General features: G+C 42.1%; 8 protein-coding genes and 1 long non-coding RNA gene across 11 annotated transcripts; 6 read left to right on the top strand and 3 right to left on the bottom strand.

Annotated features, from left to right (window-relative positions):
• Positions 1-7,400: 7,400 nt before the first annotated feature.
• Positions 7,401-29,280, top strand: nptx2a (neuronal pentraxin 2a). 2 transcript variants are annotated; one of them, XM_065964975.1, is made up of 5 exons: positions 7,401-8,520; positions 10,757-11,000; positions 14,997-15,241; positions 19,897-20,076; positions 23,068-29,280. In XM_065964975.1, exons 1-5 carry the CDS (start codon positions 8,071-8,073, stop codon positions 23,293-23,295), a joined length of 1,347 nt encoding a protein of 448 aa, XP_065821047.1. In that variant the 5' UTR covers positions 7,401-8,070; the 3' UTR covers positions 23,296-29,280. The 2 variants fall into 2 exon arrangements, with proteins under 2 accessions (XP_065821047.1, XP_020491969.1); XM_020636313.3 differs by having other exon boundaries at positions 7,412-8,520; positions 10,754-11,000.
• A 15,258-nt stretch (positions 29,281-44,538) lies between these two features.
• Positions 44,539-76,308, top strand: baiap2l1b (BAR/IMD domain containing adaptor protein 2 like 1b). Its single transcript, XM_020636246.3, has 14 exons — positions 44,539-44,927; positions 46,520-46,595; positions 47,407-47,493; positions 54,231-54,292; positions 57,072-57,143; positions 58,460-58,594; positions 64,211-64,363; positions 64,661-64,816; positions 65,711-65,825; positions 65,984-66,200; positions 68,537-68,599; positions 69,461-69,692; positions 75,176-75,222; positions 75,320-76,308. The coding sequence occupies exons 1-14, from the start codon at positions 44,877-44,879 to the stop codon at positions 75,390-75,392; spliced, it is 1,539 nt and encodes a 512-aa protein (XP_020491902.1). The 5' UTR covers positions 44,539-44,876; the 3' UTR covers positions 75,393-76,308.
• Positions 76,309-77,068: 760 nt separating this feature from the next.
• bri3 (brain protein I3) lies at positions 77,069-84,262 on the bottom strand. The gene is made up of 3 exons (XM_020636285.3): positions 83,712-84,262; positions 81,387-81,495; positions 77,069-78,518 (listed from the first exon to the last, which is right to left on the bottom strand). Exons 1-3 carry the CDS (start codon positions 83,857-83,859, stop codon positions 78,386-78,388), a joined length of 390 nt encoding a protein of 129 aa, XP_020491941.1. The 5' UTR covers positions 83,860-84,262; the 3' UTR covers positions 77,069-78,385.
• A 1,934-nt stretch (positions 84,263-86,196) lies between these two features.
• Positions 86,197-99,993, top strand: tecpr1b (tectonin beta-propeller repeat containing 1b). 2 transcript variants are annotated; one of them, XM_020636239.3, is made up of 26 exons: positions 86,197-86,350; positions 86,522-86,627; positions 87,455-87,690; positions 88,017-88,199; positions 88,313-88,435; positions 88,560-88,682; positions 89,276-89,450; positions 89,892-89,992; positions 90,098-90,199; positions 91,537-91,664; positions 92,796-93,409; positions 93,626-93,732; positions 94,400-94,555; positions 94,631-94,780; positions 94,899-95,056; positions 96,321-96,448; positions 96,808-96,901; positions 96,989-97,085; positions 97,181-97,260; positions 97,352-97,408; positions 97,522-97,696; positions 97,974-98,109; positions 98,223-98,315; positions 98,406-98,512; positions 98,627-98,746; positions 98,902-99,993. In XM_020636239.3, exons 3-26 carry the CDS (start codon positions 87,463-87,465, stop codon positions 99,043-99,045), a joined length of 3,579 nt encoding a protein of 1,192 aa, XP_020491895.3. In that variant the 5' UTR covers positions 86,197-86,350; positions 86,522-86,627; positions 87,455-87,462; the 3' UTR covers positions 99,046-99,993. The 2 variants fall into 2 exon arrangements, with proteins under 2 accessions (XP_020491895.3, XP_065820920.1); XM_065964848.1 differs by lacking the exon at positions 86,522-86,627 and having other exon boundaries at positions 86,214-86,350.
• LOC136183053 (uncharacterized) lies at positions 88,516-91,627 on the bottom strand. Its single transcript, XR_010668880.1, has 3 exons — positions 91,498-91,627; positions 89,269-89,477; positions 88,516-88,655 (listed from the first exon to the last, which is right to left on the bottom strand). It is a non-coding gene; the product is annotated as an uncharacterized lncRNA (long non-coding RNA).
• Positions 99,994-100,970: 977 nt separating the features above from the next.
• On the bottom strand, positions 100,971-128,167 carry lmtk2 (lemur tyrosine kinase 2). Its single transcript, XM_065964847.1, has 14 exons — positions 127,595-128,167; positions 120,791-120,924; positions 120,464-120,617; positions 120,014-120,090; positions 119,192-119,310; positions 118,758-118,845; positions 113,886-114,016; positions 111,444-111,528; positions 109,934-110,055; positions 109,071-109,220; positions 105,070-108,124; positions 104,288-104,420; positions 103,963-104,212; positions 100,971-103,586 (listed from the first exon to the last, which is right to left on the bottom strand). Exons 1-14 carry the CDS (start codon positions 127,695-127,697, stop codon positions 103,562-103,564), a joined length of 4,626 nt encoding a protein of 1,541 aa, XP_065820919.1. The 5' UTR covers positions 127,698-128,167; the 3' UTR covers positions 100,971-103,561.
• A 1,083-nt stretch (positions 128,168-129,250) lies between these two features.
• Positions 129,251-132,154, top strand: pvalb5 (parvalbumin 5). Its single transcript, XM_029277803.2, has 5 exons — positions 129,251-129,418; positions 129,969-130,045; positions 131,105-131,237; positions 131,552-131,661; positions 131,872-132,154. The coding sequence occupies exons 2-5, from the start codon at positions 129,985-129,987 to the stop codon at positions 131,892-131,894; spliced, it is 327 nt and encodes a 108-aa protein (XP_029133636.1). The 5' UTR covers positions 129,251-129,418; positions 129,969-129,984; the 3' UTR covers positions 131,895-132,154.
• Positions 132,155-134,176: 2,022 nt separating this feature from the next.
• On the top strand, positions 134,177-136,593 carry LOC109985823 (parvalbumin beta). Its single transcript, XM_065964849.1, has 5 exons — positions 134,177-134,265; positions 135,137-135,206; positions 135,489-135,621; positions 136,012-136,121; positions 136,298-136,593. The coding sequence occupies exons 2-5, from the start codon at positions 135,146-135,148 to the stop codon at positions 136,321-136,323; spliced, it is 330 nt and encodes a 109-aa protein (XP_065820921.1). The 5' UTR covers positions 134,177-134,265; positions 135,137-135,145; the 3' UTR covers positions 136,324-136,593.
• Positions 136,594-138,066: 1,473 nt separating this feature from the next.
• LOC109985812 (parvalbumin beta) lies at positions 138,067-140,060 on the top strand. Its single transcript, XM_020636225.3, has 5 exons — positions 138,067-138,160; positions 138,675-138,741; positions 138,842-138,974; positions 139,570-139,679; positions 139,767-140,060. The coding sequence occupies exons 2-5, from the start codon at positions 138,681-138,683 to the stop codon at positions 139,790-139,792; spliced, it is 330 nt and encodes a 109-aa protein (XP_020491881.1). The 5' UTR covers positions 138,067-138,160; positions 138,675-138,680; the 3' UTR covers positions 139,793-140,060.
• The last annotated feature ends 2,554 nt before the right edge of the window (positions 140,061-142,614 follow it).

Below are 142,614 nucleotides of genomic sequence, written 5' to 3'. Positions count from 1 at the left end.
TCACAAAGCTCGAGAGCAGCCGACACCTCTCCAGTAACCTTTTCCTCCCCCCCTTTCTTTCAAGGTGAGAGCTTGAAGCGGGCGCTAACATTCCCAGAGACAGGAGATTAAGTTCTTTTCAATTTGAACGGGATGATTTCCTCTGTTCAATGCCACTCTCCACATCAAAGGAGCTGGCAGGGTTTTCAACCAAGTCAATCAGGCCCTCTTTTATTTATTTTTTTATTTTTTTATTTTTTTTGTGAAGCCAGCTGTCCTACATTGAGCGTGAGAGCTGCATAAAAGGCTAATAATGATACCATGTGGAGAAATAATTGTCTAATTTCCCCTGGATGTGTCGTGCAGCACCGCGGGTTGGAGGGGGGGGGGGGGCAAGGATTTCTGTGTTTTTTTTGTTTTTTTTCTGGGCCGTATCCTCCTCCGCTGATTCATTTCAAAGGACTTATCATGAGTTGGATGGATGTCTGTGTTACAAAACCCTTTTTTAAATAGAGGCAAAAAACATCACACTTTTTGAGTCAAGCTCCGCTACACATTTGGGAGAGACAATTATCTCCCCCCCAAAACTGTGTTTATTTCAGTGAGTACGTGGTCTATAATGTGTCGGCTGTTGACACAAACCGCTATGCAGACATTCAATATGGATAAACTGAGACTATAAATGAAGCTTGGCTCCTAAATGCGAGCATCTCTCATTTCTGAAAATGCGCCAAAACCACCAAAAGCAGCATTGAAAACTTAGGTTCAGAGTAGGTTCAGATGGTTGGATGGGTTTATCTTATGTGGCGGCTGTGGCTCTGTTGGTAGAGTCGTCATCTCTCAACCGGAAGGTCGAGGGTCCCATGTGTCCTTGGGCAAGAGACTTAACCCCAAATAGCATCAGTTTTCAGATGTTTCAGTTGTTTTCAGACTTTCCAAACTGAAATAACGTAAAATCACTTAAGTCTGAAGAACGACTTCCCAAATGGGAAACTGGGACCCTCCGAGGAGCTCCTGAAGTCTCTATGTTTCTTCCCTTCTGTGTCAGTTCATCTGTCTAACTGCTGCGACGTCTTACCTCCCAGAGTTTTCCTTAACACGTGTCTTTTGATTTTTGGACTTTTGATGGACCTTATTTCTTGAAAACAGTAAGATCTTCTTTTGCCTTTTTGTTCATTAAAATGCATTTTATGCTCGTGGGTCCTTCTCTTTCTTCTTCTTGATCACTCTTAAACGTCTGTTCAAAGAAGCCAATATAGTCATTAGGTAGAAAAAAAAACAAGCTTTATGAGGAAAGCATCTCTGCCCAGTGAAAAACAAATAAGCATGAATATAAATAATTAACAGATTATAGATAATTCAGGCACTTAAGGAATGAATCAGTAAAAAATAAAAATAAACACAGATCAGCATTCAAGCAGAGATTAGCAGCAGGCAGACGCCAAGACGTCGCCCTCTAGCAAATCAGCAGCAGACCATTACAGCAGCCTGCAGCATGTTGCCAAACACGCAAACACCGACTGAACAAAAACCAAACATCAGCTCATCCCCGGGTTTAGAGGACGTAAGGAGGCCAGCAGCTAAAATATGAAAGAGAGTGCAAACTGGATTAATGCCATTGATGTTGGCAGGAGATGTTGATTTTTAAATAAAAAACGAGCAGGGATACAGAAGAGTCTGAATAAGAGCTTCACAGGTGATAAAAGAATAGACAGGTACAGGTTACATAAAGCGCTTTATTGCACTTCATGCATTCTGATTCATACAACAAGTGTAGTGTTTGATATGTGAATGCAGCTGCAACTCTCAGTGAGTTAATTAGTACTTTTTCCTCCTCATGATCTCATTTACATCATGCTTCATGTCCCTTCTTCATGCATGTATTCTGTGTTATCTTTACACATTATGTACACTATAACGCCCTTTGTGGTTTTTACCAATCCATGAGCTCTCCAGCTATTTGCATTACGTCTTTAAAGTACAACGGAAATATTAAATATTTAGATTTTAGATTCAGATTGTGATTAACTGAAGATGACCTCCACATTGTGAGAGATTTCAAAAGCTTTGATACGGGAACATGTCCTTCACTGCAACACAGACTCAAAACAAAAAGAGACACATTCTAAGTTATGTTTAAGATGGGGCTCATGGTTCAGTTTGGAGGACGTTAAACGACAGCATGTCTGACACTTTTTAAAATGTGTTTTGCTAGATGTGTCAGTGCGTCTGTGTTTAGGAGAGAAAGTGTGTGTGAAGTGTGTTCCATCAATTCAGTACATTTGAATGTGTATGTGTGCACATGCATGAAAACTCTCTTCCAGAAACGTGACTACATTGTGCGACAGCTTGCATTGAGACACCTGACTCACAGTTTTCATCTTTATTACACTTTATCACAGGGTGGAGAGGCTGAGGTGTCCATGTACACTCACATTTACAAATATGTAATTATGCTGACTTTAGTCAAAGTTCTGTTGCATGACTCAAAATGAATTACCTGAGAATAATCAAATTATTTGGGGGTAGTAGCTCAATGTGTAGGGAGTTGAGTTGGAACAAAGACGGTCGCCAATTCAAGTCCTGGTGCAGACCAAGTCTGGAAGTTGGTCTGGTAGCTGGCACCCAACCCCTAACAGCTCGGGCGCTCTCTCATGTGCATCCCTCACTCTGACATCTCTCCATTAGTCCATGTCTATAGGATCCTCTGCATGTGTGTATTTCAGTGTGTCTATGTGCATGACTCAACAACAGAGTGTAAAAGTATATAAGGATATATTTTAAAAAGTAATACTTCTTTGGGTGTAATGTAAGTAATGATTGCATCATGGGTGTGCCGCAGAGACATTTTACTACCTTAATAGCTATATTATAGTGAGTCATTGTCACGTCCAGGAACTGCTCATAAATCAGGATGCTTGGAAGAGCTTGTGACCTTAACGGGATAATGAGAACAACTTTTTTTCCCCTAGTCAGCTCTAAAAGCTGCTCGGAGCATGCAGAAAAGATGTACGACAGCCAGGAGGCAAATGTTACAGCGGTGACTGACTTGGAGGTAGCTAACACCATTGAGCGTGCTCTCACTATACCACATCGACCAGTGCTGTGGAGAGTATTGATTCAATATCCACATGCTGCTGGACTCAGGCATGAAATGGAGGCCACTCAGGAGAAACAAAAATGTTGACGTGCTGCCAGTGCAGATCTTTTCTACAGCACTGGAAGATGTTAGTTAGTGTGTGAGCATCAGCATATACAGTCCCATAGGTGTTATAAGTATGTTTGATGTAGGAGGGTGCATGTTTCATGTGCTTACATGGATAAAGTGGTATGGAGCAGCCAGTGTCAAGTGGTAACCGTGTAGGGATGAGGAGGAGAACAGAAGAAGAGCCGCTCAGCATTCAAGTCACTCTGACTACAGCTGAGTGATCATCAGTCAAAATGCCATGCCATGCAGGGTGAGTGTGGCACCGCCGGAGTGTCTGATTCTTACTGCATCTCACTCAACAGGTAGGACTCCACAGTAGTGAGTGAGTGAGAGCGTGTGTACAGCATGGATTAGTCACTGTCAGGAACAGCTGGTGAGGAGAGCCGCAAAGGCCAGGACAGTGTTGTTACATCACCAAGAACCTTAAAGTCCTTTGGGGACATCTTCAGGATACACAAAGGTGGAAGAGGAATAACTGTTCGGGTTTAGAATCTCCAAGACTCAATGGAGCATGCTTAAAAATATATATACTAAATTGTTGGTGACATTACCTGAGCAAGTTTTGGTTCAATCCGGTCATTTCTCAAAGTAAGGCACAGTTCAAACTCCTACCCTCCAAGCTCTGAACACCGAAATATTAAGGACAGGGAGATTAAAGGCTTTATATGCTATTTTTTCTATCCAGCAGTTGTCGCCCTTGAGCAGCAGCATGAAACCAAAACAACTTGCGCTGCATTGTTGTGTTAGCATGCTAATGCTAGCGATCTTTATTATGCTCGTATCTTCACACTGCATGCAAATTTACCTGAAATGAGCGTGATCTAGAAACACAGTTAAAGAGTGAGTACAGTATGTTATTCTTCTTTTCTCTAGTCCCTCAATTAAACAACTTTTCAGCCGTGGAGTAGGGGAGGAGTCAGCCGTCGTCCCGGCGATGTAAACAAAGTGAAGATAGGACTCAGAAAACTCTGAAAGCATCACAGACAGTGGGACTCGGGTGTTACACCCATTGTAGACAGTCATAACTCACAGAGTTATTTTCAGAGGATATACTTGATTTATATTATATTTAAGTGTGAAAAATCACATATAAAGCCTTTAACCGTGTTTTATGCACATTTCTATTCCTGTGTCTGTTCTGTGAGAGCATTGAAAACCGGAGTGAAATCACCACTAGGTTGTGGGTTCTGCTGTTTTTGACAGCATCATCCAAAGCTGTGAGGCAGCAGTTGCAGATAGTTTGAATTTGTCGTCTCTCTATCAGAAGGTTGATGGTTTTGTTTCCCAGCTCATTGCATAAGTGTGGCCCATTCACCATCTAATAACATGAGTGTTTAATAATGTACTCACAATGAAACGCAGACCACTAAAATAAACACCCCAAAGACACACCACAGGGCTTCATGAATAGCTTCACTTATGAAACAGGGTAAACAAACCCCACATTTGTATTGCATTGTGTTACAGCATCCCAGAGTCTGTTTTTTCCAGACATCAGTGTAAACTTGGTGTCTCTGTTTTTTATGGACCAAAAACACTGATTGACTCTTGTAAAGTTCAAAGACAGCAGAGCTCTTAAACGTTATCATTTAGATGGGAAACTGAGTTTTCAGATGAGGAATTCAATCCCTGCTGACTTCTTAACCCTCGCTGAAGGCGCTTAAAAAAAAGAAAAAGTTGCTTCACCCTGGCGTTCACATGTTGCAACATGAAAGGGAAAAAAACTTTATCCCCATCAACTTTGAAGTGGAAGTTGTCATCTCCGCTCAAGTCTTCAGTAGTCCCACTTCACCTCTACCAGCTCCTCACTCTTTGGGGGGGGGGGAGTTGCAGGGGATCAGATAAGGTAACCATGGTGATTGTCTGGCTCTTCACACCCTTGGGACCCATCATGTCAGAAAGTCGTCCTCCTTGGCGGTGACTTCAGCGGCCGTTTCCTGTCAGTGTGCCCATTGTACGCTGAGTGTGCATTAATGGCGGCTGACATTTCAGCTCTCAGGCCTGAGGACTGATAGGAGATGAAGGCTGTGACGGGCACCGGGGTAATCCTGCACACAGTCTTAGAGACAACATCCCGCATGAGCCATCAATGTCCCGCCGCGTCCGCCTTTAAGCAAGACATCCTGAGGAAATAAAGATTGATGAGGCCTTTTTGGAAAAGGATGTCACAGGGTTTGATAGCAGCCACACTGAGCTCGACGTCAGACTTTGAAGCTTTTCATATTCTTCAAATCTTAGCAGGTGCCTGACACACGCCAGCTCCCCTGTCTTAGTTTGAAAAACAAGAAGGGAGATCCAAACAAAAGCTGCTGTGATAATCTGCACTGTCTGTCACCGTGGAAGAGCTAACGGCTTCATCAGACTCCGACAAACGTTCGCCTGTAGACCTCTAAATATATAGGAAGAATAACATCAAATAATGAAGCACTATAGATTTTCTGTCAATGTGGCTACAGAAGGAAATCTCTGTTTTCCACCCAAGTATTTGGTTTTCTCTCTTTGCCTTATTTTGAAAGGAGATGGCTAAAAGAGTGTTTCCTTGGAAGTTTTGACATTTCCACATGAAATAGGATGTCTGTGTAAGATTTGTGACAGAGGAGCTGGATTTTAAATATGAGAAATATTTTGTCACATAGGGAAATGTTGCCTTATCGTGCCTCCAACTTTGGATGGATAGACTGCTTCCACTTTGACTGCAGCTGATACTTTGAGAAATTGGAATAGACTCACCCGTCTTTGGTGTATTAGCCTCTCACATTCACATTAAACTGTTTATATAATCTAATACTTACAGAAGAAGTCAAAAGCAGTCTAAAAAAAAATAAAACTAGACATTAAAAAGAAAGGATGAAAAATAATGGCTCTATGGCTATGTTGCAATAACCTGGGATAAAAAGGTCATGGTGACATTGGTGCCATTTAGTTCTCGCTTTTCTATTTTCAGCATCAAATGAAGGTTAAAGGTCCAATCTGTGAGATATCTACTGAGTGAAATGATGAAGTGCTGGCTTCTCTGACAACAATGCAGCAGCCAGTATGTCCTCCTTCTAAGTTTAGATTCCGGTCCTGAATGGTCTGGATTTGTTTTGACGGCCGTTTAGGACACCCCGACAATGTAGAAACATGGTAAAACTAGGAGGAAATATTGGAGATGCTTTTGAAAAATGGTGATAGGTTAATTGGTAGAAAGGTTTTAAGACCGATGCAGAGCTGGCTAAACACTGACGCTTCACTGTCCACAACATGGCAACCTGTGCGGTCTACAGAGGAGGGGACGGGAGGAGACAGTTCTCTTCAATATTTTGAATTTGGACTGCAGTACCTGTTTTAAACGCTAGGTGTCAGAGTAACATAATGCTCCTTTAAATATGTATTATCTGTGAATTATCTTTAACTTGAACAAATTAACGTCTTGGTAAACAGGCCCAAAGTCACAGACAATGAAAACATGAAATATATTCAGTTCAGCATTCAGGAGTAAAGCTTCCTCAAAAGAGCCCCCCCTGTGGGCCCCAATGGATAAAACTGAGAAAGGGTAATCCAGGGTGCTCTTAGAGTTGATAAGATGTGATAAAGTAACCCCTAGGTTGCAGAACATTATAAATAACATTTTTAGATCCACTTCAGGGGTACACTTTCTCCTGCTTTCCATAGGAGGAATTGTGATAAAGTTCCCTCTGAGAGACCCTATCAGTAAATAAAAATGTATCATAAAGTGCCTTTCCGGGTGCCCTTTTAGTGAAGAAAACACATGCAGGCTGCCTTACACACAAGAAAAGGTCTGTTTGCCAAAAAGTGTGCAATAGGTGCCCATTTACTTCCTTTTGCCCGGGCCCCTCAGATATCTTGTGTCTGCCTCTGCAAGGGGCAGTGTGTGTAAATAGGAGAAGACAAAGGGAAATTGTTTTTATTTCCTGTCACACTATCACACTTCTCATTTAGACTGTGGATGTCAGTTAGATTTACTTCATCTTAAATGTTGACTATAGAGCAGGTGAGCCCTTTGGGAGGACATACAAACAGTAAACCTAAATATATTCACACTTCATGTGGTAAAAAAAGTGAAACATCAAGCAAATGCATGTTCCTCAGAATAATGTTTATTTACGGGTGTATTGGTGCATTTGGGTCAGAGAGACAGTTTTCAAGAAGACACCAGGATATAAAAAGAGGCAACAATTGAAAACGCATTTGGAGTTCTAAGTTATTATGGGTCGTTCTTTAACCCATTTAAACGGGTCATAAAAAGTCAATGGGACGTACATAGCATAACTCTTGTCCGCTGGGAGTCCGTGATGACGTAGGCTGAAGCTGAATAACCGGAGCGCACGGATGATGAGTGGAAGCGCCAGTGCGCAACTTCCCATCATAATCTTTTGGAGCAGCATCGCTGTGTCTTTTCAGCTCCGCGCACTGACAATCCAACAAACCGAGACACAGGACGGGGGGAAACTGACGTCTCTGCAATCTTCTGAGGATTTTTAATCACAACATTTACAACTTTTTGTTTTTGTACCCAGTAAGAGGAGATAACAAATTCTGATTTCATTCGACCCAGTTTTCACCTGCTGCGTATATGGTTTAGATTGATTGGTGTATTTTACAAACTGGAGCGACCATGTGGTTAGTGGATGTGTGATTTGATGATTCTTCTTCTGCAGATTCTTTTCTTCTTTTGTTGAAGCACAGTCACGAGATAAACTTACTTTGTTTGGTCTTTTTATGACACGTTGGATGCTAAAGATGTCCACAGTCGCTGCAGTTTATGGGTTGTTTTCGAAATAAGTTTATCTTATTATTTTACAGGACACTTAACAGGTTCAGTCGGTAGTTTGGGAGCATTTATTTTCCTTTAAAACTTGGATTATTTGTAACCGGTCGGGATGCTGACTTTATTAGTCGGACTTTTGTATCTGGTCAGCGGACGCGCGGTGCGGAGCCAGGATGCTACAGGTAGCCGTTTCGTCTGTAACGCCATCCCTCCGGGCGCGGAGCCGGGCTGCGGATACAATCCTACCGGGAACCGCGTTCAGAGTAGCACCCCCGTCGAGGACGAGCTGCGGAACACGATCATCCAGCTCCGGGAGACCATCCTGCAGCAGAAGGAGACCATCGTGAGCCAGCAGGGGACCATCAAGGAGCTCAACTCCAAGCTGGCGCGCTGCGAGGCGGCGGCAGACGAGTCGACGCAGGGCAAGTCCCGGGGTCAGGGCTCTAGACGGAAGGAGCTCGGCAAGAACACCATGGGGGACCTGCCCCGGGACCCCGGCGAGACCATCGACCAGCTGGGCAAGACCATGCAGAGTCTGAAGGGTCGGCTGGAGAACTTGGAGGTAAGATGGCACAAATAAACCGCTTGTGCGTAAAATCCCCAATAAATCACTTTTTGTTCACTCCAACATTTTAAATCAGCAATAAATACCTCCACTAACACATCCTAATGCATAACATCTAAATAGCTTAACATGCTGATCATAGTCTTCTAGCGCTGCAGGAAACCTGTCAGAGGAATCGTGAGATCAAAGGGTCAATGCGCATGTCACATCAAATGGGATATTAACCATTGAATATGGGTGTAATGATGTAACCCTCCTAATAAGAATCATCATTACGATATGAGCAACAAAAACATGTCGAAGGTGTTATCATACATGTGGCTCGGGGATTTCAGATGCAACCTTGAATAATTTATGAGTACTGTGTGTTTCACATGTTGTTTTATTTGCAGTCAGGAGACTCATTATTCACAGCAGCTCAACTAATTCATACAGACTTCACCCTCATCAGAGAACTACAACCGTAAGACTGAATCAAATACTTCAGGGTGAAGTAGTTTGCTTATTTTTTCCTCTTGACCTGAGCTCTTTTGCATCTCAAACCAGCTCTTTGTTCACGCCCAGGAGACCTCACTTCTTCTTCTTCTGCTGTGTGCATTAATTGAAGCCGGCTTCAGAGATCCCAGCTGATATCGAGGTCACCCTATAATGAGATGCTTTACATGCTCTAAAAGGTGGATGTAAGCCACGGCTTTATCGGCTTGTGTTGTTATTTTCTCCCCTCCTGACAGCCCCTGACTCCATCACTAAGCACAATAATGTTTATTTAAATTCAAGGTTATTTCTGTGTACTGTATGCTGCATTGCTGATCCATCCATATCTCCCCTCCCTCTCCCCCCCATTCACCCTCTCCCTCTCTCCTTGATTGGACGCTTTAATACCCTGATCAAATCAGGATATGCTGCAGCTGCGAGCGTACATATTCTGTTGCATTTTAATCACACATCTATTGATCTGCATCTTCTTAACACAACGATTATTGCATGAATGGTGTTGCATATGGCTCCCGCTGGAGCAAGACCCTCTCTCACTAATCAAAGCCATCTGCACAACTCAACAATTACATTCAGGACCTTGCAGCTGCTTGCATCGTCGGCCTTCAGCACCATGACTACTAGAGAGTGTCTTTAAGTGAGCTTTTCAGACTTTTGTCAGAAAATATGAATTCAACTCTGTGAACGTGTCACAAAAAGTCAAAAACCCAAAGTGAGGTTGAAGGCTTCAGTAATGACCACGTTGAGGCAGTTTGCATCACAGTTAAAACTCCACCTAGGTACAGCTGGAGCCCGTTTTATAAATAGAACATCCTCAGTCATGCCTTCAATGAAACCCGAGGTGATGTCACAGGTGACGCCCCCCTAAAACATTCCGCCTAGTCATGGGTGCTTTGCAGGTCACCAATCAAAAATTGGCCCACAGGGTCACACGTTCTTCATTTTGATATTGTTGTATCAAAACCAAATCTGGGTCTTTATGGAGACTGAATGCCTGGTTGAGTGTACGGGATTAACAGGATTAAATGTCTCTATCTATCTAACTATCTATCTATCTATATATCTATCCATCCATCCATCCATCCTTCTATCTATCTATCTATCTATCCATCCATCCATCAATCCAACCATCTATCCGTCCATCCATCCATCCTTTTATCTATCTATCTATCTATCCATCCATCCATTTATCCATCTATCTATCTATCCATCCATCCTTCTATCTATCTATCCATCCATCCATCCATCCATCCTTCTATCTATCTATCTATCTATATCCATCCATCATACTTCTATCTATCCGTCCATCCATCCATCCTTCTATCTATCTATCTATCTATCCATCCATCCATTTATCCATCTATCTATCTATCCATCCATCCTTCTATCTATCTATCCATCCATCCATCCATCCATCCTTCTATCTATCTCTCCATCCATCCATCCATCAATCCAACCATCCATCCATCCTTCTATCTATCTATCTATCTATATCCATCCATCATACTTCTATCCATCCATCCATCCATCCATCCTTCTATCTATCTATCTATATATATCTATCCATCCATCCATACTTCTATCTATCCATCCATCCATCCTTCTATCTATCTCTCCATCCATCCATCCATCAATCCAACCATCCATCCATCCATCTATCTATCTATCCATCCATCCATCTATCTATCTTTCTATCTATCTCTATTCTATTTTCTGCTCTGTTCTCGCCTTCCAGCAGCAGAGTCTGCGTCTCCCCACCACCAATGTGTCAGCCGGGGGTGTCTCGGCCCTGGCCCCCCTGCCACCGGAGCTGAGGGATCTGCTGCGGCAGCGTCTGGGGGCGCTGGAGACGCAGCTCCTCCGGAAGGTGGCTGAGCTGGAGGAGGAGAAGAGCCAGCTCTACAACGAAACAGCGGCCCACCGCCAACGCACCGAGAACACTCTCAATTCCCTGCTGGAGAGGATCACCGAGCTGGAGAAAAGTAAGTGAGACAACGGGTGCTGGGAAATTGTTGGCCAGAAATAATCCAGGACTGTTTTTCTTTCTCTTTTTTTTGTCGTCTAGATTTAACACTAATTAGTCAATCCCTGTGAACATTTCTGATGATGCAAGTGGAAACCTCGCAGCAAAGTGTTTTCTTAAAGCCATTCTCGGAGCAGCTCCCTATTTTGGAGAAGAAAAAAAAACAGGGCTTGGAAAGCAACACTGAATTCTTAATGACTTTAATAAATATTAGAGAGATGTCCTCACTCCGGGGGTATCACTTTGAAGATGGACATCAAAATATTTCTGCCTTAAGGAAAATAATATTATCTCATCGCTCACTGGACATTTCCTGCAGACTCACGTCCCCGGAGCCTCAGTCGGCTGAGTCAGTGGCTGCTGGAGGTTTAACCAAAGTTAATTACTTCAAATTACAGAAGGTTAGCCAAACAGCACCCACATGTACGAAAAGATGAGTCAATGTAAGCCTCGACAATAAGTGCTACCTTTTTCAGCTTTATTAAGTTCGATTCACGTCACCACGGTGCCAGAAGGGTGATGATTCAAGTCTCCAGCAATGTCTAAGGCTGGAGTTTTTGCGGTGGAGTTTTGTCAGCATGAAATATGAGGCTTTTCTCTGCCAATGAAAGCAAAGCAATGACTTAATAACATGTTCTGGTTGTACTCCTGCTCGGGGCTTACAACAAAGAGTGCTGGGATAGAGTCCAGCACCCTCACAATCCTTAGAGGTTAGGAATTAAGCTTGTAGGAGAACAGCATGAATGAGGAGCTCAGAGTGTCTGTTGGAGAGGAATGTTCTTTATGAGAGACCCGTCATGGTCTTTCCTTTCTTTCCATGCTTCTACCTTAGCCCAGGTTGTAAACAATTTCCACCTTAAAAAAGCAGCTTCAATATCCATTTAATAGTACAATAAATTCAAACAGGGAGAATAGTGTCTCTCTCTCTCTCATGTCCACAGACCGCTCCTGTTAACTGCACTATGTAACTTCAGCATCAGGCCCCGGCCATCTGGCATTTATGGCACTATGTCACACTCATTACTTTCTATTATAGTTAATATAATATGACAAAGAGCAAGGTCTTATCTGCCTTTTGTAAAGTGTCTTGAGACAACATTTGTTATGAATTGGCGCTGTATAAGTAAAGATTGACTGATTGAATCCGAAGGCAGGGTGCTCGTCCTTACAGATGTTTTTTACAATAGTTTGCCATGTAACGTTTGGCTGTATCGTTATGGGTGTCAGTCACAAGTTTTCATACAAATAAATAAGTAAATCCATCTTTTGCCAAAATAGTTCTTTCTTGGGGCGCAGATGGCCTAGTGGTTAGGTCCTGCCCTATGTCCCTTAAGCGGTAGCCCGGGGTTCGAGTCCAACCTGTGGCTCCTTTAGGGCGTGTCATTCCTCGCTCTCTCCACTTCACCGTGAAATCAGGGATATTGTGGTTTTAACAGTAGGTAAGATTTAAATACTCTGCTCAACAGAGATACAACTGTGGTTCAATCCCATTAAAAATGTTTCTTTAGTCCCAACCCACTGCAAATGTGTGTGTGTGTGTGTGTGTGTAGCTCCTTTTCCTGTTTTATGATCTTTTTCTCTTTAAATTTTTCATTGAGCTATCCTCTCTCTGTCCGTCTGCCTTTTTTTTTTTTGATCATGCTTAATTTAGCGTCCATGTTTACGCTGTCTCTGTATTCAGTAGCTTTAAAATATGAAAACTCTTGTAAGCTTTCTTCCACTGACCCACAAGCTACAACAGTTACAAGATGGGGTGCATTTAGCCACAGCTGAACCGGTATGAAACTTAACGACATAAAGTATTTAAATAATAATCAAAAAGAGTGTTGTGCTTTTAGCGATGCCAGCAGCGTTGCTTCAGGGATCCCAAGTCGGTCACTCTGGTCCTGACTGAAATATAACCGGGTTACATTAGTTATCCTCCATCTCTTCATCCAACAAAATGAACAAGTATTCCTTTAAAAATCTTTTCAACTATTGGATGGATTGCATGCAAATTGCTCCAGGCATCCATGTTCCCCAGAGGAAGATCTGTCATATCCAATGACCTCTCATTAAGCACAATCACTTTGTTGTAATATGTCTTACAGTATAGGTTAAAATAGAAATACCTGCAAAACTACTGACATCGCCATCAGCCTGAGCTTATCGGTTTTTAAGTCCTTTGAGCAACTGTCAGCGTGCTATAGTCATGATTCATTGTGTTGTTTCAATAAAAGTCAAATCCTGTCCATTTTGAAGTTTGGCATTCAAAAAGCCTTATAGAAACGGCAGCATTCATTTAAGGGCCTGTGTCCATTAACAGCATTTTTTGCATCGCAGTGCCCACATCCTCAATAATCAGAACACTCCTTGTTGGTGATTTTAATGTTGCTGTCATGTAACTTCCACTTCCCTCGGTGTAATGTTGAGTCTGTATGCTTATTATTTGCTTTAATTTCAGGAAATATTATGAGGAGAATGGAGAGGTGTTGTATCCTGGCATTAGCCGCTGCTTCAGACCTGGAAATTGTTCCCTGTAAAAATCCCTGTCTGAGGTGAACTATGTAACGAAAAGGATTAGTTTCTCCTCTGCTATTATTGTTGACAAAAGGAAATGCAGCCCCTTTCTGCTATTGACACTGAGGATTTTGGGCTGTGAATAATAAAAAATGCTTTGACAGGACTCAGGCCCCTACTTTCTCAATTTTGCAAAAGATATTTTGCACTATGAGATGACTTTAGAAAAAGGAGCATTATGTAACTTTGACATGTAAGTGTTTAAAATGGGTTCTGCAGTCCAAATTCAAAACATTAGATAGAGCTGTCTCCCCTCGCCCCCTCCCTAGAGTCGACATGCATGCAGGTTGCCATTTTTCGGACAATGAAGCTTCAGTGTTTAGCCAGCTCTGCATCCGTCTTCAAACCTCTCTGATTTTTGCTGACTCTTTTTTAGGTCAGGTAGAAGTAATTATCTGAAACAGTTCTCTTGACCACTTCCATCGCTGCAACATCTGTTGGTTTGCTGTTTTCATGAGAAACCGAGGGGCGTCCACAGCAGCTGTGTGGGGGTGCCTTAAAACCGCCTACCAGCTCTGGTCCAAAAAAACCCCAAACCATTCAGGACCAGAATCTAAACTTAAAAGGGCGACATTTTAAAACATGCCTTGGTGCCGCAAAAACACCAAACCTGGACCATGTACCGCTTTATAATTACCGATCCATTTCAAAACTACCTTTCCTTTCCAAAATACCAGAAAAGGTTGTTCTGTACAAACGTTTGCCTTACCTTCATCAGAATAACATACTGGATACATTTCAGTCAGGTTTCAGGGTAGCTCTAATGAATCAGCCTCACTAAAAGTCCATAATGATCTCCTCCTCACAGTTAATTCAGGATACTGTGCTGTGCTGATTTCATTGGACTTGAGTGCCACATTGGATACTGTTGGTCATGCCATGCTAGTTGATCACCTCCAGCACGCGGTTGGTGTTGGAGGGGCCACCTTGAATTGGTTCCTCTCCTATTTAAAAGAACAGAACATTCTCAGTCATTTAAGAGACTTGCTTGTTCTCTTGGCAGCAGTTAAAGGAAACATGCCTGATTTGCAGTTCTTCTTCAGCACATTTAGAAAGTTTGCTTCATGTATTTATTTGACAGTTTACACAATAGGTGCATAAACATGTTTCGTGTTGTTATGTCTTTGGTCTTATCATGGCACCTTGGATGTTCCCTCTTGCAGAAGAATGACAGGATGACAGAGTGACTTCATATAAAAGCTCAAAGCTGAAAACAATTCAAATGTGATTTCAGAAGAACATTTTAACTTTGCTAGCAGCAATTTCTATCTTCCAAGATCTTTATTTTATTTCTGTTTTCATCTCCCTCAGGCACTTTGGGACACAGACTTTCTTGATTAGATCAAATCATAACTCAGTGAAGCTTTAACTTTATGTTCTCCTTATCTATCAACAGGTAACAGTGCCTTCAAGTCACCTGAGGACTTCAAGGTGTCCCTCCCTCTTCGTACAAACTACCTGTACGGACGCATCAAGAAGAGCCTCCCAGAAATGTACGCGTTCACCGTCTGCATGTGGCTCAAGTCCAGCGCCAGTCCGGGCATAGGAACTCCGTTCTCTTATGGCGTGCCAGGTCAGGCCAACGAGATAGTCCTCATCGAGTGGGGGAACAACCCCATCGAGCTACTCGTCAATGATAAGGTGGGTACATTATGAGAAACCTCTGCTTTGCTTAGACTGCTCTATAATGGGGGTCAGTAGGGCTTCTTCTTTCTTTACATTTTTCTTTCTTTGTCAAAATGTTTTGCATTTTAGGGGCTGAAGGTGCTTGGACTGTATCCAAACTTTGCACATAAATTAGAATAGTGAAAGGTAAATGATGTATTGGTTTGCATATGACTGTTGCAGGAAAAACAACATAGGATTCCCAGTAGTATGTTTAACATGCATGTATGAATGTTGGTGGTCATGTGTCTAATTTGAAAACCTACAAAAGTCATCTTGTAGCTCAAAAGCAGTTCAGCCATTTAAATGTACATGGGTCCAACTAGGACCAAAATATCCACCCAAACTTGGTCAGTGTATTGGAAAGACTTTGTTCATTAAATGGTTTTTCATATCTTGGCCTTGCTCTAAGGACTTGGCATACTCAGGGGCTGCCCTTAATATGAGTAAGGATGCATCCTTCTGCCTATGTAGACCGCTGCCGCCTTACCCTTGCATCATAAAGTGCTGCTGCCATCTAGCAACAGGTAGCTAGCTTGCTAACTAGCTAATATCACTAAACATCACTTAACTTTAACTTTAAAGAACATTTGAAGCTTCAAGCACCCTTTTCTTTCACCCTTTTAATTTTGTAACATCTGTATTGCCAGCTTTTTGATTGAGTTGAAACCACTTTCTGCCTCTTGAGAGTCTGTCATTGGTGCCCAATGAATCATGGGTTAGGTTTAGTCATGAAGAATGCACCCAATGGATCCTTCTTAGCCAAGGACAAAAAGCAGCATTTGAAGGAGCCTTGAAAATGAAAGAGCCTTGTTGACGAAATTGCTCTTGAAATATGCGCTTTAAAACAGTGAGTTCACAACTCGTCTAGCTTCGGGACCCACCACCAACTCGAGTCAGATTTATTTACTGAAACATTGTGCAGTTTGGACCTCAGTTGGTTCAAATCATGTGGCAGAAGCAAGAAACTGAAGAAAACAAACATGTTTAAAAAGCGCTTCATAGAAGTTTTATTCCAGGCTCACAGTTGCGACCCATTGAAAATGGCTCAGCGACCCACCTCCGGGTCCCGACTCACCAGTTGAGAACCACTGCTTTAAAGGATGCAGCCCCTGAGGTGAAAGTCCAGTCTGTCCAAAACGTTACATGTTTGATGAGCCTGAGTCATTACAACCGCCCCAAAGGTGCAAGAGGCCTGTTGAACGCCGTCATAATCTTTGATTATTCATTCTTTATTAATTGTCTGAATCGTGCTCTGGTTTTCTGAAGAGAGACAATGTTTCTGAGTCTGCAGCTCAGATTAATTTCTAAATGCCTGCATGGCCGCAGTGTGGGCTGGATTGTTGCATCGATCAGCTAATTAAAGCAAAGACGGCATATGTTGCTATCCTAATATGTTCACGTCGGTCTGCTCTGTGGTGTGAAATACTACATGAACATCTGAGCACAAGAATGAAACGACTGGGAGCAGATCAACTGACCATCAGCGCTGAATTTTTAATTTTGTACCTTATAAACATTTCATATCATTGACCCACATTCCGCACACACCCAAGAATAACAGTAATTCATGAGAGAACTTATGCTGCCATGTGTGCTCGTTTGAACGCCTCTTCTTCTTTGCTTTCTGCAGACACCATATTGCTTCACATCCACGCACATACTGCTCCACACAAACTGTGAGCTTTCAGTCAACTATCGGGGTTTTCAGTTAACACAACAGAAAGTCGTAGAAAACATACATGAATATTTTATGACATTTATCCTTAAAACGGAAGTGAATTGTTGTAATTGTTATGCTGATTTAGGCTGTAATACCAGATTTTCCCCGTTATCCCCCAGCGGCTCAGATGCTTCTGCAGCGGTGAAATGTTGGATTTGGGTGATTTTTTTCATAATGTGTTGCAGCGCTGGAAAGGATTCTTTTCCCCCTCACTGTCTTGTTTACACTGGCTCTTATTGGCACAGGCAGGTCTCCTCACAGCTTTCCCTTCACCATGCATTATACATGTGTTCAAGTCAGACAGATGAGAGAGAGATGGTAGGGGAAAGGGATGCGAGAACGAGAGGGAAAAAAAAAGAGGGGAAAGGGTTTGGAAATAGAAACCGCAGAGCTTTGGAGGTGATAGAGAGCTGAGGAGAAAGAAAGATCACAATGATCCCGGGGAAAAGGAAGTTATAATGTACAAGAGAAGGAGAAATGAAGTAGCAGAGCACAAGAGTGCGAGACAAGACTTGTTATTATTATTTCCACATGTGCAGCAGCACATCCATGTGTTGAACTCGCTCACAGTGATAACAGGGTCCACTGGGGCACATTGTTTATGCTGCTGATTTGGCTGCATAGTGAGCAGCAGGCTGAAAAGCTTTCTCTGCAGTATTTAAAAAGTGCAAGGTTATCTCCATTTCACATTTGTACCTGGATATAAAGAGCTAGAATTTCTATTGTCATGAAGTAAAATTATTCAGAAGGTCAGTCCTGTAGATGTGTCATGTGAATCCAAAAGTAAGAAAAAACATGTGTCTATGACATCTGCATTTCTTCAATCTAATTCGGCTGCCAGGAGTTTCATCTGCGATGGATTCAAAACCGTCTTGTACGGCATTAAAAATGACTTCTATTGGCAAGCGTGCTCATTTAGTCTGATGTGCATAAACAAGCGTAAACTGGACCACCATCCTCCAAATTTGAGAAGAATTCAAGGCAATTCTGTGCAGATTAATCGGGATTATTCCAGATTTAAACTAACACTACATTAGAGGACATGCATATGATCGATGTGTCTTTCTTTGACGACATGCATGTCGTCTCTCTTCACTGAAAGCAGATCATTTACAGACTCATCCCTTTATTTATGACCCTACCCTGAAATCATTTTACACCTCTCTGCAGAACCTTATCCACAGCCTATTGGAGCGGAAGAACAAAATGCCACATGAGATGACAGTACAGGCCTTTTTCACAGCAGACATTTGGACATTTCAGAGCAGGGGGAGACAAGTTATCTTCTGGTGAGACGAAGGGTGCTTGAGTGGTACATCTTGGCTCAGTGGAACACAAAATTCAGTCTACATTCACACTGCAAGCTTTTTGCTCATTTTTTTTTATTTGGCTGTTCACATTAGTTTTTAAATATGGCCTGTGTGAACTGATTGCATGTGCAAAAGAACAACAAAGACATCACATGCAGCACAATGTGAAGGGAGACTTTTCATGATAGGCCGAACTGATGATCTCAAACAGCCTGCAGAAGAACAAAGACCTCGATCCCTCCCATCCTGTTAGAGCAGAACTATGATCAGTGTCACTCAAAGTTTTATGCATTCCGACCTGGCTGTTGTAGACCAAATCTGACTTGGTAAAAAACAGATTGCATGTGACTTGTACTGTTTAAACTGTCATCAAAAGATCACATAAGTCACACACGAGCAAGAAAAATGGGATTTGGGTCATTTTTGCATGCAGTGGAAAACATTTTTTTACAAAGTAATAAGTGTAAATTTGCACCTTAAAGGCTTTAAGTATGTATCTTCACACTGCATGTAAATTTAAACAGTGAGTACAGTATGTTATTCTTCTTTTCTCTAGTCCCTCAATTAAACAACTTTTATACGTGAGGGGAGGAGTCGGCTGGCCGTCCGGGCGATGTAAACAAACTGAAGATAGGACTCTGAAAACTCTGAAAGCATCACAGACAGTGGGACTCGGGTGTTACACCCATTGTAGACAGTCAGAGGATATACTTGATTTCTACATTTAAGTGTGAAAAATCGCATGTAAAGCCTTTAATGTTTTAAGAACAAGATCATAGAGATTAAAAAGTAAAATGCTGTAGTATTTAAATAAAGGATGAGTAGTGTGTGCCTTGTGGATGTGGTGTTTTAAATATTAAGCTCTCTGTGTACAGAACCTCACCGCCGTCACATATATTAAGTGCTGCAGAATATTCGACTAGAATTGTTTCGTTTTAGGATCCTGAATGTTTAAACAGTCAGCGAGGGCGCAAACTCTGCCGCTCTGAGAGACTTGATAATCAGTGATCCCCGTCGTCCCGGTGGTTTAGATTACAATGCCACCTGGAATCCTTAACCAGGTCAACTGTGAGTGTAATTAAAAGAGATTTGCATTTTATTTTCAGTGGCTCTTACAATGTTTTTTAGGATTATAAAGATGCGTAACTGCAACAAGATATGAGTATGAACTACTGTAAATCTGTACGCTCGTACAGGAAAAGCTGAGGAAAAGGCTAATGAGTTACTCCACAATCTCGCGTGTCGCTCTGATCCTCAGAGGACTGTGATGTCACTGGTAAAGTAACCAGTTGTTTTTCTTTGATCCATGAACAAAGCAGGAAAGCATAAGAGGACACTGTTTTCGCTGTTAGCTACCCGTTTGCTTTGAAGGATTTTCTCTCCCTTGATGTCACCTGGGTAATCTACATTTTTATATGTTGTATCTGGAGAATTCTCTGCACAGGGCTGTCTCTTTGAAACCCCAACCCTTCTAATTGCTGTCCTTGTTTCTAACGTGTCGCAATTATTCTCAAACCCTTCCTCCCGTCTCCTCGCTCTTTGGCCTTCCTTACTGAACATGATGTCACTCACCCTTTGCTGGCAAACTTCTTCCCCAGGTGGCCCAGCTTCCTCTGTCAGTGAGCGACGGGCGCTGGCATCACATCTGCATCACCTGGACGACCAGAGACGGCTTCTGGGAGGCGTACCAGGACGGAGAGCGTCTAGGCACCGGGGACAACCTGGCCCCCTGGCACCCAATTAAACCTGGAGGGGTGATCATCCTGGGCCAGGAGCAGGTGAGAGCATGAAAAGAAGCATAGGTGGTGGAGTGTGTGTGTGTGTGTGTGTTTTTCTCCCTGTGTGTAGTCTTCCTTGAGCGCAGTGCCTGAGGCGCAGAGCAGGGGAGCAGGGGAGAGGAGCCACTGAGGCTCCTCTCACGCTATCTCGTCCCTTTCAATATTACCTCATTCATCTACCTCTTAACTGCACCTCTGAGCCTCGGCAGCCGTGTTAGCTAGTTATTCTAGCTGCTAGCTCCATGACAGCACATTGCATATTCGTCAGAAATGTACAGTGACAAATGATGAATCTCCACAGAGAGCCATTAACTAAAGGAGGAATGTGTTGCCGTTCAGTCAAGGTGAGATTGCAGCATGTTGCACAATATTAGAGATTGCACATCACTTCGATATCCTAAGGTGGCAGAATGCTTCAAAAATGTTTTTGCAGTTTGCTGGAAATCTAACAGAATTGCTTCATTTCAATGAAAGTATATTATAGGTTTCCTTTGCAAGTCGAAGGTTCAGTGAGGAACTGATATTTAGTGTTGATTTTGCTGCCCCTTGTGGACAAAGAATCCCTTTGCTGATCTTGTCCTGTACATGTGTCCCTAATATTTAACATCATCCTACTCTCATTAACAGTCAAACATATCACTCACTGTAAATCTTTTCAGTGGAAACATTTAACAAAGGCTGTTTGGTCTGACACCTTCCCACTGGAAGCAGTTACAGACATTCAGAATATTAAAATAGAACTTTTGCACAATTGTCTTAAAGGCTTTATATGCTTTCAGAGTTTTCAGAGTCCTATCTTCAGTTTGTTTACATCGCCGGCACGGCCGGCTGACGCCTCCCCTCATGTATAAAAGTTGTTTAATTGAGGGACTAGAGAAAAGAAGAATAACATACTGTACTCACTGTTTAACTGTGTTTCTAGATCACGCTCATTTCAGGTAAATTTTCATGCAGTGTGAAGATACGAGCATAATAAAGATCACTAGCATTAGCATGCTAACACAACAATGCAGCGCAAGTTGTTTTGGTTTCATGCTGGTGCTCAAGGGCGACATCTGCTGGATAGAAAAATCGCATATAAAGCCTTTAAACAGTTTTAGCACACGTTAAAATATATATTTTGCAACGTGGGTTACAAATTTGATTCTGATTTGTTAGTTACGCCATTTAAAGGTGTGATATTTTGCTAAAGCCCGACTGTTTCTTTGGATGCAGTGCTAATCTCAGACTCTGGAGGACTAATGTGGGGTACACAACACAATAATCATGGAGATTCTGGAATTAATTATACATATTATATTGTTAGATTTTCCTTTGGTGTGAGTTTAGAGTGATTTTACTTCCCTTTATCTGCTGGGAAGAACGTTGTGGTGCTATTGATTTCAAAAAGTGAATTTTAAACAAGATATCCTGTAGCATTTACAGTAATCTGGATTTTCAAAACGATAGCCAATTGGGAAGCGACCTGACTGAAGAAGGAAGCACAACAGCTGTAGCAAAATCACGTCTTACTCACCTCCTCACCACATGTGCACACTATCGCCATGACTTCATCATCATCATCATCGTCATTTTCTTTAAATTAGTCCAAAAGCTATTATCACCAAATTCACAAGGTTTGGTTACTTTAAAGTCCTGTTTGACTGCGTGAGATTATGTGAGATTTCCAGCTTTTATTCAGGACTCTGGTTGTTGGTGAGTGCATTCTGTTCAGAGTGTGTTGTGCTGTTTTGGTCGAATCATTGCTCTTCAAACGCTACTGGAACAAAACCCCCATATGTCTGTCTTTATGTGTCATCCTGTGTGGGGTCTCTCACTTTGTTTAGATCTGAAAGGAGTTCCTGTAATCATGTGACTCTGCAGAAAGAAATCCGGTAAATTAGATGTCTGTCTGTAGACTGTGAGGGAAGAAGAAAAGAAAAAAGTGAAGGAGAGATTTTAAGACTCAAAAAGTGTAGGCTAGGACAAAGAAATGTGAAATACTGAAGATGGCACATGAAGTAAACAGTAAACAGAACACAGTTTGGGAAACGGCAGTGTTGAAATGACTCCAACAGTGCGTGACAGAAAACTCAAACAGATTTGTGCATCCTCTTCATCTTGTCTCACTGAAATGTTCAGTGAAATAAAAGTAATAACAGCCAGGTTAGCTCATTTTAGGAAAAGTTACAGAGTTAAACTTTGCTCAGGAGGCTGCAGCTGAGAGTCCCTTTTTTATACACAAGAAATATTATTCATTTTAAATCAACAGAATCCAGATCCATATTTTGAGTTCAAGTCTTCAGTTTTTGGGTCCAGGGCAGTGGAGATGGGTCCTGCTCAACCGGAAACTGGCTCACTATTAGACCATGTTTGTGTTTGTACTGTACACTGTGATGACATGATGTTTGTGGGAGGAGCCAAACTGGTGGCAGAAAGTTAGCTTGCGGTAGCTTGTAGTTAATTCAGGTTTCCTGACCTGTACTCAGCGTCGGGTCAGTGGGTCAAAGATCCAACTAAATGGATTAAGTTACAGTGAGCAGCCATCTTTGTATGTCTTGTAGAGAAACCCAGCGTCTATACTTAAGCAAACCTCAAAGCATACAAATCTATTGCTATGTACAATTTTTCACTTTGCGGTCATCTCCAGGACATCAAATACCGAGATTTGTCAGATGTTTTTTGTGTTTTGAGGACGCAGCTATACAAGACGTGGGCTATCATAAATAAGTCAAACAAATACATATGGACAGCGAAACAGCACTTGTATTGCTGGGTGAATATTAACTCCTAACTTAATGTATGCAAGAACAATGTCAATCGCTGCTTCTCTTTGTTTCTCTCCTCTTGTTTGCACTGCTTTTCTACCACCACGATGCGCACGCTCAACTACTGCGACGTTTGCTTTTTGTACCTTATATCAAAGGTGTCAGTATTCATGTGTTTCAAAACCAGCTAAAATCTCACATGAGCTTAAATTTACAAACTGTCCTTTTCTGTCTCTCTCTGCAGGACATAGTCGGCGGTCGTTTTGATGCCACCCAGGCCTTCGTGGGCGAGCTGAGCCAGTTCAACATGTGGGACCGGGTGCTGCGGCCCGTGGACATCGTGGGTCTGGCCAACTGCTCCGCGTACATGCCGGGCAACGTGGTTCCCTGGATTGACGCTAATGTGGAAGTGTTCGGCGGTGCGAGTAAAGCTGCGCTGGAGATCTGTGAGGATCGTGCTTTTGACTCCTAAAGGATCTGATGTAAGAGATGTGTGTTTTCTGACTTTGTTGCTGCAGTGAAACCCCACAGGGAAGGGCATCAGTGCAACATTTCCACATACTAATGCTCTGACTGCATAGACTCGAAGACTCAATGTTTATTGGACTCATATGTTGATGTGTCAGTTTGAACCCCGAGGACGCTGCAGGAGACTTCAAATTAGTCCGCGCATCTGAAGAAGCTATGCTGTTGCATCAGTCAGCTGTGTTGATGTGACCTCCTGTCATTCTGTGTTATCTCGTCAGTAGATCAGCTTTCATTTGACACCTCTTTGAAAAAAAAAAAAAAAAAAGGAGAAGCTCTTTTTGGTTTGATATCTGCTACTGACAATGCTGCACTGTATCCGTGGTGAATGTGAGCTGGAGCAAGCTTTGATGTGCTGAGGAACACTCTCTCTGCGTAACACGGGAGAGTACTACACGCTGTGAGCTCGCTGATGTTTAAAGAGCAATGAGGCACCGACCAAATGAGGTGGATGCTCCAAAGGTTCAAAGTGGACGAGAGCAAACCCGTGTGGAGGGTTATTTTTGAGACGTCCCAACGCGTCAGAATGTCTAAATTACATGCATGAGCTCGGTCAGTGAGAGTGAAAGTCAGTTTGAGAGTGACGGTGCATGCTTTCTGTCACTACACAGGGTGCATGTGGAGCGTCCAAACAAGCCAATGCAGCACTCTGACATTACATAAGTGTGTGTGTGTGTGTGTGTGTGTGTGTGTGTGTGTGTGTGTGTGTGTGTGTGTGTGTGTGTGCTCATGTGCGTATGGCTCATCTTGCGTGTAAAAAGATCAGAGATTATGAGAGAGAGAGAGGACATTTTCATTCTTGTCAATCTACGCTTAATACCTCTCTGCCCCTTGAGCAGCTGCCATGTCCCAAACAGCTTTATGGAACGGGCTGGCTCTGCTCAGGTTAATAGCGATGTCGGACAGCTGCCCGGGTACTGGCGTATAGACAAGAGCAGTGGGCCCAAGCCCAGAGCCCTGAGAGGGCAGGGACTGGAACTGACCTTCAAGGACAATCCTTAAATCCTCATCTGGGTAGTAATTATCTGTGATCATGAGCGAGGGCGGCGGCTAGCAGCCGAAGCTAACTGTGTCATTATCGATTCATTTTTAAGACGTAGAGAGGATGCCAAATGGTAGCAGCTCTCTGTGGACGTTATGAATGTCGATGTTGGATGGACTTCGGTCTTAATTGCCTCTCACTGAACAAGAAGATTAGTTTTAATCAATGGATATATATTTGTTAAAAAAACAATGGGAACTAATGGATTTATTGTCACCGCTAAGTGAAAAAACTTGATGCTATTTGCAGCTTCATTTATGTTACTTCTTAATGTTGTGGCGGACATTTGTTTTTAAAGATTTTCTATTTGACAGACGGTAAAGTGCTGATATAAAGCATGGTGCTGCAGTCTCATAAGAACCAATGTTGAAGAGGCAACAAAGACTTAAAAGCTTTGGTTTCAACACTGAAATTTCCTCACAGGTGAAAAAAGCTTGGATCGATGTTTTGAAAAATGCAGTTAAATTTAGAGTCGAAAAAAAAAAATGAATGCAGCAGGTAACAGGACAGCGCAGAATGTTTTAAAAATGAATAGGACTTGTTGGAAATGTTGCCAACATTTTTGTGATTGTTCCTCTTTTGAGTGTCTTTGTCAATGTTTCAATGTAAAACCAAGACAAGTCTTTTCTGTAGAAAGTGTTTTTTTTTCTTTTTCTTGCTTTTTCTGCTTATGATTTTTGTCCATTAGCAGCACATTATGAACAAAAAGAAAAGCTTGTAGGAATGCTTTGTTGTTTTTTTTTAATATAGTGAATGGCCTTCTTGTGAGAACTACACGTGCTTCTGCCTGTGGACAATGTTTCTTTTTTTTTTGTCACATTTTAAAGCACTGACGGCTCACTAGCAGCACAGACAAACGAGGGACTCGAGAAAAAGACCAATGTGTTTTGCTATCTTTGTTTTTAAAGTCACCTCTCTGCCATGTGGTTGAATGTTCTTTTGCACCCAATAAAAGAAAAAGTGAACAAGTTGCCGAGGTGCGGAAACTCAGTAATGTGAGAGGAAGGCTTAAACATATCATTGCACTGCATTAATGATGAAGTCAGGAGGGAGTGTAACCTTGTGTCCCAATCAGAAAACCATACTTTAACCTTTAACAGAGATAAACAAAGCTCATAATTTTGACATTTCTCCTCTCAGTATATCCCGGTCTGTTGTCAGAGTAGCGATTATACACGAGAGGATACGTCCTCTCATTTGGCCGGTGTAATGTTGTCAGCAGAGCAGAAATCCTCTGGACTGGCAGATGTCCAGGTGGAAATGAAAAAAAAAACTGCCCATGCGGATTATGGTCCCTGCTACAATGTAGGACACTGGGAGCTTTCTTCCTTCTCCACAATGCTTTATGCCTGTGTGTCGGTGACGCATCAGGAAGCCTGTTTTTTTGTATTTTATGGAACAACAATCTAAAGTCTACGATCGGGAACAATGTGAAATAAGCTCTATGTCGTGTTTTTCAGCATATTCTGTACCTCTGGTTTTCATTTTATCGCTACTGAGCCTTCACAGAATCATAGCACATCCTGCTGTTCTTACATGAAGAATACAAATTAATTATTAACCAAAACATTTCATTAGGTTTTCATAAATGATAGATACGTCAGTTTGTGTACAGAGCAGTGTAGATCACTTTCAGAAGTCTGAGAACAAAAGACTACTGCACACATAATGACATTAATTCAATCTTTATCCATGCTCAGATGAATCAAGAAACAGGATTTCATTTTTTTTTTTTTTTTTAAACAACAAAGCAGCTCTAGGAGACGATGCCTTCCATGACTGCTAATGCATTTCATTTGTGAAAGTCAGAGAACTGCACTAAAGTCAGCCTGAATCATTGATTGTATAAAGATGGACAACACATTGGGAAACCTCTTGTTGTACGATAGTGAAGCCAAAATGTTGCTGCCAACTTGAGCAGGTGAAGTCATGTGCAGTCAGAGTCCCAATAAGGCATAAAGGAACCCGTCTGTCATCGTGTGATAAGACGATATATGCCTCTGGGAGCGGATGACAATTTCTCAGTAATTCCAGTGAAGCCAGCGGTTAGCGTTCAACAACTTCCAGACAAGACTTCTTTTTCCGTGTCACGTTTACATCTGCAACGTAAAGTTTCCAAAGGAAAAAACTTTTTAAATGTTTGTTGTTTTTTGAATGGAGGTCGTATCGATCACTTCTGATGCTTTTCAGGTAGTTGGGGAATCTAAACGCTGATTGGCTATCGTGACACATCATCAAGCAATGACCCTTGTGTTAGTGTTCATTGTGTTTCCTCTAAGTGTTTCTCCTCTACGCTGCTCATCTTTTAAACATGACTCTCTAAACATGACTCTGCAAACAGCGCAACAGGAGCCTCACATGTCAACGGAGCTGTCAATCACGACCTTTTACCCCCTAGAAGAAGTGAACACTCAGACATCAATCAGGATGATAAGAACTAACTTTGAATACAGAAACCATGTTTGAGACCATTTTATTTGAGTTGTGTTATGATGTTATTGTTCGTCCATTGTCCCATCTGTTAACATGGAGGAGGCAGGCTTTCTGGACTATATTGCAGCCAGTCGGCAGGGGGCTTCTGACATGTTTTGGCTTCACTTTTGGGGAGCTGTTTTATCGTCCTTATGTTTATACAGCCAATGGTTTAAATCCCTAAACGTCCTTTATATTCCTGAAACTAGAGAATGCAAGAGGAAGAGCAGCAAGATAAAATAAATCCAATTTATTTCAGCCCTGCCCCGGCCTCAGACAGGATTTTTAAAGAGCATTTCATTTATTGATTGCCTCTGAGATTTGAAGACAATTTCAACATAATATAACAAAAAGTGCATGCAAAATAAACGTTAAGCACCGCCTTTAATCTAGGAGAACAATCCTGTGTGTCAGAGGAAGAGGAGGGTGTGTGTCTACCCGTCGATGACTAATAATGTGCATCAGTAGCAAACTGATATCTGATGTCACATCGTACTTCCTGCTAGAAATTGCACCCTTTCTCCCTCAGGTTTGTCCAATACTTTTTTTTACAAGACAAATTATCTTTCTGAAGGTGTCGCATGGAACTAATGAAACCTGACTGAGAGGGGAATTTAAGTGAAAATCATCTTCTTTTTGTGTCACGGATAAAATCTGTCTCTCTGACAGCGCTATGATTCAACAGGATAAACAATGTGTGTGAGTGCATGTGGGTGTGCGACAGAAAGCAACACTTTCTTGCTGTATCGGGTCTGAGGAGTAGATTTGTTCCAGTTATAGAGTTTTTTTTCTCTCACACAGCGTTGGAGTTTGAAAGGGAGATTTTCCAGCCAGTCGGATCCTGGAGGGTTCACCAAGGAGTGAACTCAGCAGCTGCGGCAGATGTAATGACAACACTACATCACTAAAAAAACGAATTAAGAATTCAGCGGTGATGCCTGGTTGTCCATTTATTCATTACACGTGACTCGGGTAGAGTAGTGACAGCCTATTTGGCGCATTTTTTATTAAAGCTTTCTTTCACATGCATAAGCTTTTGTCTAAGGATCATCTGGGTTTTCAAACATCACCCGAGGTTGTGAATAATAAGCAAAAAAAAAAACAACAACTCATAATTAAAATCAAATCTCACTCAGTGTATTGCCACTGGATACATGCACCGATCTGCAGGAGGCTGAGCAGTTTTGTAGGGGGGGAAAGGGGGTAGAATTAAAGTGCCATTCTGCTCCTAGCATCCTCTGTCGTACTTGGAGTCCCTGTGGAGCCCCAAAGAAGGAACGCAGAAAAAAAAAAAAAAAAAAAAGACGACGACGTGTGAGAAAAACAAGTTTGGACAAGAAGAGACTGTAGGCTTGGTAATTAAAGCCTGATGGAAGAAGAGCCTGTGCAGAAGGCTGGACTCTCCGAGGCGTTTGAAAACTGCTGTTTTCTTGGATGTCACAGACTATTAGTGAGACCCAGAAACCCCCTTCAGCCTGTATCAGTAGCTTTATGAAATTATGCATCAAAAAATGTTATACTCTGTTCCCATCTATGGTGCAGTCGAGCAGCCATTTTTTGAGCCAGACACAGAATCGCTCTCTGTTTTTGTTAACTTCTCCAAAACAAAATTGTTAATTATAACTAGAACACACTGAGTGTAGTTTAACGCACTCCTTTTAGGTGGGATATGACACATTTTCTCTTCATAGCAGGAGGTTAAACATCTCTGCCTTACCTTTTCACACTGTTTTTACTTATTTATGCTCAGCAGCCCGTGAACAGCAATTTAAAGGTTGACACCAGTGAAATGAGAATAAATAGCGTGAAGTGAAGACATATTGTGTTTGTGAGGGAGGGATGAGCAAATTAATCAGCACAGAAGAGAGGAAACAGCTGCTTTATGGCTGTTTGTAATGCCACCTCTCTGAAGATCAAAGCGCCTTTGGATGCCAGACGAAGATTCATGTTGATTCATTCAAGCAATTCCCAGTATTTTCAAGCATATAGTGTAAAACAGTAACACTTTTTGTGCTTGTAATGCAAAGACTTACAGACACACTGCCACATTCGTTCCACAGTTTGATGCATGATGTTTTGTTTTTTTTTTCTACAGAAAACATTTACTGTTATCTAATGTGTGGGACTTTTGCAGTGGAAACCAAAATAATGAACCTGTAAGATATGATTTTCTGCCTGACAAGTGAAGCGTTTCAATCTCTCTTTCACAATGTCTCCAAATCACGCAGCACCTGACACCTGTGTGGACTACAAATTTACCACGGAACCTCCTCTGTCTGTCTTGCAATGAGCAGTAAAGCTCTGCAGCTACAAAATCTCTCAATATGCATCATTGAGAAAGCTCCCCCTTTTTTTTTTCTCTCTGTATAACTTCTGGGTCCCACTGCAGCAAATAAAAAGACACTGACTGTAAATTGACCTGCGCCTGTTTGTCTTCCGTTCCCTCTCACAAACTTTTACAGGGACATGTGTGCGTCTGTTGGGTGACATCTCAGTTTCAAGGTCATTCAGGATCCCTGAACATTGTGTTTTGGAAAATATAGAGATGTAGGCAGCAACAGTATATCTGAAAAAATAAAATCCCCTGTGAGGATCCGTCTGTCTCTGGAGAAAACATGCTGAAAACTCTAGAGCTCATTTTCTTAAAGGAGGAGTTTGCATTTTGGAAGGTTTCTCTTTTTTTCCCTTTTAAAACACTAATTTAAAAGCTGAACACCACTTTCATGTCCCCCATGCTACAGCTTCAAAAACAAGCATGTTATCTTAGCTTATCTTAGCAGCGAGACTAGAAACAGGAAGGAAAAGTTAACCAGGCTCCATCCAAAGGTAACAAAAGCTTATCGCCAACATTAAAAAGTGACACGTTGGCTGGGCTCAGTCACATCTTCTCGGCTGGTTGCGAGGCAACCTCACTGCAGCACCGTGATTCCAGGAAGTTACAACAAAACAGGATCCAACATGTTAGAGGTGTTGTTTGGCTGACTTTTATACCTCAAAGCCACCATCACCACCTCTCTGCTAAGCTATAGGCTAAGTGGCTGCTGTTGCTAGCTGCTTATTTTAAGTAAACAGGGGCGTCTCCAGGATTTCTGGGCCCCATGAAAGGAGTTTACGTTGGGCCCCTCCACCACAGCCACAGCCAGCCAAACCTGATATAGAGAAAAAATTACTTTTATTGTCCCCTTGGTGAGATTTTCCTTAGACTCCATCCACCTGCAATTTACAGGTGATACAAAATATAGAACAATTCCATAAAACTGTATCACTATTTCAGGTCTAATAAAGGCCCCAATCCCCCCCCCCACTACTCATAGTACAGACATGTTAGCTATTCAACTTCTCAACTAACACTTATGAGGGAGAGGGGTGACTGTTTTTGAACCCTTTCCTCAACATATTACAGCCTGTTCAGCCTGTTTTTCCGCTATTATAAGAACGTCTCATAGGTACATTCCTCCATGCTCCAACCATCAACAGGAAAATACATGAACACCACCTCCAAGTGTTACAAGAACAAGTGGTGCCTGATGGAAAAATGGGGAACAAGATGTGGTCCGAGTCGCCCAGGTGAGAAAATAAACCTTGCCTAATTTCCAGTGTGCGATAAATAAATCAGTGCTTCTTGACTGGAGATTAAACCCAGAAAGTCATCATTTTATTATCTGATGTTGATTCATGGGAGAGACTCTCAAAGTCACCGAGTAATAAAGCAGACATGTGACTCTTCATGATCCTTTTATCTTTGTGGAATCTAATCAGACGGTGGTGGCTCGCCTCCTCCCAGAGGGGCCGTGGATAAGTGCATTATCTAGATCATTCCACCGCTGCTAACGAAATCACCAGCAGCCAACGCTTCCTATCCGAGAGAAGAACCCCGCCCTCCTTTCAGCCGACACATTAAGCCCTTGACTGACGTGAGCGGGTCACATGACTCTCATCAGGAAGGAAAAGTAGGGACATTTATTTATTTGTGGACATAAATCCACGCAGGCCTCTATTTATAGAAAGGCTTGCTATTTATGAATATGAACTTCCTGTTCTCAGCAGCTCAAAGTAAGCTCATCCTGCTTTGGATCAAGCAACAAACTTATTAATTTGCTCTGAACCAATGACAGAAAAAAGGGCTAAAGGTTGACGCTGGGACAGATGGGGGAACGTGCTTGTTTCAGTGAATGGCCTGCCGATAGTTTTTAGATTGATGTCTGAGCTTCGGACACTAGAGGAAGCCGGCTGGATCAGCAAGGGTATATCTGAGAGAATGAAAAATAAACATCTGTGAGTCTGAAAGCGGTGAGAGCAGATTGGTTATTATATGATGAGAGTGAGGCTGCACAGATCAGCAGCCTTACCGCCAAGGTCAGTATCACCGGGTCTCCCATATGTTCCTCCTGCTGGCCGCACCGGGCTGACAGGATGCTGCATAAAGTTAAAGCAGATGTGCAGCGTCTTATGAACGCTTAACAGAGGAAACGTGGACACTTTATCGTATATATGTGTCCCCATTCAGGCTGTTTGATCACCATGTGAAGGATAAAGTCAGGGATGGCAAACTTGCAACCCACAGGCCAGATTTGGCCCCGCCAGAAGGCTTCATTTGAATCAAGAATATTTTCAATACATACTGTCACCCAGTTGAAAAATTAAAGCAAAAGGTCCATTTGATCGTCCAATGAATTAATCAAACATGGATCTCTGAACTGTCTTCTTCAGCAGGGAGGTCATCAGAAAAGAAAAGATGCTGCCATCACTGTTGCTTCTGCTGCATTCTGCAAGCTCAGCAAACGTGCTGTCCAAGAAGAGAAAGGTTGAAGTTTTGGAGGTTTTTCTTTTGTCTTTGTCTTCTTTGCTTACAACAGCTTGTCAAGTTTGATTAGATCTGCATGAGATAACCACATGCACAGAGCTGCACTGACGCACGCTCCTCGTGACAGAGTTGATTACTCTCCACACTTCTAAACCAGTTTCCTGTCAAGTCCAGGCTTGACGAAAAAAGTGATAAAAGTTTCACCAATTATAAGAAAGCTTCCTCCCCTGGAGTGAACCATGAAGAGCAGCGCATCCAGATAAGAGACGCTCATAACGGTCACATGCGACACAGCTCCAGACACACGGACAGAGTGTGTGCAAATGTGCTGGTTGAGCCTCTGGCATCTCCATCCATCCATTGTGTTTTTTGCTCATATTGTGTGTTTGGATAACCTGCAGCTGTAACGCCACAATTTCCCAGTTTGGGATCAATAAAGAAATTCTATTCTATTCTATTCTATGCTATGCTATTCTATTTCCTTCCTCTTATCCAAGGTCGGGTCACGGTGGCAGCAGGTGCAATAAGTCAACCCAGACTTCCCATTACCCAGCAACGTTCTTGTATTATGAGGTGTCCAGGCCAGATAGATATACTCCCTAGTCTGCATCTGGGTCTTCTGTTTTTGCATTTTTGGCATACTGCGGATCTTGCCTTTGTTTCCACACTGCATCTCGTATTTTGTCCAAATCAGGAAGTACTACTAGTTTAGTAGGCGGTTTCAAAAACAGCCTGAGACTCAATACACAGCAGGTAATTACACACAGGTGAGACTAACAAGGCACAGGTGAAAGCAATAGTAGCGAGGCACATAATTACAAAGGGGTGGAAAGACAAAAAGACAACAAGTGAAACAATCCAGGGAGTTAAATCAATGCATCTATTCAAACAGTCTGTTACATTTGACATGGACCGAAGCAGCACAAAAGGCTCACATTTTTTATACCTCCTCAGACAAAGAAAGTGCTCACACTACAGAAGTGTCGGCTTATCCTGATTTACAATACTCTTGAAGGTCTTCTTTTGCATAAGCCCCCCCCCCTCCCTCCTCTTCTTGAGCTACACTCTCCCATGTCCAGCTCCTCAGTCTGCTGTCCTTACGGCCTAACCTTGACTACTTAATAGACCTGAAAGTGGTTTCTCAACAAATACTTCACACTTATTTATCAGCACCTTGTACCATAACTTTCCACCCACAGTATATGAATAGTTATGACTTATAGATGACTAAAAGTACTGAATATAATTCAAGATTTATAAAGTAATGATACATTTACCCCGATAAACAGCCAACACTACAACCAATCAGGACTGTGACATAAAGAATTGTTTGGACAATGTCCCAAATTTTATTAGTTATATTAGTGTGAACGGGATGGTTTGTGCTTTTAAGGCCTAATATCCCTTAATGCTTCCTAGGAGGCCTTTATATCCTGTTGAGCTGGATATAAATTTGCCTTTAAATGTGCGTTCACATTCACATGATGGAGTCCTTGTCTGTTTGGAGCATTAGCCGTGCACGTCCTCAGAAATGAATGCTATGCTAACACAAGGTACAGAAAGTTTTCAAGACTAACTGGTAGACCCACATCTGTCACCACTGGCTGCACAGCAAGAAACATGCCTGCCAAAATATTTTGCGACAGGTAATTAAGTTGACGTGGAAACCTGCAAAAACTTAAATAGAAGTTTGGACCGTCACGTTTGTGCACAGAGGAACATGTTGGAAAAGTAGAGTGGGGACGGGGCTGACGGTGTGTGACACCTTACAATGGTGCAGCTGTCACTTCCTTCTGTCTCAGAATTAACCGAGAAGTAATTTTCTTGAGCATTGCCGTGTTTCTTGTTTCCCCCGTCTGCACATCAAGTGGTTGCATATGTCCTCCAGTGACACACTTAGTGCATAGTCAGGTATGTAAACAACTACGATCATGACACAGCTGGTTGTGTTTGCAAACGCAAGGTTAAAAAAAAGCCTTAAGGACCACTGGTCATTGATATCAGCAGGATGTTTCTCACACACGTCCACGAGGCAGTGACCTGAATCGAAGGTGAAAAACTGCATAACTTAACCTTCTTTCATTTTTTTTTCGCATTTCAAATCTTTACAACTTTCCATCTAGAATACGCTGACACCCTTTATTTATCAAGGACTTAAATATTCTGTATGGATGTCAGTAATGCTCCAGTATTCGTATGCATTAGAGGAGATTTAGACGCAGCAGGCTCTCAGTGTTGCATTGTGCCAAAAAAGCCAATCGTTCACCTGGGTTACACCGGCCATGATTGATCACGGCGAGATTTTGGGCTGACTCATTGTTCTGAAGAGGAGAGTTTCAAGGTTGTTCCCATTAACACCACTAAATTCTGCATAATTGATAGCAGGCTTGTTTTAGTCAAGTCATCTCTCACAAGGCTGCAGACAGTGAAAAGCATCTTTTTTTTCCCCCTCACTAATAGCAATTTGAGCTGTGATGTGATCCAGCTGGATATGCATATGAACATGTGGTTTATGAGCCGAATAAGTTTGCACAAAAATGTGTTTGGGTGTAGATTTATGGCTCTGACACAGGCACTGAAAGACGGTAATTCTCCTCCTCATTTCCCTCCTGCATCTGTTGCTAAATGTCTTTTTTTCAGCCAGCGGTTACATAAAACAAAGTCTGTGTTACAAAGCATCGCATCCTGATGACACTTCTCATATGCTCCTGAGGGGTTTACTCAGCGGGGCCACATGGTGCGATGCTCAAAGGGCTTGGGCGACATTGCATTATTTCCACAGTGCCCTTTGAGGAGTTTCAAAGCCTTGTGTAAATATGTACCCTCTCAAGGGTGAGTTACACTCCTGTGTTTGATCTGCGACAAGAAAATGCACAGACATGTACTCAAACACGCCTTTAATCATCCCATACCCTCTGTCCCCTCCTTGAATCTTTCCCCTTTCTTTAGGATGACGCTGCTGAGAAATGACACACAAGCGTCTGAGCTGAGATGTCTTGTGTTGCCGCAGCAGCAAAGGTTACACAAGACACATGGTTTATTTTATTTTTTTATATGTAGTAACTTTTTAAACCTTTTTTTCTTCCATTGTTCCTGCTGTAGCTTTGTCCTTGGACCATTTCTGGGTCATTCTTTTTACATCATTCACGACCTTCCCCTGGAGACCCTTCCTCTCGTCTGACAGGGAAAGTCTCCAGCTGTGAGGTGCATGTGTGAAGGACTTACTCCAGAAGATTTCAGGGGCAGTCTGTCCTGACATTTTATAAGTTTTCAGGAGTTCATGTATGAAAACGGCTTTATTCTATTATTTTTGTTCCGATTTGAATCACTTTGGCTGCATGTACAGTATGTTTGAAAAATGCAAAATACATAAAGTTTGGTTGAGTTAAGTTAAAGGCATGGTTACACTTTTTAAGATTTTGGTTGAAATTGTCTTTAGGCCCCAAGAAAAATTAATAACTCATGTGCTCTAAAAAAGGAACGAAGAAATTCTGTCATCTGTAGCAGTTGTCAGCCTGTAAAAACTTTGACCAATGTCTACCACGAGGTACCAATCGGATGAACCAATCAGACGCCTCCCTGTCTCCCTGCTCATTCTCTACCCCATGCATACAAGAGCCCACATTCAAAGCATGAGCTGAGGTCCGCTTCTGGACCAACGGCGCTTGTGCACGTAAGTGAGGGGGCGTGGCTTTTGAGGGAGCACAGAGGGGAGGGGGTGGGTGCAGACGGAGCACTGAGGGAATGCTACTTTTAAAATCATGCTAGTTTTTGAAAATTACCAACCCTGCCTTTAAGTGTTTGTTTTTTTGGGATGAAAATGAAAGCAAACTATGCAACTATTATGTTAAATAATGCATATTTTATATATCATAAAGCTGTGTAAACTGCCTCATGTTCCTTTATAATCCTTCATTTAGCTGCCTATGGTCTATGTAGCGTGTTAGTACACACATTTAATGCTAAGTGGTAACATTACACTAACTGTGCAAAGCTTTTGCTATCTGTCATAAAGAAGATTAGTTGTGACGGCAAACGGCAGAGCTTAGATTTAATGGGATAAGGAAAAGTATAATTAACCCAGATTCAAAACTGAAATTTTATAGCAAAGGCATAGAGATGACAGAGACAGCAATTAGCGTTCGTGTGTGTGCGTTTGAGTGTGTATATGTGTGATAGAAGCCTTCAAAAGCACTGAATCAAGGTCCCCGAGCACAGAGCTTTTGACAGCCCCTGTCTCATTCAGACGGATTCGTGGGCGAGATTTCTCAGTGCTGCAATACGACTGATTCCAGCTTTGAGGTGTTTTGGTGTGATCAAAAATGTCTGGATTCTGTAGGGAGTTCTGCATAAACACAATGTTTAGGGGATCAATGTTCATGTTCATTCCTTCTGCCACGGGGCATGAAGGTGAGTGTTCAAAATAGCTGTTTGTGACTTTAAATGTGAATCTACGCCCCGCACGAGGCTTCAGGCTGCTCATTCAGGCTCATTCTTCATTTTTCATTATTCTTCTTTCCACTGAGGACAACAAAATCATTTGTGATCTGTGAAGTATTCAGAATGAGACTGATTAACCTAAAAAGGGAGCCCCAGCTGCAGGTGGAGGAAGATGCCAAACTTGTCTCTGATTCAAATGTTGCAGCAACACCCAGGGTGCATGGCCTGTTTGCTGTCACGTCATCAAAGAATGTATGGCTCCATGGTTTGTTGACTGCCTTTTTGAAGCCTCAATTTTTTTGAGATTTTGGCAGCTGCTATGTTGGTTTTCTGGGATTTTCTGGAGCCAAAAGTTACCATTTTTTGGATGAGAGGTTGCACTGGAGGGAGACGAGGGGGGTTGGCAAACACTAGGATATCGTATAGCTGTAAAGTGTTTGATCATGGATTATTTATGAGCTGGCGAATGAACTTGAGCATTTTTTTCCCCTTTAAATGAGATTCTGTTTGTAATGGTAGCTGACTGGAGTTCAATAATTAGACCAAAGAAGGTTAGGCTGGGTACACACTGGATGATTTTACTCCTGATTTGCCCCCCCCTATCTATCGGAGGGGCATGGCTCGATTTGCAGCTTATTGCAACTGATTATTTGTTCAAATAATCTTCAATAGTGTGGTGTAAATACGAAAATATTTTACTGCTCCCAACCAATCAGAGCCTCCTGATCTTGGACCTTACAATTCCAGATCGGGTTCCTCAGACAGTATACCCGCAATGGCCATTAAGGGCGAGTAGAAGCGTCACCAACTGGATGTTGCGTCTTTTTACAGCTCCCAAACATGGCTTTTGATATGCTTCAGCCAGTTGCCCACTTCTCCATAGGACAAGAAAGCTATATGTGAATTTTCCTGCCGGGAAAATATCAATCCTGAACCGAAGGCTCTATATGCCACAAAATATAAAAAAATCAATGTATTTTTGTAATACTGCAAGCCATGTTTATTGTCTGATATCTGCATCAAAATAATCCCAAAGAGACTCCAACAATGAAGCATGGCAGAGAGGAGAAGTTTAGTGACTTAAGTTAGCTTCAACCTCACCCCTATTTATACATGACTTTAAGCCTTAATATAATTTAACAAATGAATTTTATTTTCATTTGCTCCTAATACAATTTACAAGGAATAGAGAAATGAGCTAGTTAGACCATACCATTTTGTACTAGGTTGTTAAACATGTTTAATCCTGCCTTAAAGTTAGGCATTTTATTATGGGGCCTAATAGGGACTGACTCGCGTTTGGAGCCAGCCTCAAGTGGCCACTTGATGAACTGCAGTTTTACGCAGGTACTGCCTTAGTCATATTAAAATACTCTGCTCCCAAACACCCATTTTCCAGATCTCCAGATTGTATGACTGCAGTCCTGATAAATTAACAATGACAATGTTCAGTGGCCTTTAACAGGAGTTCATAAAAACAAGCCCTCTGCTGGATAAAAAACAAAAACAGTTTAATTGATTCCGGGATCATGGATGCTCTGTTTATCGCTTGTAAATGTTTCATGGTGTCACTGAAGCATAGAAAAACTCACAGTTCATGGCAAGGGACTTGAGTTTCCTCAGACACGGCTCACACCTTGTGAAATGTGGCGCCTGACATCAAATATGTTATTACATTTTCACACGCTGCTGACCGCAATATCATCAGGAGCAAACGCTCGCTGCTGCTGCTGTGTGTGCGCCCTCGGGTGCTCAGACCTGTTTACTTGGTGAGAAGAGAGTGTTTGCATGATTTCGAGTGCAAACTATTCCAACACTAGAGGTGCTTTGATGATTTATCTTACCGTGCTACGAGGTCAACACCGACCTCACTCCGCCTGGTGCTGAGAATGATTAGTTATTAAAGCCAAGCTCACCTTTGAGGAGCGTGTTAATGGACCTGAGGGGGAATTTAAATAGCAAAATGTGTACATGCAACCTTTACGAGAACCTTCCTGCAACTTATCGCTCTTGGTAAGCATGTAAAACATCCAGTCTGAGTCTGAGTTTCAGCTAAGTGATTGAAAAATATGAGAACAAATGACTCAGCAGCTTCTCCTTATGGAAAAAACCTCATCTTTGTTCATCGCTCTTTAGAATAGGAAGGATTTCAAAAATGTGATTCAACCAGCAAGAAATGACAAAATGTACATTTCCTCTGTCATGCAGCCACTTTAAGAAATAAAGTTTGAAATCAAAGTGAAATAGATTTGACCCTGTTCATTTAAAAATCTATTTTCAAATATGAAGGTTTTTTTCTCTCTCTCTCTCTCTCTCTCTCTCTCACTCAACTACTTCCAGCCTCCTCCAGGCACATCATCTATTCAAGTTTTTTTTTTTTTTTTTTTTGACTGAGATTTATATCTGCTTCAACTCGAAAAAACGTTTCTGGGAATAATTTGGTGCAGAGCAACCCCAAAGCTGCTCAAATCCTAGTTTCTGTATCAGTCACGATGAGACTGTCAGGGCTATGTGCCGGTTAACTGATGATTTGTACCATGAAAACTTTGACACTGAAGAAGAAGACTGGAATAGATGCTTTGTAGCGACTTTTGTCACTTACGCTCTGGTTTATGTTTTTCTGATAAATACACTGCTTTCACTTTCTGCCCTCTCAGTTGTTCTCTTGTGCTTTAAACTTTGTGGTCAGGCTGTTACATCAACACAATGTTGTAGACAAGAGTTAGTTGTTTGGCTTAAAGTCCTCTGTTTGCCCGGTAGATTAGGGCTTTGATTTATGACTTTGCTCTGGGAAACTAATGAGCTGCGGCAGTGCAGCATCAGTCAGAAAATAAATAGTCCTTTTACCCACTGGACCCTTGTGTGGGTAAAAACCGATGAGTGCAATGATGATTTCTGTGTCTTTTTTCTCCCTGGATTTTTGTTCCATCAAGGCACTATTTTTGTAACAGGAGCATTGACGTCAATGAAGAAATAAATGAAATGGAGAGTTTCAGAGAATCAAGGTTAAAGCCAATGGAATCACAAATCCACAAAAGCCTTTTAACCGTGTAATTTAAGGTTCTAAAGAAATGTGTGTTGCTGGTTTACAAAGGCTGCTGTCCTCGCGACCATCCCTGATTCAAGTCCGGTCCTTGCCATTTGCTGCATGTTATCCACCATTCTTCAAAAATATATTGGAAATATATTTGCTGCTAATAGATGCTAATAGTTTTACTATACACCATAAAGGCCTGACTGCCCACTGTGCCAGCGGAGATGTTCCCTGGAGCATATCTTTAGCTGCGGGCAGAAAGCCCTGGGAGAGAGGAGATACGGGTGGAAACATGACCAGGTGCTGAAGGCGCGAGTAGACAACATCTGCACTGGTATCCTGCACAGTAAACAACAACTCCACACTGAGTACAACATCACCTTGGTCAGACTGGGAGGAAGACCACAGGTGGAGCACAGGGCCTGATCTGGGCTGCAAGCCACAGCCCTCGAGTCGCAGCTAAAGTTCGATCTTATAGCAACTTAAGTTTCCAGACTACATCGCAACACTCATGGTCATGGTGGAACTCACTGTCCCCTGAAAAGATCACCTGAAGGAGGCCCATGAGCACAAGAGGGCAAAATATCTAAATCTGGTGGAGGGCTTTAGAACCCCATGTAAGGCCCAGTACAAAACCATTGAGGTTAGCTGCAGAGGCTTTGCAGGCCAGTCTCTCCATCAGACACTCTGATCTGAACCAGTTCTCTTTCCCACTTCCATCGCTGCAATACCTGTTGGTTTGACCTGATAACTGCTCTCATACCTGGAAAACCGAGGGGCATCCAAAACGGCCGTGTGGGGGTGGCCTTAAAACCGTCTATACCTTCTCTGGTCCAAACAAATCCAGAGCATTCAGGAGCAGTATCTAAAGTTAGAAGGAGGACATACTGGCTGCTGCATTGTTGTCAGTGGAATCCAGCACTTCAACATAGCATGTTTCCTTAATGTCTGATGATGTGGTAAGGTCATTTCATGATTTCATTCAGTAGCTATATGCTCCTAAGAGCATTCCATTTACTGTATACATTATATATCTCATCATTCAGTAACCCTTCTGCCTCCTATATTCTGACAGACATGCATACAGACTGTCAGACTGCATAACACTGACTGTTTCATGTGCTACTTTCATGTGCAGAACCAGGAAGATGTCAATTAAAAAATGTGATTGGCCATGCATCACAGCTGTTTATGGATCTAGGTTCTCTCACAGTTATGACAGTTTATTTTCAGTCAGATTTTAAGGGAATAATGTTTGAGTCTCCCAGCCCTGATATCATACACACATGTTCTCTTTTCAATTTAAAGCCACATTTTCCAAGGATTTCAAACAAACGTATTAGCAGATTATGCTCTCAAACAGCTGCTGTTGATTAATCCTGCTCGGTTGTAAACTGCAAAATGATGTATCTTCTTCAAGGGCGCAAAGCAAATAAATAGCCATCTCCATTGTCAACCTAACTGCATCTGTGAAGCACTGCCAGGAAAAATATGGAACGTCTGAAAAGGATGTGGCCTTGCTAGCAATCGCACAGCATAAGCAGGCAGTCTTTTGAATGCTTTGGCAGACTTAAGCTCTTCTGTCACAAAGGATGGGAGGCTGTCCTTGAGGGACAATGAATGAGCGGTCCAGCTTGGACAGAGAGTACAGTACATACGTAACTCCTTATTTCATACTGTTCCATTATATTAACTAAAGTACTGAATTAGTATAGCGAAACTGTACCATTTTACATTTGTACCTTTACTCAGGGGGCAATTAGAACAGTGTGTAATGCTTTGATTTTGTGCTCTGATGTACTTTCTCTTTCTATTCTCTGCCCTGCTGCAGAAACAATAATTGGTGTGAATATCTAACTAGTTAAAGAATAACGAGTGAAGCAAAATAGTAAAGCTTTAACTACCTACTTTAGTGTTTGGCCGGTTAACTCTGCACCAATCTTGATTTTTCTTTTTAGCTACGGTCCGAGGTAAAATTATGCTCTAAAAGCATTTTTATTTATGGACTTGTGGTGTTGCAGGTGTAAAGCGATTAATCCTTGCATTGATCATTGTTGAAAGTCCAACTACCAAACCTGAGATGCCAGAATGGAGTTGGAGCAGAGTGATGAAGACGATGGTCTGACTGTTAGCTTCACTTTTATGCAGACGTTTATTTAAAGAGTTGGCCGTTGAGATTGCATTTAACACTGTGCAAGTTCCCCTCTTTTATTCTCCACACAGACTGTGCATACAACCAGAGCCCACTCAAATTCAAGTACACAACACGACTTTTACTACAAACAGAAACAAGGACATTTAAATTTATACGCTGATTTTTTTTAAACTCTGCACAAGGTGGAACAATGATTTTCTGTCAGAGCATTATTATGTGAACATCAAGAAGTAAAAAAAGAAAGTAGCTCTTTGAGGAAAGACACACTTCATTTGGATGATAAGATGAACACCTAGTGCTTACTCAGGTTATAATATAACAGTATTATTATTCTTCTTCTAACTTAAACTGTGTGTAAGTGTCTGTTATAGTCATGCTGTCATTGTCTGTCTATTTCCATACAAAGATTCACTCATATACTCCTCGTTACCTTGCTTGTTGTAGCGTGGCATTGCGGTAAAAAAAAAAACTCTTCGTCTAGCAACACCTACTGTAACACCTGAGTCAAACTACCAACCTATAAAGTGCATGACCTGAACACAAAGGTGACACCTGCTACACTCCTTATAACGGATGTTTTAAAATTGTGTACTTACTAAAAGGACACAGATTTAGAGTGCGTCAGCTAAATATATTTGAAAATAAGACTTATAACTTCTCTGAAGCATTCAGAGCTTTACGTAAGAGGTTCATTCAATAGAGAGAACATTAGAAACTTAATATTAGCTCACATCTGTCCTTGAGCACAGAGAAGTTTGTGAAAAGCCTGAAATGTGTTTTCAGCTCTTCAGAAATGTGAGTGACTGCTTCTAATTGACCCTCATCCTGCTTTATTTAGAATCATATTCTGTCAGTATTGATTCATGCCCACGGGAGCAGAACTCAGTGGGAGGCTGTCGGGACAGCGTGTAGCAGTAGATAACAACAAGAGAAAGAATATAGCATACCACTTACACGGCAGCTTTGGAGACTAATTACTTTGTTTGTGTGACCATACAGTGGTTGAAAGGCTGAAGGCAGTGGTATGTGTACAGAGCCTGAGGGCACAATCTCATTTTACATTCAGCTGCCTTTTGTAGCTCCCCACGGCTGCAGGGAGCTGTCCATAGTTTAATATGAAATGACATTTACGAAGCGAAGATTCGTCATATTTGCTCACATTGAATCCTCATGATACTTGCAAATGCTTTGTTTGATTTGTTAGCAAGATGTCCAAGTTTGACATTACAGGGCAGGGCCTGCTGATTAGCCTTCATGAATTCATTGTTGGTATTCAGCATGCAAGATTACCATCAAATCTAAAAACTGTTTAAAAAGATAATATCTAAAATACCATTGGTAAAGAAACATCAAAAATGCAGGAAGAGTACTACAGATTGACTTTTTTTAATCCGTGCATGCCATCTTTGTGGTACCAGAAATTTTGCAACTTCTAGCAGACTGAAAAAAATTAGCTGACCTTGGGGAACATCTAGTGGTGGATCATGGAACTTCCTCAAGATTATTACGTTGTATTTCATAGGTGGAGCTTTCAAAGAATTACAACAAATGTTTTCAGAGTGAAAAGTGGAGATGAAATTGGAAATATCCAAATATAAGTATCCAAATCAATTCATGTCTGTTACTTGTCAAAGTATTGTCCCTGGAGTTTATTCCACTCGGTTCATTGTTTCAATTTAATGTCCATAATGAGCTATTTGAAAATGTTTATTGTGTGACACATAAGGTAAAATAGTACGGAAGCCCCAAGTGGACATGAGGCCATAAATTTGACTTTTTTCTGTTTTCATGAGGTCTTAACTTATGATTCTCCTTATATCTTGAATAATAAAGCTTGTTTTCACTTGATAACGAGTTCTTCTTTTATTAGATTTTTATTTTCAGGCTTTTGCTATTATTAGGACAGTAGATAAAGCAGAAAACCAGGGAGATAGAGTGGAGAATGACATGTAATGAAGGAGCCACAGGTTGGACTTGATCTTGGGGGCCACCCGCTTGGAGGAGTATAACCTCCATACGTGGGGTGTGACCTATGACCGCAAGGCCGTCTGTGCTGCATAACAAGTTAATTTCTTGAGATCTTGAGGAAACGATGGAAACCAACATGTTCTCACTGGGAAACCAGCATTGTCATCTTAAAATAAGGAGATTAATAAATCAAGTTTCCCTTAAAAAATTATCTCTTAAAAAAAAACAAAAAAACTAAATAGTAGCCTACTTATTTTAATGGAAAAACAGAGGAAAAAAAAGAAGACAACATTTGGATGCCATGTCCTCTTAGGGCTTCCGTAAAATAGAAATAGTGGAGGTAAAAGAAAAGAATGAGCAACTTTTTACCAAGTAATTCTTGTGCAAAATTCGGTTGTAAATAATTACAGAAAGTCAAAAACTTTTTACACATCTTAAGCTCTTCTCTTAGTAAAAGTTGCTCATTATCTAATACAATGTGTGTGTGTTTGGTAGATGATGTGATGTGTGATTTCATTGTGTTGTGGATTAGTTACCTCCAGGGAGCGCCCGTCTCATGCATGAAGTCTTTTGTCCACATTTTCTACCTGCCTGCAGCCTGCAGCCAGCGTCAAGCCATAAAGAAAGATCCAGAAGAACAATACTGACGCAAGTACTACAAAATAAAAGCATGATGAAGAAACCACGATGCTGGGAGTCAAAAAATGACATTCAATATCAGAGTAATAAAATGGGACAGCCATTAATATTGAGATATGAAAATCTGTGATAAGCACTAAGATATATGCTTTATTGTGTTTATTTTTATTATTTTTTTCACGTGTTTTTGGTTGTTTCTTTGTCTTGTTTTGAAATTTGTATATCATTTGTGAAGGATGACAATTGTAAAAAGAAACAAAAGTAATAACAGGTAGACTAGTAGGCCTACAGGATGAAACTTTTTTTTTGTTTTTAAGATGAATAAAATAATTTTTAAACCATAGTCAAATGATGGTTGATTTTCTGCAGAAGTTTGAGGTCTAGATTTGTTGCCAGAAACAAATTTAGAAACTTAAAAATCTAGCCTACAACTATAGGCTTAATGTTAATAATGTAACCTAATTAAGCAGATACACTGTTTGGAGGAAGGCTACAGCAAATCATAGACATAACCAAAAACAACACAATAGGCTATTTGACAAACCTTGCAAAAATCCCAGGTTTAATTTGAAGGTAGCCGACCGGAAACGGGTCTCACCGCTCGTTCCGGTTGGCTTGACAACCTGTGTCCACCTTTTCCTACCTCCACAGACCTCCTCCTCCCCTCCTCTGAACTAACCACCTCCAACAAGTTTGACAGCTCAGCTTTTTCACAGCAGCAGCGAAAAGACAGCTGGACTCTCTCTACGTTCCCCTTTTTTCTTTCTCACAGTTCTTTTTTTTTTTACCTTTTTTTTTTTTTGGTCGCTATGTGCGCGTCTTGCGTCTCCTGCTGGCTATGAGGGATCTCAAGTGTACGTAGCTTTGGCCACTTTGCCCATTTTTTTAAATTCCCGTTGTCCTGGAGTTGGCGTTTCGTAGTTTTTTAATTTTTTTTTTCTGTCTTGGGAGTCGCTTGGGATATAAAATTCAACATGTCGAGGAGCACGGAGGAGGTGTCCAAGCTCACCGAAAGTACTTACAAGGTGGGTGCTGCTGGGAACACAACAGGTGCGACCACGACTGGTGGGGGGAAAAAACAACATACCTGCATGAATTCATGTGCCCACTGCTGCCCTGATCTGTGGTTCAACTTTTCACAATATCTGAAAAAAAAAAAATAGTTTTGACCTGCTTATTGTCTTGCAGGAGTTTTTAATTAGCTTTAGTTTAGTGAAGCACTCAAGCTATTTGAATGGATAAAACTGCTGCACTCAAGGGAAACTTAACATGGCTGATACATATGTTAATTTAAGGCTTTTGTAAAGATGATAAATAACTGTCAGTACTTTAAAACGAGTCATTTCTAACATTTCACCAGGGTAGTTCAGCCTTTTTGAAGGACCCCTGAGTGTTTCCTCTTCTTTTAGTTACTTCTTTTTTTTGAGTTCAACACAGAATTCAAACACAAAATATTTAAACTCAACACCTGTCTTTATCCTTAGAGGATTTGTGAGAGACAATAACTAGTGTTAAAGAAAAAAAAAGCCCCACCCTAGGAGCGACGTTAACTCATGAAGGTGTTGCAACAAATTCAGCACTTAAATGAGGAATATTGTATTTTGTATAAGTAAATTAAGGAGTCAGTCACTTTTTGTGTGTGAAAAGTTTCCTAAAAATTGTTTGAGTACTCTGCTGCATCTATGAAGAAGGTTTTCTATGGGATTTGATTGCTACCAAAAGAGAAATCTGACCATTAATAACAATAAAAGTAACATCAGTGGATGGAAGCCACTCTTCAGTGAGAGTTATATAACTTACCACACACTGTGTAGCCAAATTTGCTCTTACCAAAGTGAAGGTGAGTTTGTATAAAGAGTCTAGAGGGGTCAAAAAAGGGCATTTTAAGTCTTTTTGAACAGTTTTCCTAGGTCTGCCCTCCCTCTCGGGACAGCCCATTGCAGCTCCTTGGTGTGATGAAACGCAGGTAAAAGACTCCAGGTTTAATAATTTAGCTGCCTGTGTGTTGTGTGGTAAGATTATACAGCAGCAGGCTCCTTCAGCAGCCATCACCTCCCTATGATACGATTATGTTTACAGGAGGAGGGCAGCCACTTACAGCCACGCTCTGCTGTCTTTGTGTTGTGCAAAGATTGCACTTCAGAGAGCATATTTTCCAGAAATGCTAAGAGGTGTCATTTACTGTCAGGAGCGGTTTACTTATCATTCACCTTTTGTTGATGCTCTGAGTCACACGTTTTTGATCACTGCAGGCGAAGCTGTTTCTTTAAGGAGGTCTGCTGCAGTTGTGTCCTTTTTCTCCATTTGCTAAGACCTCAATCTGTTACAGGGTGATAAAATCTGAGACATGATGCAGCCTCTCTGTAACATTGATCAAGAATGGTATGTGGGTGACTTTGTGCCTAAAGGTCAGGGCTCCAGTTAATAAACAGTCCAGGACATGGACTGAGAGCGTCTCATCCTCCCTCACCTTTACTCCCAAGTGATATCACTCATTCACATTTGAGTCACTCAACTGGAAACCCGCCTGTGTTTCGACATAATTTCAACAATTACAAAGCTTGAATGAACACTGCATGACTAACTGTCCCCTCCTTTTTTGTTTCCACCCACCCAGAGTGTGATGGAGCAGTTCAACCCAGGGCTGAGGAACCTGGTCAACCTGGGGAAAAACTACGAGAAATCCGTAGCAGGTGAGTAGTTTTATTACAAGAGGGACCGTCACTGTAACAGAGTTTAGGAAATCTTGTAACCAGATCTTTGAAGGGTTGCTGTGAGGCTTTCAACACAGAGCCGATCATCTTCCTGAGAGTTTCCATGGCAACAAAATATTTTTTTTCATCACACATGTTTTGCCTGGATTGCCACCTATAACCAACAACAAAAATGTTTTTTGGGTTATTCTGAATGATATTTTAAAGGTCACATATTATTCAAAATACACTTCACCATGTCTTTATAACACACATATGTGTCCCAAGTCTGTCTACAAACCCCCCCAATGATGAGAAAAGTCCATCCTCTCCGTCTTTTGCCTGCTCCACTTTTCAGAAAACATGTGCCTCAAACAGGCCATTTGGAGATTTTCCCTTCATGACATCACAAAGGGCAGTAACCCCTCCCCCAGGTGGGTGACACTCCCACAGCTAGGTGTTTGTTCTTCCCTGAGTCTGCCTTCTCACCGTAAACAATAGGGCATGAAGCGAGAAAGCCTGAGCCACATCTCCTTCCAGAGAGGGGCGTGGTCAGACACAGCTCATTTACATATTTAAAGCTACAGACACAGAAACAGTCTGTTCAAGAAACTTCACATACATGTTTTGAGGAGCTCTGAGACTTAATTACACTGGTTGAAGAGGAGGAGAATATGTGACCATTAAAGAAACGAATGTCCTGAAAAATGCACAAAAATATTGGACACATTTATTTTGCACACATTAGTTAGCCTCTGTTTGTTTCACAAATTCTCATGACAAACATTAATACTCATTTTCATTTTCCCAGCAATGACCCTGGCAGGAAAGATGTATTTTGATGCAATGTCTAAGATTGGGGAGAACGCTGCAGTGTCTCCAGTCTCCAGAGAATTAGGTAAGTGTCTTTGTCCTCTGGCTCTCTACTGGGATAAACTGGGGGAGGTCTGAAGACTGAGGAGACTTTCTTTGTCTCCTAGAACACTTTATCAGTTATTTTGGAGCCCTTCTTGTCCATCCTCTTTGTCAGTTTTCTCTTCTGCCCTTTACATAAATTATGTCTTTAATTTTGATCGCCGTTTTCTTGCTCGCAGCGCTTCTCGATCAATACAAATATAAGACTGACACATTTATCAATGAGACAAACAGTCATAAAAGGAAGATAAAGTAACATAAACACCCCCAGTCATCGATCTAAAACTCAAACATGCAAATACAACCACTTAAAAAAAGTCCTGCAGGAAAAGTCTGGTCTCATTTTTCTCCAGCGTTCAGAGTTAAGTCTCCAAGAATCAGATATTCAGAACACAGAGAGGAGTCTTTCAAAGTCTTTAATGTATTCCACAAAAAAATGAAAACAAGCTTGTGTTGTTTTTGTAGGGTTTTTTTTCTGCTTCAGTTGAAGGAATCACTGCGGCATTTTGAACAAGCTGTTGTACCTTTTGAAACAGCAGAAAGTAAATAAAAAAGAAGAACAAGTGTGCACTGTCGGATGTTGTCATTATCATCGAGGTAGACAAACAAGGGAGTCCTGCCGCTCGATCACAGCGGCAGTTATACTCTGATTAATGTCAGCGTGATGCGTGTGATGGATGTACTACAGTACTGTGTGTGTGTGTGTGTGTGTGTGTGTGTGTGTGTGTGTGTGTGTGTGTGTGTGTGTGTGTGTGTGTGTGTGTGTGTGTGTGTGTGTGTGTGTGTGTGTGTGTGTGTGTGTGTGTGTGTGTGTGTGTGTGTGTGTGTGTGTGTGTGTGTGTGTTGAGAAACGGTTTGTTTGCTTCTCTGTTAGTTTCTCTTTAACTCCCCACGCTCCGGCTCCCACAGGCTCATTTGCAGCCTGAGGAAGTTTGGCGTCCTCACCTGGCGTCACTGGTGGCACACTTTGATTTAACCGCTGCACGTCTCTCAGCTCCCCTGCTGATTAGCTGCAAAACCGCTAATTAAATTCAGCAGCACAATGGGAAGTGCCACGTGGTTCAATCCAAGTCCTGGCACAGCCCAAGTGACGCTCCACACAAAATGAAGGATTCATTTTAGAGAGCGTAGCCTGAATAACATTGTGATTTCTCCTAAATTCATTTAAGCTACAATACATTTTAAAAGTGACTGGCATTCACATGTCGGCTCTCCATCCCTCCATCTGTTCAGCATGTTGGAAGCAGTCTTTGTTGTTGTTGCTAAGACTTTGAGTGTTGGCAGCTAATGAGACTTCAGAAAATAAGGTGTGAATTATGCTGACATGAACGGCCAGATAAGTTTTGGTATGAAAACATATTGTAAAGAAGAGTGGGGTTATAAGCTGTTGGATCTGTGCAATATACATAACAGCAAAACATCAAGTCATTAATCAGCCCCCAGAAGATAACAGAGACAAACAAAAAGGAGGAATTATGGGCATCTGTCCACTTCCATAGCTAGGAGTCTGAGTCCATCTTTCCACCTTAAACAATAGGGCATGGTGCAAGAAAGCCAGAGCCACCCAAACACTTCCAGAGAGGGGGCGTGGTCAGACACAGTTCATTTACATATTTAAAGGTACAGACACAGAAACAGCCTGTTCTGAGCATGGCTGAAATAGAGGGGTTTATAGGCATGATCAAATACAGGATCAGAGTGGATTTAGAACAAGAAACTTCACACATGTTTTTGGGGAGCTCTTAGACTTATTCAAACTGGTTGAAAATGTGAATATGTGACCTGTCCTACCCAATGGTGTATGGTAAATGGAGTTGAGTTTCCAGTCTTCTAACTACTCAAAGTGCTTTTACATCGCAGGCCATACCTACACATTCACAACCTTTCACACACTGATGACAGAGGCTGCGATGTAAAGTAACCATCATCAGTAACTAATCCCATTCATACACACTCATGTCTCTTTAGGGATCTCAAGGGCTCAACACTGTGATTCTTTTTAACCCCAATTATCCAACAATCTTAAAGAAAGAACATTTATTGGACTGATTCTCTCCAGTTAGTAAAGTTCACATGCATTCAAATGTTTGAGTGATCTCCTGCTGTGTGGTGTGAGGGCATCTTTAGAGCAGTTAATGAAGAATGAGGACAGCTTGCTTCCTGTGATGGGAAATGAAGAGGAAATGAAGGGAGGGATGCAAACAAAGTTGATGATTATCAGCGTTCATCGAAAGTAATTAAACCTCAACTCTTTACTAATTATCCCGGGTGTTAATATTCACATAAACAGAGAAAAATATCCCCCCTCAGTAGACATGATGCAGGAGTGCCATTAGCATTATGAAACGGTTTTTATGTAGGGTGAAGTCAAAATGTCAAAGCTGAGTCACACTCACCTCTGATCTGTGGACAGACAGCTCCCACTAATCCCCGAAAGAGAGAGAGACAGACGGAGACAGGGGAGAGGCAGATCAGTGTAGTCTGACTCATTATGGGGGATTATGTAAAGCAGGAGGCGATTAAACACACCACCCTTCTAGTCATCTCGTCTAATGAAGCGGGGCTGTTAACCTAAATGAATTGTAACTGGAGTCCGACGTGCACATCCCAGTAAGAAGCCGGACCTGTGCAACTAAGTGCCATCAGGATCTCCAGACTGATATGGAGTCGTCCTATAAAGAGGGACATGGAGGCATAACATCTGGCTGGAAACGTAATGTTTTGGACAAAGAATAAGAAAACTGTCTGGTTCCATTCTCTCCTCCTGCTCCTGTTCCTTCTCGTGGTTGTAGTGAAGCTACCCCGTCAGAAACCTGAGCTCCATTGACGTGTAGCCGACCAGAAACCAGATACTCTCGAGAGGCATTCAAGGACCAGTGTACCTCGTCCTCCTACCTTCTTTCTTTAATTCCTTTAGTCTCCCTCCTCCTCCTCCTCAGAGGTCAAATATCAACAGTTGTTTCATTCAAGCACTCAGGTTTCCGAGCCGTTTCATTATCTGGTTGAAACATCACAAGAATTAAGATCTTAAGGTGCAAGATGTAAAAAACAAAAACACAAATAGTTTGGACTACATGGAACTGTATGTACAGATCCTACAGATTCTTATTTCCATTTGTTGTCAGAGTGTTACTGACCAATCACGTATCAGCATGCTTTGGTGTAGGAGGAGCAGTCTGTATGCTTCTCTTGTGATCTGAACACATGGTCGCTTCTCAAGTTGGTAATTGGACTGTGAACAATGCAGCGCACAGAATAGGAAGTCTCGGCTGGAAGTCTTTTAACGCCGAGCGATGGCTGCTTAGAAGTTGTCCACCGCCCCTAGAGGCACATACAGTCGTCCGATTATAGTCAATGGGTTCAGAGATTTGACATGTAACTGATTCAGTTTGCTAAAATATGTTGGAATAGTTCTGGCAAACCGCAAACATGCAGCGTTTTGTTATTCTTCAACAGCAGCGATAGCTTTGCAGCCACTTCATGGACACACACACACACACACACACACACACACACACACACACACACACACACACACACACACACACACACACACACACACACACACACACACACACACACACACTGTCCTTTGATGGTCCTGGTTCGTTCAAATGGCAGCGGTCCCACTTTACATAATCCCAGCATGTTTGCAGGGTGTGTCAGGTGGCGCTCTACGATGCCAGGATTATTTTGCCCACGGTAAACCACACAGGAAGAACTGTGGGCTGCTGTCAAAATCAGCTCACAGTAGGTTGTTGTTGCTCTTATTTTTTTTTTCTTTCTTACTTTTTTTTTTGCGCACATTCTGCTGAGGTTACGTCACTCCCAGACTTTATGTATTTTCTGTTTAACGTTATCTGTTGTACTTTATCTCTGCTCCACGGAAACCTCAAAGCAGCTTGAGAATGAAGGCTCGTAAGACTCAAGTGACTGATTGAAATCAGTAGATGTTGTCGTTCAACAGCACAAACTGACACACTGACATTTATAACAAAGCAGAATACTCATTCTGCAGGTGTTTAGTGTAGTTTCACAGAATTTGACCACTGCCCAGAGATGAAGACATGTGACACAGTGAAAGTGAAACCACACAGGGAAACAGTTGATGAAACTAAAAACATGGACACCCACAGATACTTAAAGAGATCATGATGTTCTTGTGTTTCTTCTAATGACAGCAGTCATTATAGCAACTGAAGAATTACTTGAACTTGTAACGGTCTGTCCTGCTTAGTTTTTGTTCCTGCAGCTCCCGTTTCTGAGCGCACCTGAATGTATCTTTTATTATCATCATCGTCAAAGGACACGTCTCTCATGGTATGCAAACTGTCATTAAAGCCGTCACCAGGCATCAGTATCCAACACGACACCGGTCGTTAACGGGATCATCTTAAGAATCTAACAATTGTGGGTTAACTCCTGAGCTGGCTGAAGTGTGTTTCACTTTGTGTTTGAGCAGCTTCTATCAAACCTTTAACATCTCACAGTCAGACAGACGTGACTCCATCCTGGACAAACAGCAGCCCGTCTGTGTGGTGTGGCTTTATCTCCGTTTCATTTTTTTGTTAGCTATTGGCGGTGCATTGCCTCTGCATGACACACTTTTGCCCTCACACCTTGCCTCGAAAGAGAACACCTGTTGCCCGGCAACTGTGTTGCAAAGGCCGCGACAACAATAAACAAATGAGTGAGGTCTGGCTGGAAGCAGGAGACAGTTGATTGCTGGAGCTTTATGCTAGCTCAGACTTTTTGTATGCACAAGATAAAAAGACACATTTACATTGATATTCAGCTATTTCATGATAATTATTTATGTCCTCAAAGTCAGGTATTTGGCTCTACATTATACCTGCTGACTGTTGTCAGAAGACATTGTTTTGATTGTAGATAAGGAGACTTTAAGTCAGATGTGTCACTCACTTTGTTAAGACATTTTTTTCTCCACCATGTTCGTCCCTGTCTTTCCCACCTCTCCTCCGTCTTTTCTTTCTCTTTTACTCAGATGATCTTTCGTCCTTTCTCTGCCGAGCTGTTTGAAGTGCTCAAAGAGTCAAAGAGCGAGTCTCCCCCATTAGGGAAGGTGTGCCGGTAAAAGGTGTTGGAGACAGAGCAGGGAGAGGCTCTGTTTACATGCTGATGAATGTACAGGGTCATACATCAGACTGGCTGCTCATTGAACATCTGTCAGGGAGTTATGCAGTCACACATTTTTTACACATTCATCACTGCCCTGATGAGGAAATCATCAAATTGTCCCATTGGTTGGCAGATATCTTTGATTCTTTTCTGTATCAGTTGGTCTGGTGTGTCACTCGTCTGCAGCAACTAAAACTTCAAAACTCAGGAAATATTAAATGTCTGAAGTCTCGTTAATGTACCGAGCTAACACCTCCCCTCAGTGTTAGTCCAGGTCGCTGAATGTTTAACAGACAAAATAAAATATCCCACTTCGTCTGCAGGGCCGGAAGAAATCTGTGTGTTTTTTTTCTCGAGGTTGCATCACTGCTAACAACCCCGGTGTGTACAGAGCAGCTGTATGTGCTGGCTCCTGAGGAATGTTTCCTTATTTACTCACTGTGCATGGAAAATAAATACACATGGGAAAAGCTCAGTGTGGGAAAGAAATGTTCAGTGTTAGTGTTGAGTTTCTGCATCCAACAACACATGATCCCAGGTCCACTCAAACATTTCTATCTGTCCTTGATTCTACTTTAATGCTGCACACATGAACTTTAAACTGCTTTTTATTTAAGCGTGTCTCTGAAACAACTGTCTACTTAGCTGTTTTTAAGAGAAGAAGATATACTGAAATAATTCAATTTTACTCTATTATTGCGACATGCTCTATTCTCTGTGTGTTATAAGACGCATTTGTGAAGAAATATCTTCCAGGAGTTTATTCCCAGATTGGCCAATTCTCTGATGAAACTCCAGCCAGAGTTCAGCTGCTGTAGTTTTTGCTCTTTCTCCATCATTCTTTCTTCTTCTACTTCCTGCAATTCATTCAGTCTCCATCTTCTGTCTGTCATTGGTCGGCCCTCTCACGGTTTGTTGCGAAAACACACATTGTTCTTTCATGTCCACCAGTCGTCGGGGTGTAAATAACGATGTTTGTTTGGGGGGAAGCCAAACATTCATAGAAGTGTTACTACATAAACACTGACTCCTGCAGAGGCCTTTTATCGTTTGTTTGCAGCACAATCGAGGCTACAGCCACCACAGCTGTAGCCTTGATTGTGCTGCAAACAAACACAACACACACGAGTCGTCCTGAAGGATCAGTCTGGATCAGTTTTGTTGAGTTCTGATATCTGTGCCGTGTTCTTTAGCAGGAAGGTCAATAGGAAATTAATTCCAGTTTCCCATGTAGTCACCATGCAACATAATCCTAATTTTATTGTTTTTTTTGGCAGTTAGAGACAGCAGGTTATAACTTGTGGCTGCCTGCCATAAAAGCTTTTTTTTTTATTACTTCCCGAGCGGCAGGTGGTCCGGTTTTTCCGGTCCTGGCACACGTGTTTGCTTTTCCTTTCATCCCAGCGAAGGAAATCCTTTGTAACACAAATCTGTAGTTGCTGACATCTGATGGATTTGAGTTCTTTGTATACAGTACACACCGTATCATTGTTGACTCACACGTTGAAACTGTTGCATGATATACTGATCCTCACCTTTACATTGATTCGCTCTCTTTTCTTCTCTTGTGTTGTGTTTCAGGTGTCGTGCTGATGGAAATCTCCGAGGTCCACAGGATGGTTCATCTGGAGCTGGAGGAAAATGTGAGTGCTACATGTGTTTGTGTGCTTACGTTACACGCTTCCAGAATATCATTATGCAACATAACTGCTCTCCTAATTGCCCCGCATCACCCTCCAAACCTGTTGTTCACTGTTTTTCACGACAACCGCACGCCAAGCCTCAATTCACTAAACACCGTTTAGAGGCACACACACTCAGCCTGCAGCTCTCTCTCTCTCTCTCTCTCTCTCTCTCTCTCTCTCCCTCCCTCCTCCTCCTCCTCACCATCAACTACAGTATCTTCACAAATAAGAATCGCGTGTAGAGGAGGGGAGAACAACAGGTTGAGGCTGCAGGAGCACCTGTTGGTTAGTTTCCTCGATGAGAACAGAAGACAGGTCTTGACGTGCCCGGGGAAAACACCAGCTGGAGCTGTTAATACATTTAGAGTAATCAAGGCTGCAGGATGCTTACACCACAGTACAATCTCATCATCATCTTTGTTTTATTTATGTGATTTAAGACCAGTAGCACAAAGCATGGAGCATAAACAAACTCAAACATTCATAAACACGAGGCGTGGCTCTTTACAACAAACTCACTTCTTCAAAAAAGAAACGGAGGTTACTGAAAACTGTTCGCCTCTCTGAGTGTGAAATAATAAGTTCAAACATTGAGGAGCAGCTTACATGATGCTTCAAACAAAAACCATAGTCCATAACAGAATCTTACATTCTTACATTTAAAGGCTTTATATGTGAGTCATGACTGTCTACAATGGGTGTAACACCCGAGTCCCACTGTCTGTGATGTTTTCCGAGTTTTCCGAGTCCTATCTTCAGTTTGTTTACATCGTTGGGCCAGCCAGCCGACTCCTCCCCTCGCGTATAAAAGTTGTTTAATTGAGGGACTAGAGAAAAGAAGAATAACATACTGTACTCACTGCTTAAAGGTCCCATATTATGATTTTCTGGTTTTATATGCTCTTTAGTGTGTTTTCCAAGTGTCCTGTGCATGTTTAGGCACATCTATTTGCAAAAATTCAAAGTCCGCGGAAACGCGGCTTCTCCTTCGTCCTCCTGTTGGCTGTAGCATTAGCTGCATGTAACGCTCGGTTTTAGCCCCCCTCGATAAAAATTTGTCAGTGCAGCGTCATTGTCAGTGTGAGATCACTGATCTAAGCCCATTGGCTCGTTGTGGCAAGCCCTGCAGCTCATGTTGAAATTTCCGAGAAGCGTGCTGAGCAACTGACCAATAACGACAGAGCAGATCGGCAGACCAATCAGAGCAGACTTGGCCCACGTGGGGTCTAACAGTGTGGGCTCAACAGAGCGTAGCTGACGGACTCAGAGCGTAGAGGGAGCAAGGAGGAGCAGTACATGAAAACAGACACTTTTTTCAAACTTTATCTATTGTGAACGTACAAAAGTAGGTACATAGATTAAATATACGAACCCCAAAAAGGGCAGAATATGGGCTCTTTAACTGTGTTTCTAGATCACGCTCATTTCAGGTAAATTTACATGCAGTGTGAAGATACGAGCATACTAAAGATCACTAGCATTAGCATGCTAACACAACAATGCAGCGCGAGTTGTTTTGGTTTCATGCTGGTGCTCAAGGGCGACATCTGCTGGATCAAAAAATATACATATAAAGCCTTTAAACAAAATATGACACTCATCTCCCAAACCATGGGTACAACGAGCCCTGCAAATCCTCTGAAATCTGTCCATCTCTTCAAAGATTCACTTGGTGTAAGAATAGACTGGAATATACTTCATTGTCTCCTTTTAATGTAAAGGCAGACATTTGTCTAGTTTTTTATGCAAACACACACTATTATTACATCCCTGCCCTCGGATCGAGTGGTTAATAGTTGTGCTGTCTTTTTCAAACCTATTCAGTCTGTTAAATGACTCAAGACGTTTCCTGATCCCAGGATGTCATCTTAAAATCCTACATGCACTTAGCAGACGCTTTTATTCAAAGTGCCGTACATGTGAGAGAAAGAACAACACAAGCAAGGATCTAAAAAAAGAGGAAACAACATCAGGAAGTGCAAACAGCTTTAAGTCTGATCGGACGCACATTCTTTCTGTCCCTACTTATCACATTTATAAAAGGGCAACAGTTGGTAAAATGTGATTTTTAAATGCACCCCTTGCCCCTCTGTAAGACTCCAGACAAAACAACAAGAGTTTGAGTTTGAAAGTTGCATCTTCAAGTCTTTCTTTGGGGGTCTTAAAGCACTTTTCCTCTGGGGCTTTGTTGCTAACAGTCTCTGTGAGTGGGATGATTGTGAACGTTTGAGTCACAGCATCAGTTCAGGTCACAGAAGAAGATGGAAGAAAACCCATGTGGACTTAGGTGAGGGTGTGTGTTTGAGAAGCTCTATGTAGTGTGTGTGTGTGTGTGTGTGTGTGTGTGTGTGTGTGTGTGTGTGTGTGTTCAGTTTCGGGGTCTTCTAATTCACTTCCCCTCCCCATATGGGGTCTCGAGCTCCATCGCTTAAACGCTGCACTGAAGGGAGCACTTCGACACATCGGCTCTGATGAGAGAGAGCAGAGAGGACGGGAGACGGAAAGAGAGAAAGCTGCGGGCATTCCCACGCTTTGTGTCTGACTCATTCATAAGCGCTGCCTCGGCCTTGGACGTCGCCTCCGCACACACGCACCCATACACTCGACTCGATCACTCTCCACTTCTTTCTTTGAGACGCTTACAGCTAACGGACAAACTGTTGCACTCCCATCATCCCCTCATGTTTCTAATCACCACTCTGTTTTCTTCCCCTCTCCTGCTCCTCCTCTCCTGAAGTTTAAAAGGTTTCACAGAGAGATAATAGCCGAGCTGGAGAAAAAGACTGACATGGATGTCAAATACATGACAGTGAGTACTTTCTGTGTGTCAGGAGAACACACACTGCTTTATAAAATATGTTTTGTCTGTTTCATGTTTTTTTTTATCAGTGTATCAAACACACAAGCTTCTTTTCAAGGCATTCAAAGGATCCTCAAGTTATTGTTTGTTCCACCAAAATCTAAACACAAAGAGGGATTCTGCGTATTTAGCTTCTGATGTGTGCGGGAGTTGTGAAGGATGTGAAAACTTGACTTATGATAAATACTGCATGCACCATCCCTAAAATCAGTACACTCTCAGAACCTTGTAGTGACCCCTGTAGTCATGTCCTTTTGGAGTGAAAAATAAAGCTCCTGTAACTTTATTCAGACCTCAGTCCCTGTGATGGAGAACCTTGTAAAGTCCCCTGCACATTGATTCTGTTCCTCTGATGGAAATGCTTCTTTTATTGGCTGCACTGAATGTTCAGGAAGCTCCTATAATCAAGTCTGTGTTCAAAAGGCCTCAGTGTAAAACTCTTCATGATCAAGAACTGTGATCATGAAGAGTTTGGTGATAACTCAGTTACACGAGGGCTTTATCAACAGCATGACATTATTCTGTGCAGCAACTCAATGCTATCATTTTCTACCATCATGTCTGTTGTCATGGTGATTAATTTATGTCCATGTGCAAGTTGTTGCTACAGCAACATACAGAAGAAAACATGTTTCAAGCTGCATTGCAATGCAAACTATAACACCGAGCATTTTCCGTTTTCCTTTTTAAAATCAGAATCTGTAACAGATAATGCTTCGTCTTGTTGTGTTACACGTGCAAACATCTGCACAGAGGTGGCTGGATATGAGCGTTATTTCAATAAAATGTTACATTTGATCTGATTTAATATCATGATTCAGTTGTTATTGTCTTATTTTCAAATTCTAATGCAGCTTCTGCAAACTGTAGATGCAGCAAAGGCTACTCTAGGATATCACATTTTATACATAAAAAATTAATAAAGGTTGTAAATAATGCAGTTACAATAACCTTAGAAATCTAGCCTTCCATTAAAGCTGGCATGTACTTGCTGTTGGGATTTGTAATTTTTCATTTGAAGGTTTTTGTTCTGTCCACTGGATATTTAAAGCATCCAAACTCGAGCATGGAATAAGATGGGTGGATTATGTTTCACTGAGTTGATACAAATGAGCATTTAAAAGCTTTCCCTCAGGGGACATTACAGTTTCTCCTGTTCTAAGACATCCTTAAGTGCAAACTCACTTTTAGTAGAAGTTAGCCAACATGGCCACTGATGTCATGTTGATGCTCCAGCACTGACGTGGATCTGTCCTCTGCTGCAGGCCACCTTTAAGAGATATCAGATGGAGCACAAGATGAAGCAGGACTCACTGGAGAAGTCGCAGTCAGACCTGAAGAAGCTGAGGAGGAAGAGCCAGGGCAAGAACGCCAACAAGTACGAGAACAAGGAGAGCGAGGTGAGCACGCCTGCAGACACGTGACACACACACACACACACACACTCATTTGTGCATGGACATAATTACACACACATTAAGAACCCTTGACACCTGACACACACCATGTCAAAGGCTGTGTAACAGTATTCATTTCCGATGTATAGGGTGTCATCTCTGTGTGCTCATGCAGGACCGCATCCATGTTGGTTGTTTTGCCACACATGACACCCACATGCAGGCCTCTCCTGCACCAGCATAGCTCCTACTGATACACACTGATAAATGAAGACACACACACACGCCAACAAAACAACAACAACAACAACAGAAGAGCATCGTGATATAAACAGCAGCTCAGTTTCTGCTTGCATCTCAGAAAAATGTGCTGCTCCCACTCCAAACATAGCAAAACAGGAGAAGAAGCATTTGTTTCTACTCTAATCAGTATAAGCTCTATTTTTCCAGGTATGTGTACACATTCAAGGAATTTGACTGCAGCAATTTACATATAAACAGACATGTGTGCAGAAGAAGCAGAGAAGGGACGAGTAGGAAAAAAAAATGCAAGCTGCAACCTCCGATTTCAAAAACAACGGAGCTAATGCTGAAGTGATAAAAAAAAAAAAAAACTGCAGTTCACCGAGTGTCCACTTGAGGCTGGCTGCAGAAGCCACATACACAACCATTCAAAAATGCCTGTTTTTTTAAACATAAATAAACAGCTTTGGCTCTTAGCCTGGTGTTAGGTTGACTGAAAGTTAGGGGGAGAGCGTTTTTCCAGTATGGCGACCCCCATCAATGGGCTTCCAAAGCCCCCTGCAGTAACCATTGGGTGACGTCACTCAGGCTTTGAGCGGTCTTACTTCCTTTCCTGTCTGACATTCCTTTAAAACTTCACATCCATGCATGGGTTTGATGAAATGTTAAGTGTGATGGTAGCTTCACAAAGTTCAGCTGTTTTTGTAGTTTTGAGTTTATGTTGGCCCCCCCTCCGTACATGATAATAATTTTACACAAGCCTCTAAAAAGACACCTCTGATGTGATTGATATACATTCTCCTCGCAGTTCAGTCTGTTTGTATAAAGCATTATTCATGCTCTTTTTCAGAAAGTAACTGTATCTTTTAAGTTGTTTAACTGAGTGTGAACGATGAATCACTGTGGAACATTGTGTTGTTACTGTTAGTTGAAGTTGTTACCACACACACACACACACACGGACACACCCTCACAGTGACTAGAACGACAGCAGAAGAAGAAGAGTTCAATCTCAAAGCTGTTTCTATAAGAGCACAGCAGCAGCCTCAGATTTACATAACCCTCTCTATCATCCATCCAGTCAGAGAGCTTGTTCACCTGGGTGTGTGTGTGTGTGTCACTGTGAGTATTAAAGGGTTTGTGTATTCGGTCACCACGCTCAGCCCCTCCCATAGGCTGACTGAGGTAAAGAACAGGAGTACATCACAATACATCACTAAAGTTGGCGTATTGCAGGTTTCACCTTCTACATACACTGTCCTACTGAATGGAAAAAGTGCTGACAGAAACTGACTTAACCCAGTTTTTATGAAGTGTAAAGAGCTGGATCATATGGAAGTTCTGGTAGCTGGAGAGGTGGCTGGTCACTTCCCGAGTACATCCGAGATGCCCTTATTCAAACCATAATTTCTAAAAGAAAAGCTCAACATTTGTTAGTTTCAGTGCTATAATGTTAGAATTTAGGATTTTTTCACGTCATCGTAAAGCATGACATCTCGTCATTTGAACATGTGAATATATAATACAACTTTATTTATGAAGAACCTTTAAAATCACTCTGTCACAAAGCGTCATAGACAACAAACACAGTCAGAGAGCAAAATCACACACGTTCACAAAATCAAAAAAACATTTTAAGAAATATTTAAAACAAAATAAACTTGAACACTTGACTGAGAGTGAGAGTTATATGAAGGCCTGTTTTTTATAAATGACACCTTGTACCTGAGTCTAGTTTATCAGTTAAGTTAGATGATGAATCGATGAAAAAAGTTATGTTCAGTCTTACAAGTTAACTTTTCAGCGGAAATGTCATTATAGTTTAACATAAAACAAACTGTAAGAATTTAGTGTAACATAGCACCTTTTCAAGCATTTTTTGCAATGCTTGAAAAGCAATCTAACTTCCTCGTCTCATCTAGGTTATATTTTTATGAGCTTCCCCATTCCTCTGCACTCCTTTCCCGACAGTCTCTCCATCCCTTCTCCACCTTCTTTTGTTTCCACTTCTACGTCATCCGTCGCCCGTCACCCAGCCATGAGTCAGAGTTTTTGCTCACTTATCTTATTTTTAGGACAGCTCTTAGAATGACAGACATCTGTCAAAAAGCAGAAAAAAAATATATTTTTCTGTTGTTAAAACTGTAAACTAATTGATTCAGTGACTCTCCAAGAAAATACAATTGAGCTCCAAGCTCTACTGTATGAACACAAATGCATAACAATAGAAAATAAAAGACTGAGATAAGAATGGAGGCTTTGAAATGTCAGTTAGGAAAGTGTGTGCGTGCGTGCGTGCGTGCGTGCGTGCGTGCGTGCGTGCGTGCGTGCGTGCGTGCGAGCGAGTGTAGCTTGTTGCCATCCCTCGCTCTTTCTTGCCTGTAGTTCTTAAGATAAACATATGTTGTCCGTAGTTGTCCATGGCAACAAGCCCGCTGCAGTGTTGATAGATTCAAAGTGATTAAGATGGGGTGTGTGTCCGTGTAGGCTGTGTCTGTGAGTGAGTGAGTGTGTGTGTGTGTGTGTGTGTGTGTGTGTGTGTGTGTGTGTGTGTGTGTATGAAGAAATAGCATTTCAACTCGACGTTTTCTCCCTCATCCATTTCTCAGTAGAAATTATTCCACCACTTCTATGAAAGTTCTTTGAAGGATGTAATCACCTGGTTAATAGTTTAAATGAACCCTTAGTACTTCTTAACTATTTTAACTAACAAAGGTGACAGATATATCTGAGGCAGCTTATGATAGATACATAAATCAGTACAGGTTCATGATTAAAGCTGTGCATATGCAGGGAGAAAGAAATACTCACACACATTATTATCAGTTTTATGTTTGACTTTTTCTGTTTCATCCCGCAGAAATGAATGTAAACACTCTTTTAAAAGAAAAAACATGCAAACACTTATTTGACTTGTTGATGAAAAGAAATGCAATTTATCAGATTGTTTTGCGTCGTTAAGGTTTCTCAAACAGCACCAGAACAACAGCGTGATCAAACACCTGAGGGATGGTTTACAAATGTTGTACAGAGCTCGTCTTGATGCTCACTTTACAGAATGTTTTATAATTCGGGATCAAGCGGAAACCTGCTGTGTTGAAAGATGAAGTCGATGCAGAAGTGCAAAAAAAACTGAAGTTCCTTGAGTGTCCACTTGAGGCTGGCTTCAAAAGAGTCCCGTTCATAAATGCCTGTTTTTACATCAGCAGTAAACATGTTTACAGCCCTGTACATAAAGCAACATAGTATGAATAGCTCATGTCTTACTTCGCATTTACTGTAGGTTTTGATTTTATGAAGAATGAGTGTAATGCATAATAAGGGGCGTGGCTTATCTGACTGCAAACAAGTTACTGCATATTGATGACTTTCCATGCGTCCAACAGAGACATATACGTACATGGTGGTTGTGTAAAAATCAGATGTTTACCTCAGATTAGTTCTCAATGACTCAAAGTTTTCATCATGTCATCTAGGTCTGTCAAACCTAATCTGACTTTGTTGTGATCCATTACGTTCTTTAAACGTGCCTCTCAAGTTGATGAAGCTGCAGGAGAGGCGCTCCTTACAGCAGCAGGGTAAGATGGCGGGATGTCCCAGGTAAATGCAAACACCTGTGGCAGTGCGGTAACTGGAAAAATAGAGGATTAAGATTAAAGACACAGTACTGTAAAGCGAGAGCGACGGGGCAGTAATGAAGAAGCAGTGTGTTGCATGTTTGCTGCAGAACTTTACATCTGCTTCATCTGTTGACACAAAGGTAAGCCTGTTATCAAGCTCTCATGAGCTATAAATGGACGGGTTCATGTGAGGACTTCCTGGTATTAGAGAGAACGACAGACAGACAGACAGACAGACATGACTGTGTGGACAAAGTTGATATCACATCTGCTGAGAGTCACTTAGATTTTATGACTGGATTCTACTCAGTCCAACCTTTTTATGTTTACCACAGTGTACAGAAACATAGACATATAAGAACAATAAAGATAGCTCACTGCATGGATGAGCATGGATTGTAGCCTCCCATTGGTTTACTGACGGCACTTACTTTAAGTTATGACAGATCCTCTCAAGCTGCTTTTATTCAGACATATTGGGTTTGTGGGTTTAAAGGCCTTTACATTGTGCCCTTAATGTTGCCCTCCCAATGAATGCGGTTTAATTAGCCTGCAATCTGAGACTTAATGTCGAGGACGTTTGTCTGGGCTTCCCTCAGAAGACGAGAGTGTGAACTTTTTGTACCTAAATGCAATTAAGCCGACATAGTTTAGTGATGAATCGAGCCCTGGGCCATTTGAGGAGAGCAGTTGTTCAAGCTGAACAGAGAGGGTGTGTGCCTTCGAGTTAACAGTCGTTACAGGCGTGCCAATCCCAGCCCGCTGGATGAGGATGACGACATGGATCTCACATGAAGCTTTGACTGAAAGTCAGGGACAAAAGAAGTTCTCTTACTCCCATTTTTTTTTTTTTTTTGTTGATGGGTGTGGTTCTGATGGCTTAATGTCATCATTGGTGTCAGTGTGAAACTGTGATATATATATATATATATATATATATATATATATATATATATATATTATATGATGAATTCTTGATAATCTGAAACAGCTTTCTCAGTATATTACACTCATGTCTACATTTACTCAGAAGCACAACTGAATATGAGTTTATTTTCAAATTTTAAGCCTCCAATTAGATAATTGAAATACTTCTGCTGATGGGTGAAATAGTTTCCAAAGTCCCCGTACTAATGCCAAAGACCAAGAACCTTTCAATGGCTAAAATAATGTCCTTTTAGACCCTGGTTCTAGTAGTGGAAACCCACTTGTTACACCACAAAAGTCCCTAGTTCCTGGGCAAAGTTCCTGCAGTGGAAACACACTTCATGATTATGAAAACAAAAAGGTTTGACGATGAATGAATGATCCACTTCGAAGATTAATAGATTGAAGTGTACTTTTTACACTTTAACACACACACATTCTCAATGACACACACAAACACACCAGATGACCTCTGACCTCTTTATGATCCTGGTCTGTCTGTATAGATAAGACCTCCCCTCCCCAAAGTGGCTGGTCCCTCCTCCTTTTGTTGCTCTTTTCCTTTAAACTGAACGCTGAATCTGTCAACACAGTTAACTCTCCTAATGATACCTCTGACCCTGCAAGAGAGAGATTAGAATATTTAGAAAGGAAACATGCTCCTTCCATAGTGTTCACTCTTGTTAGGTTTGTGTACAGATCTGAAAGGTAAAGGGACGAGATGGCTGCAAAGCATGTGTCCGAGCAGATAAGACACAATGATACATTTGAGACTTTGTGAGGCAGCGGATAGTAACAATGGTCTGCTCCTGTGTGTGTTTGCTTTCAGTGCCTGGAGACATTGACGAGCCGTCAGATGGACATGCAGTTGTTCATCGCTGACGGCTGTAAGGAGGCTCTGCTGGAGGAGAAGAGACGTTTCTGTTTCCTGGTGGACAAACACTGCTTGTACTCCTACCAGTTCGCCTCCTTCCACGACAAGGTACAACACACTCCTGTCACTCCTCATGTAACAATCAAGGAGAAGGTTTTGCTTTGTCTTGACTTTAGAAGCTACAGGCAGTGTGGTGGAGACGGTGGAGAAATCCAAACATTGACAGCAGTGCTCGGACGTGAAACACATGACTTTGTACCTCACATTGAAAACCTTCACCATCTTTAAATCTAATTAAAACACCAGCAGGAACATTTTATTTCAGCATGTTTATGTTCTCTCTTTCTTCTGATTACATGTGTGTTCTTTAAATATCTCGTCTTGTTTCCCGTGCCCTCTGGACAGGCCAGAGACATTCTGACTTCAAAGCTGAGCAGCTGGCAGGACCAGTGCAACGACGCCACTGACATGCCCGACAGCATCCTGTCCATGATCGAAGGACTGCGAGCGCCCATCACCATCACCCCTCTGCCCTCCCCCTCCCCGTCCCGGCACAGTGTGGTACGATGGGTTGGATGAAGGGACAAATTGAGATGCATGCTTTTACTCGATATGTTGCAAAATGTGTTTTAAAGGCTGAAACACAGTCTTGATAAGTTTATTTATTTATGAGATAATGAATTGCACCACATGTTCCCCCTGAAGACTCGATTTCAGAGAACCCTGATGTGGACGTGTGCATATTAATGGAAAGAGAATAGCAATCTTATCGATACCTAATGGGGTGCTGGTAACCTAGCAGTGGTGCAGAGGCTTAAGTCCTCCAGGCAGGCGGCCTGGGATCGGATCCGACCTGTGGCCCCTTTCCTGCATGTCGTTTCTCTCTCTCTCTCTCTCTCTCTCTCTCTCTCTCTCTCTCTCTCTCTCTCTCTCCCCCCCCCCCCCCCCCCCCCCCCGGTTTCTGGGTTTAAATGTATTAAGCATGATATCGCTCAAGAGGTTGAAATGACTCATGCAGGGTTTTTAGTAGGTTTGCATCTCGCTAAATATGCTTTATAGGTTACTTTTTAGCTTTTGATGAACTTTGAACTTGAACTTTTAATTTGTTTTCGTATAAAACATACAAATAAAAACAGATTTTAATTGGGTTATATGTTGTAGACTAACACTAAATTGTCCACATTTTGATCTTTTTGTGTTTAACATGGAATTTAAATTCTTTATCAAGAAAAGCTTTGAATGCTTTTCTATGAAACACTGACCTTCAACATGAGGTTGTATTCATGTTAACACGTGCAGCAAACAGATTTCTGCTTTTTGAACTTTTGTTTGTTTTATAGTTAATCTACAAATAGTTCAAATAAATGTCAATTGAGGCTGCAACCCTGAAAGATGTTGAAAAGTTAAGGGGAGTGTGAACATTTGCTAACATTATAATGACTGTTTTTGTTGCAGAACATGTCCACTCCCCCAGCCCCCCCTCTGAAGGCTCAGACCAGTCCTCTGGCCAACATGTTCATCCAGGAGAACAAGACGTCCGCTGTAAACACCATCAGCAACAATCACACAGGTATTTCAGCACGAGATGACCCTCACTCTGCACTATCCTCTGTGCCATTGTGGCTTGAAGCTTTAGACTGCTAGCATGCTAGCTATTGATTCATGGCATTGTTATTGTTTATCTCTACACTCTTCATCCTTCATTTGTTTTTTCTTGTTTTCCTTCAGACCACGCAGACAGCGAGGACAACAGCCTGCCCAGGTCCGTGTCTGTCGCTACGGGCCTCAACAATATTGTGAAGAGGCCGCGTGTGCGAACCATCTTCCCCCACACTGCCGGCAACAACTCCACGCTGCTCAGCTTCGACGAGGGCGACGTCATCACCCTGCTGATCCCCGACGAGAGAGACGGCTGGATGTACGGAGAAATGGAGAAGAACGGAAAGTAAGTGGAATCGCTCCTGGTGCATTTTGGTGAAAACCACTGTAAGAATACTACCTCAATAATAAATTAAGAAAAATACTTACTGTAGCCTCTCAGTTCTACAGATTGATCCAAGATTGATCCAAGATCCCCACAGAGAGCAACATCATAGGCATCATATTTTAATTGCAGATAAACTATATAACTTTTTGCACTCTGCTCATAAAAACTACTGAAAAAGTCTTTAAAACAACTTCTGGAATTTTTCTGCATTCATGAATGATTTTATCAATATTTCTGTATATTTAGAGAATCAATTGAAGTCTTATTTAATTTGTAATTTATGACACAGTTTTGATATCTTTTCAATTATAATGATTATTAACTTTCATTGTGCAGAAGCCTTTAAAGAAGATGGAAATAAGAAAATGTTGGACTCATTTAATATTTATAATGTGGAGTTCTAAAATGTTAAAGTCATTCAGCCGTCTTCCCATCGTTCAGGTGATTGACAGAGAGTTTCTGCTTGTTCATTACTGGACAGATGGCCCCTTGCCTGATTGTCATGCTGACCATGTACACACACACACACACACACACACACACACACACACACACACACACACACACACACACACACACACACACACACACACACACACACACACACACACACACACACACACACACACACACACACACACACGAGAGTGCTGCCAGAGCTGGAACACTCACTGATACAGAAATCAAAGTAAAGTATGGCCTGAGGGTGGGATGTATGATAGTGGACTGAAGGGGGGAGAGAGAGAGGAGAGAGAGAGAGAGCACCACCTGCTCTCCCACACTGACAGACAGACACCACCAGAGCTGAGGCTCTCCCCGGGTCTCTGATGTCTGACTTTTTTTAAACAGCGATTTGATCCGAAGCCCTTGGAAGTGTGTTTTTTGAATTTTAATCATTTATCATGTTTGATCTTTGTCACTATCAAGGGAAATCACCTGGCAGAAAGAAAACACCGATCAAGGGCAGGTGGCCATCATTTCAGAGTTGTTTTTAAAAGTGAGGCTGCCGCGAACTAAAACTTTGTTCTCGCTGCCTGGCCACTGAGAGCGAGGCGAGCCGAAGTACCTGCAGGCTTAAAAAGTGTAAATCATCATGTTCAAAGCACAGCTTCTAAGAAGATAGACACTGCGTCCTGCAGGAGGGCTGGCTTCGATGCATTCGGGTCTCACACTTAGTTTTTCTGTTTGTCATAAATCAGCTTTGACTATGTTTCCCCAACAACATGCCTGGCAGCACCCGGCCTGACGCCATGACGCCCACACACGCTGTTGATGGACAGAGGGATGAATATCTGCAGGGCAAAGATACATGTGAATCACTGTGAGGGAAAACAAGCTGGTCATAAATGAAACCACTCAACGTTTAACAAACAATAACATCGTTATAGCATGCTCTCTTTTCTGACATCAGCTGGATTGCAGAGTCTTATTATTCATGCAGGAGTGTTAAGAGTTCATTGTTCCTGTACAGGAAAGTGAACAGTCATGGCTTTCAGAGGGTCGTCGATGAACAGGATTGTTATTAACGTCAAGCTAACCTCTCCATTGGTCAGCAGTAAAATCCCTGTTGGAACCAAACAAGTGTTCTCAGTGTAAATATTATAAAATGCATGCTTTACTTTACGTTATACCACACTCCATGTTGTTATCAAAATATGACCACTCATTGCAAAATCCTCTCTAATTGTGCAGACTTATACCCAACTCTCCACGTTGACAGAAGTGATGTGATTTTTTATATTGATGTCAACGTTAGAGTTATGGTCAAAATGTTTGTCTTAATTCATGTATCATGAATATGCTTTTTGCAGCTTTTGGCTAAGGCCGTAACCAGTAGTGGGGGTGGAGGTGTCTTTATGTTGCGCCTCATGTGCGAGAGGCTATACAGGTGGTCCTTAAAAGGGGGGCGGCCGGGTTCGGAGTCCAGCCCCTGGCTCCTTTCCAGCATGTCATTCCCCCACTCTCTGTCCTGATTTCTCACTCTATCCACTGTCGTATCAAACAAAGGCTTAAAAATGCGCAGAAATAAAAACTTTAAAAGAAAAGGTAAAACAGTCAAATATATATGTTTTGTTTCCACATGACTGAAAACTGGTGAACACACCCCAACTCAGGAAGTGGGACCGTCTGAGGAGCATGAAGGGTGTCTTTTATTCCTTCTGTTTCTATCCAGAGGTTTTTCGATGTGTGTGCGCAGTGGGAGCCGACGGGGAGGCTGGCAGTATGATTAATCACAGATGTAATCACCCCTAACTTTGCCTCTCTCTCTCTCTCTCTTTCTTTGTGTCTCACAGGAGGGGCTGGTTCCCTTCATCTTACTGCCGTGCACTCTCTGAGCCACTCGTGAATAACAACAGGTAAGGAGACGCCCCACACACACACACACACACACACACACACACAGCAGGTGGTTTCAGGTTGCAGGCAGCTGCTTTGTTGGCCGTGTTTCCTTTGGTTACAACTATTAGCGTGATAACCTTTCTAATCCTGTCGGGGACTCTCCCATTCCTCAATCTTTGATTCTCGTTGTGCTTCAGTCACATTTGCCTCCTGATTTCCTCCATCATCTTCGAGACATATGAAACCTTTCTGTGTGTGCTGTTACATGACTCATGCACATTCAGGAAAACCTGTGATGCATTCATTGTTCTTCAGGATTAACACAACCCCTTTAGAACTATTCTGCTCCTATTAATATTAAACATCACTCCAATCTGTGTAATCGAAATGGATCTAAAAATAGACTCCTCAGGCAAGTTCAGCAGGAAAATATCAGGAACCAGGATGTTGTGTGCTGATGAATAGATTTTTCCTGCTGATTAGAAAGAGAGAGAGGAAGAGAGAGAGAGAAAGAGAGTGGGCTGCAGCCTGTTCTTCAAAGAGACTAATCCCTGTCGGATACATTTATTAGATCTTAATGTGCTGAACCTCCCACAGAGACGCTGCCAGCCTGCTCCCAGGGGAACAGAAAGTTTAAACTATAACCAGCGCTGGGGGACATAAGTACACACATCAACATCCTTTTTTTTAGTCTGTGTAGAAGAGCATTAGTGTTGGCATTGTCCCTAAAAACCTTACGGGCATTTTGAGTTGAGTCCTCGTCTGATCCAGTACTTTTCAAACCTAGAGAAGAACCAAGAAAGTTTGAAATGTAAGTGTGTTTTGGAGATTCATCTTTTTCTAATTTGTCATGTTTCATCCTCTTGTCTCCTCTGCAGTGTGTCCGCTGCCCCGTACCGCAGCAGAAGTGTGGTCAACCTGCACCACCAGGACACGGAGACGGACGAGGCCACCATGGTGCTCCCCCCGGCGGACTACAGTGACGGCTCGCAGCGGAACGCCGTCAAATTCAATACGTTGAGCAGCAGTAACAATGTCACCACACACAACAACCACCAGCACTCGCCCACGCCCTCTGTGGCCTCCTCCAACTCGTACGAGCACAACACGGTCAGTCAGCAGCTTGTGCTCTTATCTGTCATTTTCAGAGTTTAGTGAAAAATTATCCAGGAAGCCTCCGCCCTGCCTTTTTAAAAACAATTGTATCTAGGAACTTAATCAGCCCAGACAATTTGACCTCCTGTCTTCTGCCAGACCCTGCGGTGCTGCTGGCACCGACGTGGCATTGTGACTTGAAAGGACTGGCAATGTGAGGCTACCTCTCACCTGATACCTGCTGCAGCACGGCAGATGTACTGTGTGTGTGTGTGTGTGTGTGTGTGTGTGTGTGTGTGTGTGTGTGTGTGTGTGTGTGTGTGTGTGTGTGTGTGTGTGTGTGTGTGTGTGTGTGTGTGTGTGTGTGTGTGTGTGTGTGTGTGTGTGTGTGTGTGTGTGTGTGTGTGTGTGTGTGTGTGTGTGTGTGTGGTGTCAGGTGAACTTTGCATCTCTGCATTAGGCAACTGATTACATTCTGATACACCCCGGGTGTCAGCTGACTGATTCATGAAAAAAAAATCAGTTATGTCTCAGGAATAGTTTAACACTTCAGGCCGGGTTTAGACTACAGCAGTTTAAAAATCCTGGCTGGTTTTTATTATCTGGCTGCAACACACACTGGGAGAGACTCTGAGAGATATTCATTCTGCTCATCTCAAACCTTTTACTGCATACAAAGATTGACGGCACGTCTCCACTTCATCCAGTTGCACAAAAGTGAAGCCAAAATACAGACAGCGTCGGGCGCTAGCATGACGCTGGTGATGTAATTTGGAGCCTGAACATGCGCGGCAGACTCAGACGTGATTTTGACTTCCCACTAAAAGACGAAGTTGTGCACTTAACTCTTTTCTGCTCAAACAGCTTTTTCTTTTCCATTTCTTCTGTGATACGGGAACTTTAATTGAATGTAGCTCATGGAAAATGACAAAACGGTCAGTTTTTGTTTGCATCGAACAACAGAAAAGTGCCTGAGCTCACATGATTGGCATGATATGTTGCTCATACGCACGTTGCAAATGTGATTATAAAAAAAATATATATCGTTCAGCCCTCCTCAAAAAACATGTAGCATTGATCTTAAGACAAAGAACTGTCTTTATATCATCCAACTCTGGCACTTTGTCCTCCATCTTGGAATACAGGAGAACATGTGTGAATACAGCTGTTGTGTTGCAGAATTTGTTTTTTGAGTCTGTGCCCGTAGGGCGCTGACAGAAAGTCTTAAAGTTTGTTTGAGGCTTCGAGGATGAATAGCAACCGTTTTCTAACCACAACAGAAAATCAGTTTGAAACTTGTTTTGGATTTTAATTTATTTTTTCTGTCATCAAGAGATACATTAAGTCAGCTGAGGTTAAATAGCTGCTTTCATTTTGTGTTGCAGTGAATGCATGTCGTGCATGTTACATGTCCATCCATCTCCAGCGTCCTCTCCTAACAGCAGCTCAGCTTCAGTCATCACTTTACAGATGCTCCTCTGTTTGCATAGCATGCAAAGCATCACCCAAAGTAGTGGTTTCCTGCCTCTGAGAGCTTTTGTAGTTCCTCTGCGCTGGGTGAATGTAAATATGTTGTGGCACGTCAGGTCAAAGCCACCTGCCCCATCTGCACGATCACATCAGCACCACTTTTAAGATAACATTTCACTCTTTCCCACCAAAGTGAGCCGTCAATGGTTTGACAGATATATATTTATAAATGCAAATATTTATTCAAAATGCATCAACAACAACACACACTTCATATCTGAGTCATCTTCAAGCTTAGTGTTCACACAGACTGGAATACAGATAACCAATGAAAGGTCAAATCAACTTTTTACTCATCTAAATAAGTTCAAATGTTTTACTTATGCTATCTAAAGAGATGCTTATTCCAGCATCTTTACAACCAGATTTCATATTTAGAGACCACCAGGGACACAGAGAAGACAGAACTAGAGATAAATGATGAAACAGTCTGGAGAGGGAGATTAAGATCCATAACAATCAGATGTTTTCACTCTTTGGAAGTCAAACAGTTTTCACAGGAAGAAGCAGAGCAGGATTTTCTGGCACAACTTCACCAACTACCAAGGTGCATGAAGAGTGGAAGTCTTGGAGAGGTCATGACGCTCCAGCAACATTTATAGTATGAAGATCAACTTTTTGAACAAATTAGACCGACGCGTATCGGCCCTGATGAAGGCCGCTCTGTTTTAGTACACATCCACTCCCCTCTGGAGAGCAGTGGGTGAGCTGAAGTTGATGAAGTGAGCTGCCCTAAGGGGTGCCAAAGCAAAAACACAGCTGAACTTCCGTTATTCTCCAAAGAAGAGATGTGATGTTAGTTCTATGGACATTGCTGGAAAGCCCCTTAAGACTGCTTTTTTTTCCTACAGCTTCTTTATTTAATGTTTTATATAGTATAAATGACAATATTAATTTGCTTTCGAGAGGTAGAGACCCCTGCAGATAAATTGGCTTACCGAAAAAAAAACCTTGTGAAAGTTCAAAACTGCAGGAAGCCTTCATTAAAAAGCGCTGTAACGAGGTCAGCTACTGTGAGCCCGTGTAACAGCTCCTTCTGAAGTCCAGTTTGTGCCAAGGAGCAGCGGGGAGAACTTTTTTTATTTGTCAGCTTTATTGGCCAGGTATGCTTACACACTCAAGTGAACTGTGCTCTCTATGTACAAAGGTATAACATTAAATATCAACCATAGACACAAAATAAGCAAAGACTAATATGTATCAGACTAAATAAGATATCGGTGCTGTTTCTTTGAAAGACAAGAATACCTCTGCATTAAATTCTGCTTCAGTTTAAACCTTGTGGAAGATGAACATTGAGGAAATCGTGACCTCCAAACAAGCTCGTAGGAACAGCCGAGCTAAAGTTAGCAGCAGATAGCTGCAGAACTAAAGTTACACTAACCAAACATGTGATTTATTTAGGCCTCTGTCATCATGAGAAAGTACTAAAACTGGCTGCATGACATAATATTTTGTAAAAGATATAAAAACGTATCAACATGTAAAAAAGGTGCATGAACATATTTGTAGCCCCGTCACTAAAACACTCACACACACACACTCACACTCTGACGTGGTTGGTCAGATAGTTTGTGATGTTTGACCCAGATCGAGGTTCAGCGGTCAGATGGCACTTTGAGATACTTTTCTTCCTGTTGCCTCAGCACTATTTATTATTTACCATCATTTGGTCCACAGCCACATGAAGGCACGAGCGCCAATGTGTGTGTGTGTGTGTGTCACTGTGGAGCCCCATCTCTCCACCTCTGACTCTGTATTATGGTTGGAATTCCACTTTGTGTGAACCCGATACCCACCTTCCTTCTCCGCCTCGCTCTCTCTCCATTCTATCAGTTTCTTGTTTGTCTCTTTATCTCCCTTCATCTGCACACTTCTCTATCTCTCTTTCACCCTCATTGTATCCCTCCCTCCACTTCCAGGGTAAATAAGGGTCGCCTGCAGAGAAGTTTACATGCAGTCAGACTCACAAAGCTTTCACTCTGCAGAACACACACACACACACACACACACACACACACACACACACACACACACACACACACACACACACACACACACACACACACACACACACACACACACGTCCCAGAATAGACTTGCGTGTGGGAAAAAGTTCTCCACTTCTGCATTAGACTGTAATACTTTAGTTTATGTTCAGTTCAGTGTGCGTGTGGGTGGCTGAGGTTGTGTGTTGGTGTGTGCATGTCTCTGCCTGTGGCTGCTGCGTTATAAACTTTAATGTCAATATGCTTTCTAAGTTGCAAAGTTCAGGCGATAACAAGCATGGTTGTTGTTGTTTTTTTAGCCTGTTTGGGCTCCATATTGATTTCATGCCAAACTTGAAAATCTAAAATATTCACATTCTTTTGCCTTCTTGGTGTCATCTAACTGCTATAAATCATTTCCCAGCTTTGCATGTTGGTCTAGAGAAAGGAAAGGTGAGAGGAGGGGGAGGAAGGGGAGATTAGAGGCCTGAGTGCAGCAGGAGGTGGGTTACCCTGGAATGCACTGTCACCATGAGAAAAAATGCACCCTCACTGGTTTGTTGAGGGAAAGATAACGACTCAAAGGAATGAATCTATTCAGAGGACAGAGAGAGAGAGTGATGTGAGAAAGTTAAAGGGCAGAGTATCATTTAAAAGAAAAAAACAACAACACTCAAAGTTTAACAGAGCAGAACAGACAGAGGGGAAGACGATCTTTGCTCCCTCGCTGAGCATGTAGCAGTTTGTATACACACCTGTTATTTCACTGAAAGACAAAAAAGAGACAGTGAACATTTCAGAGAATCATTAAGAACTCTTCATTTAAGAAATGATTGCCTGATTGACGTGATTTTGAATCCAAACATCTGTAAAAGCAGAACAGATGTGAAACTCTGAACGTCCCATGGGATTAAACGGGGGTCAGTCACAGTGAGAGTGACTTTGCCAAAACTGAGCGCGACAGGAAAATCAGTGACCTGATCCACTGCTGACCTCTTGTGGAGGCTGTGCTGTACTGCAGGTTTATAACAGGACGACAGAGCCAGCAGCAAGGAAGTTCAGCTACACTACTCACACAAAAATATAAAGAAATATATGTCATTTAAGAATTACTTTTATAAATAAATAACTTTGACATAGTTGTCAGTCCAGGGTGTAACCCCGCCTCTCGCCCAATGACAGCTGGGATCGGCTCCAGCTCCGATGCGACCCAGAACGGGAAAAGCGTTATAGATAATGGGTGGATGGAGTCATCATAATTTCTCATGCTGGTTTATAATATAGACTATAACTCTCCTCCTGAACATAGTCGACTCTTTCAGGAGTACATTGAGATTTCTTCATTTTTTTCAGATCAACATGATGAGGGTCAAAGGTGATGCTGTGGTTCCACATTGTATTTAAAGCGTGTTCTTGCCTCCTGAGACTCATGCTGGTTTCATCCTGATCCTGACTTGATGTTAATCCCTCAAAGTCTTGGACGCAAACATTTTTCAAAATGATTTTTTGTTTTTCTGTGATCTAAATGATGAACATGAACCCTGCACAGGATGACTGACTTTGACTCTTCATGATAAAAACTTGATGCGGGTGATTGACGACCAGACTTGAATTTCTAGAAGGTCGAGATTCCACAGTGACTGTCTCGTGATGTGACAGAGCACGTCGTCTTTCCCTCCCCCGTCCTTTCATCCCGTGTGTACAATCATTCAGCAGCTGAGAGCGTGTGTGTGTGTGTGTGTGTGTGTGTGTGTGTGTGTGTGTGTGTGTGTGTGTGTGTGTGTGTGTGTGTGTGTGTGTGTGTGTGTGTGTGTGTGTGTGTGTGTGTGTGTGTGTGTGTGTGTGTGTGTGTGTGTGTGTGTGTGTGTGTGTGTGAGTGTGAGTGTGTGTGTGTGTGTGTGTTGGGTTATACAGTTCAACAAACAGAAAGAAAGAGGGATGTTTGAGGTATTAATACAGGAATCTGTGTTTTCTCCACAGGCGGCTCAGACTAACGGCGTCTCCAGAGCTCAGCCTGCTTACCTCGCGTAAGTCCCTTAAGAACATCAAACCACATGATCGTCCTGTCTCTCATGTAGACTTGCACACTTCACACACATCTTTTTTTTTTTTGCATTTTCACAGAGGAGGGAACCCATTCGCCACAGTCCGACTACGTCCTACCGTCACCAATGACCGCTCCGCACCGGCCATCTGATCCACAGGTCCTCCATCCCCACACGCCCTCTTTTTCTTCCGGGTTGTGCAGCTGAGCACAGACTTTACTGCTCCTGCAGATCCTCCTGATCGGGATGGAGAGAACACATGGAGAACAAAACGCCATTTGAATGTTGGAGCCCCTTTACTGCTGCAAACACTCATCTGGAAGTATTGTGGGACCCGTTTTATTTACCGGACAGATGCTCCTATATTTAAGATATATATATATATATTTTCCATGTCTGTTTTGTCCCTCCGTTTGTGGTGACATTTAAAGACGCCTTTCTTACCTGCACTTGAGAAACGAATGAAAAACAAATGGGCAAAGAAAAGACTGTATGTGATGTATTTAAACTGTTTGATGTTGGCTCGTTTGACGTCAAAATGACTGTTAGGAATCTTTTCTGTTGCCATAGAGACAGTAAAAGAATGTATTGTAGAGGACCTCTGCATTTCACCTGCAGGTCCTCATGACAACGTTGAATCCCGGTGTCGACACCAACACGATGTCGGCTGCTGTGAGGAAACTGCAAACATGTAAAGAGATGCATTTGAAAAAAATCAAAGGAAACACACAAGTGATCTTTCTCCTCTTGTGTATATACTTGTACATCAGATTTTATGACTATTGTTCTCTGCCATCTAACTGAACTTTTTGTAGAGCTAGACGATCATGGAGACGGACTTTTGCCTTAATGACACAAACATACCTACTGTAAGACAAGAATCATGTTCCTGTTGCATTCTTCAGATTGTGGACACGAGTTGTGACTCATCTTTGCATTGACAGTGCAATCATTGTGCTTTCAACCGCATCATGTGGCACCAAAGTGTGTACACTTGTTTTTGGTCTTTGGACAACATAACACTCTTATCAGAATCTGCTGTATGAAAATAAAGATTTATTTCTTCAAGCTTCTATTTTTGCTTGTTATCCCACAAACTATCTACACAAAAATCACGTTTACACCAAAGGGAAATGAAAATCCAGGAACTACTTTTCAAGGAGTTTTAACAACAGTCAACAAGCAGACAGGCTGCACAGTGGTACAGTGGGTTGTGCAGGTTCCTGGTTAGAATCCCCATCGGAGAGCGGCCTTCCTGCGAAGAGTTTCGATGTTCTCCCTTTGCATGCCTGGGTTCTCTGGCTTCCTCCCACACTCCAAAGCAAAAGAAAAGGTACTTGTTGCTATGGTTATTAGAAAATGCAGACATATTCAATCATATTTTTAATGCTCCAAGTCCATGCCTCACAGATTCTGTACCGTAAGAGAGTTTTTTTGAACCACAGAAACTTTTTCATAGTTCTAGAAACTGTTGGAACATCGCTCTTTTTTTATTGGAACTATTTTAGTCCCTAGAAGCACATTTAGAGGAACCTTTTTAGCTCCTGCTTCAAAGTAGGTGCCATGACGGTGTGAATGCTGACAGAGAAAAAGTCCTCATGGTGTGCAGCTCTCAGGGAAGCTCCTCTCCAAAAAGTCCCCTGAACTGTTTGGTCTGAAAACACCTATCGTCTCTGCAGAAAGTTCTTGCAGGGAAAAGTAGTTCAAGTTCTGTTTTGAATGATTTGCTGTGCATTCATTGTATGTATGAAAACTAACAGTATGTGTGTGCCTTATTTACAGAGTTGATGTTCATCCATTTGAAAAAATAAATCAAGAGTCAGACACATAGGTAGCATTCTTTTTTAATTACAGTAACTTATATATCAAAAGTAAGAACCTCAATCATAAGAGCGTGCGTAGTGTGTTTTCTAAAGCAAGAAGTTTCTTTAATTTCAATCCCTCCCACCCCGTTAGATCTCTTCTTCTCCTGCCGTGGACAGTTCTATAACATCTTTCTGAATGGAAGACGTAGACACAGAGACACCGCAGATACACCGACGTAGACATTCTCCGTTGATTGTCTGGTTGGGGAGGAATGGGGTCAGGGTGACTTGTCACAGAGTGGAGTACTAAGATACAAATCCAGAGATTATACACATTAGTGAGAGATTTCTTTCAGCTTTCACTCTCAGCATGCTTCCTCGAAGTGAGGCTCCGCCCATTAAAGGGGGGGGGGGGGAGCCTGCGATTTGACATAATAGTCCTCTTAAAAGTCGGCCCCGAAGTCCCGAGTACAACAGTGATTGAGGTTGTAAAGTTGAGGGCTTTTTCAGATTGTATGTACCTGAGTTCTGCATTGGCCCTGGAAAAGCACAACCCAGCAGAAGAATCGTCAAACGAATGACCAGTGCAAATATGGCCCCAAGAAAAAAACAACGACAAAAAAACTGACCGGTAACTGTTCAAGACAAGTCCATCGTTTCAGCCAGAACAGCTCCTATCCAAAGATCTTCACACGTCCTCTTTATTTTTTTAGAGACATGTTTCTGTTATTCCGTGAAGCACAGAGCGAGAAAAAGGATTACATAAAAACATGTTTTTGTTTTTTTTTCCAGAAAGCGAACACAAACGGCAATCTACATGGATGCTGTGATGAGTACAATGTTCCTAAACACAATTTTAACAAAAAAAAAAATATGTAGAAAGCGTAATAGCAAAGACAAAAAAAAAAAGGATCAAATAAAACTAGGCACAAAATCTGACATGTGCCGTGATTATTTGTGGCTTGATGCAACATGAAGGAATCTGCTCAGATCCTATAAATACTGAGCTTCATCTACAGAAAAGCGTCATGACTGATGGAATCTCTGATGATCACTCGTGAAGTGAAGGCACTGACAAGACAGGGACACAAACAGACGCCAGAAAATTACGTTCTCAACTAGCAGATGAAAATAGATTTCTACACGTTCCTCTAATAAAAAAAGTTCACATCATAATCCAAGGTCAATATCTTGATCATTTGCAGTACATAACGTCATGGCAACAGCAAAGTGCAATATTAAGAAAACATCAAATAAAAAATAAATGCTGGATTATGTGTATGTGTTTGTACGCATGGGGAGCAACAAGCGGGGAGCATGAGCTGGGGGTTTTGGTCCCTCTAGCCGAAGGTGGCGCCGCAGTTGGGACACCTTCTCTGACGCAGGGCGAAGCAGAAGAGGAGGCCCAGGGGGAAGAAGAAGATGGCACACAGAATCCCCAGGCAAGTGAAGTCATCCTCCAGGACACCGACTCTGCAAAACACACGGAAAACAGTCAATTTAGCAAATCTTTCACCAAGTGCTTTTTTTTATTTTTTTTAACTCATTCATTTACTTCCCCAATCTTTATGAACACTTCACTTGTTGAGACCAAGAACACATTTTAATGAAGCTATTTTTAGCTTTCTCACTTCTTGAATCTCTAAGTCTCCCATTTTTACAGGTTTTTTTTGTCTGTCTGCCAAAAAATAAAAATAAATAACTGCCAGGTCTTGAAGCATTATGTATTGAAATCTGTGTTACAGGTCAAGTCATGGTAAACAAAGAGCTCACACTGGTCTCATGACTGACCTCTGCAGAGCAGCGTGGAGAGTCATTCTGCTGGAGGCCCCGAGAAGGATTTCACTCATGTAACATATCGACCTCGCTCTTCCAGAGATTTAACTCGTGCAACACATCGACCTCGCTCCTCCAGAGATTTCACTCATGCAACATATCGACCTCGCTCTTCCAGAGATTTAACTCGTGCAACACATCGACCTCGCTCCTCCAGAGATTTCACTCATGCAACATATCGACCTCGCTCCTCCAGAGATTTCACTCGTGCAACACATTGACCTCGCTCTTCCAAAGATTTCACTCGTGCAACATATCGACCTCGCTCCTCCAGAGATGGAAAATAAATAAATTGCTCCTTAAGAGCGCTCTTACTGCTGATGCTTTTATAAAGTGTCACACAGCTGTGGATTTAGAATCATTAGAATGCAGAATTATCACAGATAAACTCAATAAACACTCAAAGTATTCGATTCTGCGGCGCTTATGAACTGGTTTAGAGCTCATTAACATGATTTCTTCCTCTTAGGGCTTGCTTACATGCCATTGTAATCAATAGGGTGTGAGCAAACAGTGTTTGGCCTACAATGCACCGCACCACACTCTGTGTCAGAACTATTTGGATTAGCACAACTTGTTTGCACACTTGTGCCAGGAACCGACGCTCTAATCGGCCAAGGAAACAGAGCCCGACCTCAAGTGTTCCAGCCAGTTTCAACACCTCGTGAAGTTAACACACACACCATACTGTTGTCACAATGTGCCCAAGAGAAGCACAACTACTGTCTTAAGGACATTAAGTAATAAACTCTCAATGTGAAAGATGTGATATTATTTTTAGAGTTTAATCGTCAAAGGGAATTATTTGTTTGTGCTGTTATGCATCTTTTCTAATTGTTTTTGTCTGGTTTAGACTTTACTAAATATTACAGTCATTTTCAGAGACTGGCAGTCATGTAGGTCACTTAAAAAGGACCACTGATAACCATGCAAACGTTCAGTTAAAGTTTACTTCGGGGACTTCCAGGGTATCACTGCTTGTGTACTCGCAGCAGTAAACAAACCCGCTGCAGCGCTCGATAAATTAAAGCTCCACTACCAGGTTTAATAATTAAAGGATCAGAGTGTAATATTACTGGCATTACGTGCTGAAGCTGCAGATTGCAACCAAATGATTCCTCCTCCACTCTCTCTCCTCTTCCAGTTTTGCAGGAGAATCTTTTGGTGGATGAAATACTCTTGCATGTAACACAGAAGATCTGCCCAAGAGCAAATGTGCGGTTCTTCTATTTGCGGCTACTGTAGAAATATGGTGATACAACACGACTGGTTCCACCTAAGATGAGATGAAACACTCCTGTAGATATAAATATCTCATTATAAAAAGTACACAAGGTCTCAACTAGGGCCGTGCAATTAACTGTGACTTCACACTTATTGCATTAAGAGCAGCACTGACAATAAACATGTTGCCATAAATAAGAACAATAACTATACATACACAAGAAATGCTTGCTCACACAGCATGCCCGGGTGTCATGACTTTGCTTTCACAACATATTAGTGCAGTCAAATGAAGCTCAAGCTAGGTAAAACATCAAAAAGACATAAAAACTGTCAGTGTAGGGCTCCAGTGGCCTAGTAGTTGGTGCACACGCCCCAAGTGCGAAGGCTGTGGTTCTCCTGGAGGGTGGCCCCTGGTTTCAATTCCGACCTGTGGCTTCTTTCTCGCATGTAATTCCCCACTCTCTCAGTCTTTCTTCCTGATTTCTGACTCTATCCACTGTCCTAGCTCTAAAATAAAAGCAAAAAAAGCCCCAAAATAAACCTTAAAAAAAAAAAACTGTCAGTCAAAGTGTATCAGCATTCTGTGAATTGCACTTCATATCGTTTTCTCCTTTGTTATCACACTTCCCTTTTTTTCCTCCTATTGTGCAGCCTCAACATCAACTTTTATTATCAGATGATTAAACTGTCATTTCTGCATACAGAAAGATCCCCCTAAATTGTGCACAAATGTCCTTTAAGCAGCTGGTATGGACACAGAATAAATGTCATTACTCAGTTTGAACCAGTTCTTAGAGGGATCTCGTCTGACTTCAGTTTGGTGTTCTCGTCATGTCTCGTGTCCTGCGCTCACCTTTTGCCCCGTCACAAGTTTGAGTCTGAAATCATCTGACTGACAGGATGTTGACTCAACCACAGAGAAAGCTTCTCCAAAAAAAAAAAACTGAAAGTCACGTCTGCTTCTCTGTTCTGCCTTACAACATCAAATGCATGAACAATAAAAGTATACAACCAGGTCGTAACAAAAATATATAAAAGCAAGCACAGACACAAAGACAGTTGATCGTTTTAGCGTGACAGAGGGCCGCTGCGGTTCCAGTAAGCACGAGACTCTCACATACAAACACATGCTTCAACACAGACCTCTCTGTTAGTGCTATCATGTGCATTAGTGGTTTCTCAGTTTGCTTCCCTGTATCAACTCAGGACACTCAGGCGTCATGTAATCATGTTAGCTCTCCATTATCTACTGTAATGGACACCGCTGTGAGTCCTCACCTGCAGGCGGGGCAGCCTCCCACCACCACTACAGACGGCTGGATGATGGTGTAGGTCCCAGGATAGGGCTGCTGGGACACAGCCGGGGCCATCTGGGCTGGAGGGTATCCTGAGTATGACAGAGGAAGAGTATGACACTCCATTATTTTATTGACAGGACATGGGAGGAGAGAGAGAGTGGGGGACGACGTGAAGCAAAGAGCTGAGGATGGATTTGATCCCACGGCTGCTCGACTGTACCCTCCTGACATGGGGGCTGCGCAACATGACCTCTAAGCAATCCGGCTGCAGCACTCTCTAACCTTTATCAGAGGGACAGGACAGTGGATAGAGTCCGAAATCTGGGAGAGACAAAGAGTGCACAGCTCCTACATTGCACCTTTATTTTTTTATATTACATATTTTATATATTGTAATAGCTTCTTATACTGTATTATTTAAGTTGTTGCTAGTTCTGCGTTATTTCCTTGTTAATTGTTTAGCAATAAACCCCGATTCTGATTCTGAGTGGGGAAGGACGTGTGGAAAAGGAGCCACGGGTTGGGTTCGACCCGGGCTTGGAGGGACTACAGCTTCCTCCTTTTAAAACCATACAAACATGAATATTTTTTATGATCGATAGAATCAAACACTACAGAAACTTCTTTAAAAAAGTTCATCTATTTCTTCAGACAGATACATAAGAGAGGAATGAATCCATCAAAAAACACACCTGTCTTAAAAGCATTGGCAATGTGTCCGTACAGAAATGTTGTCAATGCTTTTGTGCAACTCAGACCGTGTGCAGGAGTTTGTCTGCAATATTTGTGAATGAAAAACGAGAAATTACCAAATATTGGGTGTCTTGAATTTCTATTTCCGTCGCCATGGATCGAGACAGGTATCAATATCGTTTGGTTTTTACTCAAATTGTATCCAAATCTAAAATTCTGGTATTGTGACAATCCTAATAAAATATTTAAAGAACAACAACAACAACTGATTAAGGCACAGTATGAAAACTGAATTAAAAAGAATGATCATACGAGGTTAGATCTATTCAGGAGTTATCAGAATGAACGAGTGTAAACAGGACCTGTCACCTGAGTTTATCTCAAACCGCTCCACAGTCAGATAGCAACAGAACACTGGGTTCAAAGTCAAGTCTCAGAGAGCTTCAGTGCTTCATGAAGTCATGTGACATTTATCTGTGTGTGTGTGAAAGCAGGTTTAAACAAGCAAATGTCCTTTAACAGAGCTTTTATCTGAGTGAGAGCAGACTCTGTGTGTTCAGCTGACAGAAAGTCATAATAGCATGATTTGCATTGGAAACAGTGAGAAGTTATTTTCAGAAGTAAGTTTCATCTGATTATAATGAAGGTGATAAAAAAGGGCACTTGGATAAAGTATAAAGAAACAAGTTGACACGTCACTGTTGTGTGTGTGTGTGTGTGTGTGTGTGTGTGTAGGAGATTTGGGGATTCACTTTTTCATTAGGTATTGATTTGTTTAATAAACTTGTGTAAACAGTCAACTTTGATCACCACACTTGAATTCTCAGAGGTGTTTACCTAAAGCTTTTGTCTGATAAGGATGCCTTCACCTGACACATTTAAAGGAATAGCTGTGCTTTCATGAGGATCTCTGTCAGACTACATTCATCCACAGTGAAGACTTAAAAACATTGTGCTTCTGCAAACAGGATATAACTTGCAGTTACAGGAAATGTGAGAAATGTCAAGAAAGCTTAACTTCCTTGCTGTGTTTGCTGACTGCAGATTTTTATACAGATACAATAAAATGATGGTAGCCTCCTTCACATGAAGTTGACATACAGTGGAAATAAAGGGGCTTAGTTTGCGCAACTGTTTGCTCTTTGCTGGGGCTGCAAAGCTACCTGCACACTTAAAAAAAATCAATATTTACACATTTAACATTATGAGGCCTCCTATAAAATGAAAATACAATGTGCATGTTGTCTAATCTCTGCAAAATCTCAATATTTGTATGTGCTTATTCTGCGCATGCGCAAAATTATGGCCACCGATAAACGAAACTAGTGACTAGCTCGCAGAAATTAAAATGTAGGCCTAGTGACTTTTGTTGTTCAAACCCCGCTCCTTCATGAGTCACACATATTTCCAAACTCTGCGCCGTCACAGAGCGATCTTTAGACGAACGCGGAAGAGAGATGAAGTGATTCCTCTCTACTTTGAGGTAAACGTGAGAGACCGTGTGTGTGTGTGTGTGTGTGTGTGTGTGTGTGTGTGTGTGTGTGTGTGTGTGTGTGTGTGTGTGTGTGTGTGTGTGTGTGTGTGTGTGTGAAACAAAAACAGGGCTACTTGCCTTGGCCATCGGGGTACGAGTACGGCGGCGGGGCCGACGCGGGGATGGCCCCGTAGTTGTGCTGCGGCGGGCCGTACACATGAGCCCCGGGGCCGGGGTAGGGGGGAGGTATGTCCTGATTCTGAAGAAGAGGTTTGCTGTCCATCATCTCACCCGACGTGACGTCCTCAAGTTGTCTCGTTCTCGTGCTTAACTTAATGAACTCAAAAGGCAGAAAAACTCAAAACTGAACTCCAGCTTATCGGCTTGTGTTGCACAGACGCGACAAAAACAAAGAAAACAAAGAAAAGATGCTGCGCAAAAATGAAACTTCGTCCCTCTCCATGCGCCAACTTTGTCCCCGTCGGCGCAACAACGCCAAAAAATCCTCCAAATGTAAAGACAGGAATGGCCCGAGTCAGTCTGGTAATGGTTAACTTAACTCCATTTTCCCTCTTGAAGTTGGTCCTTTGGCACAGAAACGACAGTGAGCGGTCATCGCAGCGTCTTCTAACTCGGCTAGAAGTCAGAGAGGCTTTTTCCTTTCTGTCTGGATTGTCACAAGAGAAGAATCATGTGATGCGCTGCTGTAGCGCCTCTGCGCAGCCAAAGGCTTCTTAAAGCGACAGTCCATGAAAACAAAAGGCTGGAGTGCGTCACGCAGCGCACTGCAGACACAGACATCAGCTTCATCTTCATTCAGAAGCACACACTTACCTTCCAATGCAGACTGATTTACTGTTTAATACAGTTATTGGTACAGTTTATAATGAGGTCACAGCCCCACAGTGTGAATAGACCCCATTGTGTGGAGGGAGGGCACACTTGTTTCCTCTGACTTACATAATATTTGTCCTGATTATGAGTGGGCTCCCCTTGGTGTTGCATAATGTTTGATTCATGGCTTCAGATTTAATCAGGGGAGGAGGCTGCAGGTTGGGGAACGATGATAATGTGTCAGTGAATATAAGGACACATTTTTAAGGTAATGGGAAACACTATTTTCTCTTGTGAATGATGATGACACTTTGTTTAGAGTATCATGGGCGCCTCTATATCAGTGTTTCTAAACTGCTCTAGCCTCAGGAGGACCCTATGACTACTCCTTAATAAATATTGTGAACCAAATGTCAGATATTTTTCAACCAGACTTACTTATGCTTATTTTATTCATATATTTTTTAAGATTTAATTTAGGGCTTTTTTTTCTTTTGTTGGTTTCTCACCCCAAGCGTAGTGTTAATATGAACAGTACATTCCCAGTATAAATAATCTTGACAGTGTTACAGTCTATGATGTGGGATTGAGTTTTTTATTTTTTATTATTAAAGCAGAAAGGGTTGCACTGTCTTCAATAAAGCCCCCTTGAATCCTTGAGAACATGGTCCTCCATCATTACAATCCACAAACTGATGTGACCAGCTGAGGCCTTTACAACCTGCAGACTTTTCCTCAACAAGGCCCACCTGCAGCTCAGGTGAATCTCTTTTGGACACAATGCAGTAATATGTGTCTCCACCTCTGTCCAAGGTTCTGAAACATATAGGACCCTAAGGATGTTGGCGCTGTCCTTGGTATAGTTAGAGGTAGCATCAAAGAATTTACAAGTCCATTGCATCTTTTGTACATTTAGAATTTTATAACATTTTGTTATATCATATATTTTAATTGCTTTTTATATTTTTAATCTAATTTTTTTTTACAGCAGGAGCACTGCTGATTGTTTTATAACCTTTCACGATTGTTGCTCAATGTCTAAATGCTAACTGTTTTGCTAAAACACCAAGTCACATTACTTGTGACCATATAGTGGGCAATAAAAAAACAGTATTCTGATTGGAAGCCAACAAAACAAGGACTCAACTAAGTATTTTTTTAAGTTAATACATAAAAAAAAGTAGGATGTACAAAACAATTATAACTATTTAAAATGTTTTTTTAAAGCCTTGAAACATTTTTCCAATTATTTCAGTAGCACCTGTCCTCCTGGTGGCGGCAGCATCTAACTGAGCATGCGCGGAATTATTACAATCTCTCTAACATGTTTCTGATTGGACAAATAAGACTTGTTGAAACTTTCGTTTGTTCTTCCCAGTATATATATACACACACACACACACACACACACACACACACACACACACACACACTGTAGGATAAATTGGGCTATTGAGCAAGCTAAAGAAAGGAGGTTCTTGGTTATGATTTTTAAGAAAGTGTCTTCACTATTCAGTCATTTATTTTCTTACTGGTTCTTGGCAATCTTTATGCAAAACAAACATGCAGTCTATTTTCTGCTTTAGATAAAATGTTGCCAAACAGGTAACGCCAACCCCGTGCTTCAATAATTAACTCGGTTGGCGCTGAATGAATTATTAAAATATGCGCGTCAATCTGAAGCGGTGCGTCGAGGAAAAAAAAAAAGAAACAGGTGCTCCGGTGTTCCACCAATAAGAAGACGAGATCCCGCCTCCTTGCAGAGTCTCAACCAATCAGGACGGCACTTCCTCCATTTCCTGTTGTGGTTGTGGACTCGGGGAGTTGGATAGAGAGAGAGCATTCCTCTGGTCCAGAATGACAATTAAACACCGCTGCAGGAATGTGCACGAATGACTTTACCTCTCCTGTGCACAGGTGTTGCTCATGACGCAGCCTCACAGGTAAGAAACTGTGACGTATTTGTAAACCTGTAAGTGTTAGCTCAGTGCTAACCGCAGCCTCTAATGTAAACAGCTTAGTGCCGACTTTGCGGCAAACGGCTCCATATCAGCTTTCTGTGTTATTATGCTGCATGGTGTTGTTGTTCAACGTGAGGTTTAAATGTGTTTTAGCATGGGCCTCGGAGACGGCAGGTATCAGCTGTTACACCTGATGCCATGACATGTTGATATTCCCTTGACAACCGCGGATCGGATCGGATATCCCACCTTTAATCAGGTAGGTCCGGAGTGTTTGTGATCCTGACTGGAGCATATGTTCACACAGCTCCATGCAATGGTAGTACTTTTATTCTGCAGAATACCATGACAATTAGATAGTTAGATTTTAAATATTTACCTCTACAGGTATTATTTTGGCTGATTTGTATTTGAGAATAAAAGTTAAAGCGACTGTTTTTAATCACATAAGTCTATATATTCAATCAAAGTGAGTCGATTTAAGGCCTGTTTGAATGTGTAGCAGTGACAGTCAATACTGTAGAGGATTAGTATCAGTCGATAAAGCAAGAGCTCAGGACTTCCGGTCAGAAACTTCAAATTAAAACTCCATAGCAACGGTGAAGCGCTCACTTGTAAGGAAAAATCTTCTTTTTTTTTTTTTTTTTTGAAGAAGTAAGACTTAAAATGAAATGATTGGAAATGCTAAAGGGAAACTCTAAAAAAGTGGTCAAAACTTTAAGGGGGAAGTTGAAATGAACAAATTCTGCTTTCTGTACAACTTTAAGATGAAAACAAATGAGTTCTGATAATCAAAGAAAACATGGGACAATTTTCTTTTTTACATTTAATTCAATTGTTTTGGTAAAATTTTGATTAAACATTCTCAAAATTTTGAAAAATTATTTAACACATAAACTGACAAACAGTAATAAACAAATAGAATAAATCTGTCCTTAACAAATAATCCATCTGTGCTTTTCACACGGACAAAACTGCAAAGATTGTTTTACTTCTATAGTTAATAGTCCTCATAATGGCATTCCAGGATGTTAGGTTGAAGTTCACGTGTATGAAATAACAACCTTCCCTCCTGTCTCTGTTCAGGGGTCATTATGCCCGCCATCACGCTGCTGTGGGCCGTGGACGTGTACGGCAGGGTGTACAGCCTCTCCACAGCCGGTCAGCGCTGGGAGCGAGCGGACGACCTGCTGCTGGAGCTGAAGAGGGTCACTGCAGGGAAGGGGCGCTGCTGGGGCATCGGCTGTGACCACCATGTTTACCTCAACATGATGCCCAGTGAGACCTCCATCCGCTACCGGGAGGAGACCTATGAAAACCAGGTCAGTCAAACTCACATGTACAACGCACAATGTAGCGCTGTATGTTGGTAATGCTAAAGTTGTTCTGTGTGTGTGTGTGTGTGTGTGTGTGTCTGTGTGTGTCTGTGTGTGTCTGTGTGTGTGTGTGTGTGTGTGTTTGTCTGTGTGTGTGTGTGTGTGTGTGTGTGTGTGTGTGTGTGTGTGTGTGTGTGTGTGTCTGTGTGTGTCTGTGTGTGTGTGACTGTGTGTGTGACTGTGTGTGTGTGTGTGTGTGTCTGTGTGTGTGTGTGTGTGTGTGTGTCTGTGTGTGACTGTGTGTGTGACTGTGTGTCTGTGTGTGTTTCCAGAGGTGGAACCCAGTCGACAGCTTCACTGACACACTGCTGCCCACCGACCGCTGGCCGTGGAGCGACGTGACCGGGATGAACCCTCAGCCGCTCCACAGCTTTCAGCTTCCCTCCAGAAGCTGGGAGTGGGAGGGGGACTGGTATGTGGACCAGAGCTGTGGAGGAGAACCCAGCCAGACCGGGGTACATTTGAAGTCTTTACTTTTTAGTGGTTTGCCATCTTTCCAATTTTAACTGATAAATGTTTTTTTCCCACACTCTGAACACTAAATCCAGCGGCTTGTGACTCTCCTCAGGGCTGGGAGTATGCAGTCGATTTCCCAGCAAACTTCTCCCCCGACAAGAAGTGGAACTCGTGTGTCCGTCGAAGGCGCTGGATCCGCTACAGGCGATACATCGCACAAGGCACCTGGGCCAAGGTTTGGACACTCTTTATTGACGCTTGTCTTGTGAAAGATTCTGTGAGTTTTAATCAAATACCTTTCAATGTAAAAAGTTTCGTAAAGGTCAGAGGGTTCATGTGAAGTCACTGTCTCTCTTCAGGTCCCGCTGGATAATCCCAGGAAGCCCCCGCTGCCGCTCTGTGACATCAGCTGTGGGGGTTGGGAGATGAGTGACCAGTCTGGAAGGTATCCTTACCTGTGGGGCGTGTCCCAACAAGGACAGGTGAGACTATTGGACAACACATCGATTCACAGGGCAGAACGATTGTGCCCAATGTACGGAGGATATAATCCACCAAACTGGATAACTATTCATGTCACCCCCACTTTCTCTCCCCTGGTTAAAAAAAAACACTCATCATATCACAAAGGTTTTTAGAGCAGGTGAAGTACACCTAGCTTTGTCTTCATTTCCTTTAACAGACATTTAGAAACAGTCAATTGTAATTAAAAAAAAGGTTAGGGTTGTAAATATTGCTGCTAATTTGTATCACATTTGGAAACTGGAGCTGATGTCTGGATGTCAGTAGGAGTGACTTTATTTTCTTGCCACTAGAGGGCAGCATGACTCCATGTCAATTCTGCATTTGAAACTTTAGAGTCCTTTTAATCGCATGAAATCTTTTTGAGTTATTTCAACAAAAACAAAGTTCATATAAAACTTTTCATTGTTTAATCTTCAATATAAAATGTTCTGTTCTTGCACACACATAAGTATCCTGTTTATACATTATATAAGTAAATCATTTTACTTAAGGAGAATGCTATGTGCTGTCCCATACAGTCCAATCTTTTAGCTGTGTTTGTACCCTGTAGGTGTGGTTCAGGGAGGGGATCCACCCTCGGGTCCCGGAGGGTACCTGCTGGGAGGAAGTTGAAGTACCCAAAGAGGTGGCTCAGCTGTCAGCCGGCCCCGGAGACCTGCTGTGGGCTTTGCTGTGGGACGGGAACCTGCTGGTCCGTACTGGCCTCACCTTGGACAGCCCGACTGGTCAGTGTTCACCGAACTTCACATTTACTTTTCCCCACAAAGAAAAAAACAAACAAACCACGACACAAACATGCCCTATGACCAATCAAAACAAAAAACAAAGCATCATATGATTTATAATCACCCAGGGTGTAACGTAATCTTTATTTTTAATAACCTCTTGTCTTTTTAGGAGCTTGTAATGCATTTTCTCTCAGTGGAAATTGCTTTGGATCAGAGCCATAAATGATCTCTGTTACAGCGTCATAATCTACAAAGCATTACTTCTCCACAGTCTTTTTAAATATCTTTGAAACAGGAGGGCGAACATACGCGTTTTATGATTACGAGGGAATTCTACGAGACACAACATTGACTGTAACCGTCATGCTGGTAGCTGTATAACACGAGGTCTAGACTTTGCTCAGCGTCAGTAACCACTTGATCTTCCTCCTCCATCAGGCACGTCGTGGGTGGAGGTGGAATCACCAGGAAAAGAGGTTGAAGCTCTTCATGTGGCTGTGGGAGTCAGTGTGGTCTGGTTGGTCACTAAAGACTACAAGGTGAACCAACACTCCTCACACATATATTTAAATCTCTGCAGAGTTCAGTTTACTGTCATCACAGCTATAACTTATGTGTTTATTTATTTGTGTGTGTGTTTAAAGGTGTGGTTTAGGCGCGGCGTGAACTCCCACAATCCCTGCGGCTCTGGTTGGATTGCCATCGGAGGGGAGATGATGATGGTGGATGTAGGACTCAACGATCAGGTTAAAAATGTTCTCCTGATAATGACATCATTGTTTTTTTTTTTTTGGATATGATACATTTTAGCGGGGATGCAGTAGCTCAGTCTGTAGGGACTTGGGTTGGGAGTTGGAGGGTTGCCGGTTCAAGTCCCGGAGTCCGGTCTGGTAGTACCAGGTCACTTTCTGAGCAGTGTGGAGGGGCCCTTGAGCAAGTCACTCTTTCATGTGCAGCCCCTCACTCTGTCTATCTCTACATAAAACTACATTTTTGTTGTTTGTTTTATAAATTGTTTAAAAGAAAACTAAATATTGCAGTCCATTCAAAACTTAAAGGTAAACTCCCACACACTGACTAACTTGCAAAAAGACATTTGACAACATTTTGGTACTACACCTTTGTCGGCCTGATCAGAATTACAAGTAGTCACTATTTGCATTCATTGTGATTGAACTATGTGATTATTAATACTACTGAAGGAGGTTTTCAAAATGACTCGATGACAAAAGTTTAGGTTGAAGTTAAAACAGATTTGATCAGCATTTTATGATATTTAATCACACAGATCTATACCATAGACTGTAAATATTAACTTCCATACAGAAATGTTGTATCATTAACGATAACATTTTATTTCAGTGTCTCTGTTTTCTATTATTCCTTTAATCCTTCCTGCTGCTTTTTTTTCTGACCCACTTTGTCTCTCTACTCGAGTCACTATAGCCTGGACGTTGGATCTGGTTTCAGGTTAAGCCAGATCTGGGCCCCCTTCGCTCTGTATCTCACTCCTGAAGACTTTGCTAGCACTGCAAACTCATTTCTCACACCTCCTCCCCTTCTCTCTCTCTCACCCCTGTCCCCCCTCCTCCTGCAGCCTCGAGTCCCGTCCTGTAACTCGAGTACAGACGATCCAGCCAATGTCCCAGCAGCAGTAGCAGCACCTCAGGCCCAGCCTTATATATCCCCAGACTATATCCCCACTGGCCTGACATATGGGAGACTCCCTAATTAGAAGCTGGCCAAGGCCTCGTCATCATATCCCATATTTCATATTGCCGGGCTGTAATTATGGGTATGGCTTGTGTGAGGTGGCAGGCGCCAGTGTTACAGTATATGTCCTTATAAAGTCACAGTCGCCTGTGTCCTAATAGTGCCTCTGATACGTCTGTGAGGACTAATACACGTTTTATAGTGACATTCATTAGGATTCTGACGCATTATTTCCTCTTATGGTGTTACTGTTTTTTTTCAGGAGCGGCCTAATAAAGAGATCAGACATGCTACAACAGGTGTTTTTGTGTGTGCGATTGTTTCCTCTCACCTTTGCTCTTCATTGTTGTCCTCTGTGTTCTCCCGTCAGGTGTGGGCGGTAGGCGAGGACCGCGGCCTGTATTTCAGGATGGGTGTGACCCCGTCTGAACCCAGCGGGAGCGGCTGGATTCCCGTCTCTGCCCAGTGGGGGAACAGTAAAGAAGTTCTACCAGCCAGGTCAGTACGGTTGTCTGAGTAAGGTGCTTTGAGGTGTCCCGGTTATTTAAAGCATTGGCACATGGGTCAACGTATACGAGGACATGAGATCTCAGCCTGTAAGCACTTTGTTTTCTCTTTAAAGTTTCTCAGATTAAATATGATGGACTCAAACAAATGTTTTTTTAGCCAAAGAGGAATCGTGAAAAGGTTTACTCCAATCAAAGCAGTCGTTAACGGTTAACTCCAGATAACAGATTTATTTCACTGATGTCTAAAGCTGGTGCTTCAGAGCGCTTTTTCAGTTCAGGAAGTTTTGCAGCTTAACTCTTATAATAGAAACAGAGGAGCATAACTGAGAAATATATTGATGAATATCACATGAGCCCCTTTTCGACTTCAGGAACTTTCCCCCGGAATTAAAGGCCTTTTAGAGAACTACATGCATTTCAACTAAAGGAACTGGGGTCTTCAATTAGTTCTGGGGTAAATAATGGGGGGTAGTACTTTCCAAAGGTCCAGAGAATTTGGGGGCAGGGCCTGCAGCGTTGAACGTCTCTGATTGGTCAGGCACAGGCACATGTAGTGTTAGGTATCGTCTCTGATTGGCTGGGTACTTTTAGGTAACCCTCCAATAAAACAACAAAGACAATCTTACTTATACTTTCAGCAGATCTTGTTTGATCAGCAACCAAAGAAGATGAATATTGATACTGAAAGTCTGGAGGAACATAACCACATTTTAGATAGAAACTAACGTTATCATTCCGTGCATATTCTTCCTCTAATTATGAGCGAATGTAACTGTTATCTAGGAATGTACACCTTTTATTATTATAAGGTATCACACTCTCAAACTGTGATGTCAGCAAGGAAGTGTTTGAATGCTTTGATCAGCTGTTATCTCACAGCAGGACACAGGTTATCAAGTATTTGATTGTACCTGTAGAAATCGTTCTTGGTGATATCTTCAGTTGTTTATGTTTTAGACCAGGAGCCTAGCAGCTCTACCTAAGAAAAGCATTTTAATTTCCCACACTGCCTTCTCGCCTCCTAATACTCGATATGAAGTCATTTTTTCAATGCTTGAAATCAACCTGACTATTTTTCTAATCCTCCCTCCTCCTTCCACTTGTGTTTGTCTTTTATTAGGAATGAGTGTGAGTTAAGCACCCAGCTGACCGAGGCCTCGAGGGGCTCAGTGTTGAGCTGCACGGACTCAGACTCAGAGTTGGGACCCGCTGAGCCACAAAACAGCCGCAATGACACGCCGGTCCCGGAGGCAGCGGCCCCTTCTGTGGTCCCTCTGGGGGCGGCTGACACACCTTCACCTCCCCTGAACACAGAGGACACTCCGTCAGCCCTCCTCCTGGACGCCCCCAAACCCTTCATCCCCGCGAGCGACAGCTTCATCAACAGCCTGGTGTCAGACCGCGACAGGACCTCCACACAGCCGGCGTCCATCGCAGAGGCCCCTCGGGAGGACGGCGAGGAGACGTCCCCGGCCCCCGTCCTGCTGACCCCTGTGGCGGCGGGACAAGACGTGCCGTGGATGAATGTAGATCTGGAGGGGGCGGAAGCAGCTCGCAGTGCACACGCATTGGGGCTCTCATCAGGGGACGCCGGTGCTGCGGCCACATACGCCCTCGGGACTCTGGAGACTTCTCAGGCTGTGGGGGAAGAGGATGGACCGGTGTGGGCCTGGATCTCCGGTGGAGGCTGCGATGTGGACGCAGAGTCACAGATCAGCTGGCTCAGTTCCTCAGGTATGTGGAAAAACTAGTGTACAATTATTTCACACATAAGAGTCATGAATGTTCTCAACTCAAACTTTCAAAATCAAAAACACTTGAGGTGATTGTCCGTTTTATTTCTATCCATGTTGTTTGAATGTCGTAAACTCTGTGTCTGCTTTAGAGATAACTCCCATGTGTCATCACTCAGCTCATCCATCTACCTCTGTGTGTCTGTGTCTCCATCAGGTCCCCTCACCAGCTCCCTGTCACTGACTCCGGTTCAGTCAGCAGCCTGGAGCGAGCAGCCGGAGCACAAAGAGGAGATCAGCAAGAAACCGCTGGAGAGGAGCAACGTGAGACTGCTTTTATCTTGATTATTAATGAACTAATGTTTATCTTACAGCCTCCTGTGTGAGGTTTTTAACTGGATATCTAACAGACTAAGATTAATCTTAACTGGATGTTGATCTTCTACAAAGTCCAGTTGTCTTTGGATCAAGATTTGAATGACCATCAAGAAGAAGATTGATAGTTTCCACATAGTTCTTTTTTTTAAATGGCAGAAACAGCTGCCACACTGTAGATGTCGGACTAGGTGATAAATTGCACGCTGCAGAACGAGCCTTTGTTTACATTTTTCACAGAAAAAGATCAACAGTGAGTAATACCATTTGTCTGCTGAAATGAATCAGGATGAGTCTGAAAATATTCCAGCAGACAGGATCAGCAAAGACATCAGATTGGTCCACAGGGAGGCCAAAACCAACACAAACCCAAATATCCTCACAGGAGCTATGAGCAGTTTTCTTTTGTATGAGAAATAAACATTCATGTCACATTTACAGAGAGTCTTTCATGGTGAACAAACGGTGTTGCACAGGCTCAGTAAGTCAGCATCTGTGTACACTCACTGCAAGAGGATCACCCTAAAGTAGGAGTGCACAGAGAGAGGGTGTGTGGGATGTTAAGGTTCCATGTCTCTGTCATCTCTTTGTCTCATCTTCCCGTGTCTGTCCTCAGTCTGTGTGGGTACGTAAAGGTTCGCTGCGCTGGTGGAGAGACTGGAAGCCTCAGCGCTGGGTGGATGTGGGTGTAGCCCTGGAACAGTCAACCAAACCCGACGGGAGGAAGGACAGCATCTTCTTTGTCTACTACACACAGTACGATGAGAAAAAGGTTGGTTCAGCTGTAATATTGTTAAATCCTCGTTTGTACTTTCTACTCAAAAGTGTCCCCCTTTTTCTCTTTCAGTACCTTCATGTGTTTATAAACGAGGTGACGGCGCTGGTTCCGGTGCTCAGGGACTCCCACCATGCCTTCGCTGTGTACACGGCCCAGAGGACCAAGCAGAGGTGGCCTCTGGTCCTGGCGGCACAAACTGAGAGGGACATGAATGAATGGGTAAAAAATAAACATACAAAACACAGAATCAACTTTATGAACCTCTAAGGTCTCTCCAGCTGAAGCCCATTTCTGATCACATGTCCTGTTGTCTCCCGGTCCTGTCCTGCATGTTTAGCTTAGCTTGTTGTCTGACTGTTGCTGTGAGTGTCGGGGGATCACAGGACCCCCGTCCAGACACGCCCTGTGGTCCACGACCTCAAAGGGAGACATCATGGTCCACGAGCCGTCCTTCTCTCTGGAGGCTCCTGCTCAGACACCAGCCTGTGACCTCATGTGAGACTTTTTTTTAATCAGTTTTATTTGTATTTATTTACAGGTTTCAGTTTTACAATTTTTCTTTCTACAAAACAACACATGTACAGTACAAGACAAACAAACAACAGAATCAGGGCAGCCAGTATCACAGTAGTAACATCTCGGGAGCCAGCTGGGACGACTCAGATGTCTGAAGGCAAAAAAACTTCAAGTTGAACACCAAGACAACTGGAGCTGCTCCAGTATGGCAAAAACCACCATTCTGATTATTTTGATTGCTATTGACATCATGATAATTAAACACAGTTATGCAATGATTTTACAACATCTGCATCACCTACATTAGAACGCTCTGAACACTAAGAAAAACAAACAATAAATCAGTGAAATCATATATAAATAATGATATATAATAATACAAAGAAAATCAAATAAATTTACCTTGTTTTTTAGATAGTGTCGATGTTCTCTTGTGTCCAAAACAAACCTATAATATAATGTTTTTCACACATCACAACACCTATGATCATGAAGAGCAGAACACAGCATGCAGCACAGTGTAATCATTTACTCTACATCGTCTTGTTTCATGATCATGGGAAGCCAAATTCTTGATTTAAATTCGATGAATTGTCCTGCACTAAGACCAGCTCCTCTAACCGGGAAGGCAGGGGTCTCTATGTCTGTAGACTTGTTTGACGCTGTGCCAAGAAATGTCTCCAAACACCCAGAATGTGCTCTTTGTAGTAGGTTTGTGCAGAAGCAGTTTTTCCAGTCGTATAACAGACAACATGTCCTAAAGCCAGAGCAAGAAGCAGGGTGTTGAGGTAGACTTCCACGTTTTTCCTGCAAACCCCTGATACAGTTCCCAGATGCAGAGCAATCTGCAAACTGCATGTGAGCTTGTTAAGTGTCTGCAGAGCCTCCAAAGACGGCCAGGTTGTATTTGGGCTGAAGATCTCTGGAATAGGCTTTTGAAAAAACACATAAACTGACGACCTAAAGTCGCATAAGACAGAGAAAATCCAAAAAAAGATGAACCCTCAGCAGAGCAACACCTGTAGATTTGATTTCATTCTCTACTTCTTTAATCAGCTGTCCTCTCTCTCTCTCTCTCTTTAAACTCTGCATCGTGTCATGTTGCTAACATTGCTTACTCACCGCTCCGCCTGCTGGAAGTGTGTCACACTCCTGCTGCTCATCTGTATGTCTTTCACTTTGCTCTGTGTGCATGAACACTACAGTTGCTAACACTGGGTGCTTCCGCTGTGTGGTGCTGCAGGTTCTGGCGGCAGGTCCCAGGTCACCTGCGCTGCGTAGAGTCAAGCAGTCTAGGGCTGGTGTGGGGCATCGGGTGGGACGGCACTGCCTGGGTCTACAGCGGGCGCTTTGGGCACCAAGCCACCCCGGGTAATCAAGGCCCTGTGGACATTTTTATATAGATGTCATCTTCTCCTTTCTTTGATAAATATATAAATACATTTGAGTCCTGCATACTCCTGATTATTATTATTATAATAATTGTTTAGTTATTCTCGCTGGAGCTGGAGCGATTTTAATATATCATAATTTAGAAGGAAACTAGGCTAAGGCTGTTTGCTTTGGGTGTATTTTTACACATACCAGTGCATTTTCTTCTTGCTAACAGCTTGTAGTAATGTGTGCAAGTACCTAAGCACGGTCTGTTGTAGCTACAGAGACATGCATATATGCAAAAAGACGTCAAGGTATTTAGCTGTCTATCATTACATCGTGTGTGTTCTCTGCAGGAGATGAGGTTGAGATGCACCAGCAGACTGATGTCAGGAGTGTTCATGTGTACGAGAATCAAAGATGGAACCCAATGACAGGATATACAGACAAGTAAAAACCATTATTTAAACACATCGAGTTTATCTCCATTCTCTTTGAATTCTTAGAATTATAATAGTTGGTATTTTCTGGTTCCAGAGGACTTCCTACAGACCGCCCTATGTGGAGCGATGAGAGCGGCCTGAAGGAGTGCACCAAAGGAAACACACACCCGCCCTCCCCTCAGTGGTCCTGGGTAGGTGGAATGGTTTGAAAGTGACTCCTGCGTACACACACTTTATTTCTTGTTTCATCATGAGCTCATTCTCCATCACCTGTGTGTGCATTCAGGTGTCAGAGTGGGCGGTGGACTACAACGTTCCTGGAGGGACGGACAAAGAGGGCTGGCAGTACGCCGCGGACTTCCCTGTGTACGTTATTTATTTTTTTTATTACCAGGATTTTGTCTCGATGAACACACCTCACTGTAAGAGAAACTGTCTAACCTTCTGTCTCCTGCAGGACATTTCATGGCCACAAAACCATGAAAGACTTTGTAAGACGCAGAAGATGGACCAGGTGATCACACACACACACACACACACACACACACACGCACACACACACATTCTGTAGCTCATAACTCGTTATTTTCTCAGCATAAAAACAATCACATATTCTGGTTATTACAGGAAGTGTAAACTCTCGCTGAGAGGTCCATGGCTGCAGGTCCCGCCCATTTCTCTGAGTGACATCTCTGTGATGCCGTGTCTGGCACAGAGCAGCATGGAGCAGGTCCCCGTGTGGGCGCTCAATGATAAAGGAGATGTTCTGTGTCGACTGGGAGTCAGCCCCCAAAACCCAGCGGTGAGAAAAACAAAAACTTCTTGAAAATGTCTCTGTAATGGTAAAATGTGTATTTATTAACATCGGTGTTTCTGAAGGGTTAGTTTAAAGTCGGGGAATAATTAACTCTACATCTATGCTTCGGCATTTGGATGAAAACATTTCTGACACGTTCAAATTCTGACATCATTCCTGAAGCTACCTTCAGCATAATCGAGGCAACGCCTGCAAGCGAGTTCATGCAGACAGCTTGAGCTGCACATATTTAATCTAATTTCACTGGGTTTTGATTTCACAGGGCAGCTCCTGGCTGCATGTGGGCACAGACCAGCCCTTTAAGTCCATTTCCATCGGCGGAGCCAACCAGGTGTGGGCCATCGCCAAAGATGGAGCTGTTTTCTACAGAGGATCTGTCTCTCCACAGAACCCTGCAGGTCAGTTGAAGATATGAAACTCAATGCATCATATATGCAGGACATCATTTCAAAATGTTCAAATATTAATCTCCCGCTTCTATAGAAAACATAACTATCTTGTCCCCCTACAGGAGAATGCTGGTACCACATCCCGTCCCCGCTCAGACAGACTCTCACTCAGCTGTCTGTGGGGAGGACCTCCGTGTTTGCTGTGGATGAAAACAGTGAGGAGAAGTTAACACCATGTTTTTATTTTCATTAGATTGGGTTGGATTTAATCGACTAAAGTGCGACCCTCCTCTGTCTTCATTTAGGTAACTTGTGGTTTAGACAAGGCCTCACCCCCAGCTACCCTCAGGGCTCCGCCTGGGAGCTGATCTCTAACAACGTCACCAAGGTTTCTGTGGGACCGCTGGACCAGGTGGGTCATACTGCCTCTGTCTAAGAGACTGAAGTCAGGCAGGAGTTAATGTGGGAGCTGACTTTATCTGGTGATAAATAATGGATTCTTTTTTGGGTTCTGTATTCTCTGCAGGTGTGGATCATAGCAGACGGGGTTCCAGGTTTCACATCGGAGACCCCTGGAGCTGTCTGCCACAGGCTGGGGGTGGGACCCATGCAACCCAAGGGCCAGGGTTGGGACTATGGAATAGGAGTGAGTTCATCATTACATGTTCCTTCCCTTTCCTTAAATTTCAGGGATATTTTAAATAGTTTCTGGACAACAATGCATTTTGAATTATATAGAATTATCACCATCTTACATCACTTTTAGGTTCTAACAGTCATTGATGTGTGTTACATTTTCAGGGAGGCTGGGAGCACATCAGTGTGAGGGGAAACTCAGCAGAGGCTCCTCGGGCCCCCCATCTTCCTGCTGCAGGACCCCCACGCAGCCCGCTCCCCCACCAGCGTCCTCCTGCACAAGTGAACGGGAACGCTGTGGGTGTGTAACGCCCCTCACACGTCTCCTCCTCCTCCTCCTCTTCTTCCTCTTCCTGCAGCCCTGTTTGTGCCTGGATCAAACGTTTGTGTGTCGTCAGACCGCTCCCACAGGCCCGCACCCCCCTTTCTCGTAGAGGGGAGTGCACAATCATTCAAACCACCGAGTTTAGACTTCAGTATGTTGGTTTGGATTTGATGGATGGATGAATGTTTCCTCCTGGCTTGTTCCCCAGGCAGAGACCGGGTCAGAGCGCAGCGATCGAAAAAGAGAGCACAAGAGCATTTAAGTAGAAGGACCTGGATGTCATGTAGGATATAACAAAACATGGGAGTGCATGTGTTTGCTCTTACCAGGCTTTAGCTACTGGGTGATTTGGGACCTAGCAATAGCTTTTACTATAATGAACAATCTCCTGTGAAAACCTGAGCGGGCGGGACTTTGATAAAGGGCTAAGGCTCGGGTACCGGACTAACTTCAAACTCACAATCCCACTGTAGCCTGAACTGTTTCTAGACTCTTTGTTTTGTTTGTTCTTGCCTGTCAGATGTTTGCATGTGGTTTTTATTTATTTATGTATTTATTTATTTATGAAGCATTTGTTGAATTGTCTTTCAGTGTTTGCAATGGAGTGTCTTTTTTCCGCCCTTGTTGCTACGTCGAGCCTTTTTAATAATCAAAGGTTTCTCTAAAAAATGATGACTGGCACAAAAAATGAAATCTTCATCCTTCAGGAAAATCAAAACTCTCTTTAATTACAGCAATGGGAGGGACAGAGAACATTTACATTTACCTCTCTATCGCCTACAATAAGAAAAGTTCTTCCTGTTCCGTGTTTTCTCCGTCCAGCGTGACATGACCGTGACTGTTGAAGCTGCACAGCAGGTCTGAGTGTCACCAGAGCTCGACATTCATCCTACAGGGGCATTGAAATGTGAAATAAACATCTCAAAACATGACATGTCCGCTTGTATTTGTTCATTATTTAAGTTATTCTTATGGAAGTAAATGAATTGTGTGGATGAAAGTTTAATTATGAAAACAGCTGTTATATATACAGACGTTGACAGAATTCAAAGACATGCGGGGTACATATGAACCTTCACCCTGAAGACCACCATCATCCAAACTCTTCATGATCTTGTCAAATTTCATCCAATCAACTCAATATTCTTCTTCTGATGCTTATTTATTATTGTATAGGAATTTGTATTAGGAAGATTCGATGGCCTTGTGTTGTTTTTCAAAGAAGGTGTCCTGACCCAACGAGGGGTCGCCAGGGGGTTCAAGGGCAGAGTTCTAGAAACTTTGAGGGAAGAGAGAGGGAAATAGAACAAAAATAAAAATCCACTAACAACATCATTTGTGTAAATAACATAAAAATTCAATCTGAGATCTTTTTAATCACTGCATATCAAATTATGTTCTATTGATTGATGGAAAGACTGAACAAAAACAACATATGGAATAAAATAAACAAACGTATAAATTGTTAATATATGTCAGGAAATTTATTTTAAAAAAATGGAATATCAGATGTTTTGATAATTGACATCATAATGTAAAGGAAAGGGAAAGGGATTGAAGACATCTTGCAATTGAGGGGTCCTTGGCATGGCAAAGTTTGGGAACATGTGGCCTAGTGGTTAGTTAGTGCACCATATGTACAGAGGCTGTAGTCCTTGAAGCGGGAGGCCAGGGTCCAAAGGGGGATTGGAAGTTTGAATGCAGCACAAAACACTGACGGAGCAGAGGGAGGGGCCGGAAATCTAGCACCACCAAACTGGGAGGATGAGTTTGATGATGAGGATGAACCAGCTCGAGCCGTCTGCCTGAACTTTCTGTCCCCTTACCACCACCACAGGAATAATATTCAACATCCTCTGAGCAGGTTTCTGTACCGACCGGTCTCAACATGTGACGCAGACGCTCAGACTTCAGAAGTTCTTTGCATTTATTTTCATATTAAACAGTGTAATTATAAACATTTCATTCAATTACACTAAGCATGATAAATATGACGTAAAAATATTTTTAAAATCTACACGTTTCTTTAAGGACAGAATGAATTCACACCTCCTTTAGTGTCTTAAATTAACCGCTTTTTTGCCGATGATGACGGTGATATGTTCCTCTGATCAACCCAGCTTTTTAAGTTACAAAATCATACCTCATACCTACTTACATCATTTCCCAATTTACAGACAGAAAAAAAAAAAAGAATAACATTTACATACATCGGTACAGTTCAACATTAAGTTACATTTCTCAAATGTGCAAGATTAAGCAAATGTATACTGTAGTCAAATAAAACAAGATCTCCTTTAAATAAACGTTCAAGTTTAACTGAAGCAGAGGCTGCTGGTTTCAAACAGAGGTGGACATTGTCTAAGATACTGTACAGTGCCTTCTGTGTGTGGAGGGAGGCATGGACTGGATCTCCTGCAGGTGCAGATAGACTCGTACAGTAACTGTATTACCTACATTAAATAACTGGTCTAATAGCTGTACACTGAAACCTTGTGTTTGAATGTCCTGCTGCGGGACTGGTTGCTACAGAAACTGATGAAACACACAAACTTTTACACACAGTGGCAATTATAGAGCCTGTTGGGGCCCTAGGCAACCAGTAATATAACCATTATGTCTGCCAGTTTCCAGACGCTTACTCGTCTTTCTCTCATTCTTTTTTCACTCCCAGATAGATGATTACTTTGCATTTCCTTCTGTTAATATCATTCACAAATGTTGGTTTTCAAAGTAAAAAAAATGCATGCCACGCTTAGCAGGGCAACGAGAGGGAGTGCTGTCAGATGGGGGCCCCCCTCAGGGAGATATCCTACTGTCATTGCAAAACTCGCACATTTTGAGTAGCTGCTGTGGTTTAAAATGTGTCAGCCCTTGGGGGCCCCCTAGTGGCCTGTGGCCCCAATCAGTTGCCTGCCTTGCCTATTGACTAACAGCAGCTCTGCTTACACACACACACACACACAAACACACACACATCCTGACACGCCCTGTACAGCCACAGAGAAGATGTTCAGCCTATAAATGATAATATTCAACAATGAAATGCTGGAAACTGCAACCAGGCGAGGAGGAAAATGTCATAAGAACAGGTTCATTAAGTTTGACACTTAAGTTAAAAAATAAAAATAAAAAGGCAGACAACTCTGTTCATGACGCTGATAAAAGCAGCAGTGTTTTTGTTCTAGTAGTGTTTTTCTGTGAAGCTTTAAGTCCCTGCACATTACTGAAGAAACGCTCGCCTTCCCATGACGCAAACTTGAACTAATCAACAAACTCCATTGCACATTTGTTCACAAACAGCTTATTACATTTCTTCATTCTGACATTTAAAAATAAAATATACAACTTTTTTCTTTTCTTAAACACAATCTTACAAAATTGTGATTTGAAATTTAGTAGTGATCATAAATGGAAGAGTGCGGCTGTTTTTTTTTTCTTTTTTTTTTTGTACAGCATCACAGGCACTGTGATGACACCCGGTGACTTAACCAGCCGAGCAACGTCCTGCACGTTTCAGAGCATTCAATGAAGTGTTACACACCGGACTTTCAGCTGGATATCACCTCTGCAAGGATCAACAAACAACCCTCGATTAACAGCACAAACTATTCTTACGGAGACGTCTCAAAGATATGAAACTACGATCTGCAGATGTTCCCTTTACTCATAAATAAAAGGAACATTCAGTGAGTCACCTTTGTAGATGAGAGATCTTTAAGTTGTACGATCATCCTATGCATGGATTTCTCTTCCTCAACGTCAACCCTTCTTTTTACAAAAGTTGCTACAGAAGGAAAAACACACATAGCTTCTCTCCGATAAGGAGACTGCACAGGTAGTGCATGACAAAGAAAAAAAAAGTACTCTTCCATAAAAGGCAACCACAGAAATAAATCGCACAACATGAAGGAGGGAAATGAATCATGTTGGAGCAAAAAGTGTGGATCTTCAGATTTACATCTGCTGTAATCAAGGAGATGATTCCTCTTCAGCCCGTCGTGTTCAGAACATATAAAGTCATGTCTTCGTTTCTTTTTTCTTTTTTCTTTTTGGTGATGCAAAAGTCCTGGAAACGGAGTGCACTTGGACACACAATGAAAGGAAGCAGCCAAACACCTGGAATGCGTTTGATGAGTCTTTAAAGCAAACATTTAGAAACTTTTTTTTTTTTTTTCTTGCCCACATGGAATTGCACTGAACTGAGACCACACACACACTCTCTCACTCACACACACACACACACACTGATGTGGATGGAGACGTGATTTGGGGCTCAGACTCCCGGGGCCGGGCCTGGTCTGTCTTATTTTTACGTCAGCCATTTTTCTTTCGGCCATGTCTATGTAGGTAAAGAACTGTTCTGCCTGAGAGAAGCATCCGCGGTTTGCCCCACTAACCGCGTCATCTGTCCTTATTCAGCCGATTCCAAAAAAAGTGCGAGTAAAGGTTAATTTTTTCCGATAAGTGTGATGGAAAATAGTCCGTTCATTTATCAGGCTAGTCCTTTTCTCCGTCTTCACTGCTTCCTGAAGGGGAACAAAAGAAGAGGAAGAAGGTTAAAACATGAAATCAGCTTATAAATGAATGACAGAAACATGTGACTTTATTGTGTCATTATGTGGCCAAATAAGGAAGTCGTATCTGTTCATAGCTTAAATAAATTTATAAGAGAAGCAACATTTGATCATATCAGAAAAGATATGCACCAAGAAACAAGAAATGAGAATAAACCTTAATTGAAATTTTTTTTAAGAAAGTGTTTTCTTTCAGTTAAATATCTTTCACCTGAGCTGGTTGATTCCCCGTATCTTGCCATATTTCCTTTCCAAACTAGTGCATTTCAAAAACCTGTTCCTCTAAGCCTGTTTAAAAACATCACACATGCCCTCACGCTTCACTTGCCTCCTTGTTCGATGTCAGAGTCGGTGAGATGCGTCAGCGAGAAGCTGGCGATGCTAGCCGGTGAGATGGAGAAACGGGAGTAGTTGGAGGAGCCGGTCCAGCTGGGCTCCAGGACTGTGCTGGGCGGGGAGGTGAAGCGTGACGCCGCAGATGACGACATGGTCTTTGATGCGGGGCTTTTGTCCGTCTTGGGCAGGAAGGCGGGCGAAGGGGAGGAGAAGTCGTCGTCCCACTCGAACCCACCACCTGTAGAGAAGAAATGAATGAGTGTTTGCAAAGTGTGTTCATCAGTGGAGCATGACTCAAAGCTTCTGGTCGTACCTTCTTCATCTGTGGAGCTTTCAGAGTTGGTGAAGCGGTTCATGTAGCTGGAGCTGGACACTGGGCTGCTGAGCTCTGGTGCCTGACTGTTTGAGCCTGAGGAGTGGTCACCCAGTTCCTTGGTCGGGGTCTCCTAAAAGTCAATGAGTGGGATATTAAACAGAATGCTTATTAAAAAGTGTTCCACTAGCTTTTACTGCAGAAACTCACAACAAAACAATCCATCCAAGAAGATGTTGCACTCACAACAAGTGCAAGTTCAATCAACAGGAGGACAGCTGCATTTTTTCTAACAAGTGGGTCCAGTTCAATTAACTCCCTTTTAGATTTTTTTCCAGTTTAGCCTCAAACTAGAGTCATTTCTCAGACTATACACGGTAAAAGCACAAAGATAATTTAGATACTTGATGTCTCCTTACAAACTACACATCAATAGTTACCTTAACGATGTAATACACCATAGTTGATTTAATGTGCAGGTTCTAATTTACAGATGAAGAGCTTGAATTTTCTTTTTGGTGCTTTGAGGAGTACCTCCAAAGCTCAATTTCAATCATATTTTGATCTGACTTCAGTAAATCAGGGTCCTTTATGTAAAGGTAACTAGAAAACTGCTGCAGCAATTTCTTTAACAAACAAAAGCGCCTAAACAAATCCAACTTGTTTTGATTTTTTTCTTTTTTTTTTGAAGCTGCGGCAAAATTTGAACTTTCAAGTTTGCAAAAAAAAAACAGATCTGTATATCTATATCAGTAAAGACTACAAAAACGACGGCTCTTTACCTGATCAAACAGGTAGACAGTGACATCATCGAAGAAGGACACGGCTCTTCTGGAGTTGTCTGCACTGAACCTCGCAGGAAACTGGGGAGACGACGCCTCGATGTTCAGCGTGGTTGGCTTCAACAAGCTCTTCAGGTTCTTGGCCCTGCTGTCGTCCGAGACGATAACCGGCACTGGATGAACCGTATCATCCTCGCTGTCCGAGCTGGAGCTGTGGAGCTGGTACGCACGCATGTCATCGTCCGAGTCCTCGCTGTTCTCGTCTTCCTCGTCTGCATCCCCGCTGTCCTCCTGTCCGTCTAAAGCGGAGCCGTCCCGCCTCCCCAGGTAACGGCCCTCCATGTCTGGCTCTTTTATTTTGTGACCATCGCTTGCATACGTCCTGGTTAGTTTGGCGTGGACTGCGTTTGATGGGGCAGTAGAAGGAAGTGGAGACGAGGTTTCTTCGGATGGATCTTGCTCTCTGGGGCATGTGATGTCCTTCAACAAATCGGGCTGGTTTCCATCTTCAATATGATTGTTAACAGACTCTGCAGCGTTATTCTCAGGTTTCTCTGTGATATCTAAATCTGCTTGTGTTGTTACGCCTCCAACATGCTGATCAGATGTTCGTCCACCAGACGATGCTTCAGCAGATTCAGAAGATTCCTGCTGAGGGGTTAGGGAATCTTCTTTCTTTGTGTTAACCTCCAATGCTGGACCCCCGCTGACTGCATCGGTGGAGTTCCTCAGCCATGCTGCTTCAACAGAACCTCCTGCAATCATTTCTTCAGACTTCTTCTCGGGCTCTGATTCGTTGTCAGAGAAGTAGGCGGAGTCCCTGTAATTACTCCCCATGAGCGGTTCCTCAGCAGGAGCTTCATGCTCAGCTTCCTGGTCCTCACTTGGGTCCTCGATGTGAGCATCCGGCACAACCTCGACTTCAGAGATGACGATCTCGGGTGGAATCAGATTTGTCGCCGACGCGGACTCTTCTGTCTCCTCCTCTTCTTTGGCAACACTCAAGCCATTCTTTACAGGGGATTGTTCTTTGACGTTCGGCTGAGAGTTCCACTCGGGAGACTCCAGGTTCTCTGTCTCATACCCGCTGTCGGATATTTTGTACGGAGGCTGGAGTTTGTGTTGGGCTATTTGAGCATTTAGATCTTCTCCTTGTTCGGCTAACCTGTGGATGTCTAGAGAGTCGAAAGAGTCTGGGGTCTCGGCGGAGTTTTCTATGGTGGGCAGAGTGGTGGACATGCTGTCCTCCAGTAAACTGTCCTGGCTGATCTGGTCCAAAGATGGACCAGAGACCAACAGAGAGGACCTGCCAAGAGGACGCCCATTAGTGTCCATGAAGGACTCCTCGTGATCAGAGAGGGTGGTTTCCAGTTCTATGTCAGCATCCTCTGTAAGTTCACTCAACAGGTCGTTACTTGTTAGATCTTCATTGTGCCCGTTGTCTGTGGACAATTCTTGGACTTGCAAGGTATCTGACATTTCAGTTTCTGTGGGCTGAAGATCATCATTTGAGGTTCCAATGTCTTCTTCAAGGCTGGGGATTTTGGCATCTGTGCACAATGAGTCCATAGTGGCACTTTGAGAGAGTGCAGGGGTGTGATGATCAGTTTGACTGACGGTCACCTCAAACCTCTCTGAGGTAGAATCAAAACCAGAGTCTAGACCTCTGTCAGAGGACTGCAGGAGACCAAAGTCATCAGTGGAAGAACTATTTCTAACTGGCAGCTGGATGCTCGTGTTATCTTCTGCGACCACAGTAATGGAAGGCACCAGTGTTTGATTTCCTATCAGAGACGGACACGACTCGTCCAAGCTGGCACTCGGAGAGTCTAAAAGCTCCTCTCGTGAAGATGTGCTACTTGTTGCGGGTTTAAGATAATTGTCTGGTATGGTTAAGCTGCATAAGCTGTCAAGGTTGTCCCAAGAACGCATTCTGAACGAGTCTTCTGGTTCGTGGGCGATGCCGGGTAAAAGAAAGTTCTCCTGCGGACTTGAGAAACCAGATCCTTCTTTCATCAGGTTATTTTCTTTAAGAAACAAAAAGTTGTCGGCTAGTTTTTCAGAGTTCAGAAGCCTGCTCACATCTGTGTTTCTCTCCCCCTCCACTTCCACAGAATACGCAGGGTGAGTGGCTTCTGAACTACCCCCTAAAAAAGCATCCACATAGCTTTTATCTATATCCACCACCTGGACTTCTAATGAGGCAGCTTCATGGAAAGGGTTCCCATTTCGCTCTGGAAGCTCCATAAAACTCTGTCCCCAGGAAGGAGAGTCCCCCTGCTTGGATCCACCTTCAGTGAATATGTTGGTGTGGTATGGACTGTCATTTTCCAGAGATGACCAGATGTGGCTGTCTGGTAAGTAAGAGTCCTTGGAGTCGATACTTTGGTGGAAAAAGTCAGCATCAGTACTCGACTCATCCAGACGGACATCTTGGAGAACAACGAAGTCTTGCCGGCCCGAGCTGAAGTCCAAGTCTTGCCCTCTGCTGCCTTCTCCCCCAATAGTGCTCTCTCCTTGTTCTTCTAGTTGAATGTAATATTCATTCCCATTTGTGGGCTTTTGTACATCAAACACTGGTACAATCCCATGGATTCCTGAAGTAGTGTTCCCAACTTCTGTGTGCTCTGCTCTGGCTACAGAATCAGGGAAATGTGCCTGGATGTCTTCACTGGAAACAGGGAAGAACATGCTGTGATAGTTCAGCGTTGTGTCCATGTTTGAGCGTCCGTGGTTGCCTTCGTAGTGGTCGTGCTTGGCTGCCTCCCAAACGTACTCAAAGCTGAGACCTTTGCTTGTTTCCGTGACGGTGAGAACTTCATCGATCTCCTGTCGCAGGGCGTCATCAGCGAACTGCTCCAAGATAGGGAAGGAGGAGTGGCTAACAGTGGTCTGGCGTGTGGAGGGGTTAGGCTTCAGAGCATCCCAGCGTTGCTCAAAATCTTCTTCCATGTCCTTCTGGCCTTGCATGCGCAGGTAGGTAAGCAGACGGTGTACTTCCTCTGCTGTTGCCCGCTTGTCTGGAGACAGCCAGCAGAACTGCAGGACCTCGTACCTGCAGACATTTTCAAACAAGGTATATTTTTATTAACTGTGATCATTTGGGATGGCTGGTATAAACAGGCTAGCAGGACTAAGCCCTACCTAAATGAGAACATTGACAAGAGCGCTACCGCAGGTCGTTCATACCGTCTGCAGTCTGACTGTTCAACAGTACCACCACCTGACTCTAATAATGTTCACAATCAATAATTCTACACACTGTGTGTTTTTTTAATAAGAACTGTCCTCTGTCGTTCCACAAGTGAAAGTGTAAATAGTCTATGCCTGGTATTATTTTATCTCTATTGTATTTTTCTTGCTTTATTTAATGAATGTAAATATTTTTTTAATTTTTGCTATTGTTGCTAATTAAACTCCTGTTTTTGAGCTGTTGTAACAACAATTTCCCCCAATGGGAATCAATAAAGTTTATCTTTATTGTTCTTCAAATAATTCAAATTTAACATTTTTGTGAAAACCTAGAGTAGCAACCACACCTAATAGTTACAATTTAACGTGATATCTCTAATATTTCTACAGTCCGAGCACTGTAGCATCCTCTTCCATAGTGGAAATGATTGACAGGTGTCATGGCACGCCCCCTGTGATTGCTGATCATTCGGACTATTGACTAATGACACAACTGTAGCGTTACAGCCTGTAGAGAAGCTAAGAAACTAATTTTCAACCCCAACTTAAGAAACGCTCCATTTTCCTTAACATTGCTGTGTAAGATATATACTTTTTTAGAATTACCACGATCACAAGACCAATTCTGTTAGTGAGCAATTGACATGATGTGTTAGCATCAAGCTAACAAACTTAGATGTACATCATTTTCCATCTGTGATCAAATTGCACCAACTCTGACAACAATCAACATCCGCCACTGCTCTCAACACATTTTTAGAAAACTATCTGTATGACGTTTGTTCTAATAGACATGTCAGAGGACTCACCATCTGTCCGAATAAGGAAGCTCCAGCTGCGGCTTAAAGAGTTTGACTTGATGATCCTTGATGACATGATTGAGAACCTCTCGGTCGGACAGATGTGGATACGGCTGAGCAGCGTTCTCAAAGAGCTCCCACAATGTGACACCCAAGGCCCTGCGGACGAGCAAGAAGAAAAGAGCTGTTGGAATTTACGCTAGGACAAAATAAATCTTACACATCACCCGTTTAGAAAAGTACCTTAAAGTTTAATGACCAAGGGGGTTAAGTGATTATCAAGTGAGCTGTTGTGAATGTTCAAACCCACAACAACAAAAACAATTCATGATTCATAAAGAAGCCACGATAGCAAGAACCAAACAGGACTACTTCACTAAAAGGTAGACATGATGCCTCCATGGAGAACATTGTTATTATTACCATATTGTTATTGTGAGAGGAGTCCGGCTCTTGTAATTACAGCTACCTTATGTAACCTCTGTAATTTATGACCAGAAAGCATCTGACCAACGACTCATCCCGTAAAGGCGGCGGGGGGGGGGGCCTACTCAGAATTTACAGTGTGGAGAGATGCTTAGTTGGTGTAGTGTCAAATTTCCTTTTACTCTCTTCTGGAAATAATCCAGATCTTTGGTGATTTACGAACTCTAGAATTAGCAGAAAGGGCTTCATTTCTCAGCAAGTGGCCGGAGATATACGGTAATGCAATGACCTGCCATAATGTATTTTGGGGTTACTACAAGTACATAAAACATGTTTATATTTCATTTTCTCAGAAGAGTCATTTTAGTCCACTCACGGGCATTATGATTGATGTGTTTTTTAAAGCTGTCCTCTAGTGTAGTGAGGAGTTGTAAACCGGTACCTACCACACATTGCTGGGCTTGGTCGGCTCCATGGTAACCACACCCCCGTGTCGCTCGCCCACCAGTTCAGGGGCCAACCAGCGGAGGGGTGCAAACACATCATCCTCCGTGATGATGTAATCCTCCTATAATAACATTAGTCACAAAATCAGTCACACAGAGTGTTTGCAACTTTCACAAACTGCAGGGATCTAGAAAACTGTGCAGGGTAATTTAACTCCTCATTGCAATAAGAGAAATCATTTGTTTATTTGCTCTGACTGAAGCAGTGCACTCTTCCTTAGCTTCTCTCTTTCTTTACAGAAATAGATTGGCTGGGTGACCTTATCTTATGAGTACTAAATTCAGACAGCCGAACTGACGGATCAGCAGTATTTAGGGAATGCAGCAGACAGAACTTCCTTAGGACATATGCAGCGTTTCAAGTTACGGGAGAGGACGATCGGAATTGTTCAGTGAAATATTGAATCAATCAAATGCTGACACCTGCATGGCCTATGACAACACAAAAGGTTTATATCCTGCCAGGTCATCCGGGGCTGGGAGTCAAAGATAGATGTTGACAGTGACTTCAGACAGGCAACTTAAGTTCAGCTGTTGCACAATACAGAGCGCTTGTTAGCCAACTTCAGAGGGAACCTTTTTGTTATTTAGTTAAATTTCAGGCTTCATTTATTAAGACCTTTTTTTTTGGCTTTTTGTATTTAATTTAAATGACAGCTGAAGAGAGGCGTCAAATATGGGAACAAGAGACCGGGGTAAACAATCAACGATTCAAGGCCGGGAACTGTCCTGATGTGACCGACGCATCGAGGCCTGCAGCGTCCATATATGGAGCACCAGGTCTACCTACTGAGCACAACAGGCGCCCCAAACAACCCGCTTGTTCAAAGTTAAACCTTTCCTGACATGCTCCTCTTTGGCCAATCAGAAGGACTCGTCACAGGCCACATTTTAACAACAGCTTTGGCTCCTCTGTGTATTGGAAGGTATTTCTTACAAACGTCCCAATCAGTGGTCTCTAAATGAACAAATCAGGCAAAACAAACAGAAATGCTTTCACTGGCTATTTCATCTTAAAAGCCTGGGCTAACCTTCAAGTCTTTGTTAGGAAGTGTCATTTTGTTCCCTAACTGCACGGAGACTTCAAATGGCAAAGACAACCCCAGAGGGATGGATTTGCAGTGTATGCAGGAAGTGGCTTATTAACATCCAAGAGAGACGCAGACCCTTGAGAAGTCTTTATCTGGGATGGTTTGATCACTTCATTAAAATGCAGCATTATTAAGACTTGTTGGAATCTAACTAGTAATCCTAAATAATGTGATATTGACCAATAGCATCAACCCTCAAAGCTTTGATTGGATTATGTGCATTTAATTGTTGATGTGTTTTAGTAAACAAACAAGTCTAACGTACTGTATCTGTGTGCAACAAGCTCCTAGTGTTGACAAAGACATTGAGCTCAATACAGCTGAAGGAGAACATATCTGAAACTGAGGTCAAAGCTTACTTTATATCTGTAGGGTCCAATTCCATAGTCTCCCACTTTGACAGTAAGATCTGCAGTCAGGTAGCAGTTCCTCAGAGCCAAATCACTATGAAAAAAAAAAAGAGAGAGAAAGAAATCAGCATGACACTTAGGGATGGCTTCATTGGAAACAGGGTCATAAAGATGAAATCAGGCAATGATTGTGAAGCAGGACGTTTCTTTTTTGTCAGGGGATGTTCAGCTTTTTTCCCCAGTTAGTGTTTAACCTGTACATTGTAATGTTGTACATTGTATTACTGTCTATAAATGCCTGCAGAGACCAGGTTAAAGGAACCACACACTCAATGTTATCAATAACAACAGGTTATCTTTGATCTGATTGTGGCATCAAAAGCCTCATGACCTCATAAGAATCAACTGCAAGGGAGTTGGGCAATGATCTTGAATGACTTTGGCAACTATAGGAGATTCTTCTTCTGTCATTTGCCGCTGCTCTTCACAACAAGACATACAGGGGCTATTCCTGACTCGTGCATACAGCAGAAGGATAACATTTCAGGAGGGGAGACACAGGCTCTTGCAGGCCTGCCAGGAGAGGGCGTCAGAAGCCAAAGCAGTCTCTGCACATAAAGCATTGACATGTGGTAGATCATTCTCAAGAGAATGGAGTGGCAGGCTTTGGTTTCCTGTGAGCCCCCAGCGGCATTCCCTCCGCGCAAGTTTCAAGTCCCCCTTTACCCGCCTAGCGACAATCTCTGCTGACACCGGTGTTCCTGTGTGTACGCGACTGGCTACTGTCAGAGCCGCTGAAACCTCTGGAAGATAGATGGTGATTTATTTTTGACTCTCATGTCCCCTGTCCGCTGCGTTTGGCTCAAAGCCTCACATATAGTAACATAGCAGTAATGAAATGGGTCCAGTCTCTTAACCCTACAAGGCTAACACTAGCACTGCAATGATCACTCCTATGACATGAGACGTCTGTGAAGTTAGGTGTAATATCTGAAGGCACCTTCTTGACTCTATCTGTGATACCAGCTACTGTTTCAAGGTCTGCAACATTACATCAACCACTCAGTTTAGCAGCACTTTAGCATCCTGTAACAACATTTCATTTCAAAGTAAAGTTAACATCGTTATTGCTTGAGATAGTATCCCACAGTGACTCTGAAATATAATTAAAATTAATTGTAGTAAATGCTTGAGAGGCTTATTGCAAAGCTTGGGAGCTTAAACATCTTTTGTAGTTTATCCTTAAGGGAAACTAGGAAAGAAGTGATTAACAAATCTCTTTGTATTGCACTTTTGGGAACAAATTTAAGACATGAAATCAGCTTAAGAGAAAGAAAGAAACTTCCTTCTTCAGTTTCACGTCCCTCACACCCTCTGAGGTTTCAGCTCTGGATATCAGCCCTCACAGTGCCGGCCAAGAGGGTTTTGTGTCTGTGGCAGCGCACCATAACCAACCAGTCAATCACCTCCTGTTCACTTTTACCTGCTGCTCTCATTTCTGTCTCCCTTTTTTACATGTTTGTGGCCTTGAACTGACAGAAATATTTTTAAGACTTGGAACTTAATTTAGTCCACATGGAGGAGAGCCTGTACAACTCCCATTAAGTTGTAGCAAGGATTAAAACACGACTCCCAATATTGGGCTATCCTTTTACACGCAAAGAGCAGAATCATCATATCCCTCTGGCAGCGGACAGCTGACACTGTGGCAATGCATGCGAGCTGTGTAATTGGAACCCTCTGAGCTTATTCTGAGCATGCAAAATAGAGCTGATGAGCGGCACATCGTATGTTACCCCCAAGCCACACGTTCCCAACACCCCCCTGTACCCTGCAGGCGGCCCACAGCCAGACATCCAGCACTCCAAGGGGGTAAAAATGAAAATGAAATGCAGCCTCTCTGCTGTACAAACCTTTTTTGGAGAACACTGGCACTCTTAAGACCGGGTGGACACTGAGTACTAACTGTTAAACTAACTGTTGACCTAACTTTTTACATCCATAGTTTATGAGGCTATGTCAAATTACAAACCCGGAAAGAAATGACAAAACATAAATCACAGCATGAAACTTGTAGTAAAAAATATTTGATCCAAAGATTAAGGGCGACAATTTTTAGATGTATTTTATGCCTTGAGAAATGCGATATTAAAAGTTTTGAGATTTGTCTTTTAAGTCATAAAATTGGAAAAAAATCTAAATCCCTTTAAGACCCAAATGTTGCACTGGACAAGAGAAAAAACACTTTCAGGTAAAACTATGAAAATGTTGGCAAAGAGACAAATGTGAAGCATCTGTGAGAAATTGTAAATTAAACTTTTCTTGTTCTTCTTGTCTGTTGTTGTCCACTAAGTTTTATCTGAAACCCCCTTTTTTTGAAGAATTGTTATGAAAAGCTAAGTTCAATGGGTCTTTGTATTAGTTTTATTTTTTGCAATCATGAAATGCTACCTGTGCAAGAAGTTGTGTTTGTGAAGGTGAGTGACACCAGCAGCGATTTCACAAGCCATCCTCTGCAGTTGCAGCAGCTCAGCATTTCGAAACACCCAGTCCTGCTGGGAAAGGTAGCCCCGCAAGTCGCCCTGTGAAGACACAAACAAGCAGACGACACAAACGTTTAGCAGCTCATCAATGTCAAACATCAACATTTATGGATGAAGGAAAAGATTCAGTTGTTTTACAGCAATAGTGGAAATTGAACAGGTGGTAAAATGCACTGTGCACACATGACCACACGGGGGCAGCAGGCTCTCCTGTTCCTGTCTCAGCACTTCTCACTGCTGATGGGCGAGAGCACCAAATAAGGGTAACGCTGTTTGGTGGACCTCGATGCTGTGTCACAGAGATTTATAAATAAAAGAGTCCAGCTCAGGTCAGTGAAATAAACTGTCTCTTCATCCAGCCAAGTTTCAGAGCTCAATGAGAGAGGAGAACAAGGTGTCCCCAGACAAAAACTTTGAGTTTACCTTTAACAGCACCCACAGAATAAACTCACACAGGTATACACACAAGGTTATCATGCAAGAATAAAGCTCGTCATGTCAGACAGTATTACCGATATTAGACCTACAGGGGTCTCTGTGTTTAGACTGAGGAACTCTAAATGTGAACAAGGGTCAACTGTGTGGAGCTGGTCTGGAATTTCTGTGGACACATATAGTGACCATTCACCGACGAGTTACAGAACAAATAATGGTAATTAAACTGCTAATAAGCCAAGCTTTTCGGATGATGTGAGTCACCGTTTTTGACTCAGATTCCAAAATGTGAACGCTTTTAAATTGTCTTTTGAGAAGCTGTTCAGTGTTCAAAACAATGTTGGAGTGAAGGGGATTCCTGATTAGCCAGAAGAACGGAGGATCTCCTGAGGAATGAGCTATTAAGAACACACTGTACACACACACACGGCAAACTACTCTCATAATATATGAGCCGCTTTGTTGAAAATGTCAACTCAAATGCGGTTACTGAGCATTCAAGTCTCTGTGTCTGTCTGTGTGTTTACAAAGGCTTTATTGTCCCCGAGCTATCCCCACTACAAGCAGCTTAGATCTGTCGTCTTACATAAGCACCTTGGGTTTGCTTCAGCCATGTTCACCCCCGCACACGCAAACACGAACGCATAGAAAAAGCGCTGCACAAAAAACAGCTCTGAGAATAAGTCTTCAGAGAAGAGCTATATTCAATGTATGGTAAGTGACACTCCCTCTGCCTGTCTGTATCTGTGAAGGCTCCGCAGCAGGTGATTAGGTCTGGGTGTCTGGGGGAGGGGGGAACCCAGTGCTGTTAATGAAATGACATTAACTGTGAACAGCCAAAACAATTAGGCCGTGTGTGAAACCCACAAATAAACACGGCCGAGTTCCCACTGCAACAAATTACATTCTGGCTAGGGTCACCGTTTGATGAGTTGCATATAAAAAGATGATTTTCAAGATATGAAGGGCTTGTTGTCTAAGCTACTAGAAACAGGTGATATCATGGTTTATTTTTAGCTTATTTTGTGTAAGCATAACAGAGACAGTGCGGCAAATAGAGAGTAAAGCACCTAATGGAAGGTGTGATTATCATTTAAAAGTAAAATCAATTCAAAGTGTGGTCAGTAACGTATACCGTTCAACTTCCTAAAGAATGCCATGACAGTGACATAAAGAACACTTCCATATTTGTGCGAGAATTGTCACTTTAACAGCCGTTATAAATGCAGGAGATCAACAACTTTCGAAAAGCTAAACGTCAGCTGGCTTACATCCGAGGATCCATGCATTAGAGGCTGTCACTCACACTCTGGCATGTGACATTCTGTAGCCCCTGTACCAGTTGCTGGATGTATTTTGATGTCTAAAATGCTTTGAGTCAGGGTTACCCGGCACGGGTGATATGGGACAGAAAAACCAGCATCAATCTCCGGGCTGTCAGAGGGAACGTCACAGCATATTGGCTTTTTGGGATTTATCTTGTCCAATGTGCAGCTGCAGTGTCATATTTCATGTTTCGACATCTAGGAGTTGATTGACATGGCCTGAAGTAATAAAGAGGCCACAGACAAGTCGTCTTTTACTTGAAATCTCACCTTTTTTTTTTTTTTTTTTTTTTACAGGAAGCAAATTATTGTAAAGTTTAATATGAAAGTACTGAAAATGACCTTGTGCTGTTTATTCCAAAGACGGTCCCACTTAGATGAGGAACTAAAAAGTCCCCATCCAGTGCGGGATAATGAGCATAGACATCACTCAGTTGTGTTTCCCCTCACACATTAGCACCTTTAACACAGCGGAGCAGCCCTTCACTACACCATCTAGCCTAATAAGCGGTGCACACGTGTGATAAGTCATTCACCTTGACTCATTTCCATCTCCTGTCAGAGACATTAGAGCTGGCTGGGAAAGACCACAATGCCAGGAGAGCAGCCAGACCCAGGCAGCTGACAATACCCAAGCCAAACAGAGTTATGCAATCTGTGGATGGCGAGCCAAACTGGACCCTGACAGAAACGTTACTGGGTTTGGACTAATGGGAGCCTTGGTGGAGGGGAAGATACTCAAATGAATCTGTGTCAATTAAACAGCTAGAGATCTTTTTACTGCAAACAAATAAAATGTGTCTTAACAGCCAAGAGGCTTCCATCAGACTGCATGCTGCACATATGAACAAAAACTACTGCTGATTAAAATCCACCAAACAAACCTGATTTAAAAAAATAAATCAAATCTTTATGGCTTATGACATCCTGGATTCAAGCAGGAAGTAGATGCTCCTCTACTGCCCTTGTGCACTCGGACACACAAGATCATTTATTGCTGCCATAGCAGGACATGTGATCAACAGTATCCGCACGTAGGGATGAAAGATATACAACAGAGTGTTAACAATCAACAAGTTTACAATCCGTCTAAGTACTTTAGTTCATCATAAAGTTCACTGTGACTTTGGCATCACCTGACTTTGTATGCTGTCTGCCAATACTTATTTACAGTGTTTTCAGTTTCATATGATAGAAGTCTTTAAAAGTTTAATGTTGAGATCAGTCAGAGCGGTCTATAAGCATAACGCTGCTGGCTGGACTTTTAAACAGTATCAGCTGATTGCTTTGTGAACTAGTACAATTCACATTAACAGCTTTTCTGACTGTATCACTGAACTGAATTAATCATCATTTTTAAATCCAGCTGGTCACCACTGACAGCCTCCCCCCAGTCCAGGTGGAAGAGGGTCGGAAAAACAATGATTTAGTTTGCCTGAGTCGTCTTTATTTGTTTTTTTAACTTTGTTCACTTATTCATGGGGTCTATTTCCTGTCGAGAGCAGGCGACATAAGGGGAGAGCTCAGCTCCTGGCAAAAAAAATAAAACTTAAGACCACTTTTTGATGGTCTCGGTCTCGACTCGGAATCAAAAGCATTTTTACTCTGTGTCGTCTCGGTCTCAGTCTGGGCGGACTCCGGATTCTAAATAAAGACCGATCAAGACCACCACTGATCAGCCATTTTTAGGTCATTACTGTGATTAGAAGGAAAACGCCTTTTTCTAAAAGAATCAATGACTTCAATTAATTTGTAATTTTTATCCCCCAGTTACAACAACAAACTTCCCGGTGGTACGGTCTAAATTAATGACACGCCCCCTGCCACAAGATGATGATGATTTTTCTGTGATATTTATGGCCTTGGTCTTGTCTCGGTCTGAGCCCTCTGGTCTCTGGTTCTGTATGTCTTGGTCTTGGTTAGTGTGGCCTTGACTACAACACTAACAATAAGTGGACAAAGCCAAACAAACAAGCTGGTTACCTAAAAACAAGCTAGCTGCAGCTCAACTCAAAGTCCATCAAAATGTCCTGGACCATCAAAGAAGACTTTATATTTAGGTATTTAACAAAAGCTGATTCATCAATTTAAGGTGTTTCAACTCTTATTTTCAAGGACAATATTAGAAACACTTTTCAATATATCATTATCCAGAAGTATGCTAAATGTTCAATCAACATCACATTGACTGAGTGGAAGTATTTGTAACATGTTGGATGTCCGATTTGAGATCAATCAAACAACATGTAAACAAGGTGGCGCAACATTTCGATCTCCTTGCACTCGTCAAGGGGCAGCCCATGGGGTTCTTTAGGAACAGCTTGGTTTGCTTCAGAGTGCAGACCTAACTCGACTGTCTCCACATTCACATGGTGCTACTCATAAAAATGCACAAACACAGCAACTGGTGGAGCTGACACCAAGAGGAGCGTAAATGGAGCCTGTTTCTTTACTGGGTGAGGTGGGAATGTGAGAAGTCCCAAGCTTAGACTAGCTATGCAACTTCAGCAGGGGAAAGGGGAGCAGAGGAGGGAGGGGGGAGAAAGAGGGAGGGAGCTCCCAGCAGCCAGGGCCCGGCCCATCCAGGACAGATAGAGAAACAGTGAATAAATCAGCTGCCATGATGAAGTCTGAGTCACTTCAATCTGTAGAGATGAAGAGGAGGATTGATTTGGGACAGTAGGCTCCCAGTCCAGATGGTCAATAGGGCAGGTCAGCTATGCATGCCTGCTGGACAGTATTTAAGGGGGGGGGGGGGGGGGGGAGTCTCGCCCTATGAATGTGTGAGTTTAACAGGCTGACATGAGCTAATTAGGAGATTTCTCAACTAATGGAGCCTTCTGAGTGAAGAAGTGCTGAAGTGGAAAGCAGTAAATAAACTCTTCACTAGTAGAACACCGGGGATTCATGTTCAATGGGGAAAAGGTCAGATTAAACCCTGCAGATATGCATTATATCAATGTCTTACCAATTCAAAGATATTCCAAAATAAACCTTCAGTAGAGCATTTGGTCACTCACCATTTCGCAGTACTCAAAGACGAGCAAGAAGGGGATCGCCTCAACACACTGACCCAGGCACTGCAGGATGTTTGGGTGCTGCAGAACTCTGTTCAAACAAAATGACATGAAGCCTGTCAATAAGTTATTCTGTTATTAAGCTTAAAGTGATCATCTGTGAGATTCTACAAGAGCTAAAGTCTCATGCAATGTGTCAGGAGAAAGGCAGAGGGTGCTGCTGATAATACAAGTGTTGTCTTCAAGCTATTTTTGTCCACCTATACTGTATGCATGTCATTCTGAATGTCTTTTTTAAAAGACTGATTGCAGATAAATCTTCATGCTTTTATTAATCAATCAAATATTAATCATTTGACCTATAAATATGCTCCTTTAAAAAGCATGACTCATAATAATAGTCTTCTGTCTGCATTGTGTAGGTGTTAAAGGTTTACCTGTATGGATCTCCCTGCTGCAGGAAATCATTTTGCTCCTTGGCATTTGCATTAGCCTTTAACTCCTTCACCACCACTCTGGCTCCACCTGGATCAGTGTAGATTTCACTCAGGAGGACCTGTTTGTACATGACAACACATTAGGCTTTCAAGTTACAGAGAAAAAAAGCCCAATACCATTGATACATGTAACATCATGATGCATGTTTCAAAGAGGTAAAAGGTTGGAAACGACAGAACGTTGAAGTCAGTAATACTAAGATAAGGCCCTGTGTCCACGTAATGTTTATTTCTGAGCACCAGTGTCTTTTTAAAAAAGGTTTTTAATGAGGAGAGAGCATTTGCAGCAGGCGGCCAACCGGAGAAAAAGAGCAGGGCCCAGCATCCTTTTTCCGAGCCCTCTGCCTTTTTCTGTGCAGCCACTCAGAGCGCTTCAGAAAGGCGCTGTTGACGTCGCCTGTGCTCTTTTCCAATCGTCTGATATTCCCTGTATTCTTTGTTTCCTAGAGATTATTTTTTGTACTCATATCATCTTTGCTCCGTGTCTGCTGGGGTAAAAATACTGTTGTCATAGGGACAGGACGTGCAGCGTTTTTCTTCTCAGTGCCAAAGTGCTTCATGGAAGTGCTCCCGAGCGATCAGCCACCGTTTTCTGCCCAGAAAGAAATGCTAGGTGGACACGGGGCCTAAGTTAAGAAATGGATCAGGACCTTCAGCACTCTCTACTTAAAGGTGGTATAGATTGAACTGACCTCAGGATTTGCATTTTAATTTTGTTTAGATAAATCAAAGACTTCAATTTGAAGAAAAAACTGATCTTACCTGACCAAACCAGCCATTGCCGATCTCTTGGATGTAACTCAGACTGTGACGCGCTACTTGGAAGCCTGCAGGTCCTTCTGTATAAAGAAACAAACAAATGTTAATTACATACTGATTTAAAAGTTTCCCTTAGAGCTTCTGTTGGTCAGACACGTGGTGAATTCCTACATTAAAAAAAAGACTAGAAGAAAGACATTAAAATGAACAAACACGGAGGGTTTTATCCTGCACAAATCTGTTATGATTCCAGCCAGATGTGATTTTCATGAGAGTAAACAAAACTCATCAATCTTCAAAATATATAAAGACACAGAAAACGGCACAGTAGGTAAGAGTGCAACTAAAAAAAAAAAAAAAAAGGTATGTTTCTGTGCATGTTTGGAGCAAAGACTTTAAGAGACATGTTTTGTCACACAGATTGAATCTGTTCATGATGAGTTTGTGTCCGACCTGTGATGCGAGCAGGAGGTTGGAGATGTGGGGGTCCGGGCAGGGCCACAGGGGACACAGCAAGGGTATAAACCTCAGCCGGTGACTGCATAGAGGGCGTGTCCTCCGCCGGTGGAGTGAAGTCAATCTCATCCTCAAAGTGGTCCTCAAACTCCTATATCATCAAAAAGACAGAGAGAGGTGAAAACAGGCTTGACATGCTACAACACAACACTGCATATCTTTCATAACAGAGATTGTCCTTTACAATTGTTGCCCACTCTGTATTCATTAGGGGTGGGGGGCCCACATGGGGCATGTCAGCGCCCTGCCTGCCAAGACTCTCACCTTGAAGTTGATCTCTCTCTCTTTGCAGCAGCTCACACAGTTCACGAACAACACCACCAAGGCCACAAGCGCCGTCAGTGACACAACAAGGGACAGGTAGAGTGTTGTAGACAAGGGGTCTGCTGTGCTTCCAACTGAAATAGAAAGAAAAGATTAAAACTATGGTTAATCATTTGAATTCATGGTAGTGTGTCAAAATATAATCTAACATAGAACAAAACAAGGAAGGAAGACTGCACTGTTTCAGGTATAAACACAAGTGTGTTTGAGTAACACAGAACATCGGGGATGTGCTGGCTCTTGTTCTAAATCCACCCACAACAAAAGGTAAGCTTCACATACAAAAATAAACCCTGCAGTGCTATTTCAATGAAGCTAAACCGCAGCGATAGAAATGCCAGCTCATAAATCATGCAGCAGCAAGGCATACAAAAATTCTAAGCATGAAAAGAGTCCAAGTCATGATTTTTAAGGTTTACATTTTTCTGCAAACATGATGTGACAATACATGGGACTTCTTCTACCACATGACACAACCTTCATCTCTAATCAGCCGTTCAGAGAGACAGCTGCGGGGGTTTCCCCTCGCCGCTAAGCAGCTGATGGTGCAGCAGCGGTGACAGCAGGTGTGGGTCCGTGCCGGTGAAGATGCTGCTTGCCCTGCAGTTTGAGTGCGAGGGCTGACAGCAGCCTTACAACCCACCCACTGCACCGCTCAGCTACTGCTCTCTCTCCGTCTCCGCTGATGCTGACCAACATTTACACAGCAGCTTTGTGTTTTAGTGCGACTGATTTCCCACTAAAGCTTTGCTCTCTGGACTGCCCCACACACAAAACACATTAACTATTAGTGGAACTATTTATTCCAGCTTTTACAGTGTGCTCCTGTAATAAATAAAGACACTATTTTAGAGTGGGCTGAAACAGGCAGTAAAATAAGAAAGCAGTCTTCAAAGATTTCAGTCATATTATATTTAAACAAAATGTGCTACATCAGCCTTACAAAGTGTGGTTGATTGTCCTGTCTAAAAAGATGTTGTCAAAGGATGCCATGTGTATGGACTTAGTTTTACAGTGAACACAACTGACACCTTGTAAATACTGACAGACTTGTCTTTGTTGGCATTTATTGCGAGCCTGTCACCTTTGGCAACCCCACCTTGTCCTCTCACGTCTGAAATGTCACTGCTCATCCCTAACTGCTCATCTGATAGGTATGAGTGCGGGAGTGTCATAGACTCCGTGGTGTGTGAGTGAACAGTCAAGAGATGTCACACTGCATACACGTGATGCTTATGTGTTGTACTGTTAATATCTCTTTATTCTGACTAATAAGTCAGTCAGAAATGTTTTGTATGTCGTCTGGGAGAAGAATGCATGTGTACAACTTTTCCCCTTTAATTATGTTGTATCACTCTGCAGTAAATGTAAACATTGTCTCTCAGAACACTTCATCACACCTTCCTTTGGCATGAGGTGAATACGAACGTGTGTACTGAAGGAACAGAGAGAATTTTTGGAAGCACTGGCCCTCTGTTCTCCCCCCTGAGTTTATTCTGTCTCCCACTGGTCGAAGCTTGTCAGGTACATCCTGCCTGCTGGAGGGAGATCCAACACCTACCGAGTCTCCTTCTGCTGAGCTACAAAGTCCCAACTGATGAAAGCGACTCCTCCTGAACACATCCAGACTACAAACCGACTCCTTTCACACCGCCACATGAGAGAAAATTAGAAAATAGAGTGTGACTGCAGCACCAACAGTCTGAGCCTTTTGGAATAAAAGAGAACGCAGACGAGGCCAATGTGTCAGCGCTAAGCTGTATTAATCACTGCGTCTCCTCATGGCCGACCAATCCAAAAAGCACAGCATGTCCCAATGTTTTCATGGCTTATTTGCTTGGTCAATTTGGTCCTGCAATGTAAAAAATATATATTTCCAGAAGCTCCATATATCTTGTTAATCCAATGATTCAAAGCTCTGTATTTAATATGCATTTAAGCTCATGTTGCTACAGATTTAATATGTCATGAATGCTCTACAGGCAGCAGTGCAGGAATTAACTGTAATGCTGAGACAGCTTTAAACACAGTACTATTTATGAAGCATGCAAATGTCAAAAGACAGAAAGAAAGAAGTCAGCTGAGTGGAGATATTTTCCCCCTACTATTTAATCATCAAAAGCTTAAGTGGATGTGTGTTGTTTCAACATGTAAATAATGCTTTTAAACCTATCCAAATAGACGAGGCCTTGACCAATGACCGCACCGTGATTGCTAAAGTTGACAGAACGGTAACATTGGCCAAACCAAGCATCAAGAAAGTTGTTGAGCAGACACTGTGCTAAGTGATTAGGCATTAAGTCCTGCCTTCCTGCAGTTCATTAATAAAATATCGCCTTGAAATAAGCCTGATGTAGGAACTTGTCAGACATCATGCTGAGCAGTGCTCTTACTACAAGTCAGATTTGTTCACAAGGAGCGGTTATGAATCTGTACGGCACAGCCTGTCAGAGTGAGGATGAGACGAGCAGCATCACTCCATCTCCCAGAGGATTATTAGATAATGTCAGCCAAGAAGATTGAGATTCATTCCATGTCTACTACACTACACCAAGCTATCATCCACAGAAATAGACATGACTGTCAAATCTGGTCTCTTTACAATGTCAAAAACAATATTCGTCCAAGCATTCTGACTTTAAACAAATATTATATTGCCTCAATGTCTCAAGACACCACCTAGCATTTGGTAAAACTATAAGGTGTGTCCACAGGATTGATTCCACAGACCTCCACTCTGTGCTAAAGATTGCAACAAAGAGACAGTGTCTTCTGTGAAATATTGATGAGAAGAGGAATTAAAGATTAAACAGGTCTATAGTCAGGACACAGGCCCGGTGGATGCAGCTCTAAATGCAGATGTTTACTTACAATTGTTAAAGTGTTTCCTACCTTGCAATTCATCAAGAGTATCAAGGGAGAGGTGGTAAGCCTTGCTTGGTCTTATGTGGGTTCCTGAAGGTTACCCATAATACCTTTGCAGTACAGTTGTAAGTGGGGAATGAGAGTGTGACGCAGCCCGGCCTACTACACAGAATCAGCTTAACATGCTTGAACAAAAGCCACAGACTACACGATACCTTTAATCATTTAAGCTCATTGTAAGTCTAACTATACACTTAACACTTGACACAGTCCCCCGATGAGTGCAGCTACAACTATGAAGCATTCACAGCTTAAGGAAAGGAAAATAGTTGGAGGGTGTATTTCAAAACAATTAGTGTTTTGGTTTGAAAGTAACGACAAAAACATCCTTGTCCCAGAAACACCACAGGTCGGGAGTCAGCGCTTTTATCAAAACCACAGGAAGTAACCTGGCAAATATAAATACTGCAAATATAGGTGATCTACTTCTCTAGTTGGATGCTTTTAGGCTTTTTTTGGCCACTCTGGAACTCTTTGGAAGTTGTTTACCCACACTGGAGAGATTCAGGCTACAACAAGAAACAACTAATCTGCAAGAATTAAATATAAATAATCATGACAGTATGATGGAGCTGATTTCAAACCAAATTGCCATGGATCCATTCCAGTCAGATCTAAAATATATGTCATATGGGCATTTTTTCACAAATCATTTACAGCTTATAAAATGAGTACATGTTACTGGCAGGAGCCATATTCTCGAGAGAATTCCAGCTGGCTTAAACAGATCTGAAATCTAGCTTTGAAACAATCCTGGAATAAAAAGACATTTGGCTGTAATGGGGGCAGCGATTTCGATTCAAACGCCACCTGTCTATTTCAGCAGAGCAACGGGGTTTCAGGAAGAGCAGGACACCCAGTGAGACTGCAGCAGAAGTCAGATAGTAAAGAAACAGGAGCGAGGTCAAAGCAGCGCTACATGGGATCAGTCCCCCTCATTTAGGCATTAACTGAGTCATGGGTTCATATTATGACTTGGCAAGCCCCCACAAAATGACTCAACTGGTTTTTGGGACCAATACGGCAGGGAGCTGCCAGGTCTTATTTTGGTTCCACTGCATATTTTAGCAGGCATTCACGCAGAGGGGGAGCTGACCCATTTTTGCAGACTTTACCCACCAGCGTGCACAACAGTGCATGTCTGTACTTTCAGCTGCAAACAGGATGAAAGATGGCATTGTCTGGCTGACGTGTTAGGGTTCAGCTACGATTCTTCTGTCTGCTAAGATTGAAGCCTCATCGATCAAATAAGGAGCCCAGGGATTCTGAAGCAGCTGATTCTTACAGAGACTTTGTGTTGTCATTTTTCAAAAATAAAAAGTCGGTGAAAAGATGTGCAGTGAAGGAAGCATCCCCCCTGGAGGAAAGAAGCTCTGGTCGGAGTCTTGCCCTGTGACAGCAACATAAAGCATGGCTGGTTTGTACAAGCAGAATCCCCTAAAGCCTGGAGTGGTTGTCACTGAATCACTGAGCAATGTAAAGAAAGATCAAGGCCAATGTCCACCTTGATTTACAGTCCAGACATGGCAACTTCACCTGGCTGTTAATAAAGTAAAGGTTTCAAATGTGTAAACAGAGCATATGGTACTTGGAGAGAGAGGCATAGCAAACAACTTTTCAGGTAAAAGTTTATGTCTGATCACACCCTCATGCGAGCCTTAAAAAAAACAAAGACTTTGCAGCGGTTAATAAAATGTGTAGGTGGGGCAAGGATCAGGTTGCCGTTTGAGAAAAGCGTAACAATGAATCACATATTGCAACATCAGTTTCCTCTATGTTATTTAATGATTTGGCAAACCATATCATTGCTAATCATTGACTTGTGCCGATAAGGTTGGAATGTGTTACAGTTAAACATTACCCGCCCTCATAAGGAAGCAGGTAGGACTATAATATCGAGAGAGGCATCACTGACTGAGCCTCGGAGAAGCAGCAGCAGCAAAACAAAGTGGGAAAAACTCTGCAACCGTTTCCTTGTTCCTAAATGGTTGTGCTTTCACCACCATCGGATTTGTTTTAAAGCAATAAAGGATGACTGATTTAAGTTCATTTATCTTATGCAATTAACCAGAATGCAACATAACATCTGGATTGGTGTATTTTTGTTTTACTCTATCAGGTATCTGATCAATACTCAGATCTTACCATACTCAGAATCTGTATCAGTAACTGTAAGGTAAATGAAATGTCTGCAGAAATTACATAAAATATCTAAAAGGCTTTAAACCCGTTTCTACCACCCGTCGTCCCTGATGCCCAGCTACTACCATCGAACTGTGTCGTCCCCACAACCACCGCCGTCCTCATTCATGCACGGCCTGCTCCGACCTCCACCTCAGTGGCAAGTATGTGTGGACAACAGGAACACGAGGAATACAAAAGGAGAAATCCCGCCTGCATATTATCCCATATGCTCTTTTGTAAAAGCCTCTCGAGATAACACTTGTTATGAATTGGCGCTATACAAATAATGATTGATTGATATGTAAAATGTGGCGAAAACAAAGAAAAACATAAATACTGACATCTATGAATCTGTTAACACTTTGCTTAAACTGATAAGTACTAAATTGGACAAACAAAAATCTGAACTGCCATCCATTTCTTTTTGCTGATCCTTTATGAGTTAGAAACTGAAATTAGTATCCAAAGTAATGGATGGAATTGGATTGTTTTGCACCAGCTCCCTCTGTTTATAAAATGTAGCAATGAACAGATGGTGAAAATCAGGGCTGATAACATTTTAGCTGAATGATGGTTTTTTTCCATTACTTCTTTTGCTGCAAGACCTTCCCTCATATTTGACCATGAAAACATGACAGTTTGTCCAACAGGTGACCGCCTCTGCCCAATAAAAAAATATATTCTCTGAGTCAGTAGTTATGTGTACTAAATGTCAACATTGAAATGATTCCACACAACACATAAACATCTGCTTCTGACATCGGTTCACATTATTTGAAGATGTGCCGATGTCTGTAAATGGGGCCGATACCGAATTTAACTGATGTTTAACTGATGCATCGGTGCCTCCCTAATAAAACGCTTTAATTACAGTCACAAGTCTTCTAATGACATCATGGTATGACATTGTCTTCCATGTACGGTACACTGCCATACATCCTAAAATCACTATATATGTGATCACATATGGGACAAAACTGGTGATGCAGGAAAGGAGCCATGACAAAACACAGACCATGTTACTCTTGGTGCACTTCAAAACAATAAGAAACAGTACGAGTTTCCATGCTGGCAGGCCTCTATCCACGCCATTGATCCATAAACGTAGTTAAATGTCAATGACCTGACCAACCCACTGACATTTAACACCTCTGTACCTGCAGTTTAAACATGCAGTTGTATATTAACCAAGTCATGCCACTCATACCTAGGAACTGATTCATTTGTTAACTTCAATGACAATTCAACTAGACTTGGTTAATGAGTATTTCCTGTGTGCTGGCAGTATGAAAATGTAATGTTTGATTCGTGACAAGACAGGGTGTTATCTTTTTAATAAGAAATACTGAATGATTCACTAAGACTTTGTTTAAATATATCCTGAAAAGGAAAAACGATTATCAGCTAGAACAAGCATCGATACATTGGTAAACAGTCTTCACTTGTAAGCAGGAAATGAATCCAGGTAGTTGTTGTGTTGTTAGCTTTTAGCTTCTGATTAGCAACACACACCTACACAAGCAAATATTAGCTCACAAGAACATCTGCTAAACGAGCAGTCGGGTCGACATTGAGTGGTAGTACTTGAACAAACAAACGCTGAGCTGTGCTTCAGCTTGCTGTCAGCTGTCTCACCTGATTTGTGGGGATAGAGAAGAGGGGCTCCTTCGCAGAGACTGAACACCGACAGCGAAATCCCACCGGCCAGCAACAAAACACATCCATGGCGGCTCTTCATTCTCCTAGCTTAGCTAAGGAAATGCTAGCTATATGGTATCGTCGTGCTAAGCGGTATCTTCCGGATTTAATATTACATTTATTATTTTAACCATTGATGATACGTTTATAGGCAGCTTAGCTTACACAAAAAGCATTTGTTCTGTCCGTTTAGCGTGAGCGACTTTCTGTTAGCCAGCTAGCTCGCATCAGGTTAGCCTCTCCATGCTAACAGTTTCAGCTGACGACAGCAAACACCTCTACGAAATTTAACGTGCCGTCGTCCATACAGACAAAATCAGCGATTACCTTTCACGACCTATCATGTTGAGCGCATTTACCTTCATGCTATTTAACTGAACATAGCTACATGATAATGATCGATAGCCCTGAATATCAAGAAACACCTATCCTCCAAAGCGCCATGTTCCTGTTCAACGTCACGTCAGGGAATGAGGCGTAAAAAAAAGGACATGATTGACAAGTAGTCGAGCCAATCACAGCAAAGAATGCCAACATCTTAAGCGCACTGAGCCAATCAGTTTCGAGCTTCATTTTCAGTCAAGTGATTCCAGTTGTCTGTCTCAAAAAAATAAGCTTTTTTTATTTTTATTTTTTTACATCCTTTCACTTGCCAACCATGTGATGAACTATCAAGGAAATACGACCTGTCTGTAAATGTTTATATCAAGATTTCAAGGTCAACCTTTAACTACAGTAGAGATGTTTAAAGGTGAATCTGGTCATTTTAAAAGGAGCAGTGAGTCTGGCTGAAGCAACACGATTTATTTAATGTATTTTTACATTACCAGTCAGTAAATATGATTATTACTTGGCATTAGATGTACTGAAAAAAATTATATTCTCTATAAATTTATACTAATAGCGAAGGGAACAAAAATACAACTCAAATTAAATAATAATAATAGTTGATGTAAGATGTAAGAAATGGAAAGATTCAAAGTTTAGACAGCCTTATCCAGAGTTGTTTTGATGACATTCATGTCTTGCACACCTTTGTTTTCTGTATGAGGTGTGATTAAACCTAATATGAGAATATAGAGCAGAATGTTTGTTTTGTTGTTTACAACTCAAGCCCCTTATTTAGCCTTTATTATATAAAGCTTAACTTTTAAAAATGACAACTGCGTTTTTATATTTTTACTCAATGACATAAACCAAAAAAAAAGAAAAGTAAGACCACTGCTGGTCACATTTCTTGAGTTCACCTGCCTATGTGTTTAATATTACAATTACTTAATCAATGTTAATGTGAAGTTTAGAATCAGAAATACTTTAATAATCCCAGGGGGAAATTTGGTTGTTGAAGAAAAAAAGCATTAGTTGTATTTTTTTAAGAATAAGTAGTTAATGCAGGAGCAGTGGATAAAATATGATTTAAAAAAATGCATTGATTAAACAATATATGAATGATTATCAGGTTAGATATATGTAATATGTTTTTATTGTATTTTTACAAGTTTTTTGAGTCTTTGTTCTTCAAAGCAATATGAGTAAGAAGATTATCTGCTCTGATTAACTGATGAAGGGGGAGGAGGATGCACTCTGTGGCGTGGGGGAAATCTCCTGGGTTTGAGGACAGATACGTCAGGTTGCTTCTTGCACTCTGGATCACGAAGCTGCAAGAGAGAGCGTCGCTGGCTTTTTAGACACTGAGCAATAAAGTGAGGCAGAGATCTGCACATCATCATCACAGAGAGTGCAAACCTCACCCGAAGCACGGTAGGTGCCAGGCTTTTTTTTGTGTGAATTCCTATGTTTGTGTGATGATGGTTGGCAGTTGTGTGGATGGGGTGTTTGTGCCTTGAAGTATTTTTGCTCTAAAAGAGAGATGCATGACAAAACATGGATGTCCAACCTTGTGCGTGTTTGCCTTTTTTCAAGTTGCAACAACTTTATCAGTGGAGAAAACACTCCTTTCTTTCATTAATACGATTTGACAGTCAGATAATTCTTATATCATTCAAATGTCATATGATACATGTTTTTATTTCTCTCTTTGAGAAAACAATGATGAATTATAGATTTTGTTAATGCTGTTGTACCTTGCTGACAAAATGGTACAGCCCTACTGATAAATAGGTTACACTCTGCCTGTTTTTTGTTTTTTTTGTAAGTACAGATGTACCTGCAGACTAAACACAGAGATATGATAAAGTTCTGATAGTTTGTAACTGACAGGGACTGTAACCTGACAGCTGAAAACACCTGCACCTGTGTCATTTACTGTCACTTTACATTTCTCCCGTGCGTGTGTGCTTGCATCCCTCAGGCAGCTACAGAGGACCATGGCATTTTCAGGGATGCTGAGCGACGAGGACATCAGGGCTGCGGTCCAGGCTTGTCAAAGTGAGTCACACACACACACACACACTATTGCATGCAAGGAGACACACATAACAAGCAACTGATCATTAACACATACTTTAGAGTAAGCGGTTTTACATCCATTCATGTAATACAGAGCGAAAGAGACAAGCCCACCCCGACCCCCACAGGGGATACCTGTATGATGTGTTGTTCACAGTGGGGACGGGGAGCCTGCAGGTAACCAGGCAGCAGTGTGGCAGGAGAGCTGTTACCACCTAGATACCATCGTGTTTGTGCTGAGCCTTTACACAGAGAGAAGCCCAAATCTCACAAGCTCTCACATCCCAGAGCACTTAATCATTTATCTCTGGCAATTACGTCTGCATGAGGAGGCAAACTCAGCTGCACCGCTCCAATGAAAACCAAATGTCAGTGCTTACATGCCCTTTATTCGAGAAACCCAACCCCTCTTTAAGTTCAACAACAAATGACTTTCAAACTTTGACATTTTTTTTTGCATGTCTCAATTAAAGAAGGTGCTAATTTAACAGGGTTTTTTGAAGGAGTGATGAAGTAGGCGAAGCAAAAACATAAAAATCACATGACGGTTTGTGATGCATTTTTTAAAGAGGTGTCTCTCTTTTCATACTGTTATTCATTTTCATATATGACTGTTAATATTTCAGTTTATACTGTAACTCAAGGAGTCATTCAGTTAATAATTTACGCGCAGGTAATTCATCCCAGATTATCTTTTCTTTTCAACCTGAATAGTTTGAAAAAAAAGGAAAAAGAAAGGCTTTTAACATTTAGTTCGCATTAGACCCATAGGCAATACTCAGTGCGCTTTGACTGTTTCAATGGCATAATGACATCCCTGTTAATGGCAAAAGACAGTGATGCGCTACAGGGTGTGTATTGGTAAATGTCACCGGTTGAAGAATGAAAGTCATCTGAGCGAATGAGTACATGTGACAGCTCTTTTCAGCCGCTCGCACTCTCGCTTTCTTGTCATTCTGGGGATCGACCTCTCACTTCTGCATCTGTCCTCTCTGTCTGTTACCCTCTTCATCTCTCACTCTCTCTCTGCCCGTGTAGCTCCAGGCACCTTCGACCACAAGGCATTCTTTGTACAAGTGGGGCTGACTGGCTCGTCTGAGGCTGAGGGGGAGAAAGTGTTTACAGTTCTGGACCAAGACAGGAGTGGATACATTGAAGAGGAGGAGCTAAAGTAAGAAAAGGATGTGCGAGTGTGTGTGTGTGTGTAAGTATGTTTTAAGGGCTAAAGCAAGGATACAGACGTGTGTGCAAGTGTGTTGGTGCATGAGTCCCACATCCGTGTCATGGCCCTCAGGCAGAGGTCAGTGTGTGAATGGAGGGAGCATTTCCGCTGTGAATGAATTCAGTAAGACATGATGGGGAGGTCTTGTGTGTGAGTGAAGGAGAAAGGCCCTACAGGGGGAGAAAATGTCATCAGAAAAGATAATGTCCACACAGACATAAGGCTGAACTTATCGCTGATATTTTTTTTGATGCACCCATCAGGCTGTTCCTGCAGAATTTCTTCCCGGGGGCGAGGGAGCTGACCGTGGCTGAGACTAAGTCTCTGATGGCTGCAGGAGATAAGGACGGTGATGGAAAGATCGGGATGGAAGGTGGGTGTTAGTTAAACATCTGTAAGAGCTGGCTGCAGATGAGAATGAGAGCTGTTTCGGCTGAGGAGCTGTCCATTACTCAGTGCTGAAGTTGCACTCTATAAAAAAAAAACATGCACTCAAACCAGGCAATACAACAAATCTGCAGGTTTTGTATCCTAAGTTTTCATGATTTCCGACTGAATCCGATGTTTTCTCTCTCTCCCTCAGAGTTCTGTGACATCCTGAAATAAAGAGAATCAACACATCTGACCACGGCTTTCCCCTCCCTGTTTTAAATAATGGATCTCTTATGGATATCAAGACCGTCCAGATTGTTTGATGCAAAGACGAGAAACCTCAGATGTTCTGTTCCTGCCTGCTGCTCTCCCTGTTGATGTGAAACAATAATGTGTAATAAATGTGTTGGACTGACAGCTTTTGTTGGATAGTACTTGTGTGTTGAATCAATCAGGTACCTGGATTGAATTATTAAAATTGAGTGAACATGTGATTTCACGGTGTGCTGGTTCTTTTTTTTTTTTTTTTTTTTTTTACATGGCAGGGTAAACACCTCCGCTTATTAAACTAATGGAGGGACATCTGTTATAATCAGGGGTTTAAATTCACTTAATCCATTGAGCTGCATGTACCCTGAAAACATTTATAAGAAATGTTAGAGAGTAAGGGCAGAGGGGGTTTTAAGAGACATATACACACATTCTTGCAGGAAATCATTAGAAATAAATAAATCATGAAACAGATGTTCAATATTCAATCATGCTGAGTATTGACCTTACTTTATAGAAATAGACATTAAGGGCTCTGGTAGCATTTTAACCCCAGAAAAGAGTTATTTCCTCACATTATTTTGACGCTGATAAAATTCATATTCTGATTTACTTCTAAAGAGAAACTTATAACCTTAAATCTGTCCTATACCCTGTGAGGTTATACGCCACAATGTACACTCAGAGTTGATGAGAGAATGACAAACCATTCACACTAACATATACTTAAACATTTATACTGTTTGGACAACCCCTCTCAAGTGAAAGAGAACTTGAGTTCTTCCAAAGACTCTCTTCATTTTTCTTAATTATGACTTGTACTGCCTTCTACTGGACAGTTTCCAAATTTCTGCACAAGCAAGAGATTTCAACCATTCCAAAGACATCCCGTACACGTGGTTAAAACAAAACCAAGAGAATGACTGATAAGGGTTTATATGGTCATTGCATTGGCTTAAGTGTCCATAATATTGACAATCTGAGGTGACACCCCACCAACAAACAATCCAACGAGGCTTTACAACATACAGAAAAGTCCTCAAAAGATGTGAGAGTTCATGATGTTACCATTCAGTGAGAGAGACGCGCTGCGTTTTGCGCCATGTGAGCGCGTCAGAGAGGAACGAGCTGTCAACATTTTGCAAACTTGTTCACGTAGAAAAAAAAATGTCCAAATGATTGGTACATTTCATACTGAGGACTGTGATCCGACGGGAGGTGCAGGTCCCAAAAGTCTGGTCCCTGTTAGGTCGCTGGGTTCGTCTGAAAGTCGACTCTGAGTTCGGATCAGCCTTATGGAGTAACCTATGGTTGAGGTATACAGCTAATGTCGCAAGACTGCAGAGCGGCAGAAGCTGCAAATATCTACCATCTGAGAACATCTCAGGGCGATTGGGGCAACCACATTCCTGCAGATGCAAAAAAAAAAAAAAAATTGGCCTCCAATAATGCATCGTCAACTCTTAATAACACATATGACACATGACACACAACGAGGCAATTGTGTTAATTAACTCATGTACAGCCGTTTGGAGGCAATTCAGGCAAAGTACCTGCTGGTAATATTTAAGATCACATATTAAGTGAAGCTCTGTTAAGTTGGAAAGAAGCTCTGCAGGTTCAGTGTGAATGAACTGGAACATTTGATCTAAAACACACCAATTCCCAACAATCAAGTTATCACAGAGGAATGCGTCTCTTTTCTTATTACAATAATAAAGTGATAAGCATTAAAGCTTGAGTGTTTCTCAATACAGTAACCGAGCAGATCTTAATACTATATTTACAACTTTTAAGTGGTTTAATATGCTATTGCCTTACAGAGTGATCAATTACGCGCAAGGCCGTAAATTAAATATTCAGCGAAAGTGAAGAGGAGTTAAATTTAGCCCTCGGAGCTCGGAGTGTTTCTCACAAACCACAACAGGGAGCATGAACCATGTTGCTGCAGTGTATTCACTCCCGCACATTTCCATTCATTTCGTTGATATTCTCGGATGAAACTCGCGACATCAGAATCAGCATCTTAAATGTTGGCCGTAAATCTTTTGAGTGCAGTGAAGTCAGAGAGCAAGTGGGGCCCGCTCGGGTTTCCACACGTCTAGCTATAGGCCTCCTCACACATGGTAGCATCCTCATTTGTTCACCTAAAAATAGGTCGAGGCTAGTAGACACATTTTTTCGAAACCCATGCATCTTGGTATCTGATACTGAGACTCAAAGCTCTGTAAATGGTGTTGCTCGAGGATATATAAGCGAGAGGGAAAGCTTGCTTAGGGCATTCACTCGAGTCCGCCTTGGTTTTCACTCGCCTCAACCTCAACGCAGCTCAAAGGTGAGTGGAGAGTGCGCCCCGCAAAGACCGCACTGGCTTCTGGCACTTTGCAAAACAAGGGAGGAAAAAAGGGACTCAGATCAGGAGATCCTCGTGGACTATAACTGTAGAGAGAGAATTGGAACCAACATAGCAAACAACTCGGACCTCAGGACGATGAGAGCCAAAGGGGAGACCAAAATGTGGCCGCTTGATTTGCAAAGGATCTATGGATGATAAAATGCATCTATTTTACATGATCCGGATGAGCCAAAGAAAAAACCACAGCCAACGCTATCGACGCGTTTGACATCACTGCAGCACGTTTGGGTGGCAGTGATTCATTGCTGCCTTGATTTGGCCTCTCAGTGGGAGCATCATCTATGTAGTGCCAGAGCAGCGTTTGGATACAGAGTCAGACCTGTGTGTGATCAGGCATCCGCTGGCAAAGAGAAGCTCTTTAGCCCACACGAAACAAGAAGCAACTAACTAGTACAATCTAAAAACCTACAAATGATCTAAGCAGACCAGAGGGCTTTAAAAGGCTGATAGTGAAACATTTAAAGATGCTTACCAGTGCCTTAACTTGCATTATTTAATTGAGCAATAGAGGCTCTATTTAATACAATCAAGTTAATATGTGATGCTTAACTTAAGTCTTCAGACCTAAAGATGCTGTTTAACACATTAGAATTTAAAAACATGGAGGAGAACTCACTTTAAAAGAAGCACATCAAACTCTTGCTGCATCTTAGTTCCACCTCTCAGATGCTTAAAACATCAGTCATTCAAATGGTTTTCTTTGACGACTCTGCATTTCAACATTTGACTACTATTGTTTTTGATTTGTGATGTTTTTTTCTAAACTGTCTTCCTCTTTCTCTCCCCTCAGAAATAAAAAATGGCCATCGCCGGTGTACTCAATGCTGCTGAAGTCAAAGCCGCTCTGGACGGCTGCGCAGGTGAGCTTCAACATCTTCACTTAGTGTGCAACATTCATAAAGTTAATGCGTTGCACCTTTTTTTTTTTTTTAATACTCATTATTTCAAATTCTGCAAAAACACACATTTGGCTCAAAACACCTCCAAAGTGTCTGAGATCACAGAACCTCTCTCTCTCTCTCTAAATATGTAACCTAAACCTACAGCAACAATCATCATCTCACATCAACACTCATTAGTCCCTGTGTTGTGATCACGCAGCCCCCCCCTGGGTGCTAACTGTGTTAAAATGTGTGTTTCAGCTGCTGACTCCTTCGACTACAAGACTTTCTTCAAGGCATGCGGCATGGCCGGCAAGTCCTCAGATGAGGTCAAGAAGGCCTTCGCCATCATCGACCAGGACAACAGCGGCTTCATTGAGGAGGAAGAGCTGAAGTAAGACACTTGAGGAATGCACACTTAAGCAAAGGAAGCCCAAAATATGCACCAGATCCAATGATCCTGCACTGGGTTTTTTTTTTTAGCTCTAACAGAGACAACAGCTGATTTTTATTCTTATTTAAACATTTAGTCTGAGCTCGGTCTTGAATGCTGCACTCAGACTTCACACTTAATGCACTAAATAAACCAAAGAAAGATCACATTTAATGAAGCCTGAAGGTTTTTAAACATTTAGCTCCCTAAAGACTTGACTTCGGACACGCTAAATCATCTCTTGAATGCTTTAAATGCTTTCCATTCTGCATGGGGATTTACAACATACCATTCAATTAAGTGTGAGATGTTCATATATTTGACTCATGCCGCTCTCGTCCCACCTGTCAGGCTGTTCCTGCAGAACTTCTCTGCTGGTGCCAGAGCTCTGACCGACAAGGAGACAGCAGCTTTCCTCGCCGCTGGAGACAGTGACGGTGATGGCAAGATTGGTGTTGATGGTGAGAATCACATATCCACATTGTCCACATTATGAATTTGTGGGACAACTTTAAAACACCCATTCACTTTCCCACAAGTCTCGGTCAGAATACGGGTCCAATTAGACACGATCGCATATAAGAATCTCAACCATATTTTGCTCCCTACTAATGGCAGTTTCATTCTACTTTCACAGAGTTCGCTGCCCTTGTTAAGGCATAAATTTCCATTGACCAAGATCCACTTCATTTCATGGAACTACGAAACTCCTTGCAAGATTCAGTATTCATCAAGCTGAAAGAATATTTTTTATTACTTATTTATGAGTTGCCTGCGGATTATTTCTCAGCATGGAACACACATTTTACTGTTAATATATTACAGGTGTGTTAAATGTTCTGAAAAATGACTTGTGCAAACTGTAAAACACCGTCTGCACTTTTGAGGAAGAGTGAAAAACCAGGAATAAATACTCTTTTGGTGTAAATCAAATCCTTCAGGTCCCTCGTCTTTTCTATTTTGCTGTATTTTTGCAACTCAATGTGTTGACATATAGCTCTAGGAACCTTCCAGGGTTTTTAAATACTAGAAGGATGCTCTACACTTGTTTAGAGAAATGGTTAATAAGAGGGGGGAGGAGGGGGGAGGGGGATTCAGCTGGACTAAGGCCAGCGGGAATGGCCCCAAGCTTTGCTAGCACACTTCCAGGGCTCGGGGAAGGCTTGAAATGGATAGCTGTCACACATAAGGGAAAAAAAAAGCTGCTCTGCTCCAAGGTCTCAACTGCTGTGTAGTCAATTAGATGATGTGCTGTGGCAACAGGAGAGCTATTAACAGCCACTGTTGCATCAGCAGGAACTTTGAGCAGCTTGAATCTGGTGCAGAGATGCAGATTTTCAGTAGTCTGAGGGGCTAGAAAGAAATACCATCAATGTTTTCTCTCAGTCTTCTTTTAGTATTTGGAATGTGCCACAATTTGTTGGCACATAAATGCATTTAAATGATCCATCAGCCTCAGTCATACTTAAATCAGATTACAAGTTGAGGATGGGATCTCGAGAATGCTCAGCAAACTGCAAGTCAGCAATATGTAAACCCTCAACCCTATCAGATAACACTCCGAGCTCGTTACCAACAACCAGCAGACCAAACAGAGAAGTTCTTCTAACCTTCTCCCTACAAGACAGGGCTGCCCCCTGCAGGTCAAACTGATAACAGCATTATAAGAGATCCAGAATCTCCTTACTTTTATTTGACTTTTCTTTTGGGGTTAACAAAAAAAAAAAAAACAACAAACAAAAAAACAACAAACAAAAAAAGCCTTCTTAATCCCTTCCAATGATAGTAATTATAAATGGAATTGTAAAGAAAAGGGGTTTGTGCAAACAGCAACTCATGAGAAGCTTTTCCAGAAATAATTTAGTCTTCTCTGATTAGTTTGGATGATTATAAAACGGGATTATAATTTGCACTATAGCTCTAATGTGCTGTAAAGTCCAAGATACTGGCTAAATCTGACAAAACACTAAAAAATTTACTTATATAAATCATTAAATCAGTGGTGTAAATCAGTTTTTAAAAGCAAAAGGGTTACTTTTAAAGATTCTGACTGTCTTTCTAAAGGTACATTCAAGTTAAATTCATGAATACAATGGTCCAAACACATGAAAAGAGGAAAAAGAACCAATTAGCGCCACTTACGCCAGCTCCAGCGCATGCATGCTCCGTACCCACCCTCCTGAATACAGCAGTGTGGTGCCAGCAGCACTTCCAATTCGTCCTCCTCAGCAATGCACAGGCCTATTCTTAGCATTGGGGCATATTGAAGACTTCTTCAAACGCACCTTTTAAGCGTCTTCGTTTGTGAAACTCAAAATAGACCGCTCTTCGGCCACAGGATTTTCGCCACCCCCCCTTCCAGGCGGTGTCAGTTCTCTTGTGTCTCAGATTTCCATAGAGTGAAACTATAAAAGGTCACCGGGAGCACCGGGAAGATCACTGCAGTCGACTCGGAGTCTTGTCTGTATCATCTGTAGACTACAAAGCAAAAACAGCACAGGTGAGTGCGCACGGGGAAGGACAGATCCGAGACGCAGCATCTCCATTATTGGCATCTTTGAGAAAACTGTGATTTTTAAAACAGATGTAAAGTGGACTTCGGTTTTCATCCTGCTGCATGAAGACGTGGATTACTGCTCAGAGCTCATCTGTAGGATTGAATTATAAAAGTCAATCCGAGCCTGTTTTGTGGGATTTGGAGATGCAACATCGAATGAGCCACACAGAGAAATGGGGATTGAATCTTTTTTTCTTTTTGTAATATCGAATGATTTTATTCTAATCCAGACTGTACTTTTTTTTTTGCTTTTGGAACTCCTATAGCATTTTAAACTACATTAATAAGTTTAAAATGAACTGTTCTGCAGAAGATGGATTGGGGCTTTATGTTTAAATCAGTGTAGTATTTCTCATGACTGGTAAAACATATTTGAATAGGCAGTGAACTTTAACACAATGTGATTATCTGTTCATACATTCAGGCAGTAACAGATGATTGTATCTTATTCCTGCAGATCACAATGGCCTTCGCAGGTGTACTGGCTGATGCTGATGTCACTGCAGCCCTGGCTGGGTGCAAAGGTGACTCTCCACCTCTCAGCCCCCTTGAGGCTGCTTTTGTTTCGATCCTAGATTCACCTCTGTGCGTGTTATTTTAACAGCAACTTGACGTTCATTTCAGACGCTGGCACTTTCAACCACAGTAAGTTCTTCAAGGCATGCGGACTGGCCGCTAAGACCGGAGATGAACTGAAGAAGGCCTTCGCGATCATCGACCAGGACAAGAGTGGGTTCATTGAGGAGGATGAGCTGAAGTGAGTGCATTGAATAGTTGAGATTTATGCCCTTTCACCAGGGCATGTAACAGATACTTCAGATGTGTTGTGCTGTGAGGACACACTGCACACGTTTGGACAGAGCCATGCAGGCTTAGACCTTCAGCCTGCTACATCCAATTATCGTTTCTCATTCGGACCAAATTTATAAATTTTAATAATTTATTAATGACAACTTTTAACTTTTATCCATTTTATTAATTCAATCATTGTAATCGCAGTTAAACATTAACTTTATCTTTGTGCAGATGGCACATGCTACATTTTACATAAACGTCCTAAGGTCCAAACTAGCCATCTTTAATAGTCCTAAGGCGCATGCGCGACTTCAAAGACGCTATAGGCTGCTTTTATTGGAACAAAATGATCTACAAGTTGAACTTACTCTTTTCATTTAATTAAGTTAAGGGTAATATGTTGATTTTTAAAAAAATTGAAAGTCTTACCAGAGACATCCAGGTTCACAGTGAATATTACGCAAATGTCCAAATGATGTCAGTCCATTCAACATTTTCTTTACCCAAAAGTATTTTTTCGGGTCCCTGAACTAACCACCACCTCTGTCCAATCACAGGCTGTTCCTGCAGAACTTCAAGGCAGATGCACGCGCACTGACCGACGACGAGACCAAGATTTTCCTCAAGGCCGGTGACTCCGACGGTGACGGCAAGATCGGCGTTGATGGTGGGTCAATGATGGCGAGCTTTTCACGCAAACAGCATGGTTACTGTGTTCTCTAACCTTTTGTCTCCCTCTCATGTCTCCACGCAGAGTTTTCAGCCGTGGTTAAGGGATAAATGTCACCTGACCAACCACACCTGCTCTGATGGAACAACAAAGCCCACTTCAACCTCCCCCCTTTTCATCCGAATATAGGCTAAATAATTTTTATACATTTGCTTAAGAGACGTTTCCTCCTATGCAACTCACTGTCCAAAAATGATGGTTGTGAATGTCGCTCGGTTGTGTTCATGTCTTAAAAATGAATTTTGCTTACTGTAAAATTTATGATGCACTTTCCAGGTACGAACGGTAAAAAAGAATAAATCTTCTTTTACAACGGTCTTATGGGCTTTCTGTTCTGTTTTGTTGTTTTCTCCGTCATTCAATTCACTTCAAAGCTTTTTGGTCATTACAGAAGTGCAAACAAAATGAGAGAGGGTTTCTCATCAGGATCCAATAAAAATAAAATAAAATAAATAAGACACAATTAAAATACACACACGCACACACCTACATCCCATTGTTCTCAGTGTAAAATGTCCATAGCACTTGTAATCAACACAATTGGGAAACATAGGCTTAATCTCCTTAGCTAATTCTTCGGGGACTAAAAAAGAAGATGCATGTCCAGAGTAGCAATTAAAATGAACTTAGAAAATTACATGCAATCTATTGTACGCTGTCTAACTTATGAGCATATTGGCAAGTCAGTCCATTGAAAGTGAGGGTGTGCAAGAGTTTTTACTTGCAGATTTCTATGGAAAGAAAAAATAGTTTACACACAACTGAAGGTACTGAAACAATAAATGCAACATTGAAATCTACCAGAAGCCTGGTGAACACAGGCCGAAAAGTGATTCTAAATTGAGTCCAGCCTCTGATTAGGGAAGTGTAAAGATGTGTAAATAGATAAATAAAAACAAGAACATTATTATGGAGAAAAAAAAACAACTACAGTTTAAAATTACTCAAAATGACCTAAAATGTGTCTTAGTGTCCCATAACTACACATCTATAGGCATAATGAAATAATGAAATAATGGATATGGTAAAAGTACAGTTTGTTGTGGCTTCCCTCTCTGCAGTTCCCCTCTTCTGCCACTAGATGGAGTTATGACCATGAACAGCAGGAGTTGGGACACGTTATCGAAGTCTTCAACTGACTATAAAAACGACCTCCACCTGCTTGGAGCATGGGTGGTTCTAAGCAGGGGCCAACAGGGGCCAGTGCCCCTGTAACACTGAGCTTGGTCCCCCCTGTGGCCACCCCCTCCAAAACGAAGAGCCCCCCTAATAACACATACACAGTATTTGACTCAACAACCGGACTCACAATCTAGTATTAAATATTGTTACTGACACATGATATTTTATGGTGTGGTATTTAATGATGTGCTCTATCATTTGGCACAATATATATATCTTTTTTAAAGCAATCATCTTTGTCTATTTTTCACCTGGGTTTATTGTTCCCCTCTGACAAAACAACTGGCCCCCGGTTGGCCCCCTCTGTAAAAGTCGTAGAACCGCTACTGGTTTGGAGTAACACCTCAAACATCCAAACTGAAGAGCCAGTCTTTTGGTTATGAAGACCTAGTTTAGTAGTGTCAGTGGGAAACTAACAACGGACTCCATATAGGGTAACGAGGAATAATAAATGAGATATTTTGCGCACATTTTCTTCAACATATATATATATATATATATATATATATATATATATATCAGTATGTTTTAATATGTAGTTAAAATCTTGTGATCTCCATTTCCGCTTCTCCTTATTGTTTCTAAACTGATGACTACTTTGGGAAATATTTTCTAATTAAATGATCTAAAGGTTGTGTGTTAGAGATGAACACATTCAAGCATATATAGAGTAACAAAGATAGAAACAGACACTCTCCATTTAATCACTTCTTGTTTCTGAAACGAACACTGAAAAGAATAGAGTGACTTCTTAGAGAGCAGCTCGTCTATATGTCCAGCAGTGAGCCTCGTAAAGAACCTAAGCAATGAATAAATGATCAGCGCAGTAACAGTATAGTCTGCGAGGTATCAACATGGCGCATGACATCATGCAGAGGGGTTTGTAGTTAAAACAAAATCCGGTGTCCTCCTACTTTTCACGCCCAGTTTGGAGAAGCTGATTGAGTTTCTCTCTCACTCGCAGCAGAACACTATCTGACTATCTATCCATTAACAAGTTGGCACCGGTTTAAGAATTAGGAAAGGTTGACAGTGACAAACCACCGGAGATACAAGCTTTTATTCAATAGTGAAAGACGCCACGGTGCCGCCAGAGAATTAAACAAAAGGCTGTCGTGCGTTGACTGCGCGGAGAGGTCATCTGTTCATGTTACTTAACATAATTAAGGCTCTTTAATCTTTTCACCAGCAAATGATCAAATAAGATGGAACGAGATGTGACTTCTACAGGTGGCAAAAAGTAAACACATCATTTCTCACTTTACATGAAATATATATTCTTTATTTCAGACCTACATCATCATGAAAAAGCACAAGATATATAAATACAGCACAATTACTGTATTGGAATTGTACTGTAATTTTCGTTAGTTAAAACCAAATGCAAAAAGTAAAGCCCTCTGATGGAAATTTCCACCTGACGTTTCAGTGCAAATATTACTGAACATTACGTCACATTTAGATTAAACTTAAACTCAATGTATCCAACTAAAAATACATCTAAGAGCAATTTAATGAAGGCAAACGACAAGAAAGAACAATAACTTTGTTCTAATGTCCAGGGTAATCTCCTGCTGCACCGTGAAACCCCCACCTAAGATCACGTTGCACCAAACTGCTTTCGGTAAACCTGTGCATGCAACAACCAAACCGTATAGAAGACATATTTGCGTTCAAATGTTGGGGGGTA

Source organism: Labrus bergylta, chromosome 16, assembly GCF_963930695.1.
Source record: "Labrus bergylta chromosome 16, fLabBer1.1, whole genome shotgun sequence".
NCBI lineage: Eukaryota > Metazoa > Chordata > Actinopteri > Labriformes > Labridae > Labrus > Labrus bergylta.
The sequence above is the reverse complement of the archived record's forward strand: the minus strand, read 5'-3'. Positions and strand labels throughout refer to the sequence as shown.

Coding starts and splice junctions, on each gene's coding strand:
- nptx2a (XM_020636313.3), top strand. CDS start 8,071: ATGCTGACTTTATTAGTCGGACTTTTGTATCTGGTCAGCGGACGCGCG. Junction 8,521..10,753: donor GTCGGCTGGAGAACTTGGAG/GTAAGATGGCAC, acceptor CTCGCCTTCCAG/CAGCAGAGTCTGCGTCTCCC. Junction 20,077..23,067: donor TCATCCTGGGCCAGGAGCAG/GTGAGAGCATGA, acceptor CTCTCTCTGCAG/GACATAGTCGGCGGTCGTTT.
- baiap2l1b (XM_020636246.3), top strand. CDS start 44,877: ATGTCGAGGAGCACGGAGGAGGTGTCCAAGCTCACCGAAAGTACTTAC. Junction 57,144..58,459: donor TGGATGTCAAATACATGACA/GTGAGTACTTTC, acceptor CCTCTGCTGCAG/GCCACCTTTAAGAGATATCA. Junction 64,817..65,710: donor CCCCGTCCCGGCACAGTGTG/GTACGATGGGTT, acceptor TTTTTGTTGCAG/AACATGTCCACTCCCCCAGC.
- bri3 (XM_020636285.3), bottom strand. CDS start 83,859: ATGATGGACAGCAAACCTCTTCTTCAGAATCAGGACATACCTCCCCCC. Junction 81,496..83,711: donor CTCGTACCCCGATGGCCAAG/GCAAGTAGCCCT, acceptor TGTCATACTCAG/GATACCCTCCAGCCCAGATG. Junction 78,519..81,386: donor GGAGGCTGCCCCGCCTGCAG/GTGAGGACTCAC, acceptor TGTGTTTTGCAG/AGTCGGTGTCCTGGAGGATG.
- tecpr1b (XM_020636239.3), top strand. CDS start 87,463: ATGCCCGCCATCACGCTGCTGTGGGCCGTGGACGTGTACGGCAGGGTG. Junction 90,200..91,536: donor ATGTAGGACTCAACGATCAG/GTTAAAAATGTT, acceptor TTCTCCCGTCAG/GTGTGGGCGGTAGGCGAGGA. Junction 96,449..96,807: donor TGGGCACCAAGCCACCCCGG/GTAATCAAGGCC, acceptor TGTTCTCTGCAG/GAGATGAGGTTGAGATGCAC.
- lmtk2 (XM_065964847.1), bottom strand. CDS start 127,697: ATGAAGAGCCGCCATGGATGTGTTTTGTTGCTGGCCGGTGGGATTTCG. Junction 119,311..120,013: donor GCAATGGCTGGTTTGGTCAG/GTAAGATCAGTT, acceptor ATGTACAAACAG/GTCCTCCTGAGTGAAATCTA. Junction 114,017..118,757: donor TCTTTGAGTACTGCGAAATG/GTGAGTGACCAA, acceptor GTGTCTTCACAG/GGCGACTTGCGGGGCTACCT.
- pvalb5 (XM_029277803.2), top strand. CDS start 129,985: ATGGCATTTTCAGGGATGCTGAGCGACGAGGACATCAGGGCTGCGGTC. Junction 131,238..131,551: donor ATTGAAGAGGAGGAGCTAAA/GTAAGAAAAGGA, acceptor TGCACCCATCAG/GCTGTTCCTGCAGAATTTCT. Junction 131,662..131,871: donor TGGAAAGATCGGGATGGAAG/GTGGGTGTTAGT, acceptor TCTCTCCCTCAG/AGTTCTGTGACATCCTGAAA.
- LOC109985823 (XM_065964849.1), top strand. CDS start 135,146: ATGGCCATCGCCGGTGTACTCAATGCTGCTGAAGTCAAAGCCGCTCTG. Junction 135,207..135,488: donor CGCTCTGGACGGCTGCGCAG/GTGAGCTTCAAC, acceptor TGTGTGTTTCAG/CTGCTGACTCCTTCGACTAC. Junction 136,122..136,297: donor TGGCAAGATTGGTGTTGATG/GTGAGAATCACA, acceptor CTACTTTCACAG/AGTTCGCTGCCCTTGTTAAG.
- LOC109985812 (XM_020636225.3), top strand. CDS start 138,681: ATGGCCTTCGCAGGTGTACTGGCTGATGCTGATGTCACTGCAGCCCTG. Junction 138,742..138,841: donor AGCCCTGGCTGGGTGCAAAG/GTGACTCTCCAC, acceptor CGTTCATTTCAG/ACGCTGGCACTTTCAACCAC. Junction 138,975..139,569: donor ATTGAGGAGGATGAGCTGAA/GTGAGTGCATTG, acceptor GTCCAATCACAG/GCTGTTCCTGCAGAACTTCA.